At 38.0% G+C, this 128,342-nt stretch overlaps 1 protein-coding gene across 3 annotated transcripts; it reads right to left on the bottom strand.

The window, feature by feature from the left end:
• Window positions 1-9,019: 9,019 nt before the first annotated feature.
• CEP162 (centrosomal protein 162) lies at window positions 9,020-108,031 on the bottom strand. 3 transcript variants are annotated; one of them, XM_044246249.1, is made up of 28 exons: window positions 107,953-108,031; window positions 106,804-106,919; window positions 94,928-95,042; window positions 91,496-91,642; window positions 90,957-91,137; window positions 88,766-88,830; window positions 77,192-77,307; window positions 75,644-75,674; window positions 69,379-69,492; window positions 64,285-64,476; window positions 63,628-63,709; window positions 58,392-58,674; window positions 57,324-57,582; window positions 52,438-52,571; window positions 51,961-52,188; window positions 51,299-51,439; window positions 49,148-49,260; window positions 47,133-47,238; window positions 40,332-40,458; window positions 38,991-39,154; window positions 38,128-38,232; window positions 34,265-34,477; window positions 30,542-30,992; window positions 30,340-30,457; window positions 26,837-26,978; window positions 24,438-24,536; window positions 18,632-18,766; window positions 9,020-10,587 (listed from the first exon to the last, which is right to left on the bottom strand). In XM_044246249.1, the coding sequence occupies exons 2-28, from the start codon at window positions 106,858-106,860 to the stop codon at window positions 10,387-10,389; spliced, it is 4,119 nt and encodes a 1,372-aa protein (XP_044102184.1). In that variant the 5' UTR covers window positions 106,861-106,919; window positions 107,953-108,031; the 3' UTR covers window positions 9,020-10,386. The 3 variants fall into 3 exon arrangements, with proteins under 3 accessions (XP_044102184.1, XP_044102167.1, XP_044102176.1); XM_044246232.1 differs by having other exon boundaries at window positions 30,340-30,992; XM_044246241.1 differs by having other exon boundaries at window positions 30,340-30,992; window positions 52,438-52,550.
• Between the last annotated feature and the right edge of the window lie 20,311 nt (window positions 108,032-128,342).

Below are 128,342 nucleotides of genomic sequence, written 5' to 3'. Positions count from 1 at the left end.
CCTATGATTGATTGTCCCACACACCCTGGTTTTATAAAAATTCTCCTAGAGAACGTTTATGTTTGTGTTCCTTATCCTTAAGCTCTAAGTGATTTGATCAATCTAGAATTATGTTATTTTTGAATTTTTGCTTGGGGATTTTTGCCTCTTAAATGGAGTATGAATTTGGATCCCACCTTCACATGAAGCACGAGCTTGGAGTTCAGATGTTTTCAGAGAGCCTTTGTTGTCTTAGAGACCCTGGTAGAATCGGTTTCTTCATCCCTTTCCTCTGTCAGTGTATGGAGTTTCTTGTCTTTCAGTGAGGGTTTCGTAAAGCAGGAAGGGGTCTCTACATCTTGTATGAAACCCTTTTTTCTGAATGGATATTTTAACCCACTTCATGATGCACATTAAAACCCTGTCCCCCAGAGTGCTGTGGCATTAGCTCACAAACTTACCATTCTGGCTTGAAATTTCCTATTTATTTGTGCCACCTGAAAATTTCTCCTATCTTTGGTAAAATCTCTTTTCATGTCTTTAGCCCATTGTCTTAAATAGGGGTGTTTGTTTCTATATTGACTTTTGAGCGTTCTTATGAATATAAATCCTTTATCAGATATATGAACTGCAAATAGTTTCTCTCAGCCTATAGCGTGTCTTTTTCATTTGCTTGATAGTGTCTTAGAAGAGCAGAAGTTCCTTATTATGATATAGTCCAATTTATCAATTCTTTTTTTTTTTTTTAAAGATTATTTATTTATTTATTTGGCAGACAGAGATCACAAGTAGGCAGAGAGGCAGGCAGAGAGAGAGAGGAGGAAGCAGGCTCCCTGCCGAGCAGAGAGCCCGATGCGGGACTCGATCCCAGGACCCTGAGATCATGACCTGAGCCGAAGGCAGCAGCTTAACCCACTGAGCCACCCAGGCGCCCTATCAATTCTTTTTAATACAGGTCATAGTTTTGGCGTTGTGTCAAAGAAATCGTCGTCAAGTTTAAGATCATAAATATTTAATCTTATTTCCTATAAGTTTTATAGTTTGAAGTTTTATATTAAGGTCTATGATCCATTTTGAGTTCATCTTTGTGTATGTTGTGAGGTATGGATCTAAGTTCAACTGTTTTTTTTGTATTTTGTTTTAAGATATGTAATTATTTCAGCACTATTTGTTTCTTACTGAGTTGCCTTTGCACCTTTATTAAAAATCAGTTGTCCATGTACGTGTGTTGGCTTATTTCTGGATAGTCTTTTCTGTTGCATTGTTCTATTTGCCTATTTTATGCTAAATCATACTTCTTGATTACTGTAGCTTTATAATTAGTGTTGAAATCAGACAGTGTAAGTCCTCCAACTTTGTTCTTCTTTCTTGAAGTTGTTGTAACTATTTGGGTCCTTTGAATTTCTATATGAATTTTGGAATCAGTTTTTGGAATTTCCTTTCTTATATCCAGTTCTGCCAAAATTCATCCATTACTTAAGATACACCCTCAAAACCACATTTCCCAAAAAAACTTTCCAGATCCCAGGTGAAAGGAATTTCTTTTTCTTCCATGTTCCACTCACACTCCATAACTCTTTTTTTTTTTTAAAGATTTTATTTATTTATTTGACAGAGAAAGATCACAAGTAGGCAGAGAGGCAGGCAGAGAGAGAGAGGGAAGCAGGCTCCCCGCCAAGCAGAGAGCCCGATGTGGGACTCCATCCCAGGATCCTGAGATCATGACCTGAGCCGAAGGCAGCAACTTAACCACTGACACTCCATAACTCTTATCATTTTTATTCATATTTGGCTCTGTGTACTTTTCTGAAATTTCCTGCCATCTAGTAAACCCCACCAGGTCAGGAATCTTGATTTGTTCCCTCTCCCTGGTGAAAAAAGTTAATTTTAGACTTTGCAGGAGTGAACCCCACATTAAGAGAGATCTGCAGAAGACATCTACTCATCTCCTGCATATTGTTAAGGAGTTCGACAGATTTAGAATTTTTTTTTTTAATCATATCTCTAAGTTCTCTCAGGCTTCATTATTCCTATTGCCAGTACTGCACTTTCAAAGAACAATGGGATATTGTCTGAGTGTTGAAACATATTCTAGTTGAATTGTGATAATTATGCATCTGTGTCTTAACCTATAGTACACATGCTCCCTCATCATTGAACTTCTGGGTGAATGTCATATCTTTAGGGATATCAATGGTATCTTTGGCTCCTAGGTCAGCAATGCCTTGACTCAGACCTACACTATTTCCACTAGTCCCTTCTGGCTCTCCTCTAGCCTTCCACTGCAGGGAACTTACCCTCTGAAAGCCCATTATTCTCAGGAAGAATTTTTCTAGGAGTATAATCATCTCCTTCTTATGGGGGAAATTAAGCCCAGTGATCTGGCAGTATGGGGATATATTTAGTCTGATTTTGTAGAGTCTAAAGTGTTCCATACTTATTAGGAACAAATACAATGAGGAAACTGTTCTTGTACCTAAGAAATTAGCAGCATAATTATATGAGTAGGGAAATCAGCTTTCTCATCACACTCAGGCATTACATTTCCCCACCTTGGAAAATGGTTTCTCCTGTGAGCAATATGAGGTTCAAATTCACACTTATGAATGGATTTTTGGTTTTTCTCCCTTTGTCTTTCCATATTCATGACACCTGGTGAGATTATGTAAATCCTGTTTATTTGTGGCACAGCGCTAATGTTGCTTAAAGCATCCTGTGTTTAAAAGGCTAGTAGACCATTTGTTAGAAGATAGAAATCCCCTTCGTTTTTTTCCCTAAAATAGAATCTTTGCTTGTAGTTAAAGAAAATTCACATTAAAATCTGAAATACAGTGATATAAAGTTAAAAAAACAACAATGAACTATTAGATTCCATAAACACTAGAGCAATTATTTACTTCTCAGCCTATTTCTGTGGCAGCTTTGCCATGATTCCTTCTTTATCAAAGTTCTTGAGTCATTGGTATCACTGTCATCATGGAACTGATTCCCCCAGGAGATCCTAGGAAAATAAAGAGTTGGACAGGGAGGTATGTATGTGAGTGTGAAAGATCCCCCGGTGCTCCAAGCACCCCGGAATGGACCCCTTCTCAGGAGGAGACCCCCGGACCCAAAAACCAAGCCGAGTCCACTGATCAGATGCAAACAGCACGAGGTTTATTGAGTTGACACAGGTACCTGCGGGCGATCAAGTCTTAGGAAGACTCGCGCGCCAGCCCTTTGTTCAGGGCCTTTTTATGGGGTTTGGGGAAGTGAAAGCATACGTACAGAAGCAGAAACATAGTTACAAGGTTCTTATTGGCTGGTTTGAATGTAAGGCATACTCGGTGTTTGTAGATTGGCTTTGAAGGACCCCGGCGCGTGAAGAGAAAGGTGGGGAGGGGGAGTGAGGAGGGGGAGTGGACCTTATTACTTAGCAGAGAAACATCCTGCCTACGGGACTAGGTCCACATACTTAGGCGACCCCCCTTGCCTACATGACTATGCACATAAGGTATCCTGTTTAAACAGGAGACCAGTATCACCCCCTAAAAGCCAAGCAGTTACAGAAAGGCAAGAGAGCGGTTAAACAATTAACTGGGGGAAGGGTCTAACAGGGGAAGGGCGAAGCCAAACGATTACAGAAAAGCCAAGAAGCAGTTAGTTAATCAATGGCTTGGGGGGGGGTGTCTATATGCGGAGTCTTTCAAGTGTATGTGTGTGTATACAGTGAGAAATATAACCAGGCATCAGATGCCAAATATATGTTCAGTTTAGAGAAGAATGTGGTCTTGAAAACCTGGTGTAGTGAGCAAAGGATGTGGTGGGGGACAGGATGGTCAAATAAAAAGGAGGACATAAGCCAAGGTGTTAGCATATGTGGCATGGTCAGATTAGGAGATGGGTTTGAATGAGAGGAGTGTGGTAGGCAGAATCAGGCTCTCTGCTAACCATCTCCCTGCAAGGTAGCCACCTAGGGGGCGTACATGTCCTGTACATCCAAAAGGGACTTTGCAGATATTGTTAAGTATCCTGAAATGGAGATGGGAAGAGCATCCTGGATTGTCCAGGACCAATCTAATCTTAAGGGTCCTTAAAAGCAGTGAATGTCTCCCAGCTGATTTTTGAGTCAGTGGTAGGGAAGAACGCTCAGAGAGATGCAAGGTTCTGTGAAGATGAAGGGAGGGGGGCAAAGCTAAGGAATAGAAGTTGAAAAGGAGAATGAAAGGCTGGAAAAAGCAAGGAAACTTTTCTTCCTCCGATAGTCTCCAGAAGGAATGCAGCCCTGCTGATACCTTGATTTTAGCTCAATGAGAACTGTGTTGGACCTCTGATCTACAGAACAGTAAGATGATAAATCTGTGTTGTTTTAAGCCATTAGTTTGTGGTAATTGTCGTAATTGCAGGCACAGGAGGCTGGCATATGTAGTATTTGTGTGAGAGAGTAGTCTGGGATGGAGTGTGGAGAGGAAGGCTGGGTCAGAGTGAGGAGTGCCTTGGAGGCTTAGGGTAAGGATTCTAACATTTACATCTGAAAAACAACTAGCTGAAGCGGGAAGCAGGTATGCATGCATGAAGGAGAGTTTCAGGAGGAACTATCTGGCATTGCTGTTCTGCAGGCTATTTGGAGTGAGGAGAGCACAGGGGCAGAGGCGTCAATTAAACCTCTACAAGAAAAGGAAGGAGTGAAATTGTGACCGGGTCAGTGGTGGGAGATACTGTAAGGGCCTATTTAGCCAGAGCGGCCCCATCCCAGTTGAACTGCCATTTTGTTGTAAAACTTAAATTGCCCCCCGCTCCGCCCCGCCCCAGGGGAACTTATTTAAAAACCAGTCCCAGGTAAATACAAGGGTGGGTCAGGCCAGGTGGAGACATCAGATCAGTGAGAAGGGTGCATACTGTCTCCCCAGTTACCAAGGAGTATAGGCCCCGCCCTTTGGGCACCTTTTAGGTGCCAATTCTGACCAAGGTGATAGGCTGGTTCAAATGTCTACTAAGGTAAATTGTAATTAAATTGGTCACCTAGCATGACTGTGCAGCTTTCTCTGTGTGTTACAACTTCATTGGCCACCTGTGTGTGGCCAGGCCCAACCGCATGGCCTTTGCTCTATAAAAGATAAACTCAAAATGGATAAAAGACCTCAACGTGAGACAGGAATCCATCAGAATCCTAGAGGAGAACATAGGCAGTAATCTCTTTGATATCAGCCACAGCAACTTTTTTCAAGATATGTCTCCAAAGGCAAAGGAAACAAAAGTGAAAATAAACTTTTGGGACTTCATCAAAATCAAAAGCTTCTGCATAGCAAAGGAAATAGTCAAGAAAACAAAAAGGCAACCCATGGAATGGGAGAAGATATTTGCAAATGACAGTATAGACAAAAGGTTGATATCCAGGATCTATAAAGAACTCCTCAAACTCAACACACACAAAACAGATAATCATATCAAAAAATGGGCAGAAGATATGAACAGACACTTCTCCAATCAAGACATACAAATGGCTATCAGACACATGAAAAAATGTTCATCATCACTAGCCATCAGGGAGATTCAAATTAAAACCACATTGAGATATCACCTTACACCAGTTAGAATGGCCAAAATTAGCAAGACAGGAAACAACATGTGTTGGAGGGGATATGGAGAAAGGGGAACCCTCTTACACTGTTGGTGGGAATGCAAGTTGGTGCAGCCACTTTGGAGAACAGTATGGAGATTCCTCAAGAAATTAAAAATAGAGCTTCCCTATGACCCTACAATTGCACTACTGGGTATTTACCCCAAAGATACAGATATAGTGAAAAGAAGGGCCATCTGTACCCCAATGTTTATAGCAGCAATGGCCACGGTCGCCAAACTGTGGAAAGAACCAAGATGCCCTTCAGCGGATGAATGGATAAGGAAGATGTGGTCCATATACACTATGGAGTATTATGCATCCATCAGAAAGGATGAATACCCAACTTTTGTAGCAACATGGTTGGGACTGGAAGAGATTATGCTGAGTGAAATAAGTCAAGCAGAGTGAGTCAATTATCATATGGTTTCACTTATTTGTGGAGCAAAACAAATAGCAAGGGGAGTTAGAGAGGAGAAGGGAGTTGGGGGAAATTGGAAGGGGAGGTGAACCATGAGAGACTGTGGACTCTGAAAAACAATCTGAGGGGTTTGAAGCGGCGGGGGGGGGGGTGGGAGGTTGGGGGAACCAGGTGGTGGGTATTAGAGAGGGCACGGATTGCATGGAGCACTGGGTGTGGTGCAAAAATAATGAATACTGTTATGCTGAAATAAAAAAATAAAGTTATTCTTTAAACTAAAAAAAAAAAAAAAGTTAGTCTGGGAAGCAGGGAGGGTCGTCCTCTCTGTAAGGGATGGCCCCAACTGGTCTGTTTGACAGTCGTTTTGATTCTTGATGCTTGGTGCAAAATAAAGCTTTGCTTGACCTTTGCTTTGTATCAGTCTTGCTCCTTTAATCACGACCCATTATTGAGGGACTGAACATTGGGGACCCAACAATATGGGAATGAAAGGAGACATTAGAATAGAAGACAATAGAAACATTGTTTTGAAGAAACTGGCTACAGGATGGATGACCACATGTTGAGAACTCTTCAGTGCAGACTAAACGTTCGTGTCTCCTTAGAATGTGTATGTTGAAACCCAGCCCCTCGGTGTGCTGGTACTAGGAGAGCGGGCCTTTGGGAGGTAATTGGGATTAGGTGAGGTGGTAAGGGTGGCTGGCACCATCATGAATGAGATTAGGGCGCTTATAAGAAGTCCCACGAGAGCTTGCTTCTCTGTTTTCTACCTTGTGGGGATCCAAGCAGACAGACCGCTTCAGGTCAAGAAGCAAACCGTCTCGTGCCCACCTTGATCTTGGACTTCCAGCCTCCAGAACGGTGAGAAATGAGCCTTCGTTGTTTAAACCGCCATCTTTGGTAATTTAACGCACCCCAAAACTGACATTTGAGAATGCTTAAAGTTTAGAACTGTCTGGACAAAACGCTGAAACACAGGGGATTGGACAGCTGGTTTCAAACATGCTAAATACTTTGAGGACAATGGGTAATTCCAGCAGGAAATGGGAATAGGGGGGTCAGCACTCAGGAGAGAGAAAAGGTGGAGAGAAGCAGGCCCAGTTGTTGCCCTTTTATATCGGGAGTGGTGGAGTGTAGATCTAGGCTCAGAGCCTTAGAGGGAAGAGAGGGTTGGATTTGTAGATGAAAATCAAGGGACAAAAGAAGGCAATTAATGTACTGATACGATGTATGAGGGACTGTGCTGCTGTGAAGGCTCTGATCCCAAACTGGGAATGAGCACCTGGTGGCTCTTATGAGGGCTCCTTGCAGGTAACCATAATAATGAGCTGAACAGGTAAGATCTGGCCATGCAAATGTGTGGTTATTTACATTTACTGCCAGCAGCTGGGGTGAGTTAAAACCACCTCCACTCCCACCACCAAACATGTCTCTCTACTATTTTCTGTCCTCTGCATCAGGATTTTCTAATTGTCGTATCAGTACCCTGAGGTGGGGACTGGCAGGCCACCATTAAGGGTTCAAGTGCAGGGAAGGCTCAATGGGAGTAGCTCCACTGGGTCAGACTCCTGCTATGTTCTTGCCTCTCTGCTTTTGTGCTCCAGGGATGCTTACCTGGTACAACTGCCCTTTTTTTTTTTTTTTTTTTGTCTGCTTCTCTTGTTCCTGAATTTACTAATGATTCATTTTGTTCTGATGAAACTTAATGCTTCCCTTCCTCCTAGAGAGTAGTTTCCCCTCTGACACCACTCTTCAAACATTTAACAATCCTTCAAAGTGAGTGTGGGTGAGAAATACGTTTCCTTCTATTTGTATTATTTATGTAGTTGTGATTGAAGCTTTCAGCAAACCTGGAGACAAATGGACCTACTACGGTTTAGACTACAGGGGCATAAATAGACTAATTAGGGCTGGACAAGTGTGGAGAAAGAATCCATGTGCTTTTCATTTTAGACTTTTCTACAGAAACTGGAAAGGAAGGCTCTAATTCATGGGTCTGAATACCAAAATAAAATTACAGTCACTTGGGAAGTTTGGAAAATTTTCAAACTTCACTCTTCTCACCATTAATTGCTAAGGAGCTATTCAAAGCAGGATAGCGTGAATAGCTAGGTAACTGTAAAGTATCTTATTCTGAGATTATGTCTGTTACATCATGTTCCTGTGGATCTGACCTAATTAGTCCTTAGTAGTATGGATGGGGAAAAGAGGTGTTTTCACCATCTTGGCATTTAGTCACAAATCTAGGATATTTGTAATACAGAATGGGACCCTAATACTGAAGCCTGTAATTAGCAAGTTTGGTGGGTTGATGTGGTTATGGTTCAGAGTAACAGATCGAATCAGAAATCTCTCTGCTTGTCAACAGCAAGCACTTTACCCTGATAAGGTTCTTGCCCTTGGATGCAGGTGCCTTAATGACATTGTGAGGGGAATGGAATTGGTAGGAAGGGACTGACAATTTTTGGAACTTCAAGAAAGCCTTCCTATTCAAGGAATGCCTGGGTGGCTCAGTCAGTTAAGCATCTGGGATGGAGCTCTGTGTCAGGTTCTGTGCTCAGTGGGGTGTCTGCTTCTCCCTCCTCCTCTGACCATTCCCCCAGCTCTCAAGTCTTTAAAAAAAAGCCTTCCTATTCAAGATAGCCTAAGTGCTGTCCATCTCTGTTCTCATCCTAGACCCTCAGGACAATGACTAAGGAATGGAGTATGTTTCCTGAGGTTTATAGTTGTAACTAATAATTCTTATACTTAGGGATCTTTACTCTGTAAACAGCACTGAACACCTGATATGTGGCACTGCTTATTCCAAAAGAGAATACAGAATCCTCATCAAAATAGGATGTATTTTTTTGATATTAATAGAATATTTGATGTTTGTATCAACCAACAAATATTTGGTGTTTCAGAATCAACCACGTTTGTGCTTGTAATGAATGGCTAATGGACAGTCAAAAGGGAGGGATGGGTGTAGCAATAAATTAATAGGTTTGCAGATAAAAAATACACAAAAGTACACTCAATTTAATAACCAAAATAGTTTATGTTATAACTTAAAATTCTCTCACATAAAAAATAGCTCCTTTTAATTAATGCTTTTTCCACCCTCTTAAAAAAGGACATAAAAAATGTTGAACATTAAGACATTAATTGAATTCCTTATACTTAATTTCCACATTTCATTTTTGCTATCCATAATTTCACCAAGATCTGTTTCACCTGTCTTTTACAGTCTTTCACCCTTTATTATTATTTCAGAATTGCACTTATTGGCATATGGTCCTGAGCACTTGGAATGTGGCTAGTGCAAATCGAGTTGTGCTATAAATGTAAAACACCAGATTTTGGAGACTAAGTATGGAAAAAAATGCAGAACTCAAGTTTCATATTGCCATTTGAGATATATTAGATGATATAAATTAACCAAATTAATTTCATTTGCCTCTTATCTTTTTAAATGTGGCTATAGGAAAATGAAAATTACATGTGCCTCATATTATACTCCTACAGGACAGCACAGGGCTAGAACACTTAAAAACAAGGTGGCTACCCCTTGAACTTACCAATATTTTATATACAATCTGCTTTTGGAAATGGGGATTGTAAAAAAATAACAATCTGGCTACTTTAATGCATGCTTTTCATTTTTCTAATGAACATATATTACTTTTTAAATAAAGATGTTATATTCCATTTATAATCTAAGACTTATAAAAAAGGACTAGTATTTAAGACACAGAAGCATAGAAGATTAAAACAATGAAGAAATCAAATTTCCCTATTACATGTGAAGTATATTTTGCACTTGTATCAGGTGCAAACCTGAGGCACTCAGAGGTAAGAAGTGGCAGTCCAGGAGAACATGGAGCCTTCACTGTTTGCTGTACAAAGTTCTAATTCTTGTCAGTTACTGCAGAAGCTCTGCTACTCAGGGGACTGCCGCTGTGACTGTCCAAACCTCCGTGCTCACATTCTTCTCTAAGTTTCCAGGAGAAAGAGGAGCTGTTTTTCCGGCATCAACGATTCAGAATACACACTTAGTCAAAAATGGCAGAATATGAACAATTTTTTTCTTTCCACATCTAGACCATAAGTTAAGACCTTTTACAACTAATATCACTCGTTCTAATCATCTGACACAAAGGGACTTGCCCATAAATTACTTAACATGTGCCTGGTTAATGATTTTCAGTAAAATACAGCATTAATATTTTTCCTTACTGATTTAGGGCAATTTAATGTGAAATGTTGCTTTTGCATTGTTTCCTTCCCGGACACACACTGGAACACTTGTTTTCAAAAGCCGCCTTCTGAGAGCGGCACAGTCCCATTCACCCTCCATCTTCAGGCCTTTCCAGGTAGTCCTGGGAAATGCCAGCTTCTAGTAATACTACGGTGCACTCACTTCATCCGCAAACGCCACAGGCACAACCACCCCCTGCCGGTGCAGCTCTCGAAGAACATCTAGTATAGAGTCTAATTCTGTGCGGAACTTGTCCAGTTCCCGATTCTTCAACTGGGCAAGTCTTTTCCATTTCTCAATTTCTTTGTTTTGCTCAGTTTCTACTACTTGGTGTGTTTGCTGTATTATCTGAGGGGAAAAAATAATTCACATTACAGTCACAGTTCACAGTGGGGATGAAGACTGAACCATCTCAAAGAGCTGGAGTGGCACAATGCTGACTATGGTGGAGGGGAGGGAGCTGGAGTGGGGAGCCTTACCTAATGGGCTCCACTGTGTCAATCAACAAGCTGGTGGGTGAAGAGGGTAAGAAGGGGGAATTGTAATTCTGATAGGGAGTTAGGAAGCTTTAGTCTTGTTTTTTTCCCCTCTCACTCAAAACTTTAGAAGTAGCATTTTTAAAGCATCAGAAATTTCTAATACCTTGGTATGGATCCAAACCACCCCCCGCCCCACAATATTGTTCCTCTTAAGACCAGCACTTGAGGGGCAATCAAAATTGTTCTAATATACACCACACATTATAGCAGGAGAAATGATAAATATACACACATTGTACATCTGTTAACTCATCTAATCCTGCTAACACATGAGGAGGTGAATTCTATATATTTATACCCATTCAGCAGGAGGGAAATGGGGGCAGAGATTAAGTAAAAAATAATTTGCCCCAGATTCACAAACAGCTGGTTTGAGGCAGAGTCAGCACCCTGGCCTGAGTCCCTGCTCTTAACTACCACCCTAGACCGTCTTGCTCATGTGGATGAATTTTTTCAACTGTGAAATGAGGGTGCCCTGTCCAGTAACTTCTAACACAGTTCTTATCATTTCAAAAGGTCTTACCCTAAGGGAAACATTAGTCACAACTATTACAAACCACAAAAAGTTGGACATATAAAAACAACTAGATAGAGCAACAAAGCAGTGTTTCTGACTATTAAATATGTTGGACCTCTGCAACAGAATTTTTATAAATCTCTCGTTATAGGATAATTTCGTAATTCTAAAATCAAAGCATTGGAGAAATACTGTGTAAATACTTAAGGGAAACACAAAACTGTGAATGATGGATGTTAACTATCGTGGTAACCTTTGCACAGCGTCTGCATGTATCACAATGTATGTGTGTGCACTTTCAACTTACACAATGTTATTTGTCAGTTATAGCAATATAACTGGAAAAAAGTGGTTAAATGCCAAATGTCAATAGATGTCTAGAATTTGCAAAGTATGTTTAAACTTAGAATTGGAAATTCATACAGCATTGACATTTTATGTCCTTGTTTGTCAATTTTATCTTTTCAAAGTATCAACTCCTAGAGTTTTTTTAAATCTTTTCTGTTGTCTTCCTATACTTCATTTATTTTTGTTCTAATCCTTCTTTCCTTCTTCTAACTTTGGGCTTATTTTGTTCTTTTTCTAGTTCCTGTGCTGGTAAGTAGGGTTGTTTGAGAGCTTTTTCTTGATGTAGGCATTTAACACTATAATCTTCCTTCTTAGAACTGCTTTTGCTGCTACCCATAAGTCTCCGTATGCTGTGTTTCCAATCATCTCAAGATATTTTTTTGATTTCACTTTTAGTATCTTATTTGATCTGCTGGTTAAGGTATGTTGTTGAACTTCTATGTATTTGTTAATTTTCCAGTTTTTAGTATTGATTTCTAGTTTCCTATCATTGTGGTCAGAAAACATACTTGCCATGATTTCAATCTTAAATTTGCTAAGACTTATTTTATCGCCTACTATTTTAGGTATCCTAGAAAATTTTGTGTGCCTGCAAAGAATGTGTATTTTGCTGTTGTTGGAGGGACTGTACTGTGTATGTCCATTTTGTCTATAGCACTGTTTAAAACGCACAGTTTCCTTATTGATTGTTTGGATGACCTATCCACTGATAAGCGTGATGTATTAAAGTCTCCTATCGGGACCCCTGGGTGGCTCAGTGGGTTAAGCCTCTGCCTTTGGCTCAGGTCATGATCTCAAGGTCCTGGGATTGAGTCCCTCATTGGGCTCTCTACTCAGCAGGGAGCCTGTTTCCTCTCTCTCTGCCTGCCTCTCTGCCTACTTGTGATCTCTCTCTCTCTGTCAAATAAATAAAGAAAATCTTTAAAAAAAAAGTCTCCTGTTATTGTATTGCTGTTTCTTTCTTTTAGTTATTGTTAGTGGTTGTCATATCTATTTAGATGCTCTGATGTTGGATGCATAAATATTTACAACTGATAATATCTTGATGGATTGACCCTTTTATCATGATATAATTATATAATCATATTGATTATATAATCATATCATCATATGATCATATATGATCATATCATACCTCTGTCTCTTTTGGGGATTTTTTAGCTTATAATCTATTTTATGTGATATAACTATAGCTACTCCTGATTTCTGTCGGTTACCATTTGACTGAAATACTTTTCCTATCCCTTCACTCATCAGTCTATGCTGGTTTTAAAGCCAAACTCTTTTTTTAGGTGGCCTATTATTTGGACTATATTACATCCATTTGGCAATTCTGTAGTTTGAATGGAGAATTTAATCCATTTACATTTAAAGGAACTACTGATAGGTAAGGAATTACTATTGACATTTTGTTCCCTTCTGACTGTTTTCTAGATCTCATGTTCCTTGCTTCTTACATCTTGCAGTCATCTTTTGTGATGTGATGACTTTTTGTAGTGTATATTTGGCTCCTTTGTCATAATCTTTTCTGTAATTTGTACAGGTTTTTATTTTGTAGTTAAAATAATGCTTACAGAAAATGTGATTTATTTTTAACAATCTATTTTAAGTAACTTTGATAGTATACATAAACTTTACATTTTCATTCCGACTTCCCCCCAACTTCACGTTACTGATGTTAAAATTAATGTTTTTTATGTTTTGTATCCAATAAGTTAGTGTAGTTGCAGTTATTTTTTAGTATGTCTTGTTTTTTCACGTACAGTAAAAACTGTTTTAACTTAGAGTTGTAAATGAATTAGGAAGCACCATTACAATTTTGGTCAACCTATTTACCACTGAGTTTTTAACACCCTTTACATGTTTTTATGATGTTAATTGGTTTCATTAACTAGCTTTTTATGTTTATTGTATTGTGTACAACATAATGATTGACATTTGCATATGCTGTGAAAAGGTCCTACATTAGTTACTCAAAAGTAAGAACTTTTGAGATCTACTCTTTAATAGCTTTCAGATATACAATTTATTGTATTAACTATAGTTACCACACTGTACATTACACCCCTTTAACTTGTTTATTTTACAACAGTTTTTACCTTTTCTCCCTACACACATCTTGCCTACATCCCATGCTCTGCTTCCAAAAACAACCTATCTATTCTATTTATCTATGCATATAGCATTTAAGAATTTCTAAGATTGACTTTAAAAAATTTCAGTTTATTGTGTATAGGAATGCAACAGATTTCTGTACATTGGTTTTGTATTTGTAACTTTACTGAATTCGTTTCAGTTCTAACAGTGTTTTTGTGAAGTCTTTAGGGTTTCTTATATATCTTATCATGTCATTTGCAAAGAGTGATAGTTTTACTTCTTTTGCAATTAAGAGACATTTCTTGACTAAGGCATCCTTGTCTTTTTTTTTTTTTTAAAGATTTTATTTATTTATTTGGCAGAGAGAATAAGATCCTAAGTAGGCAGAGAGGCAGGCGAGAGAGAATGCGGAGGGAGGCTCCCTGGTGAGCAGAGAGCCTGATGCTGGGCTCCCAGGGCCCTGAGATCCTGACCTGAGCCCAAGGTAAGAGGCTTAATCCACTGAACCACCCAGGCGCTCCTTGTTTGTGATCTTAAAGGAAAAGCCTTCAGCTTTTCACCAATGAGTGTGGATTTTATTATGTCAAGGTACATTCCCTCTATATTTTGTTTGTTGAATTTCTATCAGGAAAAGATGCTGAATTTTGTTAAATGCTTTTTTTGCATTTATGGAGATCATCTTGTGATTTTTACTCTTCATTTTATTAATGAGGTATATCACACTTATTTGTGGATGGGAAACCATCCCTGTACTTCTGGAATAAATACAACTTGATGGTGTATGATCCCCTTATAACATTGCTGAATTTGACTTAATAATTTGTTCATGATTTTTACATCTATGTACACGAGGGACACTGACTTGCGTTTTCTTGCACGGTTTTGGTACCAGGGTAATGCTGGCCCTACAAAAATAAGTTTGAAGAATTCCCTCCTCTTTTATTGTTTGCAAATGTTTGAAAAGCACTGGTACTTATTCTTCATTACATATTTTTAGAACTCAGCAGCAAAGTCCGCTGGTTGGGATGTTTTCGATTACTAATTCAATCTCCTTACTAGTAATCAGTCTTTTTCGATCTTTTATTTCTTCATGATGCCTTTTGGTAAATTTTATGTTCCTAGAAATTTATCCATTTCTCCCAGGTTGTCCAGTTTGTTGTACAATTATTCATACCAGTCTCATCCTTTGTATTTCTGTGGTATCAGTTGTAATGTCTCTTCTTTCATTTTGATTACATTTATTTTAGTTTTCTCTCTTTTCTTACTTAGTCTAGCTAAAAGCTTGCTAATTTTATCTTTACAAAGAACGAGCTCTTAGTCTCTTTGATCTTTTTAGTCTTTATTCCTGCTCTGATCTTTGTTATTTCCTTAATTTTGCCATCTTTGGGCTTCATTTATTCTCTAGTTCCTTGAGGTGTAAAGCGGTCTATTTGAAATCTTGTTTCTTGACACAGGCACTTAATGCTATGAACTTGCCTCTTAAAACTATTTTTGGTGCATCCCCTAAGTTTTGGTATATACTGTGTTTCCATTTTTAACTGTCTCAAAATATTTTTTCTTTTTGTTTTTTTTAAAGATTTTTTTTTTTTATTCATTTATTTGACAGATCACAAGTAGGCAGAGAGGCAGGCAGAGAGAGAATGAGAGAGAGAGAGAGAGGAAGCAGGCTCCCTGCCAAGCAGAGAGAGCCAGACGTGGGCCTTGATCCCAGGACCCTGAGATCATGACCTGAGCTGAAAGCAGAGGCTTAACCCACTGAGAGCCACCCAGGCACTCTCAAAATATTTTTATATTTCTGTCGATTTGTTCTTCAACCTATTGGTTGCTTAATTTGGTTTCATTACTCACATTTGAGAATTTTCCATTTTTTTCCCTTTGTAATTGATGTCTAGTTTCATATCCCCATGTTTGGGGAAATTGGCCTAATACTTCAGTCTTCAATTTATTAAGACTTGTTTCATGGCCAATATATGATCCATCCTGGAAAATGTTCCATGTGTGTTTAAAAATGTGTATTACTACTTTTGGGTGGAATGTTCTGTATATGTTAATTCCATCTTACCTAATGTGTTGTTTCAGCCAATGTTTCCTTAAAAGGTTTTTTGTGTGGATGGATGTCTGAGGAGACATATCAAAAAAAAAAAAAAAAAAAAATTGCCAAGACTGATTCCAAGAGTTTATTATTTGTTTTTTGTAGTTTTATGGTTTCAGGTCTTACATTTAGGTCTTAATCCATTTAGAGGGTTTTTTTTTTTTTTTTTTTTTTTTGTATATGGTGTAAGATAGTGGTCCAATTTCATTCTTTTGCATGCAGCCATTCAGTTTTTCTAGCACCATTTATTGAAGAGACAGTCTTATCTTCATTGTGTAGTCTTGACTCCTTTATCATAGATTAATCAACCATGTTAAGCGTGGGTTTATTTCTGGGCTTTCTATTCTGTTCACTGATCTATATGTTTTTCTGCTAGTCCTATACTGTTTTCATTACTGTAGCTTTGTAGTACAGCTGGAAAACTGGGAGTGTGATACCTCCAGCTTTGGCTACTCGGGGTCCTTTGTGATTCCATATAAACTTGAGGAATATTTATTCTAGATCTATGAAAAATGCTACTGTTGGTATCTTGATAGAGATTGCACTGAACCTGCAGACTGCTTTTGGGTACTATGAACATCTGAACAATATTCTTCCAGTTCATGAGTATGGTGTATCTTTCCATTTTTTGTGCCACCTTCAATTTCCTTCATCTAGGTCTTAGAATTATCAGAGTACAGGTCTGTTAATTCTTAGGTTAAATTTACTCTTACATATTCTATTCTTTTTGATGCAGTTATAAAGTCATTGTCTTAATTTATTTTTGCTAATTTTTAGTATACAGAAATGCAACAGATGTCTGTATGCTGCTTTACTGAACTAATTTATTCTGATTTTTTGTGGAGTCTGTAGGGTTTTGATTATACAGTATCATGCTATCTGTAAATAGCAACAGCTGTACTTATCAATTTGTATGCTATTTCTTTCTTTTTTTTTTTTTTAAAGATTTTATTTATTTTTTTTCACAGACAGAGATCACAAGTAGGCAGAGAGGCAGGCAGAGATAGAGGGGGAAGCAGGCTCCCTGTCAGGCAGAGAGCTCGATGTGGGGCTTGATCCCAGGACCCTGAGATCATGACCTGAGCCAAAGGCAGAGGCTTTAACCCACTGAGCTACCCAGGAACCCCTGCTTTTTATTTGTCTGATTATTTTGCCTATGAATTCCAGTACTATCTTGAGTAAAAGCAGTGAGAGTGGACATCCTTGTACCAGATCACGAAAAAGCTTTCATTTTTGAGTGTATTTGTTGAAGTCCTCTCTTATTTTCTTGAATGAGTCTGTCTTTACAAGCTTATCAGTTAATGCTTATAATTCAAAGAACCACCTCTTAGAGACCAAAAAATAGAAAAGATGAATGAAACTATTTCATTTATTTTTTTTTCTTGACCTTTATTACTTCCTTCTTTCTCCTATCTTGGAGCTTTGTTCTTTTTTAGTTTCTTTAGGTGTGATAGATTAAGGTTTTTTTTTTTTTTTTAAGATTTTGTTTATTTGAGAGCAATCGAGCACAAGTAGGTGGGGGGAGTGACAGAGGGAGAGGGAGAAGCAGATGCCCCACTGAGCACGGAGCCCAACATGGGGCTCAGTCCCAGGACCCTGAGATCATGACCTGACATCAAGGCAGTCACTTAACCGACCAAGCCACCTAGGTGCCCTGATATATTTCTTGTTTCTGTTTTGAAAGATTTCATTTACTTGTCAGAGAGAGAGAAAGCACAGAGACAAGCAGGGGAAGCGGTAGGCAGGGGGAGAAGCAGGCTCTCTGCCGAACAGGGAGCCTGATGTGGGGCTCCATCCCAGGACTCTGGGATCATGACTTGAGCCGAAAGCAGACACAATTGTCTGAGCCACCCAGGCACCCTATTTCTTGTTTCTTGAGGTACTGTAGAGCTATGAAAAATTTCCCTCACAGAACTGCTTTTGTTGTGTCCAAAAGATTTTGGAATGTTGTGTTACGTGTCTCAAGGCATTTTAAAATTTCCTCTATGATTTTTCCCTTGACCTATTATTTAGTAGCATCTTGGTTAGCCTCCATGTGTTTGTGGGTTTTTTTTGTTTTGTTTTGTTTTGTTTTTTTGGTAATTGATTTGTAGTTTCATACCATTTTGGTTGGAAAAGATGCTTGCTTTGATTTCAATCTTACTAATATTCTGAAACTTATTTTGTGGTCTCATGTGATCTATACTAAAGCTCATTCATTTTTAATTTCTATTATCTGTAGTTGAGTAATTACGATATTACTAGTGCCGGGCATCTATTTTAAATGATTTATCTTTTAATATAATTCTACTTCTTATAAACATTTATAAAATGAATATGGACTATGGATTTCAAAGACTCATTCTTTTTAGGCAGCCATCAGTAATTAAGAACATGAGGGGCACATGGGTGGCTCGGTTGGTTAAGCATCCGACTCTTGGTTTGGGCTCAGGTTATGATCTCTGGGTCATGAAAGCAAACCATGCATTAGGCTCCATGTTCGGCTTGGGACCTGCTTGAGATTCTTTCCCCTCCTCCCTCTTCCTCCCCTTGCTTGTGTTCTCTCTAAAATAAATAAAATCTTAGAGAAACTTGTATCTTTTTTTTTTTTAAATTTGAGAGAAGATAAACCAGTCTTTTAGGCATTTGAAATTTAAAGTTTTATATGCTCTTTAAGAGCTGTATTTTTATTCTTAATATCAATACACAATGAAACACTTCAGGAAGTAAGTGTTTCTAGAGATGGCAAAACTATAGCAAACGGGAGGTACTTAAAAGTGAAGAGCTATACAAATGTGTAAATATAATTTACTACTTTACCTGTTGAAGTTCCTGCTCTCTTTGTTGATGTCTCATTTCCATCTGTTTAATTTTCTTTTCTAAGCCCATGAAATGTTTCATCTCTGGGGTAAGGTTTTCTCTGGCTTCTCTCAGTTCTTCTAGGAGTTTTGTAATCTAAAATTGAGGAATGAAATAAATGAAAAATTGATAAGAAAAAAAGCTTTTACCAGTTAGTTTTAAGAATATTTACTACATTTTCTTTGTATAAAATTTATCTAGAGAAGACGCTTCTTTTTAGTAAGAAAAATACCTTGAGTTGTTAGGCTGAGCCAGAATTAAAACTATTATTCTAACTCTGAAGTGATCTCATAATCCAAAAGGTTCCAGATGACTGGACCACCTCCTCCCATGTATGCCAGGCTGATTACAGCATTCATAATAGAGGTGGGCACTACCTTTGGTATATTCAGCTTTGCTAACAAAGTATCAATGTATTTAATAGGTTGATTACTTTTAGGATTAAGTAATACATTTCAAGCATCCTACACAGTATAGTACCCAACACAGAGAAAGAGTTCAACCTCTTTCTGAGATAACCTACTGAATTCTTTCTGTCCTGGCTGTTATCTTAGGTCCTGAGAATACAGACATGAAAGATACAGTCCATCCTCATAGAGGTTACAGTCTAGTGTGGTACCTCCCTTTTCATACCATGGTTCACAGAGAAAAAGGTCATATTTTCATGGTGCCAGTGAGTAAACAGAGGGGTCTGAGAGAGCTTTATTTTGGGCTTGGTGAAACAAATGTATTTTCTTTATACCACATAATTATGATAATTTACTGCTAGTATCAAAAAACAAAATAAGGGCGCCTGGGTGGCCCAGTTGGTGTAAGTGACTGCTCAGGTCATGATCCTGGAGTTTTGGGATCGAGTCCCACATCGGGCTCCCAGCTCTGCAGAGAGTCTGCTTCTCCCTCTGACCTCCCCTCTCATGCTCTCTCTCTGTTTCTCTCAAATAAATAAAATCTTAAAGGCAAAATAATAAGCAAGTGAAAAAGGCTAAAATTAAAAATTCAATCATGTTTCCTATGGAAACACTCAGTACCTAATAACACTGATAATGCTATAAAAAAAAAATCCAAAACACACCCCCCTTACCCCATACAATTATGTGAAAATACAAGTCAATGAAATCAGAAGCAAATCTAAATATTTAAAAATGTGGGACGGGACATCCCTGCTATCACTGGTGACCAAAAAAATATGCACATTTTAATTGGGATGATTGGCACTGTCATATCTGATAAATATCACTTCAGCTTCTGTAAACTTTTTAATGACTGAGAAATGATTCTGAGTTTGTAATGAGACGACTTTTTCATGATCTGCAGGGGACCCATTTCTGGTATTATGCTAAGTGAACTAAGTCTGAGAAAGACAAATACCATATGATCTCACTTAAAACAAACAAACAAACAAACAAAAAACCCCCAAACTCCTAGAAAGAGAGATCAGATTTGTAGTTATCAGATGTGGACAGGAAAGGGTGGGGAAAAAGGGGAATTGGATGAAGCGATCAAAAAGGAACAAACTTCCAGTTATAAGTAACTATACTAGTAATGCAATTGTACATCATGAAGACCACTGTTAACACTGTTGCATGGTATATATACATACATACATACATGAGTAAATCCTAAGAGTTCTCAGTGTTAACTGTGGTAAGAAAAATCTTTTTTTCTTAATGGATGAAAACTAAGCTTACTGTAGTAATCATTTCATTATATATATGTTAAATCTTTACGCTGTATACCTTAAACTTATACAATAGTGTATGTCAACTATATCAATAAAATTGGAAAAAAATGAGAAGATCTATACTGACATGGGAATATATTTAGTAGAGGTTTTTATTTTTTATTTTTTATTATTTTATTTTATTTTATTTTTTTTGGGGGGGAATATATTTATATACACTGTTAGGTAAAAAAATTATCCTTTAAAATCCTATATATGCAAACACACATAAACATGTATTTTACACGTGTGTATGCATAAGCACACACCCTCACAGTATTTGTAACTATATATGAATAAAGAAAATCTAAAAGAATAAATAGCAAAATATGCTCTGGGTAATGGGATTGTGGATGATTTTATACTTTCTAATTTCTCTAATAATATTAATCTTAGTATAAAAATGTTAAATAGTCTTAAATATTTAATAAATATATCAAAAATTATTTATAAACAAATCCATACTCACCAGGGATAGAAGTATGTAACATCAATAAAAAGAAAGCATATATTCCTAAATGAATACAATTCTTACTGTCTTACTAGTTTATTGTTTTACTGAAGTGAAAGAGGGATTTGCCCAGATCCTATTACTCAAGGTGGATTAACATGTTTTCCTACTAAAGGAGACAGACTTCACGGACCACTAGCAGGAGGAGGCTCGGTTAAGGGAATTCAAATGATCCATACACAGCCCAAAGACTTCTTCCCAGAGAAGACATATGTACTGTCCTTTTATAGAATGGTGAGTAGATAATCTTACACAAACTACAAATTTCAATTCAGAATGAACCATAAAATTACTGCTATTTTTACTCCTTTAAATGACCATGACCTGCTGGAGTCTGTGTGCTTCCAACCATCCCATGTGTCTTCCTACCCTGCAACTTTACTGGCTGATGCATTTCCCTGGCCACATTGCTGGGATGAACGCTAGTGCTTGTGAACACTTAATCCAGTGAGTCTAGATTCCAATATGGTCTAGAACTGAAGGAGATACTGACCTTGGATTTAAGCTCATTACTGCTGTCCACTGTCTGTTCTCTGGCAATGCCTGGTTTGGAGGTAGCCATGTGACTCAGTCCTGATGCAAAGAAAGTAAGCTGGGGGACCTTAGTTTATATGTTGGTTTATTTCTTTGTCCCACTCACTAGAATACAAGCCCTTTGAGGGTGATACCTTCAGGTGTTCTACTCATTTCTGTATCCCAAAAGCCTATCGATAGTGCCTGATACCTAAACACTTTTTCTAAAAGCTAAGAAGTAGACTTTATTCCATTTAATAGTTAAAGCAACCTGAGACTAAGTTTAAAAACACTAGTAAATGGCTGAGGGTAAAGGGTAAATATAATTCTTCCTTCTGTATAAGAAACTGGCCTTGGCTTCAATTCTCTTTCTAGCTTTGTTCTCTTGATAAAGGTACACTGCTTGTGGTAAGGCCCCAACTGGTAGAACATCATCTGGGCTTGGAGGACTTGGCATGAACTGAAATACCTGGTGGGAAGTGGTAGGTCTGGGCTCTCCTGGAGGTGGTGACTCTTGCACTGGCCATGTCCCCGTGGGATCCACTGTGCATGACGTATTATGAGACGCTCGTTCTTGCGGAATGTGGGGGAGTTCAAGCCTGGGTGATTCCTCTAACTGCCAGATATGAGTCTTACTCCCTTGTACCCTTGTGGTCTCCAGAACAGCTCTGTGGACTGCTGTAGGAACTACTCACACCAAAGAGCAAAAGGCCTGCTGCTGCCTTGCTGTTTCCTGGTTTATATCCAGAGTGCCAAGTATGACTCTAAATGTTTACATGACCTGTCACCCTAAGGCTCACTAACATGTTGAAGAATTTAAGCCCAGACCTTATCATAACCCCCCAAATTATTCCTACTATTCATTTGTAAATAAAAGCTGCTAGCTGTAGACTATTTGACACAAATTACAGTAAAAATTCTGATAATTTTTAGGAGTCACTATTAATAGTCCTTGAGTTCATATTAGGGGTCACTCTTGAATGGTTTCTAAAATTTGAATAGACATACAGGTAAAACAAAATCCTACCGATGAAAAACTATGACCAATAAAATGCATATACTAACTGCTGAACATGGAAACAAGCAATAATAGCAGCAGGCCTCTCAGTGGTCTACATTTAAGGGAGTCTGAGTAAAGATTCAAGTTCCTTTCTCTTCAACTTCAGGGTGCAAGGAAATAAACAGATTGTTGGGAATCAACAGTGAGTGGAAAAATAAGACCAGAAATCTATGATGAGTGCTAAAATATGAAAGATTACCTTTTTCATTATAATATTTTTAAAAAAGGATTTGAGGAAGTCATGCCTGAGTTAGAATTTTTAAGAGATGTAGTTTAAAAACACTTGCGGTAGCATAGGCATGGAACAAAATGCAGACATTAGAAAAATCTTTTCATGTTTTGATGGTTCACCTCCCAAGGTGTTGAACTATGTTGGAAAGTTTTATTTTATTTTATTTTTTTTTTAACTATGTTGGAAAATTTTAGATCACTGTTTTCTCTAGAGATAGAATAACAACAAAGCAGTCAAAAATAAAAACAGAATTTACTCCTGTTAAAAACTGTGTGTTGTGCTTTTTCCTGTGGTCTGAAAGAGACTGGGATTTACCCATCTTCCTTAAACAACTGAAAAACTAGATGACCTGTGAAGCGACTGTTTTCAAACCCCAGCTAACAGCACTGCGGGACTGTGAGGAACAGGCAACACACCAGATGAACTCTAGGACTGCCTAGCTGGCTGCCCAGAGGCACCTTTGAAGCCAGTAGAAATAGCCTGAATAATTCTGGGAGCTCCTGCAGGGCTGGGAAAATGAACTATTCCCACCAGCCGGAGAGAAAAGTCCCTTGGAAGGCTCTCAGGAGGTTATCAGTAGTGGGAATAAATAAGCTGTTAAAACAGCTATTATAAATGTACTGCCCATTAAAAAGGTAGGCTGTCTTTATTTTATTTAAGAGATGGAGTGTTTTCAGTTTTTCAGTAAATAGGCTTCAAAATCATGTGTTGCCATCTTTCCTATTTTCAAAACAGTTTAGCTATTCTTAAACTAGGAACACTGTAACTTGACTAAAACTGACCTTTATCTTACAAACACTAGAACATACTTCCTTTTATTACTTTTCCCCAAAAGTTTACTTTAGGTGTGTGAAGTTCTGCTAAATTACTGCTTACTCAACAATGTTTATGTACATCTTAAACAATGAAAAGAATGCATATATGCTGAACTACAGCCTTTCAACTAATTTATACCTAAGTGTGGAATGTTTTTACATTAATCTTTTCATAATGCCATTAGTTGTATGTAAGCTCTGCTTCTATGATTTAATAAATTCTTGAATAAAAAGTGGTGTACAGGGGCGCCTGGGTGGCTCAGTGGGTTAAAGCCTTCAGCTCAGGTCATGATCCCAGGGCTCTGGGATCGAGCCCCGCATCAGGCTCTCTGCTCAGCAGGGAGCCTGCTTCCTCCTCTCTCTCTCTCTGCCTGCCTCTCTGCCTACTTGTGATCTCTGTCAAATAAGTAAATAAAATTAAAAAAAAAAAAAAGTGGTGTACATGCTTCAAAGAATGCAGTGTATCTTTTTTTTTTTAAAAATAATTTCTAGAACCAAAAGGATCTTAGACTAATAAAAGGGTGAGTTTCCACAAAGATCTATTCCCTACAATATTGTCACTGGGGATCCAGCATGACTATAATGATTGCTTTATAGTATTTATACTTAATGCAGAAATGGCCTTAACCATCTAGTTTTATCTCCTTTAAAAAAAAAAATCCAAATACCCCTCCACTCTATTTCCTCACTGCTCAGAAAAATGTCAACATCAACTATATAAGAAACTTAATATTTGAGAGTTCCATCTGAGGAAAGCAGACTTACCGTAAACAAGTTATTGATATATTTTGACACATGATATATATTTTCAGGATATTTCTATTTGCACATTTGTTAAAAAAATTTATATAAAAGTAGTATGATTGAAATGGCTAAGAAAAGCTTATGTTAGCCCAATACTTTTGTTATTTCTTACCTCTTTCTGTAGGATTTCTTCTCGAACTTGAGAAACTGCAAGAGACTCTTGTTTACCCTGCAGCTCATTAACTTGACTTTGGAAATGTTTTAGAAGTACCTAGGGAATTATGTTAGAAGTGGTAAGTTAAGAGAGTGCTTCCCCAAACATCATTTGAAAAATATAAGAAAACCAACTAATGTCTTTTGTTTGTACTAAAAAAAATTCCCAGTATTTTAAAATTACCAAATTCTAACATGGAAATAAACTGCCACAGGAATTAAGTTCATAGATTAATTAAGCTTACTGAATACACTCATTATTTTGTTTTAATGTTTAATATAAAGCATCACACATAATATAAATTAATGGCTATATAACTGAGTGGCTTCTTTATCTCTAGTACTTTTCTCCTGGAGGCCTGAAAAACACCTTTTAAAATAAACCTCTATTATGAAGTCAAAGGGTTCTGAAGAAAGTAGCCAATATCCTCTTTATTATTTTGTGATTAAGTAGGAGAATAGTTTTTAATTAAAGAGCTAATGACAAAGACAGCACAAGCCTAGTATTAGCATAAAATAAATGTCACGTATTTTTGGCAAACAAGTACATGAATAGTTTCATCAAGAAACTGAAAACTTGGGGAAAATGTGCATCTCTTAACCTCTAATGCTTTACTTTTACTGTTTTCCTCCTCAGACTATGCTGACTTCCAATTAACTCCTAATTTATAGTATTAGATTTAGAAACCCGGGAAAGTAACAGTAATGGCACTATGTATGGTGCAATGACACTACCTCATCCGCCTCTCCCAACTACACACTGATTTGCTATCATGTTTATACTGCCCACAGACAGCCTGCTCCTGTGGAGGGAGAAAGCCAGAGAAGTTATCTGCGACTGCTATATGCTGATTACCTTTGAAAAGCACTCTAAATCATTCTCCTTGAAATATTAAAATAGGCAAAATTCTTTGTTTCTGAGCTATATGAACTTAAATTATAGACCTCATTACACTTCACCCAAATCCCCCAAATACTTCAACATGCTTCTCCTTGTAAGGGTATCTTCTCACAAAACCATACTAGCATTTTTAATAGCTGAAATAATGCCCAATAGTTTCATAATATCCAATATCTGGCCCTACAACCAAATAAAATTGCTCAACTGGGAAGTTTAAGTGGGCTCTATGCTGGGCAGGGCCCAAAATCATGACCCTGAGATCAAGACCTGAGCTGAGATCAAGAGCTGGATGCTTAAATGACTGAGCTACCCAGGCCCCCCTGAGTGATTTGTTTTTAATCAAGATGCTATTAAATAATTATTGATGGGAGAGGTGGTGGTAAGATAACATTTCCTGGTTTCCCCCCACATCAGCTTGTCTTTTAAAAATTAAAACCAAAAGAAGAGAGCACAATGGATATTTAAATATCTTTCAATTTGATTTATCAACTGCTAACATTTTTGCCATATTTGCTTTCTTTTTTGGGGGGGCATAACTATTCTTTTCTTTCTTTCTTTTTTCTTTCTTTTTTTTTTTTTTTCTTAAAGACTTTTATTTATTTGACAGAGATCACAGCAGGCTGAGAGACAGGCAGGGCGGGGGTCAGGGGGAAGGAGGCTCCCCGCTGAGCAGAGGGCCCAATGTAGGCTTGATCCCAGGACCCTGGGATCATGACCTGAGTTGAAGGTAGAGGCTTTAACCCACTGAGCCACCCAGGCACCCCGGGATATAACTATTCTATCTTAATGTTGTGTTTTCAATTTTCTACACCATAGAAAATGGGCCACATAGTAGATATTCATGGATATTCCACATAGATGTACATACTAACCAAGAAGGAAGATACACTTTTTTGAAGAAGCATGGATGAACTTTCAGCATACTCTGTCATAATTCTAAGACTATGCTTCATAATGACTAGGGTTGTGTATATCTCTCTGTTGATTATTTTATCCCAGTGCCTGATTGCCTATAGACCTCGAATCATTATTTACTTAATGAATGAAAGACCATTGGGAAAGAAGAATGACTAGGAGAATTACTTGTCAACCAGGACTTGGGCAGAGGGAGATGGTTCAACATTCAGGTTCAAGTACTCCATGTCTCAATCACATAATGTGATTCTATCATTCCCTCTACCATCCCTTACAACTGCCTTAGGAGAAGAACTATTTGAGAAATGTTGGGACAAAACTGAGAAACCCCTGTTTTAAGAGAGAATAATCTTAAAGTAGAATAGTTAAATGCACAGTAATGGCATCGTCTCCTACAAAAAAAAAAAAAAAATCACGTCAGTAATTTCTCATTTCTATCAAAAAGCAAAGTTAACGTATTTCTGAATTAAATAATGTTCTGTTAATAACAGTCCTGAAAAAAATAATTTTAAAGCCAAAGAAAGTGTGTTAAAGTCATCTACCTCTTGAGTTGCTATTTTACGATTTAGTTCAGCTACTTTGGAAGAAGAATTTTCTACTGCATTTTGGCAAAGGAGTTTCTCTACTTCCCTCTGATGAGATGCTTTGAGAGATGCAATGTGTGCTGCAGTATCTTCCTTGACTCTGCAGAGCAAATCAAAGAAAATCACGCATAAAAACAGCTCTTCAGCTCAGAGTTAGCACAAAAATAACATATGAAGCCTGGAAATTAAAGAAACAAAGGGAGAGAGAGCACCAATACTGCACTCTGACAGGTGCTTTATACAGGATCGCCTGTGAGATCTTACAACCATGCCATGAGCTATTATTTACTGAATTTTATAAGGGCAAACTTGAGTTTAGGAAAGAGTGATGTCTCTAGAGTTCATTAGTAAATTGCAGACCTGGGTTTTAAGCCCAGCAGAGTTGGAGCTCAAAGTCTGGGCCTTTCACTCAACCCCCAGCCTGGGGCTATACTTTCTGGTAGAATCAAAGGTTCTAAATGTTCTGTCTGGATTAAAGCAAGGGCCTCATCCTCATATTTTATGTTTTAAGAGAAACTCAGATTTTTGCCCAGATTCTTATTTTGATAATCATAGTTCCTTTTAGGATCTCCAAAGCTTTGTCTCTAGGCAACATGTTTTTGGTCCATGCATGTGACTCCAGGGCTAGCTGCCATGTCATAAAAATGAAATAACATTTATGGTAATTCTTTAGGACCCACTGTAACCTGCACCTAGTTTTTTTTTGCTTGTTTAGTGTGAGAGACTGATTTGTCCCTCTGACAAAATTCACGCATTCAGAGCAGTTTAATAAGTGGCGAAGTTCTGATAAACACTTGATACATTTCTTACAGACGAACATTCTCTCTCTTACTGGAAAAGTTATTAAAAAGTGACAGGAATTAAAAAAAAAAAAAAGGCAAAAAAAAAAAAAAGTGACAGGATTTTACTCAAAGCAGATACTGGATAAATCTCAGTCGATACATATTAACGTGGCAATTCCCAAACTATAAACAAATTTATCAGTTGCTTATTTGACTTATATGAATATTTCCTCATGGAAAGGGTGTGATTAGGGTCTTCGGAAAAGCATGAAAACCTAAAGCACTTATGATATAACCAAACTAAAGTAAAAAACAACTGAACAACAGCAACAAAGCTAAAACACCCTAAATCTGGGATTGGGAAAGGTTATTCCTCACTTCTCAAGCGCAGGGCTATCTGATAAGCAGGTTAACAATACCAAATTACGTATAGAAAAATGCACAGGAAAAATTTCAATTTTAAATTATTTCCTGAAAAGAATATGATTCTTTTCAAATAGCTTCATTTCTAGTATCACATTCAGGACTTGAGAAACAAGGTTTTAGTTTGGAAGCATTTATGGTTGACAGGATGATTCAACCAGACACAGCTGCGAATCAATCAATATGCATTCATCTAGGTGCTCGCTCCTTCTGCTCCTATGCCAGGTTGCAAAAGAAGGATAATCTTATATCAGTTCTCAAGGAGTTATAAGGCGGTGTACCACTAGTGCTTTTTTGGTACTTAATATAGGTACTTGGTACATAAATTATAGAGGAGCTAGGAGCAGGGAATTTCCTGGGAGGCTCTAGGAAATAGTTTGCGAAGGAGGCAGTACTTGAAGCATGGATGAGCAAAAGGCAGCAAAGACATTCAGCAAGTCAGGCCCACAGAGAAGGTTCTGGCACCTGGGAAGCCATGTAGAATAATTTAGTCTTGATACTTCAGGAAGTGGGAGTTATTAGAGGGCAGTGTAGTGTAACTCAGATACAGGAATATTTAAGGAATATTAATGATTTTTAAGTGAACTGATTGGGGGAGACAGAAACAAGAATCAGGGAGATTAGGGTGGGGAAGCTGTCTAGTAAACCAGGTAAGGCTGCTGTCTACAGGAAGGTAGAAAGCAAAAGGACACGTATTTATAAGGAAGCACCCCATAAACTGTGAGCCCAAGAAATAAAGGAGGTAAAGCTGGACTTCGCGATTGAAAAACCATGGTCATAGACAGAAATGGTAAAGTTTTGAGGAGGAGCTAGTTTATTAGTAAAAATGGAATAAAATTTGAGATACTACTGATTCTGAGAGGAACAATTTGGAAAATAGTAGATCTAACATCTGTGCTCAGGGAAGAAAACAAGCCTTGAAAAGTAAATTGGAATCATGGTTTGTAGAAGCCACAAGAATGGATGAACTTAGCAAAGGAGAAAGAACTGAGAATAAACAGAAAGCTGAAAAATGAACCCTGGTAGAAGTCTGATTTTTGAGGAAGGAGAATGAAAAGGAGCCAGAGTTAGTTAAAAGACACGGAAGAGGAGTGTCAGTCATGGAGGTTATGGGAGGAAACCCCGTATTTTCAGGAAAGCCAACAATGTCCAAAAAAATGAGAATAGAGACAACATCACTGGACCAGGAAAGGTCATTATTGAGAGATGAGATTTACAAGAGTGGTGAGGAAGAGAGCCCCGGTCGAGAGGAGGTGAGGTGCAAATAAGAGGCTACTCGTGGGAAACTGGTACTGACAGAAAGAGAACTAGGACTTGGTTTGATGACAGTGAAGAAGATCTGAACATGTTAGAGGGCTTGGAGGAAAGAAAGTAGACAGTACTGAGTGATTCTGAGAAGGAAAGGGATGAGCACAAAAGTTCAAGGCATGAATGGATGTGAGCACTAGATTATTTTGAAGAGTTACTTTGGAAAAGAGGAACTTTTCCTTTTAGAATGTCAACTTGTTTTTTTAAAGACTTAATTTTAGAAAGAGAGAGGGAGAGAGTGACTGCATGAATGAGGGCAGGGGAAGGGGCAGAGGGAGAGAAACTCAAGCAGATTTCCCACTGAGCGAGGAACCTGACACAGGGCTCAGACCAGATTATGCCCCAAGCCGAAACTAAGAGCTGGACGCCCAGCTACCCATCTAGGGGATTGGAATACATGCTTCTGTTTGGTCAGTGGAATGCTAATGCTGAGCTGAGCTACCCAGGTGCCCCGAGAATCTTAAGCAGACTCCATATTCAGTGCAGGCACAGGGCTCGATCTCATGACCCTGACATCATGACCTGAGCTGCAATCCAGAGTCAGACGCTTAACCAACTGAGCTACCCAGGCGACCCTGTTCAACTAGTTTTAGTAACAGATGTTTTCTGCAGTCTGCCTAAGAGTCATCAATGATGACATTCATTAGCAAGAAGGCCCCCCATGGGTCAGCTTATTAACACAACCTAGATAAATGTGATGACAGGATTTGTCAGCCCGAGGACATGATTGGGGTTGACATGGAGATTCAGGTTTATCAGAATATGGCTTCCAACTGGTAGAGGATCCTACTCTGAGAGAGATCTATGCTTGGCAATGTAATACTATTTCTTAAGATTTGGTAATGAATTCAGTTCAGGGTTAAAACTAATTACCAGAGGAAATACATCTTACAATTTTGATGTTTTTATCTTTGTATGTCCCCATACAATTCCAGATTCACATTTTACCTTTTCATGGAATTTTCAAATTGGTTCACTGCGGCTTCAGATTTCATCTTCAGCTCATTCCTCTCCACAGTTAATCTCTCCAGTTCATTTTTCAATCTGCAGTTTTCTTGTAAAACCTCTGAAACACGGGAGTCAGTGAAAGTATGTGGTTGGTAAAGTCTGCCATCCAGGGTTCTAGGGAATGAGTTTGCACTTCCTTTACCTGAACGCAAGCCATCTTTCTTCGCCCTTTTTGCAGTCACTTCCTCTCTACCCTTAGAGCTCTGATTAGACAGCATCATCCTTCTCTCCTTCTGAAGCCTCTCCACGGTTTTCGAAAGGTCTTGTATTTCTCGCCCCTTCGCAGCCAGCTCCTCATTAAGCCTCACCAGTTTAGCTTTAGCATGAGCCTGTTCTATCTGGAATTCGATAGACTGGAAATCTTTATCCTCTTTATCATTTTTCTTGAGTTCCAATTTGGCATTTTGATGTTTAAGAGTGTCTATTTCAGCTTCAAGTTTTCTTACAGTGATTTGATGGGTGTCCTTGATGTCCCCGAGCTCCTTCTCTAGTGCTTCGGCTCTGCGGGAGCTGTCAGACTGCTTCTGCGATGCCTCCTTTAATCTGCAGGCAAGTAGCTGCTCTTGCTCCTCCAGTCTCTGTTCATACTGAATCTGAAGACAAGAATCCGTGTCAGGTCAAAACCACTGCTAAGTAGGACATTGGTTACTGAAGCCCTGCGGTCTGCTGGGTCCTCCCTATTCCTTCATTCAGACACTCACTGCACATTCTGATGCCTCCAACTCTGAGTTCTCTGAGGCCGTCACAGGTACTGAAGTTCTAATCTTGAAAGGGCATGATGTTTTATCTTCTCAGTATGTTGCATCATCTCACAATTAATATGTTTTTTTATAAACAAAAATTACACGTTTCTGTACACTCCAAAATTTATTTTAAGTATCACAACTGAACCTATTACTGTGTACCCATCTCTGCAAACCGACAAACTACACTTTCAGGAGAAATAGGGAAAGCAATTGGGGGCACGGAAATCTTTAAGAAATAATACATTTTCAACCCCTTAGTATCAATTTAGGAATCTCGTAAGGAGTAAATCAGCTTGGATTTGTTATACTGGAGCTTTAGTATTGCAAAAAACAAAACAACCTAAATAGGTTCCTCTGTGGAGGGAGGCACTACAGTGTTTGTTCATTCATTCAATGAATATTTATTGAGCTACTCCTGTGTACCAGGCTCTGTGCCAGATTCTGAAGATAAAGAAGTGTAGCCTTCCAACAGTTCACAGCCTGGTCAGGAGAGTGACATGGCAAGTTTCACTGTCCTATGACAACTGTGGTAACGGGCCTATGAATATGTGCAACGGGGACGAGGCGCCCCAATGTGCGTGGAAGCCTGAGAAAAGGTGGGAAGACCACAGCAGAGGGAGCACATTTAGGTTTGAGCTTGAGAGATGAGTGTAAATTTGGGGATAAGTGGAAGGAGGGACATTTTGGAAATAGGAAGAATACAGGTCAAGGCAATCTAATGCTTGGCGTGTACTGGGAACTGGAAATGAAAGGAAAAAGTGACAGAGTGAGAAGGGACAGGAAGGAACTGAAAAAGAGAAAAGTCAGGGAGGGTAGATTTACATGTTAAAAATAGGCTAGAGGTTTGGAATTTATGCCTCTATTTGGACAGTGGAATGCTAATATTAGTTGTAATTATTATAATAATTTATTGAATACTTGCTACACTCCATGCAAAGCAGTAAGGCTTTACATATACTTTGCTGCTTGATTCTCCAACAGTCTACGAATTAGAGATCAATTAAGTAAAATATTTCAGCATTTGCTTTGTGTCAGGCACCCTGCTGAATGATGAAACACAATGGTGAGTAAAGGTAGAATAGGCCCAGCCATCAGGTTTGAAGCTAGATGGGGAGAGCGATCACTCACGATCCAATCAAAATGGCCAGAAATGTGGTAGATGCAATGGAGACGTGCCTGGGACTAGAGTGCCTGTGAGATAATTTGTTTGTCAGAGAGTCCATGAAGGTTTCATGGGGTAGCAATGCCTGGATTGAGAGCTGAAGGAGAGGAACACCTTAGCTGTGAATGAGGTGGGCAGAGCACACCAGTCAAAGGCAAGAGTCTGCCAACATGTTTGGCTACAGGAAACATGGCAAGTAGGAGAAACAGGTTAGTATAACGGGACAGAGAAAGCACTGTGGGAGAACACACTGGACGGTGAGAGGGGTCTGGCCATACATGGAATTATAGACCATTTTTGAGGACTTTATTATTGAGGAAGTTATTGAGAGATATAAAGAAAGGTGTGTATGTGTATGTGTGTAAGACAGAGGGATATGGAAATATAATATTGGCTTCCCTGTCAACAGCTGATTAGAGGATGGGGTAAAGTGGGTATGTGTAGACTAGTCAGATTACAATAGTTATTAAACTTTTTATTAATAATGGCCGTGGAGTGACATGGTGATAAAAAGGTACAGAGGAACTGAAAGAAATTTGGGAGTCTAAGTGGCATAACTGGCACTAAGTCAGTTATTATCTCTTTTACATATGAAGAGAGGGAGACTAAGCTGAAGTAACTAGTGCAAAGTCATGAAGCCCTAAGGGTTAAACTGGGCCTGGAGGAAAGGCTGGTCTGACTGTGTTTTCCATTGTACTGCATCTCTTAAAGTACTGTGGGGTCAGAGGAACCTGATGGAAGGAGGTCTGGAGTGAACGTTTAGTGAAATAGAAGAAATTGATAGCTACAGCAATAGGCTTGCCAAGTAGCACTGGGGGAATTCCAACACCAGACACCCACACACCTGTGACAGCCCTACTCTCACAACTGTGCCATCTCCTCAGACTTGTGCGAGAAGAGGAGTGGAGAAAGAGATGGGTGAACTGGAGCAGAAAGCAAGGAAGGTAAGTCTGGTTGGAAACTGAGTGCTTAAAACGGAAGTCCACCTTGGAAGTCAGGAGAGTGAGAGAAGAAACAGAACCAGGTAGTGGGCGGAGAGATTTGAAAAAGAGGGCGGAATAAACCAACTTTCTTGATAGGACCTTAAATTTACTAGCAGGCCGATGTACTGGACGAGGCTTTCAACCTTCTACTTGTTTCTGGAATCTAATAGTCTATCGTCTGTTGCTTCTCTCAGGATAAAATCTGTGGAGAATGAGATCTGCTTCCTAGAAGCAGCATGGCCTAGGATTTGAGGCCTTGCTCTATCGCTCACCAGCAGCAGCATCTCGGGCAAGACATTTAATTGTGAACATCTCTGCTCCCCTGTCTGTAAAGCAAGGTAGCAATATCTGTTTCTCCCCAGTGATGAAAGGATGATGCAAGATGAACTAAAATGTCTGTGAAATATCTAGCATGAATTACTGCAGCAACTGTGTGCTCAACAAATTTTTAAAGTAAATGAAATATCACATCTTCTTTCATACTTGGTCATCCTAGCACTTGTAGTTTCGACTTCATTCCTCATGAAGGATCAGAAAACTCAGAGAAAGTAAGACGTTTTCAACAGGCATTGCCCAGCCCCCCGTTCAACCCACTAAGACGTATTCTTCTGTCTTACTGTCTTCTCCCTTGTCTAGGGAAATTTCAAGAAAGTATTTTCAACCATGGCAATTAAAAAACAAGTTTTTATTGACTATACATCAGAGGTGTTTTACTCTGCCTTTGCATGACTTAATTTCCACTAATTCTGGTATCACGGAGAGGGCGCCCTGTGCTTGCTTTTCCATGCTTGAAACAAAAAGAAAAGGTGCTGAAGGAGAACAAAAGACAAGATGGGTCTAGATTTCTTTTGCACCTGCTGACATTCATGGTAAAGGTTTTACAGGGAAGGATGTTTAGTGATTTGTCAAAATGAGACCTGAGAAGTGCCCAGCCCCCATGGTACTGAGACCCCGAGGGTCTAGCTGGCTCTTACCTTCATTTTCTGGAACTGTTGTTCCATGGTCCGAAGGCTTTTCTTTGCTTCTTCATCTCTGCCTTCCAAATCAGCCTCTAGTTTTTTTATCCTTTTTTCCATAAAGTCCACTGTATTTCTGTCCACTGTATCACCAGCTGCTGATGCAGCCAATATTAAAGCAGGTAAAGAATTGGGATATCTTCTCTTTATAATTCCTTCCATTTCCTTAACCTTTTAAAATAGTTTTGCATATATGTAAGGTCACAAATATATTAAAATCAAGCAGTTCAATGTATAAATTTAGATTATGCTCTATCATTCACATCTAACTTTCAAAGACAGGTTTATATCACATCTTAAGACTGAATCAAATGCATAAAAAATAGATTAATTTCAAATTTTATATCCCTAGATGATCTGACTTTAAAATCCTACAGTATAATGTATAGTTTAGTACTGGTTAATTTACAGAAATCCTCTTACATTGATTTGAAATAGATCTTGGGACTTTCTATTGTGCTAGTAATAGCCAATCTTTCTGAGGACAAATGGTCTTTCCTTTTTTCCCCACAGACTCCTTTGGATGATCATGTTTATACTATCTATTGATTGAAAAATGACTTAAATGACATCAATGTATAGAACTTCTGCAATAAACACAAGTTTCCTAAGCACCGGCCCCTACTTGCAACAATTTCTACGTGACCTCATCCCTCCTACAGATATCCCCCTCAAAATGCAGTTTGATCTATCTTAAAGTTACTTCTTTCAGTTAGAAAGCAAAGAGGATTAATAATATTTAATGAGGTCTTCACAAAAGACAACTTTTCATTTGGTCTATTAAACAATAATATATTTTATGGTCTTTCTGTAAGAAAGAACAGTGCTAAGGCTCACAGATATTATGTATGTGCATGTGTGTATACTTGTTTTTGTTAAAGGTATTACAGTTAAGATATCTTAGAAAAACATATTAAAGCACAAAATTCTTTGCTGAGCAGTTTTCTACCCTCTGAGAATACAATAAAATAGCACATGAGAGGTGGTCTAGTGCAGTGGTCAGAGCATGTCTAGAGTTAAAATTGTGCCACCCAGCTTTATGACCTCTGTCAACTCTTCCATCTAAATTTCTTTTGCCTGAGTGGTAAAGTGGGAATGACAACAATACCAATTTCATGGCACTGATATATTTAAGTGAGGATCAGTTGACATCTACCTTGGTAAAGTGCTTAGCAGAATACCCAGCATACAGTAAGGGCTTGATGATATTGGTTTTTACTATCATCTGGTCTCAGAACCCACCCTTCCTAAGGCACGGTAGGTTGCTGGTACTCAAAATTATTTATAAATTGAATACTGTTCCTGTTTAAGTATTCAAGGATCTCATCATTTGCAAAGTTAAAAGCAAATATTTCCATTCATGAAGACTGCTTGCATATTGTATGCAATATGCATACAATTTGTACATATATGTACCATAAATTGAAATATATCCAGATAACAAATATTGATAATTTCATCTGCAACATTTTCAAAACTTTGTTTTCTCTGGTATTAAAAATCTAGTTATTTGGAGTAGATCTAAGCATATAAAAGTAGATACATACATATAACACACCATGTATATTGAAAAAAGAAGATCTTGATTTTTAAAAATGGTGTATATTATTTATAATTAATATTTTCACTTAAAATTTTAAGAAATGTTTTAATTTAATTTGACTTCTTAAATGTTTATTTTTTTGGGAAAATTAGATTTTATTTATATTTTCTTTAATTTTCTTTTTTTTTTTTTTGATATGGTATGTCTTTTTTTTTTTTTTAATTTCTTTTCAGCGTAACAGTATTCATTGTTTTTTGCACCACACCCAGTGCTCCATGCAATCCATGCCCTCCCTAATACCCACCACCTGGTTCCCCCAACCTCCCACCCCCTACCCCTTCAAGACCCTCATGTTGTTTCTCAGAGTCCATAGTTTAATTTTGTTTTTTAATATTATTCTTTGGTAACTAATACCAGTGTGGCTCTCATACAAAGTAAACGCTTTTTTAAAAATTCTCACTAAATTAAACTATGGAATATCCCACTAAATAAAAGCATGAGTAAAAAACCACACATAATCTGAAATTTTCATTATTGCACGCATCTAACTAATCAGCCCCATTTTTACTTATGTACTATTTATAAAAGGAGATTATTATTATTAATTATGCTATAATTGATCTATTTCAGAATATGGCTCCAAAATGATTCTGAATATACTGTGATATACCTTGACTTTAAATATATGTTAAGGTTTAAAATCATTAGGATAGAAATGTTCATGGGAACAGAATAAGATCTGAAATGTATATGCAGCAAACTACACAAAATACTATAAATGAGCAATATTTTAGAAAGATATAGTTTAAAACGGTAAACCAATGAACTTTTAATGAAACCGTTAATAAAAGAGAGAGGTAACTTGTATAAAGTGCTATATTCCTAGTCAATATGGATCATTTCAATTCTTAATTTTGCTCTTAAGCATGCTTCAGTTTTTCACTCTCATACATTTAGTTCTACATTATTTCTCTTAAATTCATCAGGTAGAGAAGAAGTTTCTTTGGTCTTCTCTCTCACAATTCTGGATGGCTTCATCTACATTAGCTAATTTAAATTTTGAGCACTGAAAAATAGCCAAGCAATCCTAGATTACAGTTATTTCAGAATATTTGTGGCTCTATTCCTTTCCTGCCTACTGAGCCCAACTACCAAATCATACCTTTTTTTTTTTTTTAAGATTTTATTTATTTATTTGACAGACAGAGATCACAAGTAGGCAGAGAGGCAGGCAGAGAGAGGAGGAAGCAGGCTCCCTGCTGAGTAGAGAGCCCGATGTGGGGCTCGATCCCAGGACCCCGGTATCATGACCTGAGCCAAAGGCAGAGGCTTTAACCTACTGAGCCACCCAGGTGCCCCAAAACCATACCTTTTAATATAAGAACAGGTCCTGTAAAAGTAACAAAGTTAATTTTTTGCTTAGTTTTCCTTCTCTCATAAAACTGGGAAAATACTCAGCCCAGTGATGACCTCACAGTTTTGTGTTTGTGATGAAATAATAGCCGTACATTTAAGGATCATGACTTGACTACAGATTCAGGCTCCCTTATGAACAGGGTTGGAAATTCTTATTTTGTTTTGATAGTGCGTTATGAAGTGTAATGCAAAACATTACGGAGTTTTAAAAACAGAAGGAGAAAGTTAATATTCCACCCCACAAAACAACTACTTCAATGAAAAAACAACTTTATCCTAATAAGTATCACTATATGATTTTTGAAAAGGTCTCTGAGCTACAGACACCATGAAATGAGTATTTCGAAGCCTGACAGTGAGCAAGAACTCAAAATTAAGGCCAGCTTTTCGGAAGGCTAAATGTTCTGTTTCCAGGGTGTTTTGCAACATTTCCCAAGCTTTTCTTACATGTTTCCAACTCAAGGATCTCCTTTCCTATAATCCTTTCTCACCAAACTTTCATCAGAAGAAGGAATCCTAACTCCATACCCAGAGTTTTAAAATGCTGCTTGTTTCCAGATGTCTAATAGAGCTAGAATGTACAATAACATTTCATCCACAGGTTACCTGCAATGAGGCACAACAGCCTACACATTCTTTAGGCAGAAAGCCACAGACTACATAAAATGATTTTGTTTACTACTTTTATTTCTGTCACTTTAAATATTGCATATCAAGAATTTAAAGGACAGTTCTATATTAAAATGAATGAATAAAAACAATTTTCAGGTCAATTATATTTTGTAGGAACTACTGAAACAAGAGAAAACAAAAATGCACTGTATATAAAATGCCTTAATGAAAATTTACCCTGAACACATACTTGTCGCTCTAGATCCTGAATTTTTTTGGCATCAGCTGCTTTCTCTTTTAAACGTATCTTCTGTGAAATAGATGGATTTCCAGACTCAGCTTTCAGTTTCTCAACCTATCAATAAGTAAAGAAAATGTTTAGGAGCAGATTTAAAACATACCAGAGAAACCCCAGGAGAGACACATAATGTATTCATTCACTTATTTATTAATTCCCAGATAGGGCGCTGTGCTGGAGATTTGGAGGGCAAACAAGATAAGCCTGTTTTTACAGTGCTTGTACTCTGGTGGAGGAGACATATGATAAGCTAATAAAGTGTATCAATGAGTAAATAAAATAACCCCAGAGAGTGACAAGTGCTAGGAAGAAAATAAAACAGAGTGACAGAATGGGAAGAAAGGTCTGAAGAGGCAGGACTGGTAGCTCCATTAGATGAGCAGATCAGAAAAGGTCTTTCTGGGGAGCAGAAACTGGAGCTGGGACTTGAATGAGAAGTGAGACACGGAAGAAACTAGGCCAAAGTAATCTAGACCAAGGCAACCCACGGAACAAGCATGGCATGTTCAAGAATCAGAGGGAGGTTTGGTGTGGCTGCAGGAGAATGACTCGTGGAGTATGATACATACAGATAAGGCTCAAGAGGCAGGCAGGGTTCAGACGATACGCAGACATGACAGGCTATGGTAAGGAGCTTAGATTTATTCTCAGTCTAATCTATAACAGCCTACACATCTAAGAGCAAACCAAAACCCAAACCAGCTATTTGCATCAGCAGTGTTTATGGTACTGACTCAGTTATACTTACAAGGCTAAGAAGAACTAATGCTGAATAGGGTTCATCACAGAAATACTTTCTAAAATGATCTTACTACCTCAAGTTTGAGCTTCTCAATTTCTTCATTTGCTTCTTTAAGCCGAACTGCATCTTTATCCAGAAGTTCCTGATTTTCAGCATACCACTGTAATCTTTTTTGTAGACGACTGATTTCTTGCTTATGTGTTTCTTCTAAGATTTTTATTTCATACAATTTTTCACCTATAAGATAAAGGAACTCCTGGACTTGATTGTAATTTTCCAAAATGTGGAAATAAAGTAAATTACATGAAAACCAATGCCTATCTAATGAAAGCATTATGAAAAAAGAAAAAAATATCTTTGCAATGTAATATCCAGTTTAATCTATTAGTAAAGAGAGATCAAGATTGTTCTTATAGTCCAAATCCTCGAATTCATAGCAAAATTGGCTGTGTATAAATTATCATTTTCCCATTTTCATTATAAAAGCAAAGTTGTATCTGTGAGACAATAAATATTAGATCCAAGAGATAATAAACATGAAGAAGTCCTATAATTATATTAAAAAACTGCAATGAGAAACATTAAAGAGTGCTTAGCATTGATTTCATTTAATACAACAAACATGTGATGGGCACTATTATAATTCTATTTTACAGATTAGTAAAGCAAATGCAGGCAAGAGGATTTTACTGTACATATCTTATGCCGAAGACCATAATATCATAAGAGAAAGACCCTCACAAGGGCTCCTCTGATCCACTTTCTAGCCCTGGGTTCTGTCTTCCTAAACTCCACTCCATAGATGCACACAAGAACATGCTTAAGAAACACATTCCAGCAACCTCCCTCCATCCCTTCACTTCTGCCTCTTTCAATCTGTCAGACCCAGCTCAAATGCTACTCTTCCCTAAAACCCCTACGTAGTACCATAGTACCACATTTCATGTTTATTTATAATTTTTTAAATATTAAACTTTTCTGCATTCTTATCTTTCTTTTGTCTTCCTGGTGGGGAATGTCACATTTATCTTGTGTTTTCTATAAACACAGTGCAGTGTTATTTGTTCATCTGGCAAATACTTGAGAGCCAAGGTTTCAGACTCAGGGATAAAAAGGCAGACTGTGCCCTCAGGAAGGTCACAGTCTAGCTAGGGTGACAAACATGAACATGAATAAACATAAGATGCCACAAATTCAAAATAATCCTTGATTCTTTTTCCTGATCCTGCAATTATTCCTGCTAAAGCCAATCAAATCTGCATGCCTATTAATAACTAGTTTTTTAAAAAATTTTCTAAAATTATAATATACTTTAAGGAATATGATTCTGATTCCATAAGTAATAACAGCAACTATTACTTAAATTCAAGAACACTTACGAGTATAAAGGTAAACTTTCAGCTCAGCATTTTACCTGTTGCATAAGCAATCTGATCTTTGGCTTGGTCTCTCTCTTTCTTCATTCTTTCCAAGTCTACTTCAAGAGCTTGTTTGTCTTGCTTCAGTCTTTTGATGTCTTCCAATAAACTGTTCTTTTCTTTCTTGATGGTCACAGAAATAAAAAAGCAAAATATTTCTGGCCCCCCAAAATTGTGGTATAGGCTCTCTTTTACCCTGTCCATCCTTAATTCTACATATGTATTTTTATAAATACGTGTATTCTTTTTATAAATACGTAATTATTTTTCCTAAATTTAGTTCTGGGGTCATCACTTTCTTCCACCCCACCAAATTACAGTAACTCCCCATAGCCTACTAGATCAATTCCAATCATCTAACTCAATACAGCCTAAAGACCTTTCAATGAACTGTTCTCACTTCTGGATTACTGCAATAACGTCCTAACCGGTGTGCCTCTTCCACTTTCAGCAGCTAGTCTATTCTCACATTAGCCAAAGAAATTTTAATTAAAAAAATACTCAAGTCTAACTGACATACAATAAATATCCTGTTAGTTTCAGGTGCACATCATAGTGACTTGATACTTATATATATTATGAAATGATCCCCATGGTAAATCTAGTTCTGATCTGTCATCACACAAAGTTATTACGTTATTGACTAGATTCCCTATGCTGTCCATCACGACCTTATGTCTTATTTTATAACTGGTAATTTCTCCAACCCCCATCTCCCCTGGCATCCCCCGCTTCTGGTAACCAACAGTGTTTCTGCACCTACCAGTCTGTTTTGTTTGCTCGTTTATTTCACATATAAGTGAAATCATATGATATTTGTTCTCCTCTGACTTATCACTTAGCATGATATCTTCTAGATCCATCAATGTTGTCACAAATAGCAAGATCTCATCCTTTTTTATGGCTGAGTAATATTTGGTGTTCATCTATCAGTGGATGTTTACGTTGCTTCCATACCTTGACCAGTATAGATAATGCTGCAAGGAACACGGGCTACACGAATCTCTTCGGATTGGTGTTCCGTTTTCTTTAGATTAATACCCAGAAGTGGAATTGCTGGATCACAGTAGTTCTATTTTTGATATTTTTGAAGATCCTTCATTCTGTTTTCCACATTGGCTGCATCAATTTATATTCCCACCAACAGTGTATGAGGGTTCCCTTTTCTCCACAACCTCACCAACACGTGTTACTTTTTGTCTTTTTGACCATAGCGTATGTGACAGATATGAGGTGATCTCATTGTGGCTTTGACTTGCATTTCCCTGATGATTAGAGATGTTGAGCATACTTTCATGTGTCTGTTGGCCATGTGTCTGTCTTCTTTGGGAAAATGTCTACTCATGTCCTCTGGCTATTTTTTAATCATGTTATTTGTGTTTTTGACATTAAGATATGTAAATTCTTTACATATTTTAGATATTAATTCCTTAACAGATAAATCATTTACAAATATCTTCTCCAACTCTATAGACTGCCTTTTACCTTGTTAATAGCTTCCTTCACTTGTGCAAAAGCTTTTCAGTTTAATATTATCCCATTTGTTCATTTAAGATTTTGTTGCCTTTGCCTGAGGAGACTGGTCTGGGGATGGGGGGCGGAATGCTAAGACCGATGTGCAAGAGCTTACTGCCTGTGGTTTCCTCTGGGAGTTTTATGGTTTCAGGTCTCATATTCAAATCTTTAATCCATTTTGGATTTTTTTTTTTTTTTTTTTGCTCATGTATGTGAGCAGGGGAAGGGCAGAGGGAGACAGAGAACCCCAAGCAGGCTCCATGCCCAGTGTAAAGCCTGACTCGGGGCTCGATCTCACGACTCTGAGATCATGAGTTAGATGCTTAATTGACTGAGCCACCCAGGTGCCCCTGGAATTTATTTTCATATATGGTATAAGATAGTAGCCCAGCTTCCCTCTTTGTTATGTATCTGTTCAATTTTCCTAACATTACGTATTGAGCAGACTTTTCCCCATTGTATATTCTTGCCTTTGTCACAGATCAGTTGACCACGTGTGTCAATTGTGGGTTTTTTTCCCACAAGCTCTTTATTCCAAAGAGGAATTGTTTTAAAGAGGTGGTGAGTTTTGTTCCTCTGTCTGAAATTCTCTGGTGGCTCCCATCACTCTCAGGGTAAATCCAAAGTCCTCACCATGAGCTTCAGTGCCCTGTAACCCAGCCCTGCTCCTGCCTCTGACCATATCTACCCTAAATCCTCCTCTTCCAACTTCATTCCAGCATGAGAGACTTCTAGCTGCTCTTTGAACAGAACCAGCACATTCCCACCGCAAGGTGTTGGCATACTGTGCCTCGGCCTTCAGTGCTCTGCCCCCAGATAGCCACATGGCTCACTTTTTTACTTCATCAAGATTTCTGCTCAAATGAAACCCCAGGAAGATCTTTCCTGATCCTCTCTATAAAATAACCATCCTCATCCTGACTTTCAGGTATGATGCTTTACTTTCTTGTCACAACACTCATCACCACCTGACATATGTTTACTGGAAAGCAGAGGTTTTATTAATCTTTGTATGAAAATTGCATAGAAATGCTTAGCACATTAAAAGCTGAATGAATGCTCAATACGCCCTACTTCATTGCCCCCAATTCCTCCACTCAACAAAATCATGCTTATCCTTTAAAGCCTAGTTCAAAGGAGGCTATTCCTATCAGCCCCTCCTCTGTGTTCCCCCAAATTTTCACTGCACCTCTAGCACAGGGGTCATTACTTTCTGCGTCACAGGACATTGATTTGTGTACATGCTTCTTCTCTTTAACAGGCTGAGAACTCTATGGGGACCAAGACTGATTTATTACTAATACCTGTATACTTCATGGCACTAAGCACACAGTTGGTACTCAATAAATGTTCACTGAACCAAACTCTTAATTGCTGAAGAAACTCTTGAACTCACAGCAGGACACGTAGCATAGTTAAGTTTCAAAACAAAATTCTTACAAATTCTGTTACTACTCTACCTTCTAATCCCAAATCCAGTCTTATGGAGAAAATAAATTCACTCATTAAAGCACTTGTATAACCGTGGTTTGAGCTGAATCACAGACTGGACAGCATGATTTAACTGTTTAGTCTTCAGTGACTTTCTGTAGATGTCTTTTTAGGAGAGCAGTGAGTTTCACGTTTTTGAATGCTCAATCTCTTTCTACAACTACCTTTTGTTTATTTAATTCAATCAATTTAGAAGTGCTCTCTAGTAGAGTCTACTTCACAGAATTACAGAGTTTTAGAATTCAAAAGAACTTTTAAACATCTTGAGTTCAGTCATGCAATTGACACTTAAATAAATGTTCACTCTATGCTTGCATCTTTCCAGGGAAGTATGAATTCCTACCTGAAGAAGGCCAATAACATTCCGGGTCAATCCTGTGGGCACAGGACTCCGGGCTGGCAAGTACTTGTACTCCCTTGTAAGTTACCATGCAGACTTTCGGAGAGGGCCTCTGCTCGCCTCGCTGGCCTTGTCCTTACCCACTTCTGCCTCAGAGATCTCTATTTCTAGAAAGTAACAGGGCCCTTCCTGGTGTAGGGGCTTATGCTTTTCTCCCGGCTGAAAGGCTTAATCTTTGCATAGTTGGCTGCTGCTTCCCTTCAGCTCTCGACTTCTGATATAACTTTCTCAGAGGGTCTCCTAGACCACACTGTAGACTACTTACTGTATTGCCCTCTGCCCCAGGCACCCTTATTTGCTATTTTTATATTCTTCGAAGCACATCTTTCTACTTGTAACTATTTCCTTTATTTACTTATTCTCTTCCCTACTAGAATACATGTTCCTAACCAGCAGGGTCTGTGTGTGTCTTGTATACTTACTGTATTTCAATACCAGGATGAGTGCCAGGAATGTGGCAAGTACTTCAAAAAGGCTGATGGAATGAAAGTTGTGGTTAACATCATTCCTCTTCCCACCTTGGGATACTAAAAAGAGTGAGCTCACGACCCGTGTTTTTGCTATGCTTCTATCTATGCTTTATAGAGAACCAACTTGTATTTTAATACTATACTAATAAGCATTAATTTTTAAGGTAAAAATTAGATTGTACACACATATATTCAGTATGGATATTATTATACTATAGACTTCTCTCAGGATAAATTTTTGCTCTAAAATCAAACCCAGAACATCGAAGTAAATGAAAATAAAAAGTATATTTACATTATATCTTACAGTATTTGCAGAAATAAATACCTGAAGAATTTTTACTATTATCTTGACCTTTTTTTTAAATTTCTTTTTAGGTTTTTCCTGCCTTTGGTAGTGTCACCATAGGGGCCTGAGATGTAGATTTTTATCCTGAGCCTGGTCACTGGGTTTCTTGAATTTGAGAAGTCATCTCTTTTACCATTTCTGGGAAATTCTCAGCCCCTACTTTTTAAAAATATTTAAATATATCTTCGCATTTCATATATCTGATATTTTCCATTTTTAGTCTATTTATAGTATAGTCTATCCAGTAATCCTAGTGAGGTTCTGATGCTGCTGTTTATTAAATCATCCAGTAGCTGCTCATGGTGGATGATTTCTCTGGGTTTTATAATTTTGTGTTGTGAGCATATATTGTCAGTGGGTTTTTATCTGTAGGAATACTGTGTGAGCTGGGCTAAGGGTGTATACTTACTTCTAAGAGCTGTTTTGCATTTATTTCTTCTAGATACACTAGAGGTTATCATCGACTCAAGACCACAGGGCATTATCTTTTTCAGTTTGGGGATGACCAACCCTTGCAGGTAGTGTCAATTCAAATACTAAAACACACATGAAAGCAGAAGGGATGACATTTGTATTGAACAATCAGGGAAGTGCTGAGCAGAGCAGACTTTCTCTTCCTCCTACCTAGTGATCAAATTAAAACAAAAAATCTTCTTGACAAATCAGCCCCATGTGAAGGGGGGGTAGATGTTTTCCTAGTCTGCTGCCATACTGAAGGATACGGCCTGTTGAACTCCCACGTGTCCTGTCTCCATTTTGCTGTTAAAGCTCCAGCCTGCCTGTGGCTACTGAACTGCTGGCCTGGGAGCAGATGTTTACTCTTAGGTTTTTATCCCTCCCATATTTCTGGCCTCTGGAGAGTTCCCTTACTTTCTTGAAAGATTTTATATTATGCATTTACAAGATGTTTATTCTATTTTATTCAGCATTTTCTGATGTTTTTAGTGGAAGTTTTAGTTTCCTATCTGTCAGAAAAATATTTCAAAACAGCACTTTTAAAAGGTCGCTAATAACAATTTGAATAAAGCTAATGTTTGGGTTGAAACCTTCTTCTTCTTCTTCTTTTTTTTTTTTTTTTTTTAAAGATTTTGTTTATTTATTTGACAGTGAGAGACACAGTGAGAGAGGGAACACAAGCAGGGGGAGTGGGAGAGAGAGAAGCAGGCTTCCTGCTGAGCAGGGAGCCAGATGAGGGGCCTGATCCCAGGAACCTGGGATCATGACCTGAGCCAAAGGCAGGTGCCCAAAAACTGAGCCACTGTGGTTTTCCAAGCCTTCATAAAACACAGTGATATTAATTTCTCTTTTCACTTGCTATTTTTGAGGTCTACTGGCAAGGGAGTTAGGGGGAGTCCAACCATACATTCGTTCTTCTAACCTATATGCCTAACTACCTACCTAATCATGCTATACATGCATACATGCACCTGAAGAAAGTTGCCAGAAGCTGCATTTTATATACCACAAAAGCCTACTAAACATGTTATTAAACTGGGGTATGGGGTAGACTTCCATGTAACAAAACTTTATATAATATAATTTCTTGTTAAAAAGTGGTATGTAATTGGTATTTTTCTAATTCATACAGTCATTCAAATTGGTTTTAGAAGGGCTTTTTAGTCTCGTGCCAAGGTTCTTCATGGGAAGAAGTGGGGAGAATTAACTACGCTCCCACAGGGGACAAGTCTGGAAATGCAGCAGTGCTTTTGATTCTTATAATCACTGGTGAGTGCTATGAACATGTGTTTCCTGGGGACAGCGATGACAAAAACTTTGCAATACACAGAACTGTTCTGCTTCAAATAGAATTAATCTGTCCAAAGTTCCAAAACTTCTCCCACTGGTAAGTACCACTTCAGAAAATTCTAAGCCATATCCTTTATAATACGATTCAATAAAAATAAAGAAAAAAGTTATGGAGCAGCTACTGTATCTCATATCAGTGTTAGGTACACGGGATGAAATATTTGTAGACACAGTCTGCCTTGTAGAAGTGCAGAGTAAAAAGCCAACTAACGTTTTAAGGTGAACAATCACCTTCAAAGTATTTTCCTATTTTAGCTTATATTTCCAATAAGGAATTTCTTTATATAAGGTATATATGCCCTAAGTAAGGTTATGCCTCCAATATGGCTCCATGTGATGATCACTAGATGAGAGGCTGGGTTATAAAGAGGATGCCACTTAAATGTGTATATTAAGTGGTAATTTTATTTATTTATTAAAAAAATTTTTTTTAAGATTTTACTTATTTAAGAGGGGGAGAGAGAGAGTGCGCATGTGTGCATGAGTTGGGGAGGGGCATAAAGAGAGGGAGATGCAGACTTCCCATGGAGCAGGGAGCCCAATATAGGGCTCGATCCCAGGACCCCGGGATGAAGACACAAGACAAAGGCAGACACCTAATGGACTGAGCCACTCAGGCACCCCTAAATGCTAATTTTAGATATACCTTCATTTTTTAATGCTATGAAATTTGTAACAGATTTTAACTATTCATAAATTACAAAAAAGGATTTTATTTCACATGTAGAAATTTTAATAAATTATTTACTATCGTTATGCAACTTACCTGTGTCGCCCGTAGTTCTGCTAACAGATCTGTAAAATTCTGGGTTTTGGTGGGTTCTGAATCTTCAACTACTTGAGACAGGAACCGACTTCTGTGCATCTGTTCTCTGATTTATTTTGAAATTAGAAAGACTTTTTTTTAAACAAAGTACTCCTTTCAATGCAAAATATATAATTCTTAAAATTAAAAAAATCTAATGGACATTGCAACTATTTGAGCCACTGAAGAGAAAAAGGTTATTTACTTTAAAGATTAAAATACTAAAAGAAGTACACTCTAAGGGAGATGTTTTTTCAATTTAAAGGAATTGAAACCTAACATCTTCCTTTATTTATAATATAAAGATCCTTTTTAATTCTTGGAGGAAAAAATTCCCAATGTCCCAGAAAGATGTGCTGCATTCTTCCTGTGGTATTACCTCATCCCTGCGTCATCATTCTAGATTCCTTTAGAAGAAACACAAATCACAAATAACAAACAAAACCAAACACAGTCTATTATTTGAAGTCAGAAACAATTTTTCTGGTTTTCCAGAAATATTATACAAGGAGTTTAGGAATGCATTTAAAATCATTTAATCCTAACGTAAAGAAACCATCTATTTCATCATGAAAGTGCCTTTAAAGGTGCAGTTTGGGATCCAGGAATAGATCTTTTCTTTTAAACCAACTTAATATGTGATATTTCAGAATACTTTGTGGCTTGAAAAGAAATCAGATATAAATGCTTTCATGCATCAGTACTGTGCAGATTATCACAACTGACTTGGGGTCATACAGTCAAGGCCAAAGAAGATTCTTCTAAAAGCAGTTCTATCTAAGTGATTAGGTGTCTATGTGAAGGGACACAAAACTGGTGAGCCATTTCCTAAAAGAAGATAGTACCCCAACTTGCCCATGTTTATGAGTTTAGCTTTTTCACTTAAAAAAATATGTTAAAGCTGGATGTAGTCATATCTAAACGATCATACAGCCCAAACTCTGATTCCTGAGTAGGTCGTGGTGCTCCCTGAGCCTGCCATGCTGAGTGCCCATTGATAACAACTCACAAGTTCTTCTCCGGAGAAATGCTCTCAGCCAAATAACAGCCTCTGCCCCCTGGCCTAGAGGACACCCCTCATCCACTTCTTTCCCACGGCATACCTCAGCCAGTGACTGACTAGTTTGAGAGTATAAAAAGTTGCTCCCCTTGCCCCAAACAGGACCAACTCTGTGATGCAATCTGTTTTCCTCAGCTTTCTGGTTAAGAACAGAATAAATACAGCCAGTCTCTGGCTAAGACCATGTTCCTAATTAGCTTCCTTCCCCTTATCCATACTTGCTTCTCTTGTTCCCCTTCTCCTGAGAGTTATCCTCAGAATAACAAAAAATATTATTTAGAATAAGAAAAACAATAAGAAATCACCTCCATAAGGATCCCTACCTCAGGCTCTACTTCTACGGAACCTGACCTACAACATTAAGTGAGAGTTGTAGGATACATATATTTTTAGTATTATTAACCACATAGTTTCTTAGGAAATGGTTAAGCATCTCAGCCTTAATGACTGGTCAAGAGGAATACCATGTATTCAATTTCCTAAAACTGATGTCAAACTCAAATATGAGTATGCTGAAAATACTAAAATATGTTCTACTAGTCATCTAGTATTAAAAGAAAAATACACTGAATATTAAACCTATAAAGTTACAAACTATAAAGAAGTGTAAAACTTTTTTCAGTTCTAAGTAAAATGTATTTTTTTAAAAAATATTTTATTCATTATTTGACAGAGAGAGATCACAAGTAGGCAGAGAGGCAGGCAGAGAGAGAGGGGAAGCAGACTCCCTGCCGAGCAGAGAGCCCAATGTGGGGCTCGATCTCAGCACCCTGAGATCATGACCTGAGCTGAAGGCAGAGGCTTTAACCCACTGAGCCACCCAGGCGCCCCAGTAAAATGTATTTTTAATGTAACAATAAAATGATTAGAAATAGTCTAAATATATTTTGATTTCATAAATTCAGAAAGGACTTACTTTAAGGACGCTAACTCACTGAATAAATTCTGGTTTTCCTTGAACATTCGCTCCTCATTTTTCTTGTTTTGTTCTTGGAGCTCTTTCACTTGATTATATAATCTTTCATTTTCCTTTTTGTAAACAGAAAATTGCATTTTAGTTAAAAGTCATTAGTACTTATATAGCATAAGTATATATGCTCACAACAGATACATCCTTTACACATTTTTAAAGTCTTTTAAATTTATTCAGTTCTGGGCGCCTGGGTGGCTCAGTCAGTTAAGCCGCTGCCTTCGGCTCAGGTCATGATCTCAGGGTCCTGGGATCGAGTCCCGCATCCTGCGGAACAATGGCTTGTTCCGTTCTTGTTTCTGGAACGTTCTATGAGCCGGGAGTTAGAGAACAGGTGTTTCCGAAAGTGTAAGGACAAGGCAGAACAGAGACTAGAGCCAGTTCTACACCAGCCTTGGACTAAAGAGTGACTCAAACCAATCTGTGATTAGGTGCTGTGGCTTATTAACTTTTTTTATAAAATTAAGAATCTGATGAAAACCAAGGACCTTTGAGAATTTAATACAAACTATGGACTGTCTCACCACATCTGGCCTACTGCTTGGTAAGATCGTCCGTGCTTAAATACCTGCAACGTAAGTTACGCAGATATGCAAGTTTTGTGTTATATTTGTGGGAAAAGATAGCTGTCACCCTATGGGTCTGTGAAATACTCCTTAAAAATGTGTGCTCTCGGGGTGCCTGGGTGGCACAGCTGGTTAAGCAACCAACTCTTGGTTTTGGCTCAGGTCGTGATCTTGGGGATCATGGGATCAAGCCCCAGGCTAGGCTACACACTCAGGGAGGAATCTGCTTGGGATTCTCTCCCTCTCTCCTTCTGCTGCCCTCCCCACCCCCACCCCATGCTCTTGCTCTAACAAATAAATAAGTCTTTAAAAAACAAAAAAATAGGGCGCCTGGGTGGCTTAGTGGGTTAAGCCGCTGCCTTCGGCTCAGGTCATGATCTCAGGGTCCTGGGATCGAGTCGCGCATCGGGTTCTCTGCTCAGCAGGGAGCCTGCTTCCCTCTCTCTCTCTCTCTCTGCCTGCCTCTCCATCTACTTGTGATTTCTCTCTGTCAAATAAATAAATAAAATCTTTAAAAAAAAATAAAAATAAAAAAAATAAAAATAAAAAAAATAAAAATAAAAATGAATATTCTCTACAGCAAGATCACAATGGCAGGCAAAGGATCTGGAAGGTTCTCACTAACTCTGGGGCAGTGTGCCCAACAAAATCAGTATTTCATCTATAGGAAAGTTGCAAATCACTGATAAGACAATGCTTTCTCTGGCTATCCTCAGATGACAATGCTTATTATTGACAGGCTTGATGCTTAAACGTCAAAAGACAAAAAGGTAATGAGTGAGAAAGAGAAGGTGAGGGAAGTCAGAGAAAAAAGGGGAGGAAACTAAGATGAAATTTTGTGCTGGGGATTACTAAACCCATCCTAGCTGACTGGCTGGTCAGCATCACCAAGAATCCGTCACACATGGCAAATATCTGCCTTCTGTAGGACACACAGATTCTTTTTTCACTTCATTCAAATTTTTTCACTGTCAGCACACTGGCAATTAATTTCAGATTTGTATTTCTGAATAAAATACCCAAACTAGTCAATATAATCTACTGAAAAATATTACAGAAAACTAAAGAAAAATGGGGCAGTGTCTAAGGAATATAGCTATTAAAAATGTAATAATGGACATTTACTAATTGGTTACTGTGTGCCAGGTAACTAAGAGGTTGGTTTGCACTTTCTTATATTTTATTTTTTTGCACTATCTTAATTTCATAATCATATGAGGCAGCTACTGTTATTACCATCCCTACTCACAGATGAGGAAACTGGCTTAGAGAGGTGAAGTGATTTGGCCAAGGCTGCACAGCAGTGGAGGGAGGACTAACACTGGATTCTTTGAATCCAGAACCCATTCTCTTAACTTAATTACATACCCACAAATAATGTTCAGACTAGTCAAATTATTACTTACTCATATTTGCCAATATTCCTGTTACCGCTACATAAGCACAGAAATATCTTAATATGCCTTAATTTTTTTTTAATAATCAAAGGATCTCAAGAACAAATTCACAAAGTAATGAAAAATCACCACACCTGTTGATATCCTTGAAGAAGTGTCTCTTGTTCCTGTATTTCTTTTTGAATTTCCTTCAATTTTTCTTCAGTGACAGGATCAGTTGTTTCTCCAAAATGTAACCATCTTTGCTTTTTGTTTGTTTCTTCAAAGCTACTTAACTTTGAGAAAATACAGACATTTTAATTAGGAAAGGAGATGATAAAGTGAGAAAGGAGGAAGAAAAATGGAAAACTCAACATGCACAGACCTAAAACTGTCCTATAACTACAATGTTATTAACACCAACTAGCTAAATCATTAGTTTTGTGCTGATGGTTCTGGTGATGAGAGTAACTGAGAAATGCTCCACGGTGCCATTCTCTGAATCTAGGCCTTCTATAGCAGTTCTTTCTGAAACTGTCTTCTTTGAAGGTCATAGTGAACTAAGGAATTTGTTTTCAAAAAAGACTGCTAACAGAAGAAAATTATCAAAATGAGTCAATTTAAATTTTGATTTTTTTCCCAGTGGCTTTGATTTAGGCTCTGTTGTGAGGAGGCAGTCTTGGGATCCATGTTCATATTTTATATAGCAAATACATCAAGTCAAATAGCTCCAGGGACAAAGGATGACAATGCATTTGCAGTGAGTACAAGTTCTTTTTAATCAATAAAAGGAGAAATATGACAATGTATCTAGTACCTTGGCTTGAAGAATGTAATTGTCTTGGTTCAGTTTGAAGAGTTCCTTTTCCTGTTGTCTCTTTAGTTCTTCCATCTTATTTTCCAGCTCTCTCTCTTTTTCTGAGAATGTCACTTTAATTTGCTCAATTAGGGCTTGTGCACCCCTCCATTTTTCCTCTGCTTCCTGAACTCTTTTAAACATAATAAACTCGGTCTCCTTGTTCTCACCACGGTATCCTGAAGAATCCTTTAAAGGAGAAGCATTACTTCATTATAGTATATTTACATACTAGATTTGAACACAGGTGGTTAGGGAAAAAAAAACCCACAATGAATAAAAATGACATGGTTAACGATGTTCTACTATATAAGGAAATCAATAAATGTTTCAGTAAGATTAGAACATCATGCTTGATGCAAAAATTTCACTATTATTTAGTTTTAATATAATAAAACAAAAAAATTAACGAATGTGATTTTGAAATTCAATACCTACATTCTGAAACTGAAGACAGTAGTCCGTTTCTGTAGAATCTTCGGCCTTCTTAGGAGTAGCCAGGCAACTTTCAGTTTTGGAAGCTGCTTTACCCAAAGCTGCAGGCTTGATGACTTTTGTTCCAGAAAAGATTTCTAATTATTTTAAACAATGGACAGAAGCACCACAAATGCAAACAAAGTTGAATGTGTATTCAGCAATTATGTAACAGTAAGTACTAATACAATGAGAACACTAGGATAGAAGAGGATCTGGAAATTGGCTGAGGTCTAACACTGTTAACACAGCTGCTCACTGTGCTCAGAACTGCTGCCATAATCAACATTTCACTCAATTTGACAGAGAAAGCTAACTGACCCAAGATTCATGTCAAATGATAAATGGAGCAACAAAACAAAAAACAAAAAAACAAAAAAAGTAAGGAGAATGTGGACAGGGATAATTTCAGGTTCAGTAATTTTAAATAAACTCTTCTTTAAAACAGTCACAGATGGGACGCCTGCGTGGCTCAGTCGGTTAAGCGCTGCCTTCAGCTCAGGTCAGGATGCCAGAGTTGTGGAATCGAGTCCCACATCGGGTTTGGGTTCCTTGCTCAGCGGGGAGCCTACTTCTCCCTTTCCCTTTGCCCCTTTGCTCATGTGCACGCGCTCTCTCTCTCTGTCAAATAAATAAAACCTTAAAAAAAAGTCATAGCAATAATATCTAAGTGATGAATCAAAGAGAAGCTGTTTAACTGTATGAGGCACTTTAGTTCAGATTAAGTGTGGTTTCAGAGTACACTTTTCACAAATAATGTGTTTCAAGATATGGTATCAATGAAATAATATAAATTGCATGGAAACTTTCTAACAGCTAGTCTAAATTTGACTTAAAAAATAAAATTATAGGGTTCCTGGGTGGCTCAGTGGGTTAAGCATCTGCCTTTGGCTCAGGTCATGATCTCAGGGTCCTGGGATCGAGGCCCACATCGGGCTCCAGCCCCACGTTGGACTCCAGCTCCACATCAGGTTCCCTGCTCAGTGGGGAGTCTGCTGCTCCCTCTGCCCCTCTCCCCAACTTGTGCTCTTGTGTTCACTCTCTCTCAAACAAATAAAATCTTAAAAAAACAAGAAACTTATTAGTCCAAAAATAAGAACATAATAGCCGAAGAAAATTAATTTAGAATAAAAAGGAAAATAACCACACAGCAGATACTGCTAGTTGCCAATCTCATCCTCTTCTCTATTAATAGAAACCTCCCTATTCATCTGCTCTGGGCGGCAATGTACCAGTTGAAAATACTCATCTCCCTGGACTCTAGGCAACTGAAGGTGGCCAAAAGATCAAAATTCAGGCTAATAAGATGAAAGCAAAAGTTTTGTAGGCTTCCAGAAAAGTCACAGCTTTCCTGAAGAAGTTGAGAATTAACTGGCATGGACCTTTTATCTTTCCTTCTGACCGGGCCTGGAGGCTGAAATAGCCACCTTGTTATAATGAAGATAAAAGTGACAGATAAAGGATTTTGTAGCAGGACAGAAGGGATCTGGTTCCTTGCACAGGGGCACCAGCTCTCAACCGCCTATTTCTGTCTTCTTTCATTTTTTTCATTCATTCATTCATTCATTCATTCATTTCCCTTCTTGTTGCATGAAAAAGAGAAACTCTTGAGTAAGCCCCAGCAGCTGGCTTCTTTTTCATCTTAGTGAGTGTTGATTCCAAGTGCATCCTCTAAACTTTCTGTACACTAATCTCTATCTCACAAAGTCTGCTTGTCCAAGAACACAACCTGTGAAAAGTAACAGCCATCCCTAAGGAATTAAAATTCTGAATAAAACTAAAACTGTGCTGGGGGAATTTTACAATAAAAAGGGAGAAAAAAATCATATTTAATATTCTAATGAAAAAAGGAACTCAGTATAAAAATGGATAGTCAAGGTTTATACTGTACTTTAACATAAATTTTACATTTTATTTTCATTTTGGTAGTCACAAATACTGTAAAATTTTGAAACAGGAAAAAATACTCATAATAATATTGTTGCTTTCCTCTCTCAACCTCCAAATCACGCCCCTTGTTTCTTTTCCACCCTCTGTGACATTATTTCTGTCTTCATTCTTGGTAATTTCAATACACTCACAGGGATCCCTTCAACCCTTGGCTCTTAGGTTTTTATACTTAACCTCTCTACTTCAGCTACTTACTTCTATTGGTACAGGCCTTTTCTTTACTAGTAACACAGTCACTTCTCATCTCAGTCTTAGGCATTTACTCTCTATCAATTCTATCTCCCACTTCATGCCCTTTGGTATTTGGAGTCCATCAATCCTTTAACCCAATGGCACCTCATAGATGGTTGATCCTACCCATTTCATACCGTATTACACCCCTTGATGTCCTTCCTTCCTTATTCAACTTGAAGTCCACATACACCATTAGCTCCCTTCTTGCTCCTTTCTTAGTTCATTGCACTCATTTGGCAAAAACAACTCTTCTGGCAAATCCAATTATACAAGTATCCAACCCCTGCAATCATGTAGCAAAATGCGGACATTCACAAATACATACACACACACACACACACACACACACACACACAATTACATTGCCTGGTATCAATTTAAATCCATAATAACTAACTTCAAGAAGACTCTGCTGTGGGCAGTCTAGTCCTCCAGGATGGCGATTTCATACCTTCTCTTCTCTTCTCTAACACTCCTACTCCATCCTCAATGCCAGCTAATGATGAGAAATGTTTTATTTCTCAGAGAAGATGGAAGCAGTCAGAAGACATCATCCATATTCTTTCACCATTTCTACCCACCCATCAGTATCTGCACCGATGTCTTCCTCTCTCCCATCTGCTTGCCCAGATGAATTGTCCATGCCTCTGTCCAGAGCCAACCCTTCCAATGAACGCTAGATTCCACTGTAATTCCTCTACTCAAGGAAATTGCTCTAGCAATTCTTTCCCTCTCACCATCATGAATCTACTGAAATCTTTCCAAAATGCGTTAACATACTATTAGGCATACTATTATTTCTACCATTAAAAAAAAAAGTAAACAAAAAGCTTTTCTTGACTCTACTTCTTATGCTGGCTACTATCCCCATTTTTTTTTTTTTTTTGCCTTTTACACTCTTTCCTCCTGGCCTATATTCAATTTTAACTCTCCCATCCCCTCCTATTCTAATTCAGCCCACCTTTTACAGCCATATAACCATGGGAACTATCCAGTTTACTGATGACCTCCTCCATGCTAAACTCAAAGGTCAGTTCCCAGTTTCTACTTTCCTTTCACTCTCAGCAGCAACTGATAGATAAATTTTCCCTTCTTCACTTGGCTTTCAGGATCCCACATATTCAGGTTTCTTCCAATCTCACTCTCTTCTCTTTGCAGGTTACTCCTCTTCCCCCTGACTTCCTAGTTAGCATGCCCAGGGGTCAGGCCTCAGTTTGCTTTCCTTCTAAAGCAATACTTACTCTCTTGAGAACTTCTGTCAGTCCCATGACTTAAAACCCATATATATAGTGTTTTTTTTTTTTTTAAAGATTTTATTTATTTCCAGAGAGTGGGAGGGAGAGAGTGACCACACAAGTAGGGGGCGTGGCATGCAGAGGGAGAAGCAGGCTCCCCGCTGAGCAAGGAGCCTGATGTGGAACTCGATCCCAGGACTCTGGGATCATGATCTGAGCCAAAGGCAGATACTAAACCAACTGAGACACCCAGGTGTCCCCCATCTGTAATAGTTTTAACAATAACTCCTAAATCAGATCTGCAGTCCACACCTCCCTCTTGAACTCCAGACTTTACTATCTAATTGGTTCCTTGTCATCTCCACTTGCATGTAGAACAGTCATTTCAAAAATAAGAGGAAATAAGGCAATACAAAATGCTTTGTAGGAGAAGGAATTAGAGGTTCACAGTTTAAGAACAAGTGGAAAGGATGCCTGCATTAATCCTACTGAATCATATTCCTGTCTCTACAGAATAGAGATTATTCCTGTCTCTACCTCCTGCTGCTATTCTCCTCTACTCTGACATAAATCAGCCTTGGCTTTCCTTTCCATCTAAGATGCACAGGTGGCTTCAGCAAACACACATACAAAGGCAGGACAGAGTCTTTAATGCCTAAAGAGTTTAAAATAGAGTCAAAGTGGTCCTGGATTTAATACTCTTAGGGAAAAGCAAGGAAAGACACTTGAAGCTAGAAATGCATTTTTCAATGAGGACAGATCTCTTCACAACAACTATCACCATATAATAATGATGAACTGGTCACCTATTAAATTTAATCACAAAGGGAAGGACAAAATGCTTCTGGCGCCACTGCTCTCCCTTCCTTACTGGAATTTAAAGGCAGCAGAAATGTCAGTCTGATCTGAACATTTCTATTGCTTTTAATAGCTGCATGGGCTTCTAAGTTGAAAAGTACCCTTTCCTACTGTCAATAAAAAATGACTGCATTAGGAAATAACGAACAGAGGCACTGCGATATATTAAAAATATGCATTATGTGCTACATAAAACATTCTGCCTGTCTCAGTCTATACTGAACTAATATCCAAATAATCTCTATAATCAACCTTCACTTGTATTCATTTGTATTCGTTTTTGAATTTGTAGTTCTCTGGAAAACACCGGATACTCCAACATCAACCAGATGAGGAAGAGTTTGATTCTCTATTCACTTCCCATACTTTATGAGTGTCATTCAGGAAAGCCCAGAGCCAATGACCAAAATCCTGTAAACAAAATCTTTCAGAATGGGATATCCTATCTAAAGATGAATTCTTTCCTTTGAACAGAAAAGTTCATAGAAGGAGAGAAATAGGGAAAGTACAGAAGTAAAGTTAAATAACACATCATATGCATAGAACTCTACTATGAAAAGAGCATATAATTACCTTTTTTCCTAGCTTGATTTGAAGTGGGAATAGATCTCAAGTTTTTGCTTTTCATAATGTCCTTTGAAGTTTTCTTTTCAAGAGTCGAAAAAGTCTTGAATGGTGAACTGGGTTGGCCATAGCCTGAGCTCCTAACTGATGAATATAATCCACTCTGGGGTTTCCTCTTCAGTAATGGAGGTGCACTTTTGGCCTTCTTGTATGGCACCTGTTTACCAGTTATAGTCCCTTCTTCTCCAGAAGTGAGTTGTCTAAAATTCTGCATACAAAAAGTAGCAACTTCTTAGGACTTAAATAAACTTCAACTATAGCTGTAAATGAAGATTTAACAGATGACAGAAGTGATTACTAAATAATAGTTTAGTTACATAGTGATTACTAAATAATAGTTTGTAGAAGGCAAACCACTACACATTAAAATTCTCAAAGCCTAACTCATCAGAATTTTAGTATTTTGAAGCACATCTTCAAAGTCAGGAGTAAAACAAAACAAAATAGAACAAAATAAGCTTGCTAGAATGCAAGAAGTTTAATTACTAGAATACAGCAGAGAACAGGAAAGCATATATTTTGAAATGACATAAAATTTTATCTTTTTTTCTCCAGAATTCTCAAGATAAAAATTTAAATCAGAATAGATCAAGAACAGAAGAAAAAGAAATAGTGAAGTATAACTTTCTCAACAGCTGCTAATAGCATTTATATAAAATGTCAACTTACCTACTTTTGCAGATCATACAGTACTGGAAAGATTAATTAAAAAGCACTAGAATGATGAATAAATTTTATTTTCTTGTGCCACTCAAATTCTGGACTATGCTTATTAAAAACAAATGAAGAATGTAAAGAATGGCTTCCAAAAGAAAGCTAATGCTATAGTGGTATTTTAAAGTTTGGGGACTATGGGATGTTGTAATAAATACTGCTCACAAATATCCAGGATCTACACGGAGGTTAGTATGTAATCAGTCCCGTTAACTTAACAAGTACCAAGTACCTACTTATCAACAGTATTTATATAACTTCATTTATCAATATTTCGAATCAACTTGGATTATGAACACTTACTTTATTTATTTTATCTTCCTGAAGCAATAGCGAAGGACCAACAGATAGTTTTTTCCTCAAAATATCAAGATACATTTTATCTATATGTTCTTCTGTAGTATTTACTCCTGGATGGCCATTTTCTATACTTTTATTTGTTGTCTTTTGTAAAACCACATTCTCTTCATTTCTGTCAAAAAATTGGTTTGCATTTCGTGGCTCTTGAGAGATAACATTTGGGCTCATCTTAAGGGGTAAAGGGCTAACAAATCCAGTTTCTTTTCTATCAGCCAGTTTCTTATAGCTATAAAACAAAACAGAATGAACACTAGGTGACTCCTCAAATATCAGTTATATATACATATACCATACATATCACAGGTATTTACACACACAATATGTAAGAAATATATTTTAATATGTATATTATTTATATATAATATTAAATACATTCAATATTTAATATAACTATTCAAATTAGGTCATTCATGTTAAATACATTATTTGTAATTCTGGTTAATAGAGTATACTCATATAGTGTCCTGTATCTCTTTAAATTTCAGGTAATATAATTTAATGCAGTATAAAGTAAGAGATACAATGGATGACTCTGAGACATACTTCAAAGGAATAACAAACCAAGACAGATTGCTTTTGTGTATGAAAAAGTAAAAAATGAGGTTTGTTTTTTTTTAAGATGTTGTTTATTTATTTGACAGACAGAAATCACAAGTAGGCAGAGGCAGGCAGAGGGAGAGGGGTAAGCAGGCTTCCTGCTGAGCACCAAGCCTGATGTGGGGCTCGATCCCAGGACCCTGAGATCATGACCTGAGCTGAAGGCAGAGGCTTAACGTACTGAGCCACCTAGATGCCCCCAAAAATGAATTTCTAATGCACTTCGTGTATTTAATCTTTTATCCACAATATCAAGTCAGCAGGAAAAACATTTTACATACTTTGAGAAGAAACTAAAGAAATAATAATATATGGCAATGAGAAATATATTATAAAGCATAAATTTCATCACAGTATAGGAAAAATTTTAAAGTAAAACAGGAAAATCACTAGTATCTTGAAATAAAACCATTTCTGTGGTTTAAACACTTAAATACAATGCAATATTTCAGACTATTCAATTTTTAAAATAGAGAAAATATCCCTTAAGGAAATATTCTAAATATGGTTAAATATCAGTAAAGCATAGGGGCTCCAAAAAAATGGCTATTATTTCCTTTCTTTCTTTCTTCTTTCCTTCCTTTTTAAAGATTCTATTTATTTATCTGACAGACAGCTGGAGAGCACAAGTAAGCAGAGCAGCAGGCAAGAGAGAAGCAGGCTTCCTGACAAGCAGGGAGCCTGAAGCGGGACTCAATCCCAGGACCCTGGGATCATGACCTGAGCCGAAGGCAGATGCTTAACCAAATGAGCCACCCAGGTGCTCTGGATATTGTGATTTTCAAACTGAGTAATCATGGTCCATTATATCATTTAATTTTATAATTTAAAAAATTTCATTTATAAAATCAATTTTAAGAGGCCACTATTTTCTTGTAAGATAGAATGGCTTCTTGGTAATTGTTAGACCTTTCTAAAGTACTTAGAATCATCAGAAAATATAATAATTCTTTCCTTCTTCAGGTAGCAGAATCTGGCTAGAAGCTCATCAAAACTGTTTCCTGTTCTTCCTGCATACTAACTAAACTGCATTTCCTGGCCTCCCTGAATCTAGCTGGGCCCAGTTACTAGTTCTTGCCTTTAGAATGCTGAATGCTGTGTGACAAGAACCTAAGATCTGTGTCACTGGCTTAGTAGCTGGGTTTTGGATGGCAAGGAAAATGATACTGGAAGCTGGAGAAGTGGCAACCTATGTTTTACAGTGACAAAACATTCACCGAATGGTCACCTACAACGGTTTATAAGGCAGATCACATGGCTACTGAGTCTGAGGTATTAAGAAAAATGTCAGGAGAGTTTCTGAGTGCTAGCTACTATTGGCTACTTTTGACAAGATAGTAAAAGAAAGATATAAACTCAAGATAAAAAAGGGTCAGTTTGTAAGGAAAAAAAATCAAAGAGAACAGAAAGAGTCTAGAAACTCAGTGCCTCTGCGGTTCACTCTCTGTGAACCTAACAGTAGGATTCAGCACTGAAAAATGCTATGAAAAACCAGGATTTCCAGAGACTTCTCAGTTGAAAAGAGTGACTCAGTCCTTTGACAAAGATCATATTAAAGGAATCCTCTTCACACTTAAGATTATTGTTCCCCAAAATATATAGATAGCTGCAAATGAATTGAGAGGGGGAGGGAAAAAGGAGGAAAAAAAAGTAAAGACTTTAAGCAGATCTAAAACCTCTGTCTACCAAACTGACTTTAAATGTAGTTACTGGCACATGGGACTGACTGGAAACTAACAGATCAGAAGCCTACTAAACTTTCTTAAAGAACTGTAATGACAAAGAAACTACAACTGTGTTTAAAAAACAAACAATAAAAGCCAGAGACTTGTTTGGGAGCCTTAAAATCATCTGCAGGTAGAAGTGGACTAAGAAAAGAGTACATCCTCTATCATGCGCATAGGGTCCCCACAAAACCCATTTCAGTTGTAGCCAAGAGTATAAATATTGTTTTAAGGCCTTTCCAGTGGGTTTCAAGGCTGCATTACTGATTGCTGTATTTTCCTCACATTTTTCCCTTCTGAACAGGAGTATCTGTTGCAGCTTCACTATTATATATTGGGTGGGAGTGAGGAAGTAGAGAACTTACATTTTTATTTCAGTGACTAGTAGACAGCAAGAAGCCACATTCAAACCTGGCAGAGACTGTACTTCACCTGAAAATCCTGGCCTTTGAGATGGACACAGTTCTGAATGGGCTTTTGGGATGTTTGCTTTGGGGAGGGGATAGTGGGTATTTGTGTGAAGAAGAGTAAAATGGATATTTAGCTATTAGAAGGGAGATTCTGGTAGATTCTAGATGCCTATCAGACTCTTATTTTTCTTTCTAAGCATACAACCAAATCCCATTTCCCAGCCTCTTGGACCCTGTAAGCTAGATGTGTTGGTTCTTGACAACAGAATGTGAATTGAAGTGATATAATTCTTCTGTGTTGAGGGAATTAAAAGGAATTATGCTATCAACTGTTTTCCTTTCTTTATCAACTGGTTGGATAAGACCAGGACAACCTTAAAATCATGTGTTGATAAGAAAGCAGCCCAGGTCCCAAATGACTATGTGCAAAAGAATCCTATCCCAACCCCATGGACACACACGGGATTATGATGTGAACAAAAAGTACATTTTTGATGATATTTAGCTACTAAAATTTTAATAATCCTAGTAGTTAGGATATACTCTACAGTTTACTGAAGAGTTTTCAGGTATGTACACTTGAAGTTTATACTATTGACATTTCTGTAATGATTGTTATGCCTTTAATGTAAGTATACTTGCTTGTTTTTAGACTTGAAACCTAAATGAAAAAATCTCTATTTAGAATTCACATTAGTAAAATGATTCCACCTATGCCAACAAAGACACAAGATATGTAAGCAAATCTCTTCATTAACACAAACACAGCCCCCAAACAGCAGTAAGTGAGGATAATCGGCCCTTTAAAACATACTAACTGGGCTCCCGGGTGGCTCAGTGGGTTAAAGCCTCTGCCTTTGGCTCAGGTCATGATCCCAGGATCCTGGGATCGAGTCCTGAATCGGGCTCTCTGCTCAGCAGGGAGCCTGCTTCTCCCTCTCTCTCTGCCTGCCTCTCTGCCTACTTGTGATCTCTGTCTGTCAAATAAATAAACAGTAACTTAGAAAAAGAAAGAAACAAACAAATAAAAATCCATACTAACTAGTGCTGCAGATCAGTAGAAAAATACTAGACTCATCATTTCAGCACATTGCCTTAGCCTAAGCTTCACTGCCTCGTTGTCTCTGTACAAACGTAGAAACAGGATGAGAAAGCACAAGTGGATTTACAAGGTGAGGATGTAGTAGAAGGAGGGACTCACACTGTGTCTGCTGAAAACACAAATGAACGAACGAACACATGAAGGAGTAACAGGCTTCTCACAGAAATATTTCATGGCAATCAAAGATCTGACAGTGTAAGTGGTTAAGCACACGGATTTCTTGTGTTTCCTGGTTAGAATCATAGGATCCTGAGCAATTTCTCTCACTTCTTTTTTTTTGGTGGTATAGGGGGAGGAGCAGAGGGAATCTCAAGCAGACTTTATGCCCAGCCTGGAGCCCAACGCCAGGCTTCATCTCACCACCCTGAGATCATGACCTGAGCCAAAATCAAGAGTTGGATGCTTAACTGACTGAGCCACCCAGGCGCCCCATTTGACTTCATTAAGCCTCAGTTTTCTTATCTATGAAATGGAGATCGTAATAAAATATAGCTCACAGAGTTGCTGTGAGAGTAAATGAAACCTGCACAGAACTCTAACCCCCAGAAAGTGTGTGGGAGAAACGTTAGTTACTATCACATCTATTTAAAATACATTTTTAAAATTTTAGCACTGGAAGAATTTTGTAAACTAAGAACTACTAAGAAGAAGAGAGCACTAACGCACTGCCTCCACTGCCATCTTCTGGTTCCTGGGATAGCTCCACCACTAAACTGGTTCACCCGTTTCATCACTTGAATGGTGTAGATAAAGAGGCCTGACCACTTTGTTATAAGGATCACGTGAAATGATGGCTGTAACACAAATGCAAAGTTACTGTGATGTGCTACTCTGTGTGCTGCAGAATGACAGTGAGGTCCCACAAGTTTCCATTAAAATGTACTGAAGCCTGCTGCCCTGGTGGCCAAAACACTTACCCTGTAATATGACGGTTGGTCAGTGACTAAGTATAAAACTCAGTGGTTTATAAAGAAGCAAATCTAGGAAGCATACAGAATAAAATTCATGGTCTCTCTCACTGGTCAAATCAATTGCCCTGAGCTATTTAAAGCTGAAAGGATTTTAATTTTCAGACTACTTAAAAAAATGGCATTTTTTTTTTTTTTTTTTTTTTTTTTAGTCACATCTATTTAAAGTACATTTTTAAAATTTTAGCACTGGAAGAATTTTGTAAACTAAGAACTACTAAGAAGAAGAGAGCACTAACGCACAGGTAGACTCATATAAGCTACTTATTAATCATTCACTAGGAAAGAATATGTAGAAGAATTGACTCTAAAGTCTCCAGTTAACAAAACAATAAACAAACAATGGAATGGCACAATCCATTCCAGAAAACCTCATACCTGACAGGTTGTAAATCAAAACCACTGCCACCAAAAGAATCTATTCGGATAGGTTTCATCAGCTCCTCTACCGTGGGCAGATCTAAAAGGAAAAAAAGTTAAAAGAGCAACCCAAAAAATCATGTGAATTTTCTAATTTAATGTCTAATGCCACTAAGATTACATTTTTTTTCTGACAGAGTTAACAAAATGGCATATACAATAAACCCAGTTTCCCACTATAAAGTTACCTGTACCAAGAAAACCTCCTTTGATTTATATTTTGAAATATATCTATATCTATTAATGTATCTAACTATATCAGTATCAAAAATATGTGTATAGGTGTGTCCATACATGCACACATATTTGTTAAATATATTTTAGCTGATTCCAAAATACTGTTCTCTACTTAAAAAATAACTTTAGTATATACATGAGGAAAAGCATAAAATAAATGTGAAAACACTTAGGTGATTTCCGAATTTGGCCAAAGCACACTGAAGGAGGAATTGAAATTTTATCCCATATTCACAACTATAGTGAAACCACTGATTCCCAAACATTTTAACAAACCCTTTAAGTTAAATTCAGAGACTGAGAAACAGTCCCTAAGGCAAACAGCACTGAAATTATACCGCACTAGAGACTGTTCGGAGAGGGTCTCAAATTTTTTACCAGATTCTGTAGTAGAGATGTTTTTAGAGGACTCTTCATTTTCTTGAGGATAATCTTTCACTGAGCTCTTGATATTTTCCATGGCATTACTCTCAGTTCTTTGCTCGTCTGCATCTCCCAAAGAAAGGGCTACATGACAATAAGCCTGATGGAGAGCTTCAATGTCACTATTGCTTTGTCCGTAAGAAACACCTGTTGGAATAAATGTCATCTCCGGTATAATCATACAAATACATGAAAGATATAAAACACCAATATCATCCTTTAATGTGTCTGGATTGGACAATGAGGCTGATGGGACAACAGCAACATTACACAGTTAGGTATGAACCTTGCTGATATGCAGCTATAGCTTAACAGCACAAAATCAGGGCAGGCTCAATAAGTCTTTAGCAAGTTGAGATGTGTCCTGACACAGGAAGAGTAAATAAACTCTGACTCCCCTAGCTATTGCCTTCTCTTCCTACCACCCATAACCAAGCCCGTTACACTGGATCGAACTATACCCAAATTTCCTAAGCTGACAAAATCTTTCAAGGATTCTGTCTCCCTTACCACTACTCTCTCTCTCTCGCCTTCTGTCTCTGCTTCCCAGTGCCACCAAGTATCCTGTAGTCTACATTCCTTCTTCTGAAATTCACTCCTCTAATTTTGTGACCCAGTATGTGTTCCAATACCCTGTAATGCTATTAAATCAAAAGCAATTTTCTAATAGTCAAATCTAGCCATCTTTAATTCTCTCCAACCCTGTGGCTCATCTCCATCTTCACTCTTCTTTTTTAAAATATTTATTTATTTATTTTTGAGCTCACTGATTTCATCAAGACCCTTAGCTCAACTATTACCCATATGATTGTGATACCCAAATCTATGTCTTTGTCCTTACCTCTTCTCTGAATATTAGACTTTCTAACAGACGTCTATACTATTCTGTAAGTAAATCAAATCGAACATGTCCCCAACTGAATTAATTATACTCCCCAATAAAACTTGTTCTACTATAAGTATTTTAGCTAATGGCATCACTGTTCACCTAGTCATCTAAAATAGAACACCTGATGTCATGGTTCACTCTTCCTTCCCTAATAACCTTCTCCTCCTCCCACCAACTAATAAATAAATTGTGGAAAAAATAATTTGAAGACTCTAATGACAATAATGATTAAAAAATTTATAGGTATTTTTCTTATTTGTCTTGAACCTTTCATTACTAACACTGGAATTTTCAAAATTAGAGAAAAAGATAAGAGTCACAGAAGAGTAGCAAAAAAGAGAAATGAGTTGAGTAGTCTCCTTTTCTGTTAACACCCAGGATTAATTAGTTAATGCTTAAGAATAAAATAGTAGTTAAAGCCTCATCAATAAATGGCTGACTTCTCTGCCTTTTACATGACAAAGAGAGGATTCTATGTAGTTATTTAATATATTAGTACAAGTCCAAAGCTCCCTAATTTTTCTACTTTAGGGCATCCAGAAGTGTCAAATCCTACACTGCACAGGCAGGGATCTGGCTGTGAAGCAATACTGTCCTCCTGTGAATGATCCACTCATACAGCCATAGCACAAAATGGTACCTGCCCAGGGAAGAAATGAAAATAAGCAAAAGGCTGGATCTGGCCCTCGTTTGTTCAGTCACCATCCCTTCTAATACCATAAAGCACCAAGAATTTCTAAAGGGATACCTTTTTAAAAAGACGATCTTTGATAATATATCACCTAAACTGAGGTTTCTTAGTACTTAAAGAAACATTATATATTTAAAAAAAAACACCACAAAACAACCATCTGATTTTTCGGTTCTTAAATGAAGTTCACATGCTGATATGAAGACTATCAAGTGTATGTTTCAAATAGCAGGTAAACTCAATACCCCAGAGCTAATGAGTATTTATAGTGTATGCCTTCAAGTTTTTTATTATATTTTCTACAATTAACAGAGGATTGCTATAAGTAATAGTGAAATACTGCTTATTGAGTATTAGCAATATACTAGGCATTACACATTATCGGAGTTGACCGACACAAGGCCTCATTTAAAAGATGAGGAAACAGGCTTAGAGGCATTAATTGTCCATTGTCAAATAGCTGATAACTAGCAAAGCTGGGACTATGAGTCCAAAGCTATATATGACAATCAGATCACACTTACTATCTTCCAGTAATAACAATTGAATTATTTCAGAGTCAAGAGCATTTAAGAAATAAGGCCAGAAGGAACCCTCCTACACTGCTGGTGGGAATGCAAGCTGGTGTAGCCACTCTGGGAAACAGTATGGAGCTTTCTCAGAAAGTTGAAAATAGAGCTATGCTATGACCCAGCAATCACACTACTGGATATTTAACTAAAGATACAAATGTAGTGATCCAAAGGGGCACGTGCACCCGACTCTTTATAGCAGCAATGTCCACAACAGCCAAACTACAGAAAGAATCTAGATGTCTATCAACAGAAGAATGGATAAAGAAGATGTGGTATGTATGTATGTATGTATATGTATATGTACATATATGTATACACACACACACAGTAATACTATGCAGCCATAAAAAACTGAAATCCTGCCATTTGCAATGACGTGGATGGAACTAGAGGATATTATGCTACACGAAATAAATCAATCAGAGAAAGACAATTATCATATAATCTCTCTGATATGAGGAATTTGAGAGACAAGGCAAGGGGCTGTGGGGGGTAGGGAGGGAGAAAATGAAACAAGAAGGACCAGGGAGGGAGACAAACCATAAGAGACTCTTAATCTCAGGAAACTGAGGGTTGCTGGGAGTTGAGGGGGGAGAGGGAGACGGTGGCTGGGTGATGGACACTGGGGAGAGTATATGCTATGGCGAGTGCTGTGAATTGTGTAAGACTGATGATTCACAGACCTGTACCCCTGGGGCAAATAATACATTATATGTTAATTTTAAAAAAGGTGGGGGAGAAGGAGAAAAAAATAAGGCCAGAAAAACTACAGCTTTATATAACTGCTTGAATCATCTCTATAAGAGTTTTTTCATTCAGCAATATATTTTTTTCTTATAACCTATGGCAATGGTTTTCATACTGTATTTTAATTTTACAAAATCATAGTTTTTCAGAGAAAATAATGGGATCTACAGATGTTTGAGTGAAATTTCATTTTAAGTCATGCTTTAAGGGGTGCCTGGTGGCTCAGTGAGTTAAAGCCTCTGCCTTCGGCTCTGGTCATGATGCCAGGGTCCTGGGATCGAGCCCCACATCGGGCTTTCTGCTCAGCAGGGAGCCTGCTTCCCTTCCCCTCTCTCTCTCTCTCTCTCTGTCTACTTGTGATCTCTATCTGTCAAATAAATAAATAAAATCTTTTTAAAACAAACAGATAAATAAATCGTGCGTTAAAACATAAAAATAGAAATTAATCTGCAACTCAAGTGTGTCATTTAGGTTACTATAATATTTTGAAAACCGTCAGAGTGGTAACTTCTGCCTCCTGCTTTGTTTTCACACACATCTTTGAACGCAGCTTCTCTGACCATCCTGTATGTATATGAATTTCCTATAAATGTATCACTGATTAGAAAAGCTGGAACTCTGTATTGGTCTTTTACAAGAATTCGTGTTGGCTGACTGAAAACCGTGCACGTAGGGTGACTATCATAGCACACACGTGACGTGTACTTGAACAGCAGTAAGACTGAAGAACGTGCTCAGCACATGCTTTCATCCTGCAAACATTCAACGGGGTAATAACAAGTAAATGAATAACATGACTTGATGGGAAAATTCTGCTGTAATTTTTTTACTTTTATAGTTACATTTTTAAACCCAAGTGGATGAAACAAGACAGTGGTGACTTGTGGAACAGCAGCGACTAGAAACAAGATCTTGAGTGGACTTTGTGGTTTTGGTCATGCTTTGTTTTTTGCTCTGGTTGCTGGTTACATGGGTGTGTTCAGGATATGAAAATGCATCAGGTTGCACTACTGTGATACATGAACTTTCTGTGGGTATATTATACTTCAATAAAAAAGTAAGGAGAAATAAAAAATAAAATAAAAATAAAATGCAAGCAGATGTTTAGAGTTGGTTAGTGATTTATCATTTCTGCTGCTCTTTTGTTCCAAGTGACTGGATTGGTTTAATTGACCACACTGGCCAATTGAGACCTGCAAAGCAAGCTGGTTAAAAAGTTCTCAACTATTTATGTAGTAAAGCAAGATCATTTTAATATTATACAGCAAAAATAAAATACACAAACATATCAGAAGTCTGATGGTGATACAAGAATATAACAAATGTCTAAAACTTCTGATTTTAAAAGTTTCAAAAGACCATTATGGTTCTCACCAACTTTGTAAGTAAATATAATAAATGTAAATGTTTATATTATACTGATAAAATACCATATTTATCTACACAGAGAGTACTACATGAGATTTCATCTGGGGGTAAGGATTCCACTGCTTTAACAGATTGAAAAAGCGTTATCTTAAAGATCTTTATAACCTTTTGTAAAGTCTAGACAGTCCAAGGCATTTTTGAATTTTGGAATGTGATTCTGCTTTCTCCTACATAGAGGAAACAATGGAAAAGCAAAGTCAGTCTGAAATCTCATTTCTCCTACATGTTCCAAATTTAACCGAATACTCTGGAGGGGCAGAGAAAATTAATTAAAATTCACCTATAGTACTACACTATGTAGCATTTTTCATTCATTAACAAGTCTTTATTAAAAATACACTTTACTTGACCTACTAGCATTTAGTGTCACCAAGGCAAGTTCAGATTATTTAAATTGTTAATAACAGGAAAAAATGTGGGATTAAAATTTTATTGTTGGGCTGCCTGGATGGCTCAATTAAACATCTGACTCTTGATTTCAGCTTAAGTCATGATCTCAGGGTCTTGAGATGGAGCCCCACACTGAGCTCTGCACTGCGCACAGAGGCTGCTTAAGATTCTCTCTCTCTGTCTCCCTCAGCAGCCCCCCACCAAATTTTTTTTTTAATGTTGATACAGTAGTTATATATTATTATATATTATAGGTATTTCTCTAGAAATAAAGTCAACTAGTCTTAAATCATTACATATTTAGAGAAGAGCCAGTTTTCTACCTTTACCTGTTCCTGTCATTTCATTATCAGCCATTTCTGGCAGGGCCTCCGGCTTAGCTGCTCGATCTTGTTCATCAAGGTTGACGTCTGCAACAGAGTCTAATGAATCAAGCAGCACCACTAGAACAATATTTAAAAAAAAAACAGAGGAAAAGGAGAAATTTATATGGTTCCTTCAATTTAATACTTTAATCAAATACAAGCTATATAAAAACAACAGTAAATATTTCCAGGTTAAGGAGCATATAATCATATATATGTAATAATCATGATTACATTAACATGCATAACTATGCTGACATACAGGTCAAATGAATGTACATTTACATGTGGAATACAAAGGGCCTGTGAAAAATAACAAAAAAGAAATATTCTCCCCCCCTCAACTTTACTGAGGTATAGTTGACAATTAAAAACTGCATATATTTAAGGTCTACAATTCGATGTTTTCTTATGTGTACACACTGTGAAATACTGACTACAATCAAGCTAATTAACATATCCATTAGCCTACCTTTTAATTAGGTGTCTTTTGTTATGTGTGTGGTGAGAATACACATTTCCCCTCTTAACCAAATGTCAAGTATATAATATTGTTAACTATAACCATATTGTTGTCCATTAGCTCTGAGAACTTAATTATCTTGTATAACTGAAACTTTGTACTCCTTAACTAACATCTCCCCAAATCCCCCTCCCCTAGTCCCTGGTAACCATCATTCTACTCTCTCGTTTCTACAAGGTTAACATTTTTAGATAACACATATGAGTGAGCTCATGCATGGGTGAACAAGATTAATACTATCTTGGTCACAACTCCTGCCATAAGTGTTCGATGACCTGAAACCTTCCTGAGCATGGCAGCCAACCAACATTCTTTCCTTTTCCTTAACCACATCCTTAAATACACTCTTGGGGCATAGTATCCTTGATCTGCCCATAGAGATAGGTCTATGACCCACATGTATTCTTAAACATTCTCCCCTTATGTGGTCCCTCAGCAGTACTTCCAGCCTCTAGGGCTATACAGAAGTCTGAAGAGAAGTGGGGTTACAGAGATCTGTACATCTTATGGTGCACAAAACGTGCTTCTACCTGTAAGTTCCCTTAATAATCCATTCATTGTCAAGCTGGACTTGTTAGCCTTTTCCTTCAGCCTTAGGACTCCTTTGGCTTTTGAAGTTTGATTTGCATATACCTTCCTTTCACAGATCAAAGCTGGATCTGTCTTTCTGCAGCTGGCTTACTTCACTTAGCATGATGTCCTCCATAGTGTAATGTTATATGTACTACATTTTCTTTATCATTCATCTGTCAATGGCATTTACGTTGTATACATATCTTGGCTATTGTAAATAATACTTCAGTGAACACAGGAGTACAGATATCTCTTTGAAATATATATCCAGAAGTGGGATTACTAAATCATAAGATAGTTCCATTTTAAATTATTTTTAGAAACCTCCATATGGTTTTCCATAGTGGCTGCACCCATTTTACATTCCATCAACAGTGTACAAAAGTTTCCTTCTCTCCATGTCCTCACAAACATGTTTTTTTAAACTTTTTGATAAAAAGCCAATCTGACAGGTAGGAGGGGGATATCTCATTTGATATGCATTTCCTGATTAGTGAAGTAAAGCATCTTTACATGTGTTTGTTGGCCATTAGTATGTCTTCTTTTGAAAAATGTCTATTTAGGTCTTATGCTCAGTTTTAATTGGGTTACCTTATCTTTGCTATTGAGTTGCACGAGTTCTTTATATATTTTGGATATCAACTCCTTATCAGAAATACAGTTTACAAATATTTTATCCAAACTATAGGTTGCCCTTTCACCCTTTTCATTGTTTCCTTTACTAGACAGCATTTTAGTTTGATGCAATTCCATGTGTCTATTTTTGCTTTTGTTGCCTGTGTTTTGGGGTCATATTTAAAAAATTATTCCCTACTGCAATGCAAGAGGTTTTCCCCCTATGTTTTCTTCTAGTTATTTTACAGCTTCAGGTTTTATATTTAAATCTTTGGTCCATCCTGGGTTTCTATGCGGGGTGAGATAAGGGTCTAACGTTATTCTTCTTCATGTGTCTCATTTTTTAATACCATATACAGGCATAACCTAGAGACAGATACTGCACATTTAATTCCAGATCACTGAAATAAAGCAAATATTGCAATAAAGCCTGTCAGTTTTTTTTTTTTTTTTGGTTTCTCAGTGCATGTAAAAGCTATGTTTACATTAAAGTGTTGTCTATTAGGTGTGCAATAGCATTACATCTATAATAGTATCCACACCTCAGTTTAAAAATACTTTATTGCTAAAAAGTACCAACTATCACCTGAGTTTTCAGCAGGTTGTAATATTTTTGCTGTTGGAGTCTTTCCTCAGTGTTGATGGCTGCTGACGGATCAAAGTGGTAGCTGCTGAATGTGGGAGTGGCTGTAACACTTTCGAGTAGGACAATGAAGCTTCTTATATCAATTGGCTCTTCCTTTCACAAATGACTTCTCTGTAGTATTCAATGCTGCTTGATAGCATTTTACCCACAGAATTTCTTTCAAAATTGGGAGTTGCTCCTCTCAAACCTTGCTGCTTGCTTTATCAACGAAGCTTATAGAATATTCTAGATCCTCGGTTGTCATTTCAACAGTCTTCATGGAATCTTCACCAGGAGGAGATTCCATTTCAAGAAACCATTTTCCTTGCTCATCCATAAGAGGCTCATCCTTTCAAGTTTGACCATAACGTTGCAGCAATTCAGTCCCATCTTCACACTCCATTTCTAATTTTAGTTCTCTCTCGCTATTTCTATCACATCTGCAGTTACTTCCCCCACTAAAATCTTGAACCCCTCCAAGTCATTCATGTGGGCTGGAATCAACTTCTTCCAAACTCCTGTTCATGTTGATATTTTAAAGTCTTCCTGTAAATCATGAATGTTCTTAATGACATCCAGAATGGTGAATCCTTTCCAGAAGGTTTCAATTTACTTAAACCAGTTCCATCAGAGGAATCATTATCTAGCACAATGAAATAAATTTCTTAAATAATAAGACTTGAAACTCAAAATTACTCTGATCCATGGGCTGCAGAATGGAGGTTGTATTATGAAACACAAGCATGAAAACAACATCACTCTCATCATACTTCTCTATGAGAACTCTTGGATGATCAAGTGTATCATGGCCTATCTCGATTTTCAACATGCCTTCCTCACTAAGCTTCATCATTTCTAACTTTTGATTTAAACCGAGAGACATGTGACTCTTCCTTTTACTCAAACACTTAGAATCACTATTGGGTTCTTAACTGGCCTAATTTCAATACTGTTGTGTCTTGGGTAATAGGGAGGCCTGAGGAGAGGGAGAGAGGGGGTAACAGCTGGTCAACGGAGCAGGCAAAACACAACACTTACAAGAGTAACATCAGAGATCACTAATCACAGATCACTATAACAAATAATGAAAAAGACTGAAAAATCCCAGGAGTTAACCAAAATGTAACAAAGAGACATGCAGTGAGCAAATGCTGTTGGAAAAATGGCACATAGGCTGGCTTGATGCAGGGCTGCCACCAACTTTCAGTTTGTAAAAAACAGTCTCTGTGAAGCACAATAAAGCAATATGCAATAAAACAAGGTATGCCTATATTAAGGAGACCATCCTTTCTTCATTGTATATTCTTGGCCCCCTTGTTGAAGATCAGATGACCAACAGATGTGTATATTTATTTCTAGGCTCTCTATTCAATAGTCTCAATGGTTTCATATGTCTGTTTTTATGTCAATACCATACTGTTCTGAATACTACAACTTTGTAATATATTTTCAAATCAGGGAAGGTGATACCTCCAAGCATTGCTCTTTCTCATGCTTGCTTTGGCTATTTGGAGTCTTTTGTGGTTCCCTATAAATTTTAAAATGGAATGCCACTAGGATTTTGATAGGGGTTACCTTAGTAGACTTGTAGATCACTTTAGGTAATATGGACATTTTAACAGTATTAATTCTTCCAATTCACAAGCACAGGATGTCTTTCCATTTATCTGTGTCTTCTTCATCAATGTTACTAATTTCCACAGTAAACCCTTCACTCCATAAATTACACTTTCTACTGTCAATTAACAATCTTTTTTTTTGTTAGCTTTATTGAGGTATAATTGACAAATAAAATTTTAATATATTTAATGTGGACATGACAATTTATGTATACACTGTGGATTCCTATAACTGAGTTAATTAATGCATGTATAACCTCACTTTCTTTTTCTAGAAATACTTAAGTTCTACTCTCTTAGCAAGTGTTAATTATATAATATTTACAACTGTACTCACCAGGTTATATAGATTCTCAGACTTTATCTTATAACTGTAAGTCTGGACTTACTAACCTCCCCGATTTTCCCCACCCCTCAGTCCTGGCAACCATCATTCTACTGTTTCTGAGTTCAACTTTCGTTTTTAGATTCCACCTATAAGTGATACCATGCAATATTCAGCTTTCTCTGTCTTGCTATTTCACTTAGCTGAATTCATGTATGTTGTTGCAAATAGCAAGATTTCCTTTAAGGCTGAATCATATTCCGTTAGTATATACAAGTCATATTTCCATTCATCCACTGACAGACATTTAGGTTGTTTCCATATGTTAGCTATTACAAATAATGCTGTAATGGGAATAGAGACATCTCTCTGAAATAATGACTTCATTTTCCTTGGAGATATATATATATTCAGAAGTGGCATGGTTGGATTATGTAATAGTTCTACTCTTAATTTCTCAAGGAGTCTTCATACTGTTTCCCATTGTGGCTATACCAGTTTGTATTTTCACCAACAGCAAACAAGAGTTCCCTTTACTCCACATTCTCACCAGCATCTTATCATTTTGATAACAGCCACCTTGGCAGGTGTGAGGTGATATCTCACTGTGGTTTTTAATGGCATTTCCCTGATGATTACTGAAGTTAAGTGTTTTTATTATGTGCCTATTGGTCATTTTTGGCTATTAAGTTATATGAGTTCCTTGTATGTTTTGGATATCAATCCTGTATTGGGTATGTAGTTTACAAATATGTTCTCTCAGTCCCCAGAATGCTTTTCATTTTGCTCACAGTGTCCCATGCTGTGCAGAAGCTTTTTAGTTTGACACAATCCCACTTGTTTATTTTGGCTTTTGTTGTCTTTGCTTTTGATGTGAAATCTAAAAAACTGCCACCAAGACCAGTGTAAGAGAGCTAACTCCAGAGGTCTTCTTCTACGAGTTGTATGATTTTAGGTCTTATGCACAAGTGTTTAATCCATTTTGCGTTCAATTTTGTGTGTGGGGTTTAGATAGGGGTCTAGTTCCATCTTTTGCATGTGGCTATCCAGTTTTCCAAACATGAGTTATTGAAGAAACTATTCCCTTCCTGTGTGTTCTCTGTGCCATTATCAATAACTAATTGGGCATATATGCATAGGTTTATTTCTGGACTCTCCACTGATCCATGAGTCTTTTTTAAAAGCCAATACCATGGTATTTTGATTATTGTAGCTTTGTAATACATTTGAAATCAGGAAGTGGGATGCCTCCAGCTTTGTTCTTTCTTTCCAAGATTGTTTTGGAAAAAAAACAATCCTATTTAGGGTCTTTTATGGTTCCCTGTGAACTTTAGGATTGTTTTCTCTACTTCTGTGAAAAATACCTTTTGAATCTGATATGGATTGCAATAAATCTGTAGATCACTTTAGGTAGCACAGACATTTTAACATTAATTCTTTCAACCAATCAGCAAGACTATTTTCCACTTATTTGTGTGTTCAATTTCTTTTATCAATATTTCATAGTTTCAAGTGTATATCTCTTTTAGTTCCTTAATCTATTCCTAAATAATTTTATTCTTCTTCATGTTATTATAAATGGGATCACTTGCTTTCTTGTGGTTTTCTTTTCTTGAGGTGTCTTTGTCCGGTTTTGGTATCAGGGTTAATGCTGGTCTCATAGAATGAGTTTGAAGAATTCCCTCTTCTGTTTTTTGGAAGATTTTAAGAAGGACTGGTATGAATTCATCTTTGAACGTTTGATAGAATTTGCCATAATGTTATCTAATCCTAGTGTTTTAAAAAGCAAATATGCTTACATATCATAGGAACTGAATTCAAGACAGGCATAAGGTATACAATGCTGAGAAAAATTGGTGGATTTTAATTCATTAGAGATATTTAAAAACAAAGGAAGACAGTAACTTTTCCAGAATTATTTAGATATAATTTGGCCTTCTAATACTTACCATTAGCCAGCATGCCAGTTTTCTCTTCTTCCTAAATGAAAATAATAATATGATCTGAAACCAAAATTATGTAAAATGCCCACAACAAAAATAAAGTACAATCCAAAAACCAGTGTTTTACACCATTATGAAAAAGTCAAGAAATGTGCTTTCTAGGTTTCTTTCATCATTCTCATTCACTAATAATTCTGTAAGACTGAGAACATAGAGAACTTCTAGAAGTTTCTTCAGAAATGTAGCAATTACCAATCCATTTAGGCCTTTAAAAGCTTTCTTTAAAGTATCTAGATGCCATTTGCTCATCCACCTTGCTCGGAAATTCTATTTTTTCAACTCCAGGATAACATGGATACTTTACATAAGATTCTTGCTATTGTAACATCAATCATTTTTCTTTTATTTTTCAAAATTAATGATCAAATAGAACTTGTACTCTGTTTCACAGCCATTTTAAGAAATAAAATTTTCAAAGAGGCAGACCACCAAACTGCAAGATAGTTGAAATGTGTCAAAATTATAAGTTCCCTAAAAAAATCTGTAAGTTCCTTTAGAGTAAGTTTTACAATTAGTGTCACTAATGTTCTTCACTTGGATAGGCAATGTGTACATTTATACTGATATATTTTTATGCAGGTTATATTTTCTTGATATATCAAACCACTGTGACCTATTTTTCATAAAACATTTAAACTGCCATATTCCAAGTATAGGTCCCATTAAGTTTCTAAGACTAACCAGCAGATACATTAATCTTCATGTATTTCTAAAGGTTTTCTTATTTTCCCCTCCAAACTGAGTGATGTAGAGACACCCAGTGACAAAACATCAGGTATATTTAAAAATAAGTATTTATTAATACCTGGGTAATATTTCTTACTTCTATTTAGACACCTATGGTTTCATACATGTTTAAACATCTAGTCCTAATGTGCAGTTCCAAAAGAGACCTTACTTGTACAGATCAAGACCAACAGAGCAAACAGTAATTATCCTACTAGTTAGTTACTATTAGGTAGCTTCAAGGGTAAGTTCTCTATGGCAGGCAATATGTAGTAACATGCTTAGTCAGTCTTTGTAAGAACTAAGAAAAAAGAATTGGAGTTCAGCAACTGAATATGAATGGAATAATTTAATTCATAATCTTAGTCACATAAGTTTCAGACAGTAATGTCACTGTTAGCATATGAGGAGGGGTATTTATTATACTTCACAAAGACAAGATCTACCAAGGAAAGTGTAGCTTAATATACCTGTTTAAAAATTAGATTTGAGATTTCTTTTTTTTTTTCAATTAAACTTTTAATTTGTAAAACTCAAAGAAGTTACCTGCCAAGAAAATCCTTTAGAAAATCAATTGCCACATTTCACTAAGATTTACATTAAATTGGCATCCTGAATTAAGAAAATGTTTGAGTGTTAAGAGACCTAAATCTTTACAACAATGAGCAAGACAATGATGAACTCCATATTTTGGGCTCTTCATATAGTACAGTCAGTTAAGGTGATGACAGAAGTTTCAAAATTGTCAAATATATAATTGACGTATACCTGTTTGGGTATATGTAGTTTTTCAGATTTGGGATTTTCCTTGGTATTAGTCTCTTCTTGAGTTGCCAAAGGTGCATCAATATCCTCCTCACCTTCAAAATCATCACTGTAATTTTCTGAAGAAAATAATTTTTAAAAATACAAGGATCACACTATCAAAAAAGTCATACTTCAGGAAAAGATTGTTGATTTCCAAAAGGAGTCTGTATAAGAATAATTTATTGAAATATTAACATAAAGCTAAATTTAGAGGACTTTTTTTTAATTTTGTGAAGATTTTCTTTTTTGTGTGAAGATTTAATGAGAATTCAATTCATAAGTCTTAGGTTTACTTCACTGTCTTATACTTTCAAATAGTTATGAGTTATAATTTTTAATCTTTTAATCATTAACTAACTTAATATTTTTAGAGCTGTCCCCCAATTTTTTTTATCTTTAAAACAAAGCTTAATGCTTATTTTTGAAAGACAAAGTCTCAAATAACTTATTTATAAAAGGCAGTGCTTCTGTGAAATCTTGACATTCTTAAACAAAAGTTTGGATTTGCCTATTTTTTTAAAGTTGATTTTTTGGGTCTTTGTAGGTATCTCTAATGTAAGCCTGAAAGCTCTATCTCTAATCCTTCCCTCAGATAAATACTGGCTCTATATGATCTCTACTATTTTCCAATCCTGCTTATTTCTCAGATTAAATCCCAAATTATATCTGAATGACTTTACACCAGAAGGGAAAAGTGTGTTCATGTTAATATGATGCCATAACACTACTTATAGGGAAGGTGGCGTAGGGGCCATCTGGCTAAGATCTCTAAGCCAATTTTTAATGTGTTGTTTATAGCCCTTAAATCAAAGGACTGATGGAGCTCTGTGACCTTTTCAGAGTGGAAACCATCATTTCATAAATAAACATAATTTTTATTGTATTTTAACACTTAGACAACATTCATATCATATGATCTCTCTGATATGAGAAATATGAGAGGAAGGGCAGGGGGGTTGGGAGTAAAGGAAGGAAAAAATGAAACAAGATGGGATCAGGAGGGAGACAAACTGTAAGAGACTCTTAATCTCAGGAAACAAACTGAGGGTTGCTGAGGGGCAGCAGGATAGGGAGAGGGTGGTTGGGTTATGGACACTGGGGAGGGTATGTGCTACGGTGAGTGCTGTGAAATGTGTAAGCCTGATGATTCACAGACCTGTACACCTGGGACAAATAATACATAGTATGTTAATAAAAATAATTAAATAATAATAATTTAAAAATAGACCATATTCAGAAACAGGATGGCCTGATAAAACAAAGACTGTACAAGGTCCTACAGAGTCTGCCCTGGAATGGCTGTCTTTTCTTAGAATGGAGGAGATTACCTGAGTGCAATTAATAATAAAAAGTCTAGGAATGAATTTGAGAGGGCTTATAAGTTTAACAGATATTCCTAGTGACATCTACCTACAGAAACATCTCCATTTGAGTTCATGAGAAAGACAAGATGGGCATTGTACCTTAGGTAAATAAACTAGCTTAGTTGGTTAACTACCTCAATATCTATATTTTGAGATTGAGAAGCTCACCTTTGTTTCTCTTCCATATGAGAAAGAACAGTTTGGGATTTTCTAAGTATTAGCAGATATAATTAAGTTCACAAAACAGTTATCAAGAAACTATGTTGTATTAGACATACTTCTAGGTGCTAGAATCAATATAACGTGATTAAAATTCTAATGTTCTAGGTGGGAATCACTACATTTTTTAAGTAACCTCAAAGATCAGGCTTATTTAAGCATAAATGATGAAGAAGGAGAGAGGAAATAAGGGAGGCTATAACAATGAACTTAGACAACTACATGGGATTTGAGAACTACTTGAAATCAATGGAATGGGAAGTAGTATTTATGTGACAGACAACAAAGAGGCAGTGTAAGAAACAGTTTAAATAGACAGTATAGTGCTTAAGAACATGACTAGGAGCCAGAAGGCTTGGATTTAATTCCTGGTTCTACTACTTTTAGCATAGAAACATTGGCAAATCACATACCCCCTTTGCCTCATTTTCCCCAGCTGTAAATTGGGGATGATAATAGTACTTCTTTCTTTTTTTTTTAATTTTTAAAAATTTTATTATTTTATTTTATTTTATTTTTTTATATAACATTTTTTTCCAATTTATTTATTTTCAGAAAAACATTATTCATTATTTTTTCACCACACCCAGTGCTCCATGCAAGCCGTGCCCTCTATAATAGTACTTCTTTCAAAGGACTATCTAGATTAAGAGTTGAAGTGTTTAGTACAGGACGGGGCAGGGGAGAGATGGCTGAGGAGTGGGGGACCCTATTTCAACCAGTCCCCTAAACTGAGTTGAGTATCTACCAGACCATTCTGTACCCAGAAATCAGCCTGATATAAGAAGATATATCTGGATCTCTACAAAGTGAAGATCTCTGGTGGTTGGTCTTTAGGTAGGAAGCAGGGAGTCATGATTCTGCGGGCAGATGTTGGAAGATCACAGGGAGCCTCTGTGATCTTGCACCAGGAAGGCAAGAGACTCCCATGCTGGGAACCAGGCACAGACTCGCAGACTGGTGGGAACAGGGAGAGGATTTTAGGACAGCCCCCCAGACTGAAACCTGGAGCTATGGGGGCAAACATGCAAACCGGGGGCAGCCTTTGGTTTTAGATGCACAAGGGGCAGAGATGTGCCCGGCCCTAGGAGTCGCAGCTGGGAGTGCTGTTGTGGGGTACACAACCCAGGACGCTGGGGTGTTTAGCAGCACAGACTAAAAGAAAGACAGTGTGGCCTGGAGAGCTCAGTGAAGAGCAGACTGCAATCTCTCTGTTCTGAGACAAAGGTTTAGATACGGTCACTTCTATTGACTCTCGGAAGAGATGTTGAAAGCCACCAGAGAACAAAAGCCCCCCCAAATCGGTTTTCACTGAGCCCAACCCCCCCCACCACCTGACAGGATGCAGGGCAACTCTGCCCAAACAGGGTTGCCTGAGTAACAGGGCGGCAGGCCCCTCCCCCAGAAGACAGGCTGGAAGACCAAGAGGCTGACAGCCCTAACGTCCCATAAAACAGGTGCATCTTGCTTGGGTTGTGGTCAATAATTTGGACTCTGTACATTCCCTCAGCCACCCCTCAACAGAATGACTAAGAGGAGGAACCCCCAACAAAGGGAGGAAAGAATCAGAGACTGTGGCCTCTGTGACAGAACTAATGGATATGAATATAACCAAGACGTCAGAAATAGACTTCAGAGTAATAACTATGAAGGAGATATGTAGGCTTGAGAAAAATATTAATGACAATATAGAATCTCTAAGGGCAAAAATGATATCTAATCAGGCCGTACTTAAAAATGCTATGAATGAAATATAGTCTAGACTGGATACTCTTGACTGCCAGGGTAAATGAGGCAGAACAAATTAGTGAGCCAGAGGATAAGATGACAGAAAAGAAGGAAACTAAGGCAGCATGGGAAAAACAAATTAAAACACAAGGGATCAAACTGAGAGAGATTAGTGACTCAATGAAACATTCCAATATCAGAAATATTGGGATCCCTGAGGGTATATAGAGAGATAGAAGTCTAGAAGATACATTTGAGCACATTGTAGCTGAGAACTTCCCTAATCTAGGAAGGAAATAAGAATTTGTGTCCAAGAGGCAAAGAGGACCCCTCCCAAGATCAGACTGGAGAACACACTGATGCCACGAGATATAATAGTACAATTCGCAAATCTTAGATCCAAGGAAACAATCTGGAAAGCACAGTGAGGAGCAAGAGACTTCTGACATACAGAGGGAAGAATATCAGAGTAACTCAGACCTGTCTACAGAGACCTGGCAAGCCAGAAGGGGCTGGCAAGACATATTCAGGGTACTAAATGAGAATAACATGCAGCCAAAGATACTTCATACAGCAAAGCTGTCATTCAGAATGGATGGAGAGACAAGCTGCTGCCAAGACTGGCAGAAACTGAAAGAATATGTGCCCATCAAGCTGGCCCCGAAAGAAATATTAAGGGGGGGGTTCTATAAAAGGAGAAAGACCCCAAGAGTGATATAGAACAGAAATGTACAGAGATGATCTATAGAAACAAAGACTTTACTGGCAACATAATGAAAATAAAATCTATCTTTTAATAATCACTCTCAATGTGAATGGCTTAAACACTCCCATGAAAAAACACAGGGTTGCAGACTGGATAAAAAGACAGGACCCATTCATATGTTGTCTACAAGAGACTCATTTTGAACCTAAAGATACATCCAGATTGAAAGTGAAGGGATGCAGAACCATTTTTCATGCCAACAGACCTTAAAAGAAAGTTGGGTTAGCAATTCTCATATCAGACAAATTAGATTTTAAGCTAAAGACCATACTTAGAGAAACAGAAGGACACTTTATCATTCTTAAAGGGTCTATCCAACAAGAGGACCTAACAATTGTAAATATCTATGCCCCCAACATGGGAGCAGCTAACTACGTAAGCCAACTCTTAACCAAAACAGAGACAAATTGATAATAATACATTAATAGTAGGAGACCCCAACACTCCACTCTCAGCAACAGACAGGTCATCTAAGCAGAAAATCAACAAAGAAACAAGAGCTCTGAATGACACACTGGACCAGATAGACCTCATAGATATACACAGAACATAACACCCTAAAACAAGAGAATACTCATACTTCTCAAACGCACATAGAACTTTCTCCAGAAGAGACGACATACTGGGTTACAAATTCAGGTCTCAACCAATCCCAAAAGATTGAGATTATTCCCTGCATATTGTCAGACCACAATGCTTTGAAACTGGAACTCAATCGCAAGAAAAAATTTGGAAGAAATTCAAACACTTGGAAACTAAAAGCCATCCTGTTTAAGAATGTTTGGGTCAACCAGGAAATCAAAGAACTTAAACAATTCATGGAAACCAATTAGAACAAAAACACATCGGTCCAAAACCTATGGGATACTGCAAAGGTGGTCCTAAGGGGGAAAGACGTAGCCATCGATGCCTCACTCAAAGAAAAACCCAGAAAAATCCTGAATACACAAACTATCTTTACACCTTAAAGAATGGGAGAAAGAACAACATAAAAGCCTAAGCCAGGCAAGAGAAGAGAAATAATTAAGATTAGAGCAGAGATCAATGAATTAGAAACCAGAAATACAGTAGAGAAAATCAATGAAACTATAAGATTGATGAACCACTGGCCAGACTTATCCAAAAGAAAAGAGATAGCACCTAAATTAATTAATAAAATTATGAATGAGAGGGGAGAGATCTATTTCTAACACCAAGGAAATAGAAACAATTACTGGAAATTATTATCAACAACTATATGCCAATAAATTAAGCAACATGGAAGAAATGGTTGCCTTCCTGGAAACCTACAAACCACCAAGACTGAAACAGGAAGAAACTGACCTGAACAGACCAATAACCAGTAAGGAAATTGAAGCAGTGATCAAAAACCTGCCCAAAAAACAAGAGTCCAGGACCTGATGGATTCCCTGGGGAATTCTACCAACCACTCAAAGAAGAATTAATACCCATTTTCCTAAAGCTGTTTCATAAAATAGAAACAGAAGGAAAATTTCCAAACTCATTCTATGAGGCCAGCATTACCTTGATTCCCCAAACCAGGCAAAGACTCCATCAAAAAGGAGAATTATAGACCTGTAATATGTAATTATAAACCTGTAGTACATAATATTACAGACCTGGTGAATATGAATGCCAAAATTCTCAACAAGATCCTAGCTATTGGATCCAATAGTACATTAAAGGGATTATCCATCATGACTAGGTAGGATTTATCCCTGAGATGCAAAGGTGGTTCAACATTAGCAAATCAATCAATGTGACAGAACACATTAATAAGAGAAGAGACAAGAACCACATGGTCCTTTCGATTGATGCAGAAAAAGCATTTGACAAAATACAGCATCCTTTCCGATTAAAACTCTTCAGAGTATAGGGATAGAGGGAATGTTCCTCAATTTCATAAAAACCATCTATGAAAAGCCCATAGCAAATATTCTCAATGGGGAAAAGCTGAGAGTCTTTCCTTCAAGATCAGGAATATGACAAGGATGCCCACTCTCACTCCTGTTGTTCAACATAGTACTAGAAGTCCTAGCAAAAGCAATCAGACAACAAAGAGAAATAAAAGGTATTCAAATATGCAAAGAAGTAGTTAAACTCTCTCTTTTCACAGATGACATAATATTTTATGTGGAAAACCCAAAAGACTCGCCCCCATTACTAGAACTCATACAGCCATTCAGTAATGTGGTAGGATACAAAATCAATGTACAGAAATCAGTTGCTTTCCTATATATTAACAATGTAACTGTAGAAAGATAAATTAGGGAATCGATTCCATTTATAATAGCACCATAAGATACCCTGGAATAAACCAAACCAAAGAGGTAAAGGATCTATAGTCTAGAAACTACAGAACACTTATGAAAGAAATTGAAGAAGGCACAAAAAGATTGAAAAATATTCCATGCTCATGGACTGGAATAAACGTTGTTAAAATGTCTATGCTGTCCAGAGCAATCTATACTTTCAACGCCATCTTGATCAAAATACTAATGGCATTTTTCAAAGTGCTGGAAAAAACAATCCTGAAATTTGTATGGGACCAGAAAAGACCCCGAATTGCCAAGGAAATCTTGAAAGAGAAAACAAAGCTGGGGGCATCATGTTGCCTGATTTCCAACTATATTACAAAGCTGTGATCACCAAGACAGCATGGTATGGCACAAAAACAGACACACAGACCAGTGGAACAGAGTAGAAAGTCCCCCGCAACTCTATGGTCAAATAATCTTCGACAAAGCAGGAAAAAATATCCAATGGAAAAAAGACTCTTCAACAAATGGTGCTGGGAAAATTGGACAGCTATATACAGAAGAACGAAACTCAACCATTCTCTTACACCATACACAAAGATAAACTCTAAATGGGTGAAAGACCTCAAGGTGAGACAGGAATCCATCAAAATCCTAGAGGAGAACATAGGCAATAACCTCTCTGACATCGGCCACAGCAACTTCTTCCAAAACACGTCCCCAAAGGCAAGGGAAACAAAAGGGAAAATGAACTTTTGGGATTTCATTAAGATAAAAGCTTCTGCACAGCAAAGGAAACAGTCAACAAAACAAAGAGGCAACCCATGAAAAGGGAGAAGATATTCGCAAATGACACTACAGTTAAAGGGCTGATATCCAAGATCTATAAAGAATTTCTCAAACTCAACAGCCAAAGAACAGATAATCAAGTTAAAAAAAAAAAAATGGGCAGAAGACATGAACAGACACTTCTCCAAAGAAGACATATGAAAGGCTAACAGAAACATGAAAAAATGCTCAACATCATTAGCCATCAGGGAAATTCAAATCAAAACCACACTGAGATACCACCTTATATTACTTAGAATGGCTAAAACTTCCAAGGCAAGAAACAACAAATGTTGGAGAGGTTGTGGAGAAAGGGGAACCCTCTAATACTGTTGGTGGGAATGCAAACTGGTACAGCCACTTTGGAAAAGTGTGGCGGTTCCTCAAAAAGTTAAAAATAGAGCTACCCTAGGGACGCCTGGGTGGCTCAGTTGGTTAAGCGGCTGCCTTCAGCTCAGGTCATGATCCCACGGTCCTGGGATCGAGTCCCACATCGGGCTCCTTGCTCAGCAGGGAGCCTGCTTCTCCCTCTGCCTCTGCCTGCCTCTCTGTCTGCCTGTGCTCGCTTGTGCTCTCTCCCTCTGTCTCTGGCAAATAAATAAATAAAATCTTAAAAAAAAAAAAAATAGAGCTACCCTAGGGCCCAGCAATTGCACTACTAGGTATTTACCCCAAAGATACAGGTGTAGTGAAAAGAAGGGCCATCTGTACTCCAATGTTCACAGCAGCAATGCCCACAATAGCCAAACTGTGGAAGGAGCTGAGATACCCTTCAACAGATGAATAGATAAAGATGATGCGGCACATATATTCCATGGAATATTACTCAGCCATCAGAAAGGATGAATACCCAACATTTGCATCAACATGGATAGAACTAAAGGAGATTATGCTAAATGAAATAAGTCAAGCAGAGAAAGCCAATTATCATATGGTATCACTTATATATGGAACATAAGGAATGTCACAGAGAACATTAGGAAAAGGAAAAAAAAAAAGGAAAAGGAAGGGGGAAATGAAGGGGGGGAATCAGAAGGGGAGATTAACCATGAGAGACTGTGGACTCTGGGAAACAAACGGAGGGTTTTAGAGGGGAGGGGAGTGGGGGGGATGGGTTAGTCCTGTAATGTGTATTAAGGAGGGCACATATTGCATGGAGCACTGGGTGTTATATGACAAAAACGAATTATAGAACTACATCAAAAACTAATGATGTACTATATGGTGACTAACATAACATAATAAAAAAAAGGAGTTTAGAACAGGGGCTTGTATATAATATGTCCTATTTACAAGTGTTAGCAATCATATTTAGTAGTAATAATTGCTTTGGTTAGTATTATTAGTATTCACTTAGTATTACTATAAGTTATAATGAGTTAAAAGTCATAAATTAGTAAGGCAAAATATTATTTATGAATGGGAAAATCCTAATGTGCATTTTTCAATATTACATTTTGTTAACTGCATTTTGTGACTGAATAGTCTAGAGGCAAAAACTGAAACATACAAATGACCAATCCTCCAGGAATTTATCATAAATAAACAGGATTTGAAGTAATTAGGAAAAGTCATTGGTAAATACAAACAGAAAGAACACAGATGACAAATGAATGGAAATAAAATAGCATATCAGAGATTTCAGAAACATCAAGGCAAATTAAGTTTATATAAAAATCAAAGAATAAAACCACATTGAGAAGGTGGTTCTCATGTAACAAATCTCAAAGGTAATAATATGCAGGCTCTTCCACATTTTTTGGAAGACAATGAGAGTATTAATTTGTAGTGTTTCAACCATTTTGGGAGGAAGATGTTATACATTCAAGGTACTATTTCTATTATTATATTCCCTAACTTCATAACTTGAAAATGTTATTTGCATAAATAGAAGTTTTAAAAATTCAGGTAAAGTAAATAAAGGCAATATAAAAGATCTGAATGATTGATTTTGGAGATAGTTTTCATTCTTTGTTGGAAAATTTAGCTGCAATTTTAATTTAAGTATGATGCAACCTATAGGACTTTATCCTCTACGATGCTGAGTTTCAAGAACTTTGTAAATAATGAATAAACTGGACAAAATTTATGAAACAACCATTTACAGACATTGGACAACTGGCTGCACAAAACAGTAATTCCTAAGAAAAGATAAACAAGCAGTGGGTGAATTACCAGAAGGTATACAAATTCAGGAATGTTAAGCAGGGAAGGGGAGATCAGGATACTCTCACCATGTTAAGAGTTAGAGATAAGAGTTCAGAAACGCTGAGGCAATTAGAAGGTGCAGGTCAGTAACAGAGGAAACACTTATGTAGAAAGAGAGTTCTAAAGATCTGCATGGGGTCTCCCTGAGTCTTTGCTGAATACTAAGCCATATTTGTATAGTATGAGCAAATGGAAAGCTACAGGCTAAAAAATTCACAGGCTTCACACAAGGAAGGGAGACTCTGAAGTTCTAACAAGTTTGAGTGGAAAAAATCTTCATTATTTAGTAGGCTCATTCAGTAGAAACCTCAGAAAGGCTATGCCTTAGTACTAGTGTCAAAAATGAAATGAATTTCATTGAGACTTCCCCTAACAAAGCATAAGAAAAAGCCTTGGAAGATCAAGCTAGCAAGGGCAATTATTGTCCAGAATAATGCTTAACACTCTTTATAAGAAAAAAATAAAATCTAGACACTCAACAATACAAAAATCTACAATATCCAACACCCAATAAAAAATCATTAGACTTAAAAGAGAAGCAACATTCCACAAAAGGAGACCCACCCAGAAATGCACAAACATTGGGATCAGCAGAATAAACTAATTTTAAGAACTCTGGGGGACAAAAAAGAACATGAGAAAAGATATCAAAGAAATTAAAAAAAAAAAAAGAAAGAAAAGGAACTTCTAGATTGAAAGAAAAAGACTCGATGAGTTAACAGAAGATAAATGGAAAGAAGAAGAAAATCAGTAAACTTAAGACACAGCAGTAAAAACTGAAGTGCACAGAGAAGAAAAAAGCTTTAAAAAAATCAGTCTTAGTAACCTACAAGACAAAAAGCCATCTAACACAATTGTAATTAGGGTCAGAGGGAAAGGGATGACAGAAATAATACTTGAAGAATTAGTGGACAAACATTTTTTTCAATTTGATGGAAACTATATCCACAGATCAATGATGCTGAACCACCTCCAACTAGGATAAATACAAGAAAAGACACATCAAGATGCACCATCATCAAATTGCCACAAAACCAGGCTAAAAAACCATAGACACTGATTTCTGTGTAAGAGGTCAGCATCCCTAACTCCTGTCATGCAAGGGTCAACTATTTGGAAAGTTGCTAAGACAGTAGATCTTAAAAGTTTTTATCTCAAGGAAAAAATGGTGTTTTTTTGGCACTGGTTATAGATGTTAACTAGACTTGTTGTGGTGATTTCACATGTATCAAAGCACTATGTTGTATACCTGAAAATAATACAGTGTTATATATCAGCTATACTTCAACTTAAATAATTTTTAAAATTCAGTTTAAATAAGAAGTTTAAAAAAAAACCTCAAATCGATGCAAAAGAATACAAAAAACGGGATTATAAATATGTGGATAAATATTTTCACATGAATATAAATTTTTTATTTCCTTAAAAAATTTTTAAATAGACTATTAAAAGCAATATTAATTAAAAGAGAATAGTAATAATAATACATCACTGGATTTTAAGATACATAGAAAAAATGTAAGACAAAATAGCAAAAAAGGTTGGGGAAGTTTACTGTTTTTAAGACTCATATAAAGTGGTGTAATGTTATTTGAAAGTAGAATGTATTCAGTAAGATAAAGATGCATGTTATGAATCATAGAAAAACTAAGGAAAAAACATACAACAAAGAGGTTTAACCAAACAAAGGGATAAAATGAAAGGTTATGAATTAAAAAACCATACCAATGAATATATTTTTATAAAGGGTAGAAACATTTCAATTAAAAGTCAGAGATTGTTAGATTAGACCAAAAAGCAAAATCCAGCTATATGCTAACTATGAGAAAACTATTTTAAATAGAAAAACAAAGACACATTAAAAGTCAAAGGTAGAAAAAGAACTACCACTGAGCTATGCTTTAGAGATATTGGTCCTGGCTCCATAGATTTCTCTAGTCCTTTTCCTGTCTTCCTAATTGGTCTACCACCCACTCCCAACAAATGAGGTAGCAGCACACTTTCAATCATTTCTTAGCAGCTCAGACTGTAACACAGGCAGTTCACTCTACCTGACCAAAGCTCTTTCAAAGATATGATTTTCTTTTTATTTTTCTCCTATCAATGTCTTTAATAATAGTTATATTCTTTCCAAATATGTACATTTTTAAACCAATGAAATTACCTGCCAGTTCATGTTTCGATTCATTCTCATGTTTATCTTCACTTAGATCTACATTATCTTGGTTACTGAAAAAAAATTTAATTTAGTATTTAATGTTAATACATTTCCATGTAATCTTTCATGTAATTAAAAAAAATCTCTAGCATTATATTTTTCTTCTCTAACAAAAACTAAAAATTTGGGAGTTCTAAAAAAAAAAAAATGTTTTGAAAATAAAGGATCCTCAAAGCCTAAGGCTAATTGTAGCTATCAAATTCATACAAAGAGGGAAAAAATGCCATATTTCTTAACTTTGGTATACAAAAATATATACAATTTTATACATAAGTGTGTGCATTTACATGTCTCAGGGCCCAGATATCCTTTCTACACTAAAAATTAGAAACTGACTACATGAGACCAGTGAAGTCTTCATGGAGCTAGAAAAAACAGCAGGTTCAGCATTTACCTGTTAATAAGCAATTTAATCATGATACAGAGGCTTAATAGGAAACTTAAACCAACAAAAACTCAGAAAAGTAACAAAGGAGACTGAGGAAATTTCAATGATATTGGGTTAATTCATACACTGCTTTCTTTCAAACCAAGGAATCCACCCTACTTTTTTCAGTCCATCAACCCTGTCTTTAGTGAGATTATCAGCAAATCCAAGAAGCTATAGAACTATAATAATAATAGCAGCAAACAATATTGTATACACAATGTTATTTAGCACTCTGACTAGCCTGTCCGAAAGCAGAAATATCAGTAGCTTAAGTATCAGTTAAGAAATATCTTAACTTCAAAAAAAGTTAAGAAATATTACAAAGGGGCCAAAACTTGTAGCCAACAAACTTGTGTATACTTCATCTGTGTTGTTACCATTGGGAGAGGCAATCACCATGGGTCCTGAGTGACCCTACATGTTCTTGTAGGGTACGCCAAGAACGCAAGGCACAAACCCCTCTTTCCTAGGTTATTTCCCAGGATTGTGTTTGCAGAGAGCAACTTTGAGAGATGAGGCAGTATCTCCTTCCAGAAAAGAACCAGGCTTATTTCCTCTTACTATAAAAGCAATGGATTCGGGCGCATGGGTGGCTCAGTGAGTTAAGCCTCTGCCTTCTGGTCAGGTCATGATCCTGGGGTCCTGGGATTGAGCCTCGCTTTGGGATCTCTGCCCAGCATGGTGCCTGCTCCCCCCCACTCAATCCCCCCGCCTGCCTCTCTGCCTACTTGTGATCTATCAAATGAATAAAATAAACCTTAAAAAAAAAAAGCAATGGATTCCCCAAGCTCAGAGCTCCTCTCCTGTAAAGCAACCCACTGCCCATGCAGACAGCCATCATGGACCCTCCACAAGCTTTGTGGAGCATGGGGGAACTGATGCAAATGAAGATAAGACTCAGATATGGCTTTTATTGTGAAAAATTAAGTCCTTTGTTTCTGACCCAGGAATCTTGTGTCTATCGTCAACATCCATAAAATGGCAGGGTAAATCTTTAGCTTACAAACAGGGTAAAAATCTGAAACCCTACACAATTCATCCGTGGTCTATAAGAAACTCAGCATCCTAAGGAGACCAGGTACTCTAATAACCAGAGGTTATGATTCTCCTCTCCCTTAATTTAGTTATAGTTTGGTGTTCTTAAAATCTTACTGTAATTTGGTTCCATTTATAATTTTAAAAGGCCAAAGGTCTACTGAACTTACAGAAGACCAGCTCAGGCAACTAGTAGAGTTTTCACGATAAATGAGGTTTCCTGATAAACATCAGTGTCAACTATATACAAAGGAAGGACAGAGACAAAACCTGCCTTTACTTCCTGGTTCATTCTTTCTTTTCTGTTCTTTTTTCCTCTGATTTTGTAACAGCTACCTGAACTCCCTTATTTACTTCAGTTGTGGGAAATCACTTAAGAAGTTACTTTCCTAGTAAAGTCTTTTTGCAGTGTGCCATTTGTCTCAGCAGCATCACAGGTATGACATTTCAGATATCTGGATGCAGAGTGGGCTCTTAAACACAAATCAACATATTCCATTCACATATAAGGGAAACCATGATCAAAATAATGAACCGAGAAAAGAGATAAAAATAAAATTTAACATTTGTTATAATATTTACCCACTGAAGCCAATGCATATACTAGTCTTTCAAAAATACAGAAAAATATAGAAGTCATTTAATGATTAGTTGATCTTATATATACATTACCGTAAAGCTGTAAATTGTGTAGAATCATTAGAATCCAGTTCCTTATTTAATCTTGAATAGTCAATGGAAGACGTTAAGCCTTCCTCAAGCCTGGCAAAAAATTGCTCTTTTTCTTCTTGTTCTTCTAATGTGTCCAATCCCAATGCAAGAACACTATGATTGAGTTCAGAAACTACGATCTCTAAATGAAAAGGACAAATATATTTTATTAATATGCAGAATTTTTATAATATTAATTTTAATGATGCATTTATTGATATTATTAGTAAAATTTAAAAAATTTAAAACATACTTTAATCTCTCACCCACCACATATAGACTTGTACTCATAATAAGTATGTAAGGTTATAAGGCTTCCCTCAAGATCTAATTATAAACCTTCCAGGAAAGTTATTAAGAACATCTACCTGCTTCAGTAAAGGAGGTTCCAAGATACAGGTTAGTTTTTGTAAAAATTTTAATTATAGTATAGTAGTTATAGTATTTAATTTAATTAAGAGTAGTAATTAATTGGTCAACTCACATCCCTCACATCTTACCATTTGTTTCTAAGCTGTCAATACTTAAGATGGAGGTTCCACTGCTCTGCAGAAACTGAATCCTTTCAGCAGACTCCTCTTCTACTTCCGTAATAGGCTGAGAAGGCTTCTTTGCTTTCAGATAGCTTACATTTGTTCCAAGCAGTCCTAGGGATAGGATTTAAGATATAGCTGGATATTTATCTTCAGAAAACTGTTCTGACCACTATGTATTAACCAGTAATGCTGTTTTACTAGCTTTTTCCCCTAATATGCTAATTTTGTGGACAGTAGCTATAAAATAAATCTGGCCTATTAAGAATCCATCAGACCTAAAATTCACAAAAGAAAAATAACACTACTATTTATCTGTGCTGTATCTTAGTCAACAATCTCAGAAGTTTACATGAGACAAAATTTTAATAATTACTTTGAAGCACAATTATTTAACACAGTACACCATGCCACTTTAAAGAGTATCTTCTGCCTTACGTGAAGGAAGAATAGAAAATAACCAGGTGAACTAGAAAAGGAAGACAACCCCAGGTAGGATGGAGACAAGGTACAATGGGTCAGTGATGGGAGGGGAGGCCACACTGGAGGATGCAAAAAGGCCAGTGAGGTTGAATCTAGAGAATGAGGGTGAGTCCAGGTGGAAATGAGCCCAGAGAAGGAGTTGATGGTCAGAGCAGGCCAGTACTCATAGCCACAGAAAGTGTTTTTCTCTTTATGCCAAAAACACCGGAAAACACTGAAACAGCTATGCAATATTCAAAATTTGTCATAATAGCATACATTTGTTATAAAAAAGTGAAAAACAGAAAAGTTAAATTTTCACTGTGTGATATATACTAAGGTTAGAAGAGTATCGCTTTCACTTAGAAGGAAGTCTTGTTAAGAAGTCACAAATTCTGAACTGGAGGGGATTACCCTAAGTGAAATAAGTCAAGCATTGAAAGATAATCATCATATGGTTTCACTCATATGTAGGACATAAGACATAGCTCAGAGGATCACAGGGGAAGGGAGGGAAAACTGAACGGGAAGTCATCAGAAAAGGAGCCAAACCATGAGAGATTCTTTTCTCTGGGAAACCCACTGAGGGTTGCAGAAAGGGAGGTGGGTGGGCGGATGGCGTAACTGGGTGATGGGCATTAAGGAGGGCACGTGATGTGATGAACACTGGGTGTTATACACAACTAATGAATCACTGAACACTACACCGAAAACTAATGATGTAATATTGGCTAAATGAATTTAAATTAAAAAGAAAGAAAAAATAAGTCCCAAGTTCTGACTTCAGTTTCCTAATTAGTGTCCTCTCAGAAAGGATTCAGAATCTGTTTTTATGGCTTTGTGTGAATAATGGTTTTATAGATAAAATAATAACTTCCCCAGCTGCATAAAATCAAGAGATGTTATCTATAGACACCTCAAATGCAGAAGTGCACACCACGGTTGGGGTGCTGTTATGGTACCTATGGGGGTCTCACTCTGGCTCTGAAGCTGGACTCAGGGATGTGACCCACACTAACTGAGCTTACAAGAGACCAATGACCAAAACCAAACCAAAACCTTACAGCAAATCAAAGAGTAAACTGTAAGGCTAAAGTAGCTCAATGTTGATGTTTAATGGTATCTAAGATTGGTAATGCACTCCTCTCCGCAAGATGGTGTTTAATTCCCCCTCAGAAGTTTCTACACTCTTCGTGGCAGGAATCCTATCTTGTCTGTATACTAGTGCCTAGTACGCACAACCTAACATGAACTCAGAAATGTCAGTCATTGAACCAGGGACCAGGTTATGTCCTTGGGTGGAGAAACCCTCTCCTCAGTATTTAAATGGTTACTGTCAAAGTTTGCTTCTTAAATACCCTTCTTGGAATCTTTTACTAGTCAAATCCACTCTGACTGATAAATTCTTTCTTAAAAATTGATACCTTTAGTCAGGTTACATTCAAGTGTTGGTCCTAGTCTTTCCCTTTGGGATGAGTACGCACATTCTATCTCTGATTCATGACTTTCAAGAAAGAGATTTTAATGCTAATGAAGTCTCAAATCTTTGTAAACAATTCCAATAGTACTTCATCATATAATATTCTTTTCAAGCACCAACAGGGAAAAGATTCTAAAAACAAATTCTTTGAATGCATTTCCACAACTTCGCCATAAACTTTAGCACTGTTATATGGTTGGGGGATTTATGAAAAAAGATACTGAATTTTTCAAGAAGGCAATTCTTATGGTTTTAAGAACAGAGAAACAACTCCCAAGTTTACTCTAACATTCATTTATTAAATACATTTAATATTTATTTACTGTTAGGGTCAGGGGACACAAACAAAAAGAAGTATTTCCTGCCCTCACAAAGCTCCCAACCTCATAAACAGCCCTGCAGGTAATGACTATCAGCACAGTGTGTACGTGCTATTAAGGTGTTTTGAAATTAAAACAAAGGAGAAAATAGTTATGCTGAAAAGGGAGCTGGAAAAGTTAGGGAAGAAGGATGAGAAAAGATAGTCCAGTGGTGAGAAAGCATACACTAATGCAGAGGCAGAGTCAATGATGTTTCCAGGAGGTAGGGAATAACTGAGTATGGCTGGGGCACAGGACTAGACAGGAGGGTCCTAATCAGAAGATGATGCAGAGCCTCAGCTGTCACATTAAGGAACCTGGGCTTAATTTCACGGAGAAAAACAAAAGCTTTGGGGCAAATCTCCCCACCCCCACCAGGATATAGAAATCCTCTAAGTTTACAAAATGCTGCTTAATGGTCCATAAATAGTAAAGCAGTACAAACACAGGTTAACAGAAGTAGTCTGGGGTTCCTTATGGCAGTATCATATCCAGCAGGTATACCAAAGCAAACACTCCAGAGACTCGTCTTCCATTTGTAAAGATGTGACTAAGAACAGTTTTGGGAAAGGTATACACATATGTCAGGCAGGATCATTAATGAGTTCTTTACCATTAAGGCAATAAATTCCTCTTATTACTACTATTATAAACAGATTGTGATAGCAAAAATCTAAAGATCTGTTAAAATCTTTCTAATGACCTTAATACACTGTCAGACTTTTTATTAAGTCATCTTAAATCAATTTACCATTATACATGACAATATAGAAATACATGTGTATTACTTATCATCTTGAGTAGATATAAAATTATCCAATGTAATATAACCTGATAATGCAGAAACATCACAGATTCTCAATTATGTAACATTTTATGAGACTGTCGCGCTGCCTACTGCGCCAAGGAGGCACCTTGTAACTGCGCTAAGGAGGTACCTTGTAACATTTTATATGAAAATTCAAACTTCAAAAAGTCACGCTACTAGTATTATTTTCTTTATATACATACAGTCCAAAGGCAAAATCCCAGAATTAAAAGTCTTGACTGACCCCTTGTGGTCAAATAATTTGGAATAAAAAAATTGGCAATATTTACCACCATCTTCAAAATCATCTTCAGTTATCCACCATGGCACTGCATCCTTCTTTTTCACTTCTCTTTTAGGTTGTCTAGGTGTTTTGTTTGAATTCTCAAAAGAATCATCTGAAAGCTAAATCAGATATGAGCTACTGAATTAAAATTCGGGAATCCCAGATTCATCACCAGAAATGTTTCTTTTAGTTCTTTCAAAGTTCAGCTATCATGAACATTAATAATATGTTAGAGATAATGTATAAATTGGTATTTTTAAACATATGTGGCTAAAATAACTTAAAAATTAAGCATACATCTTTGAACATCAATTTCATAACCAGAGTTAAAAAAGTAAACTAACCAGGGAGAAAACATCAACAATAACAATAAAGAAATAAATCTTATCAAGAAACTTGATCAAGAAGGGGAAAAAAAGAAGTATGCAATCCTCTCCTAGACATTCTCTAGGGTCTAAGAAGAAATAATGATTGAGCAAAGTAAGCTAGCATCACTCTCAAAAGAGCACAAAATTCTAAAATCAGATGAACCGAGTTTCAAGTGTTTACCAAAAAAATTAGCATTTTGTCACAATGGATAATAGACTTTTAAACTTTTATTTGTCCTTTTCTACTCTTCAGCTCCAAATTTCAGTACAATCCTAAATCCACTACTCTAACCCTAACTGACCCACCGCCACTGCCACCACTCCCAGTCAGTAACCTGGCCTCTCTCTTCAGTGAGAAAATAAAGACCTTCAGTCAAAAACCACCCTCTTTTCCCCCACTCCACCATTACGTTCAGCTGTAAAGACACTGCCTTCCTCTCTCAGAAAAGAAATTCTTTCCTCCACGCAAAGGAGAACTTGTAGAGGGGTCAATCACTTCCCACCTTTCTAGGTTCTTAGAAGCTAGGTCATTCCCTGTCATCTCCGTATCTGCCCTCCCTCCTCTCTCTCTCCCATCCCTGCTTCCCCCAGGCTAAAACCTGTCATCTCTGTACCATCAGGCCCTAGCACAACTATGGAATGGAAGAATGAACGTTCAGGTCTACTCTACTTTTTTTTTAAAAAGCAAAGCAAAACAAAACATACAAGATCATTATTCCTACCTCCCCTTGATTCTACCTATTACTTTTCTTTTACATACCAATTTCTTGAGTATACTGCTCAACCCTTTAAAATGTGGTTCCCATCCCAAACAGCTCTCCTTTAGGTTCCAAAAGCCTCCTAAACACCAAAAATAAAGAACCACTGCCAGTCGTCTTCTCTGATCACATTATGGAATTTGATACTGGTGACCAACTCTTCCTGAAACTCTCTTTGATTTCACAGCATCATTTCCTCCAAGTTATACTTCAGTTCTGTGGCCTTTCCTACCCATCTGTTTTAATAAGTCTTGGTTCTTTTGCCCATTTCTTTACCCTAGACTTACCCAGGACTCTGTGCTTGTCTATTTTATCCTCTCTACACACTTTTCCTGAAGAAACCAACATTTATTCCACAGCTGCTATAAAGCAGGATGAATCCCTCTATGCAATTCAATCAAGATTTATTGATGGGGAAACAAGCTCAGAGAGATTAAGAAACTTGCCCCACCACTCGGCTACTGTTAGTGTTACAGGACCTGGGATTCAAACCCAGATCTGAGAACACCTGTCTACTTTCCACTATACTATATAGTTCCCCAACTGAGACAATGTTGCCAAGATGCCCTTCTAAACTTCCAAGATGACTACCCACAAATTTCCACCTACCAACCATACAACTCTATCTCAATGACTTAAGACAATGTCAATTTTAAAATGTTCAAAAAGAATTCATTGTCCTACCTGACAATCAGGCAGGAAGAGGGGTAAAGGGAAGAAAAAGTATTCTTTATCTGAATTTTAGCTCCATCGCTTTCCACTCAAGTCTCTAAACTTGGTCATCATCTTGAAATGTTCCATTTCTCTCTCCTCCCTATATCTCACTATTCACCAAATTCTAACAATCTGCCTCAGACTCAGTCTATTCCTCTGAAGCCCCATAGCCAGATAAGAATATGGAGGGATCTAGGTTTTGGGGCCAGACAGGTCTGAGTTCAAATTTTAACTTCAAAATATACTAGTTGTTGCTTAGGGAAAGTTATCCTCTCTTTTCAGTTTACTCATCTGTTAAAAAAATATGCTATTTCTTAGCATGTTTAACACATGCTATGTTACTTTGCTCAATCATTATTTCTTCTTATACCCTAGAGTATGTCTAAGAGAGGACTGCATACTTCTTTCATCCCCCTTCTTGATCAAGTCATAGTTCCACTGACCTTGCAAGCTTGTGACAAAGGTCAGAAAATGAAATGCAGCGTGTTCATCCTACTATCTAATACATAGTAGGTGTTTTCACTTTTGATAATCTTCACACTGCTTTCCAGATTCCTATCATTAAAAACAAAACACAAAAGCTGGTCCCCAGAGAATCACGTGCTGGTGAGCATATGGAGAAACTGGAATCCTAATATACTAATACACAGCTGGTGGGAATGGAAAATGGCACAGCTACTTTAGAAACCAGTGGCCATTCCTCTAAAGGTTAAACATAGAGTTACCATATGACCCACCATTTCCACTACTAGGTATACCCACAATAGAAATGAAAACAAACATCCACACAAGAACTTGTACATGACATTTCATAGCAGCATTATTTATAAATGTCAAAAAGTGAAAAGAACTCATAAGTTCATCAACTGTTGTGTGGATAAACAAACAAAATGTGGTAAACCCATACAATGGAACGCTACTCAGATATAAAAAGCAATTAAGTACTGATACATGCTACCACACGGATGAACCTTGTTTCAATCTATCCTGAATGGAAGAAACCAGTCACAAAAGACCACATATTGTATGATTCCATGTTTATGAAATGTCTATAATAAGCATATATTCAGAGACAGAAAGTAGATTAGTGGTGCTGAAGGCTGGAGAAGAGGGTAATTGCTAACGGGTACAGGGTTTCGAGGACAATAAAAATGTTCTCAAAGTGATTGTGATCTCAAAGTTGCATTGCTGTGAACAAACTAAAAACCATGAATTTTACACTTCACTTTTTTTTTTTTTTTTTTAAAGTAGGCTCCACGTTGGGCCTTCCGCCTCACCCCCAACACGGGATTCGGATTCTGAGATCAAGACCTGAACTGAGATCAAACATCAGATGCTTAACCAACTAAGCCACCCAGGCACCCCTGAATTGTACACTTCAAACCAGTGAATTGTGTGGTGTATGATAACTCAATAAAGCGTTAGGGGAAAAAAAGCTTATCCCACCAATCTCCTTGTAAACAAAGATATGTAAGACATATCACTGAACAAATTATTTGAAAAATAACTTAGCAAAATGACTAAAGAAGTTAGCATGACTCTAAAATCATGGTTTTCATTATTTAAAAAAAAAAAACAAGATGCTGCCTTATCTGAATCTCTAGCATGAGATAAATTCTTTTATGAGTTTAGGCTAAATATGAAAGAGTGGGAGGGAGGGATTGTGTTGAAGGCGAGGTAAATGAGAGGCGGAAGAAAAAAAATTGGCCTGTACTTGTTTTTTATCTTTTATAATGAAAATACTTCCTATAAAGTTTATTTTCAAAATGTACCCATATTTGAAATTAAAAAATCAGTTTTCAAATGGGAAGTGAAATTCTTAACCTCAGTGTCTATTACATTCAGACAATCCTTAGATGCTTTTTAAAATCCTTACAACAATCCTACAAAGTAAGCATTATTTTTCCCTGTTAATGAAACTGAGGTTTTCTACTACATCATACATCTAACTCCCTTTATGAACAAGAATGTTAGTATAATTGTTTAAAATGTCTCTCCTGAATACTATATAAATAGGCTCTGTGAGGCCTATTTACATAAATACATAGGATATAGTGCAACCCTCTAATTTATTCATTCAGCAAGTATTTATTAAGCATCTATTAGGTACTGCAGGTATCATAATCAACATAGAGCTGTCACATCACGAATCATACATTCTTACAATGGGAGGCAGAAAACAGACCTATACAGGGAAAATAATGAATGGTGCCGAGTGCTACACAGAGAATTAAATACATGGTACACAAAGAAGTCATTTGCTGGTTACATTTTTATTGAATAAACAGAAAATAAAACCACCTTTCTGTGGTAGCCATATTTAAGATGAGATCTTTAACGATCAGGTGATGACCAGAGAACAGAATTCCTGACAGAAGGAACAGCTCGTGCACAGTTCCTTATGTGAAATGAGCTTGGCATGTCTGAGGGAGAAAAGAGGCCACTGTAGCATAAGCAGATAAGGGGGAAGTGAGGCATCAAGTGAGTGAGGAAGACATGAGCAAAATCATCCAGGGCTGTGTAAACCATAGGAAGAAGTCTGGATTTTATTCCACTGGTAACAGGAAGCCAACAGAGTGTTTTATAACAAGCAGCAATTTGATTCATGGTACAGATCACAATGGCTGCAGTGTGGTGAAGGAATGGGGGGACAGTATGTGGGAACTGTTATGTAGCCCAGGAGAGAAGACGGTGTCCTGGGCTAGGATGGCAGCAGTGAACAGGGAGATGTATTCTGGAACAGGATAGATCTATTCTGGAGAAGAGTTGACAGAGCTTGGTGATGGACTTGTGAAAATGAATACAAGAAACCTCACTATTTAAAATACAACTGGGAGGTCAGCAGGGGAGCTCTCATACCCTATCAGTTTGTCATCAACTGCAGACTCTAACAAAGAAGAGTGTCTTGCATTTTCCAACAGGAAGAAGCCTACTTTACTACCCCAGCAGGAGAAAGGAAGGTTTTTCTTCATGCCCGGCAATAGCTCTACCAATGAGAAACCATCACCACCCTGAACTCTTGCTTTCCTCCAAAAGAATTTCATTCAAAGAAGACCCTCCTAACCTCCTCCTTTTCTCTATAAAATAATGTTCCTCTCCTTTGATCACAGATCTTGCCTAGGGTTTTGCCATAGTTGCGTGTCCCAAACTGCAATTCTTTTGCCATTCCCAAATAAACGCCAAAACAACTGGCTGTTTTTTTGAGGTCGACATTACTTGGGTGATCAGAAGGGGATCTAGGGAAGACTCCAAAAACTCTGAGGCCAGTGGTTGAACAGGTGCCTGTACCCACCGAGCCCAGCGAGTTCACTGCTTTCTGAGGCTGGAGTTTGAAGGTAAATCTTTCCTGGATCCAAACTCTGCTCTCTTTGTGTTTTGAGTTCTCTGGCTTTACTCAGGATCTTTTTAAAAGCTTTATATATATTCTTTCTATTTTTGTGAAGGCTTTGGTCCTTCTGGTGAGTGCTCATGTGTTTTTCTGAACTTCTGGTATTGACTAACAGGAACCTAATCTCAAACTCTCTCAGGTCGGCCCTCCCCCTGGGACCCTGGAGGGCCTCTCCCTACCCTTTCATTCCTCAGTCTAATCTTCTCTCTGAACGTCCCTTCTTCTCCTAACCTCTCTGTTCTCCCTCGCTCTCAACCTATCAGAACCTGCCCCTTTAAAGTTAAGCCCTCTAAGGATCCATACTCCTGGACCAAAGCTGAACTACAGGCTACAGTCAAAAACTATCCCAAAGTTATTGAGGATCCTCATAGATAAATCCTCATAGATTTGCTGAGGAATTTAGCACAGTTATTCAAACTTATCGACTAAGGTTTCTCAGATTTTATATTAGTTCAGATGCTTATTGGGGAGGGCCAGGCCTAACGCTGGATGAAACTGGTTTGACAGAAAAGTCCTGAAAGAGATTCAGAAAACCAGATCTCTGACTTTCGACTGGAGGCTTAACACTCGCTAGAAGTCTTCACAGAACAATGACAAAATCTGTTCCTAAGCCTGATCATTCAGGCTTGCACACAGGAAAACCTGATGAACCTGTTTATGATTATTACAACTGACTTCAGATTATTTTTAAGAAAAACTCCAGTCTTCCTTTAGATGTCAAATCCACACAATAGCCTTTACTCCCATGTTCATTAACTGGCTAAACCACATCTTCCCCTTCAAGTTAAAAGGATGGGGATGAATGGGAAACTATGTCTGCCCCAGATTTAGTTAATATAGCGAACCTCAGCTGGCTCACACCCTAGATGACTCTAATAAAAGTAACACCACTAAAATCCTTAATTTTCATCTACAACAAATGGAGGCCCCTAAACAAAGCCCAAACCCTCCTGGATGTCTGCCATTGTTGCAAAAAACCAGGACACTGGAAAAAAGACTTATAAACTTAAGTGCTCTAACCCATCTTTCCTATGTTTTCCTAATCCCCAATGACTGGGCTCTGAGAACTACAGGGGCTTGTCCCAAGTCTTTCTCTCAGTCGGGTTACAGAAGCAACCCTCCATATTGGGAATGAATTTCTGTCTGTCCTCACCACCACTGGAGTGACACCCTCACTGCGCAATGCCGCCACTATAAAGCAGCTCCTGCCTTAGAGAAGCAAAACCGTTCAAACAGTGAGGTTCCAGTCTCTACATCTACCCCCTTTTGTTTAGGCCCTTTAAGAGATACTCAACCTTCTTCCTTAATTCTTTCACCCAGTTCACTTACTGGGCTGAGATTTCTTAGAAAAATATCACTCTGAATTTCTTTTTTCAAAAAGAGGGCAGTAATTCTAGAATTTGACAGAAGCAACCAAAATAGCAACCAAGTGATCCTTCAACATCTCTTACTTGCTCTGTCTCTGACAGTACTGGAGCTAATTCTAAGGACACTAACCATCTGTCCTTATTGGATCAGTTACCATCCTCCTTATGGATAAAATCCTCAACTGATTTTTGGCAGAATACACAAAGCACCTCCTACTAAGATTCAAATAGATCCCTCAAAATATCTCCCTAGAATTAATTAATACCATATAAAGAAAGAAGCCCTTCAAGGCATCAAGTCCATAATAGAAGAGGGTAAGGCTCAGGGACTCATTATCACCTGCACGAGTCCTTGTAACTCCCCTATTTCACCTGTAAGAAAACCCAGTAGCTGAGAATAGAAGTTTGTCCAGGAGTTATCAGCAATAAGTAACATTATCTTCTGGCACACTCTTGTTCCTAACCTCAATACGCTACCAGCTTCTATTCCTACTGAAAGCAAAGTTTTCACTATTACTGATCTTTGTGGTGCATTCCTTAGTTTTCCAGTTGATAAGGCTAGCCAGTATCTTTTTTGCTTAACTTGGGAAAGAAAACAAAACATTTGAAAGTAATGCCCCAGGGTTTTACTAAGAGTCTTACTTCTTCCAAACCCTAAAAGCTGACTTAGATGATATAAAGTTTTCTGGAGGACCTACCATGCTTGTTAAATATGTAGATGACTTGCTTCTCTCCTCCCTTTCCCAAGCCTCTTCCCAGGAGGAAAGCATATAGCTGTTAAAACTTTTTGCCTTAAAGAGACAAAAAGTTTCCAGAGAAAAATTGCACTTTGCTCAAACTCAGGTTCAATATTTAAGGCATCTGATCTTGGAATGCGGGTTTGTTTGTTCACACATTTATTTATTTTTTAAGTAGGCCCCACACCTAGCATTGACCCCAATGCAGGGCTTGTACCACAACCCCGAGATCAGGACCTGAGCCAAGATCAAGAGTTGCTCAACTAACTGAGCCACTCAGGCACCCCAGAACAGGTGTTCATTTAGATACAGTTGGGCTTTGCGGTATGTTGGACGTCCCCAAACCTAAAACGAAGTGCCAATTACAAGGTTTTCTCAGGGTAGGGGACTGCAGTCAAAAACTAGACTCCAAACGTCTTTTGTATTGCCCAACAAACCTGACCCTATTTACTTGGGAAGATCAGGATGACATAGCCTTTGGGGCCTTAAAGAAAATAGCTCCTCTTTCTCCTTTCTGTATATGAAAAGGAAGGCAATGCCCTTGGAGAACTCACCCAAAAATGAGGAAACTGTTATGGACCCACAGAATAGTACAGCCAACGGCTGGGCCCTACGGCACAAGGACAGCCCCTGGCTCAGAGCCATTCTTGCCACTGCCCTTTCGGATAAGACCACTAAAGAAATAGTAACAGGATTCCCTTGAACCAGCCTGCCCATGACGATTTGCAGATAACTCTAACCAATGTAGATTTGCCAGTTTACTAGTGGGTCTTTTTAAAGGACAAATATACTGTTTTGGGTATGCAATTGCAAACTCCTTTTGAAATCATCCAGGCAGCACCTTTCCCTTTGGCTACTTTGACCCAACAAGCTGAATTATATGCTCGTGCTCCGTCGTGTACCTTTGCCAAGGGTAAAACTGCAAACATCTATACGGACAGTCAGTATGACCTTTGGACAGCTCATGACTTTGGAATGTTATGGAAACAGCAAGGTTTCCTTACTTCTAATGGGAAGAAAATTACAAATGACTTATGTACACAATTTACTAGATGTCAAACTTTTGCCAAATGTCCTGGCTATTATTAAGACCCCTGTGCATTCCAGACTTGACTCCCTGGAAGCCAAAGGAAACTACCATGTTGATGTTTCCATTAAAAACGCTGCTTTTAAAGGAACCAATAACCAAACCTCTGTCATGGTCCAAAGGGATATTGCCTCAAATGATAATCTAGAAAAACTGACAAAAAATGTCCAATAATTGGCCCCAGAGAGGGAAAAACAATATTGGAAATCAAATAATTGTTGGTTTGATAAGAAGAGAGAACTCTACCTTGAGACAAATAATAATCCAGTCCTGTCAGAGTCTCAAAAATCTCATTATTAACGACCACACATACATTAATTATTGCTCTACCGATAGGATGACAGCCTTAATCAATGCTGATAGAGAAATATTAATAAGGCCACAAAGTGCCTACTTTGCTTGCCCCACCTGTCTAAAATACAATTCGGGAAACCCATCCACACCACCTCCTGGCATTTTAAATTGCTAATGGACCATTCAAAGTTTGGCAAATGGATTTATTCAGCTCTCTGCCTTGAGGATATGTTTTCGTCTTGGTTTGTTTTCTCACTGATCTGAAACTTCCCCTGCAGATAGGATACAACCTTACCCTTGGCTAAAATCCCATTAGGAAAGATTATTCCTGCCTGAGGAAGCCCTCTAGAGCTTCACAGTGATCAGGGAACAGTCAAGTTCACAAATAAGGTCTATGCTGTTTGGCCAGTTCTACAGCACTATCGCTGTGCTTACCACCTTCAAGCCTCACCGCTAGTCACACCAAAAGCACTATTAAGACTCAACTGGCAAAATTTTGGCCCAAATTGGGTCCTGCTAGTAATGAGCTGCCCAAGCGAGCACACGATTGGGTCCTTCTAAGTCTGAGATCCACCTCCCACTGTAACTCATTAACTCTTACATGCTTTGAGACACTCACAGGGCGCCAGATGCACCTGGCTCCTGCCTCATATGATCCACAGCTGATAAAAGGAGATCTACTCTGGTATTATAAAGACCTCATTGCTTCTGTTGAGAACAACCATGCTTGAGTAGATCTTCACAGCACTCTCCCAGGAGACAAAGGGCATAAGCATCCCATCTTGCAACCCAGAGATTTTATCTACTACAAAACACACTTCAAAAAGTTCTCTCTTGGGGCGCCTGGGTGGCTCAGTGGGTTAAAGCCTCTGCCTTCGGCTCCGGTCGTGATCCCAGGGTCCTGGGATCGAGCCCCGCATCGGGCTCTCTGCTCAGCGGGGAGCCTCCTTCCCCCCTCTCTCTCTGCCTGCCTCTCTGCCTACTTGTGATCGATCTCTCTCGCTCTCTCTCTGTGTCAAATTAATTAATAATTTTTTTTTTTTTAAAGTTCTCTCTTCAGTCTTGTGGGAGGGGCCCTACCAGGTACTGTTTACCAACCCTCGTGCCACCACATTTCAAGAAACACACTCCTGGACTCACACGTCACATCTAAAGAAAGCACGAACCCAGACTGGACCTGCACACCAACTGGTGACGTAGTGGTTTCCAGGAATGAAAGCAGACACCTGATAAAGACCACTTTCCCAAAATGATTAGACCAGGCTTATTGTTTGTTGCTCTTCCATGACAGATAAAGCTCTTACTGCATTTACCAGCTGCTGCAAAAGGGGGAATCTCTCTGACTGTGGGATCTGCCACCAGAAACCTCAGTCTGTCCAGAGCAATAGTGATCCTTTAGTTCACCCTACCAGTAATTTTGCTGGACACCCAATTGACACTGCATGCCTAAACTGTTGCCCGGGTCTGTTTTATAAAGTTAGAATATTAAATCCACACATACTTGGTCCCTGCCTCAATTCAACCCAACCCTAGGTGGGAGAAACAAGATCTCTTGAATACGTGCATAAAACACACTGTTGAAGAGCTGATGTAAGTTGGACCATTTGTAAGCAGGCTGCCGTACCCATATGTTTAGAAGACTTTCAGTATGTTGAAACATGGTATTTGAGTCTTGGCTGAATAATGGTAATGCCTCTATACCAACAAATGGGTTCATAAATATTAACACTTATAAGGGAGCCCTGTGTGTAGCTCCCGGCTACTCCGCTGTACGTGGAGGTTTTGGTAATGTTCCCTATGCTTGGGCATTTAATTCATCGCCTTGATGGCTGAAGGATAAAAGGACAATGTGCTCTTGCTGTATTGACTCTTCTACTTTTGCTTCATAACAAACTACCAGCTTCCTACTGGTCTACCTCACTAAACCTTCATAAGCATCTTAAACGAGAACCTCCAGAAGGCATACACAACTCCAGCTTTGCCTCCACAGAGAGAGCCTTTCTCTCTTCATAGTAAGTACTAACAGACACAGCTAGAAGAGATGGTTCAATTCTACAGCCAAAGCAATAGCAACCCAACAATGATTATTCAACTTGCTGACTGAAGTATTTTTGGACAATCACATAGCTCTGCCTCCTGAGCAAGGAGGCCTCTGTGTGATAGCAGACACCACTTACTGCACATAGATAAACTCTTCTGGAAAATAGAAACTCAACTGCACAAAATTAAGGGACAAGCACATTGACAAAAACAAATTTCACATGCCTTTCATTGGTCTTTGGTTCAGTTGGCTTTCTTCAGGCCAGAATCATGGTTTAGAACCATCATACAATTTGGAACTGTCATGCCGCTTTTACTTTCCTTGTATAAAAATTTTCAAGTTTTGCATCTGTTGCTTGTCACACGGATGCTAGCTCAACACTTCAAGATGATCTCCAATGCGTATGACCTCAACAAGATATAGACTTTGGAAGGGAAATGCCTAAGAATTTCCTTTCTTAAGCTTGTTACTCAAACATGGTTCAAAATGGGTTCTAACTGCTATGCACTTTCTGACATGGGATCGACATTCAGGAAAGCTGTTTCCTGGCACTGAGACACAGATGACCCAACTCTTGGTCAGCAATGCTGGGGAGGAAAGATTTGGATCAAAATAGAAATGTGAAAACAAAATGAAAGGAACTACATTTAAAATACAAATAGGTGGCCAGAAGGGGGAGCTTATCTATCAACTCATACCTTATCTATCAACTCATCCTCAATTGCAGAACCCATTAACAGGTGGGACCTGCAATTTCCAGCAGGAGAAGAATGAATTTCTCCAAGCTAAGCAACTAGCTTAGCCAATAAGAAAATACCAACTCCACCAATGAGAAACTGTGACCACCCTGAACTCTCTTTCCAACACACCTTCCTTCAAAGAAGCCCCTCCCAACTTGTCTCCTCATTTTCTCTGTAATGTAATGGTTCTTTTCCTTTGGTCTCAGGACTTGCCTATGGTTTTACTACAGCCTGCATGTTCTGAATTGCAATTCTTCTGTCATTCCCAAATAAACACCTTTTGCTAGTAAAATAGCTGACTACATATAAGAAGTGAAAGAGATCATTGAAAAAGGAGTTTCTGGTGACACAAATTTACAACGTAGCTTTTAAAAGGATAAACTTACCTCTTTCATGAATTGTTCAAACTCTTCATCCAGCTCTTCTTTGGAATAACGAGCCATAATCAAGAGTCTTCACTTACGAAAGTAAACATTCCAAAGTATTTATAACACTGGAAACACTAAATAATGAGAAATAAATATGCTTTGAGGAAATTCACATCACCTCGTAACAGCAACCAGACTTAAACCTCAGACATTTCTTTTACGATTTAGTTTATGTGCACAATTATTGACCAATAACCTTGACAAAAGATTCTAAATTCATGAATAAAACTGCTTTGGAAAAGCAGCTTTCACAGTTTTCACTGTACTTAGGGTCCAGAATTACATTTTCATTGTTAACATCCACTTCTTGAAGGGTGGCCTCCACGGTATTTCCTAAGCCTATGGGGTGTATGTTATTTAATATCCCTGAAACAATCAGGTCCTCTCAAGGAATCTTTCAAAAATTATATAATAGCAAGTCCAAAAGGCCATTTTTTTCCCCCAAAGCACAGGACAGAGTTCGTGCTGCCCTATCATTCGGTCAGTTATCAGTCCCTGTTACTTTGCAAAACAGACTGTTTCTGGATAGAGACAAAATGCAATTCATTAAGATTCAAAATCTAACCAAAATAAAATTAATGGAGTATACACATTAAAATGAATTATGTTCCTTTAGGCGAGGGAAAGTCAACAAAACTATGCATAAGTGACTTGTAACACAAAGCTCTGCCCATCCCTCTAAGGAACCGAAACAACTTTCGGTCTGCCCCAGCTTCTGGGCCACACCACCTTGAGGCGGCTCAAACCGCAGCTTCCATTTCCAGAGGCGATGCGAGGGGCTGTGTGTGCGGAGACCCCTCATGGACGGTCTTTTCCCCAACCTGCAGAATAACACCTCCCGGCCTCTTTAGCATTTCTGATCAGTTCAGGGTGTGTGCAGTTAAGGTCTTAGCCCCAAGATCTTGATCGGAGACGGAGCCCATCTATGGGCTCGACTTGGCGGGGTCTGGGCTCCAGGAAGCGCGAGTTTCAGAGTGGCGGAAAGACAAAGACGCACTGGAACGGTGTGTGGGCGGAGGTCGGGAGTGACCCGGAACACTAAAGCCCTGGGGAGCGGGTCTGAGGACAGTCTCCGTCATGGTCCACCGAATGGGAAGCTTCACCTACCTCAGTCTCTGAATTCCGCGCTATCCCGAAGGTCTGCGGGAGCCAACAGTTACCAGGGTAACATACCTCAGCAGCCGCGGTCCCGGATCACATGACCGGGACTGGTCACGTGGCTTGTGCCCCCACCCCACCTCCGGGACCAAGTTTGGTGTCTTTTTTCCTCTACGAGAAGGTGGCGATTACCGCGGCTCCGAATAATTTGGAGGGTAAGAGCCGTCGCTGCTGCACCAACAGAGACTCCGCAGCTTTCTCCGCGCCCCGTGGAAAAGTAGATTGAGTGAGCCGGTCTCGAGGGCGGGAACACAGGCATGCTGGGTGTTGTAGGCCCAGCCCGTGGCTTCCCGGGAAATGTAGTTTAGCTCCCCTAGTCCTTGTATTTCCGCACGTCTCGTCTTTTCTCTCCCTAACTTTCTCTTGTGGTTTTGGCTCCGCTTTCTAAGCGGAATTTTTGGAAAAATTATTTTATTGGCTTCTTCCACGTGCAAACCCCTGAGAAGGCGTTGTGAGAGAAACTCAGCTCGGTGAGACAGAATTCTGTTATGAAGATAGAGGCTCAGTTCCACCATCTAGTGGGCAAAAAATTGAAAATACACATACACACCCTCAACCCGATACTCCTCTCTGAGCATCTTTGGTTTCCCTCTACCCCTCACTTACTCCCGGTCTATGATCGTATCTTACAATTATTTTCTTGGATTTTTTATTTTTGCGCTTTCTTCCTCTAACACACACACACACACACACACACGTTTCAGTTTCAGAGGACAGTATTTACGCTAGTAAAAGTAAAATGAACAACAGTTGAAAGGATTGCCACTGGCAGACACAGGTTAAGGACTTCATTATCACCAGCCTAAATTTTTCATTCAGCAAGTGTTACTGTGATACAAATGTATCCATGCCCGGAGCTGTGCCCTCAGATAAAGATCTGAATAATGGAGGTTTTTTTTTTTTTTTTTAAGCTACTGTTTATTGAACACATAGGTTGATAGGTGCTTCAATGAATGATTTCCTCTTAATCCTTACACTCTGCAAGTCAATTCAATTTAGCTTATGGTTTTGGTTTCTAATATGTGCTAGATGAACAAAATGATCATAATGCCTGACCTAATAGAGTCTTTGGTCTAATGGAGCCAATAGACAAATGATCAGACAATTGCAATTGCAATTCTGTATGACAACAGCTATGATAGAAATTGGGTGTGCTTAGAAAATGTTAGAGGTGATCTCACCACCCCACCCCCACCCAGGAGGTTAGTGAAGGCTTCCTAGAGGAAACAAAGTCTAAATCGAAACCTAAACCATCTAAACGGTAAGTAGAAGGTAGCAAGGGTTGATGAAGAGAAGAGAAGCAGTAGTCAGTCTGAAGGAATCCATATAAAAAGATGGACATAGTCTCTATGAAGTTGTTGTCCTCATTTTATGGATGATAAAACTGAAGCAGAGAGGCTAAGTGACTTGCTTGAAGTCATAGTGGCTGAACCAGAATTCAAGACTTGTTTTCACCTCCTTTCTTACCTAGCTTCTATTATTTCATTCTTCCAAAAGCCTTCTGCAAATACTTTTAACAGCCAGCTTTGCTCCAGTGCCCTTGGAGCATGCCTACTCAATAAAACACCTCCTCTGGAGCCATTGAAGCTTGAGAAAATCACCCAACAGGTTGGACCATAACCAGTTTTCTGAGCCATCTCAACTTGTTGGAATATAAACATGAAGTTATTTTATTTTTAGTGATCACTTTTTTAAACAGTGCTCTGATAAATACCTCTATCCCCTTTCTTATCACCTTAGACAAATTTTAGATTCTGTAATGTTTTCACAATTTCTAATATATGTGCTGCCAAAGCGAGCACTTTTGCAATTTCTATGTATTAAAACTAGTCAGCATGGTTTAAAACTGAGACCTTTTAACTAATTCATAGTTGTTTCTGTATTTAAAGAGGATTGGAATGGACAGGGGGCACGATCCACTTTTTACACAAATTTTGAAAGAAGGATCCTCAGTTTTTCAAGGACTGCTGGTTAAGGAGTTTGAACTGACACTGCTGTCAGGGAAACCGAAATCCCATAATGGTCTTCCAGTTAAAGTGGGGGAATATGGAGGCCAGATAAAAATTAGTTCTAGCTCAAGTATGTTTCACAAGGGTACAGTGGGTCTATGGCCTTCCCTGTGATTGTATCCCCACTTCCCAAATGAATGATTGAGATATATAACATATCCAAGTGTACTTTATAACTGGAAGAACTCACTAACTCTTGTGTTGGTTCCCTGATCTGTGGAACCATTGTGGTAGGAAGAACCAAGTGGAAGCCTCTGAAAATACCCCACCCCCATCCAAGTGAGCAAATCAAAAATAATAGCACTTCCTGGGAGGAATGGCAGGGATTAGTATCACCACTTAAAGACTTAAAGGATGCAGGGGAAGTAAACCCTGCATATCCCTCTTCAAACTTTTTGGCTTTTACAGAAAACCAGATGGCTCTTCCATGACAGTGGACTACAGGTAACTTAAGCAAGTACTGGCATCGATTTCAGCTGTCATGTCAGTTATATTTGCTTAACTGAAAGAGATCAACCCAGTTCACAGCACTCAGTATGCCATTACTTACCTGGAAAATATGGTCTTTTAAATTCTCTTCAGAAAAAAAGCGTGAAAGCAATTGGCATGCACCTGGGTAGGACAGTAGTTCACATGTACTGTTTCCCCCACTGGCTGAACTAACTATCCTGTACTCTATCAGAATGTAATCTGGAGGATTTGTCTTGACATTTCACAGAATATCATGATGGTTTGTTATACTGATGGCATCATACCAATTGTAGTTGGAGAGCAGGAAGTGAAAATTATTCTTGCCTAGGCACATCCAAACCAGAAAGTAGAAGATAAAGCTCACAAAATTTTATGATACTGTCATATTGGTCCCAAAGAGTGGGTTTGGGACACGTGAGATCAAAAAGCTAAAGGTAAAGAATAAATTAATATATATCAGAATCTACCACTAAGAAAGAGGTATAGTGGGGTGCCTGGGTGGCTCAGTTGGCTAAGCATCTGTCTTTGGCTTAGGTCACAATCCCAGGGTCCTGGGATCGAGCTCTTCATCAGGCTCCTTGTCTGACTCCTCTCTCTCCCTCTGCCTGTCACTCCTCCTGCTTGAGATCTCTCTCTCTCTCTCTCTCTCCCCCTCCCTCTCTTTGTGTCCATCAAATAAATAAATAAAATCCTTAAAAAAAGAGGTATAATGCTCAGTTGGCTTATTTTTATTTTAGAGACAGCATATACTGTACTGGAGAATACTGCACCAACTCATTTATTGGACTTGAAAATTACCCAGAGCAATAGAAAGGTTTGTTGCATGTGCAAGCAGTTGTACTAGCTTGCTGGAAGCTTGGATTATGTGACCCAGCATATTTGATGATGGCTAGAAATATCTGTGCCAACAGATGAAAGAGAAAAAATACCCTGGCCTTATTCATATGTGGATTAGAGTGGCATATTGATGGCAGCCATAAATAAACTGTTGTCACCTACTGCCACACTCAGAGGTATCCCTAAAAGAGTGTGGTGAAGGGAAATCCTTCCAGTGGGAAGATAATCCTTCAATTACTTTATCTGTAACTGGAAGTGACCTAAGGTGGAGATATACATAGAATACTGGATAGTGACAAATGCCTTGGGTTTTTGGTCAGGGACTTGATAAAGCAAGATAAACAAACAAAAAAACAGAGATGGGGCACATGGGTGGCTCAGTGGGTTAAGTGTCTGCCTTGGGCTCAGGTCATGATCTCAGGGTCCTGGGCTTGATCTCCACATTGGGATTCCCCCCTCAGGGGGGAGCCTGCTTCTCCCTCTCCCTCCACAACTCTCCCCTGCTCATGCTCTCTCTGTCTCTCTCTCTCAAATAAATAAATAAAATCTTTTAAAAAATGACAAGGAAATCTGGATAGAGAGACAAATAGATCTATGGAAGGAGTGGGCATGGGCACATGGCATGTAGACCATTGTTTCTCATGTTAATGTCCACCAAAGAGCATTCTCTGAATAGAAAGCAACAGCCAAATGGGGTAGTTTGCCCTGTGGATATGAGCTACACTCTCTCTTAATCTTTAGTCACCCCCCTGTTTGAACAGCTGGTCCATGAACAGACATTACCCCTGGCTGGAAAGAAGGCTACTTATGGGCATGATAGAGTGAGCTCCCTCTTCTAATGCTACTACCACTTTCTAAGTGCCCAACCTGTCAGTAGTAGAGACTGATACTGAGTCTTTGATATGATTTCATCTATCAAGGGCACAAGTCATTTAATTTGTTGGATCCCTTCTACCTGGGAAATGGCACGACTTCATCCTTGCTGGAATTTAAACCTAGTAAGGTAATGAATTTGCATTCTCTGCCAATAAAGCCTCCACCAGTGCCACTAACTCAGGGCTTACAGAATTCCTTCCTCATTGGCATGGCATTCCCCATAAGGTTAATTCTGTTCAAGGGATTAATTTTTGACAAAAGTGGTGAAACAATGGGTGTATGACCACATAGCTCATCACCCAGAGGCAGATGACTTAATGCAATGGTGGAAGAGCCTGTTGAAGGCTCAGTTGAGGTTATAGACTAGAGAAGGATAAGATAAATGTGCTATATCAATGGCTGATCTGTGGTGCTATGTTCTTTCAGGAACCAAGGGATGGAAGTATAATTGATCCCTTTCACCATTACTCCTAGTGAACCATTTTCAAAGCTTATTCCTTCTAACCCTGAAAACTTGGGCTCTTCTGGATAAGAGGTCCTGGTTTCCAAAAAGGAGAACACTTTCACCAGAAGACAAAGTAATAGAGTTCCACAGAACTCGACTATTACCTGTTCATTTGTTGGTCCCCATACCGGAGACTGGGATCCTCATTCCTGTATCATGAAGCAAAATAAGAAGGTCTTATTTTGATAGTGGGTCACTCTATCAGGCAAGCAACTTGAGATCAGCTGAGATGCTGGCCAAAGATGAGAGAAATTTAACCCAATTAGTGGAGGAGAGAGAGATGATGATTGTCAACAAGACTTTGGAAACACCTGTGGCAGTAGGAAAGGGCACTAGTTCCACAGACCCTCTTGCAGAAATTGTAGCTGACGAGCACCCTAAAAGAGATTTGGTGATAAACTGGAGTTAATGGAGAAAAAGGGTGGATCTGAGTAGCGCAAAAATTCTCCTGCATCAGCTACCACTTTGTCCATCACTTAAAATCCTGTCAGCCCTACCTTTTACTGAAATCACTGTTTCTACAACCAGTTCCTAGAGATTTTGACCAGTTTCCTGCAGGTGCACATGGAGATTGCCTCATCTCTGGCCAAGGTGTGAGTCTCTTGCTTCCTTCCCTGGAACTTCTCTGACACAGAAGTGTGGAATATCTATCGAAATGCCATACGTATGCCACCTAATAGAGGTAATGTGGTAGTCAGTGTCCGTGGGGCCACCTCCACCTATGGGGAACAGAAGCCCATAGAAAAATCTTTTCCATTTTATTTCATAGATTTTATTAAAGTTTCTTAGAAGGTCTGGAATTCAGCACAGGTTGGCCATAGCCATAGTTCCCTCCCCTGCTTTTTTTTTTTTAGAGAGAGAAAGGTAGGGACTGAATGTTAAGTAGGCTCCATGCCCAGCGTGGAGCCCAGCAGGGCCTGATCTCACAATGCTGAGATCCTGGACCCAAGTCGAAATCAAGACCCAGACACTTGACTGAACCACCCAGGCTCCCCTAGTCATAGTCATTTTGATAACATATCCCTATTTTATCTTGTCTTTCTTCCTGTTTTTACTCCCATGTTCATTAGTCTTGCTTCTGGGGTGTATCCCCAGATAAATTACCTGTGGGAAAGCCTTTTCAGGAGGAACTCGGGCCAAGACATTAATCTTACTAGCTAATTTAGGATAAATACATCCAAATAATTCAGGTCTTAATATGCAATTATGCTTTTCCTTCTTCATATGTACAGAGATTTAGTGATGTACAGGGATTTACAGAGTGATGATTTTATAAATTACCATAATCTTTTCAACTTACACAAACTTTATTCACTTATATTTGAGAGCCGGTAGTCACAGTAGTAAAGTCGCTGAATCATTGAAATGTTCATTCTCCTATATAAAGTGCACATGTATTAGAGATTTACAGACTGTAAGAGGGCTTTCTTTTATGCTTTAAAGTAACAGGAAATTTTTCAACACTTTTTCTACATTGTTGAATGTACATTCTCAAAGTAAATAAATAAAAAATGGACACAGATCTTCAATAACAAGGTAAATGGATTTTGTGACATTATTTCAGTTGGTATTTGTAATGTCAGTTTACACTTTCGCCATCAGAGGTCATGAAAGGACAATGTTGGACAGAAAATCAGAACTTTGTTGAAAATAAACTAGAGTTTGAAATTTGAATTGTAACCTCCTCAGGAGGTTTTTTTAAAAAGAAAAATTATGACTAAACATCATTTTGTATTTCCTTATGATCTCATAGTATTGTTTTATTAAGTTTTTTTGTTTTAATGCCAGAATAGTTTGTAAGGGAAGAAAAACAATTTTAAGAATAAAATGATCCGATGGGTTACAAGAACATTAGGCTATTCTTTGACTTTGGTGCTTTCAATTTTTAAAGATGTTTAAGAATAAAATTTTAAATGCGAGGTATTGATGACTATTTGTCTTGGCAATATACAATATTTAATTTCAAATGCGTTTGTGGGACCTATAATTGACAAAAGTGTTCCACTTATGAAAAAGAGAAAATATATAAAATAAAAATTTAGAATGGTATGAGAATACATTTCTTGGTGAACACAGCATATTCTTCATAAAACTTAGTAAAGCACCAGAAACCTTGGATCTGAGAAGCTGGCAATGAAGAATGTCTCAGATATCTTACCGACAGTAAATTCTTAAATATCTACTATTGATCTGTTTTTTTGTTTATCATTGGTAGCATGTGTTGATTTTAAACTTTTCTTGGTCTAGGTAAATTTTTAGAAATGCAAAAAACCAAAAAGTGAAAATAACCTTTTCTGGGGTTATAAAAACACACAAGTCATCAGTTGCCACTGCCCTTTTTTGGTAAAAATAATAACAAAACCTCCTTCTCAAGTGATGGTTAATATGTTTGCATTAGCCAAGTGTTAAATGTTTTAAAAAATTCTGTGGCACATGAAAGAGATGAGTCACAAAAAGACAAATATTGTGGGATTTCCCCTATATGAAGTACCCGGGGTTGTCATTTTCATGAAGAAAGACAGTAAAATGGTGGGGCTGTGGGTTATTTAATGGGAGGAATAAATGAGTTACAGAATATAAAAATTCTGAGTGGGGGTTTGTATATCACAATACTTAATCCATGTGAGCTATTGTGTTATTTGTGAAGCATGCCCTAGAGTACATATGGTAAACAATGATTTGATACCTATTACCATCACCATTATTATTTGTTCCATTTTTCCAATTGTCTAAAAAGACATTTTTTGTTTGTCTCCTGGAGTGCCAGGCACATCACAGCTATCAAATAACTTTTCAAAATAGTAAAAACACAATCTGTAACTAAGACAGGAATCCATTCTTATCATGGACTCTTTGTGTCAATAGCTAAGCCTTAGTCTTCACTCATGTCCATATGATTGTCCCTCCCCTCACTTCTGTCCTTTTTTTTGAATCAGTTGTATCTTCCTGGGTTTACTCTCTAATCTTCCAGTGGCTGTCACATTCTGGAACCCTTCATGCTGCTAACACGTGCAGCCTATTCTTATGTGAAACCCTTCATTGCAAACCATAACCATGGTGTGTGTGGTTGGGAAAGGCTGATTAGAATCTAGAGCTTCAGCAATGTTTACAGCTTTTATTATTCTAATCCATGTTCTTTTTTGATAATAATAAATTCTAAGGACATTCTTTGGGTTTTTCAAAAATTACTTTTAGACTTTTTGTTGTTCACACTTGCTAGACTCAGTAAATTTAGGGTCCCTCAGTTTTCACAGGAAAATAGATTCTGCTACTTGTGTAAATACAGGTGTGTTCTGTTAGTTGAGAAATGTCTTAACCTATATTTGTTTGTTTCTGGTTATGTAATCAATCTTAGAAGGAAAAAATATAAATTAATAGTTGATATGAAATGGGAGAAAATTTTGATTTTTTTTCTTAATGTTCTTTTGTGAAGAACTCTTTTATTCTGAAAGTCAAAACTCACATACCATTTTTTGTCACCATATAAATCTTATGGATGGAAAACAAGGTTTCTTTGAAAGAAAAAGAAAATATGAAAAGACTGTTTCTACAATTCCACCAAATCTTTCACCAGTGCTTCTAACAAGTTCCAAAATGAATTTCTTCTCCATCCCCTGCCTTGTTTGGCCTCTGCAGCAGGTTTTAATGAGCAATGAACTGGTCCTATGGTGAAAGCCAAATGAAGAAAAATTCTGAATAATCCACCACCTGCATTTATTCCACATTCAATCACCAAGGATAATGAAAGTCGAGTTAGTTCTGTATCACTACTGCCTTATTAACTGATATACTTGACTTTGGAAAAATCGCATAAGGAGCAAAAGAACATCCAATTCAGATTTATTTCATGCTCACAGTCAAGCCTCCAGTGACATTCTGACACTTCAAGATAGAATCAAGTCCTTTTTTGCTTATATCTCCAATAGGAAAGGTTTTTTTAATGTTTTTAAAAATTCGATTGATCGATTGAATGTCTACTCTTTCTCTTTCTCCCACCAGATCATAAACTCTTTGAGGTTGGGTGTTGCATTATTAATTTTTGTATTATACCAATGTTTTGCACAAGTGTCATTCCATAGTTGTTGAAACTATTGGCTTTATTTCTTGGCTATTTTATTATCTGATGATTTAAGTCATAACTTAAAAGTTTTCTGTTTTAATACATCCTGAATGGTTGTCACATGCATGGAGCTAATGGTCTCCCCACCCCACCCCACCCCACACCCATACCGCCTTCCAGTCCATCCCTGTGTTTATTAGGTAGAGAGATTGTCCTTTGGCCTGTGCATAGGCAGACACAGCATTTTTAGGCAGAAGTAATTACAGTCCCAGTATAAACATGGTGATCTATAATTGCTTTCTATAATCTCCACGACTGCAACAATAGCCAAGTGTCTAGGGCTATGCAATGAGATGTGGGAACTGTAGAATGTCCTCTATCAGCTCAGCACTTGCTCAGTGCTTCCCTCCTGCGGTCTAGTAAATGGACGAGTAGGTTGCTTCTTTTACTCTGGGCGAATATTGCCTCAACCGGAGATTTCTTTCATTTTGTGTCTTAATTTTGCGGGGCTCAGAACAAATTTTAAAAATCTAAACTAATTGCTTATGGCTCAAGAATAGAGTTCCTCACAGTTAGAATGAGGATGACCACTGGTGGTTGCCAGCTGGATAAATTACCCACCCTAATATCTTTGGGAAGCCTGAAGAAGCTTTGCTATTTGTACCAAATTTTTCTCCTAAGTTAATGCAGCTTGAAGTTAACTCTCTTCTGCAGTTTCATTTCCTTTCTCTTACAACGATAAACACATTTAGGCTGTTCACCTACTCCGAGAGCTATTTGGAATACATAGGTAAAGATGGAGGATTTATTCTCCTTCCTCCATTTCCCCCCCTAGGAAGAGAGGTGGTAATGCTTTGTTTTCCTTAAAAAAGAGAATAAAATTCATGAGATTATGACCTCCATATGTCAAGGTTGTTTCTGAGTTCTTGATACTCTTTGAAAGGAGATAAATTTGATTTAATTGTAATTGAGTTTTTAAAATTTAAAAATGTGTAACATAGAAGCTGCAAGAAATAAAGTAGTCACATATTGACATTAACATTAAAAAAACCCTAGGTTTTTAAAACACGTTTTTTTTTTTTTGTATGTACATCTAAGAAGAGGCCATTCAAGGGAAGGCCTCCTATGAGCGTCTCAGCTATGGTTCTAATTGTGGCGGTGGACCCTTTCTAGAGTTGGAAATGTCACCTTCACGAATATACTTGGTTTGAAGTAAAACATCTTGTGGGTTTGTTTTGACACTAGGAACATGGCAGACAAATGACCAGAGATGTCTCCCATCACAGAGATTAAGTTGGAAGGCCTGAGGAGTCCCAGCCCTCTCTGTAGCAGAGCCACAGCACTGGGAATCTCGCTGGTGGAAGGCTGGCTGGCATGGCTAGCAGGAAATGGAATGAAAACCAATTAGGGACAGGCTACCGGGAAGGTAACATTTGAACTTTAGAAGAGAACTGTATACTTTTGGTTCAGATCAACAGTCTTGTAAGATCTGGAGAACACAACCAGAATATACTGCTAATCTGAGTTTTACATTTTCAGCTCTGGCAACTCTTTGAGAACAAAAAACTATTTTGTGGTGAAAAAATAATGAATAATGTTTTTCTGAAAATAAATAAATTGAAAAAAAATCTTGAAAAAAAAAAGCTATTTTCTTTTGTATTTCTTGAAAAGTTCTTTGGCCTTTAAAGACTGGAATCTTAGTACAGGATAGATTTTCAAATACCAAATTTAGAACTTTTAATTTGAATTTTGTCAAATGCATATACATAGAATCTCATAGAAAAAAATCACATACACCATGCATGAAAATTATTAGGGCTAAGCTGCATATTTGATTATTTTTATTTATATTTTATTATGTTTTTCTAATTATCTGCATGGGAGGTTTAGTCTTTTTTGAAGTTCAGAAAAAGGGAAAGTACAAAGTAGTATATGAAACTTGCAAGTATGCACTACCTTTATTTGCTTTTTACAATTTTTGATTGGACTTTTTTGGAGAAGAAATAAATTATCAGAGATAAAACTAAAGTTCTTTTCTTTTTAAGATTTTATTTACTTTTGGGACAGAGAGCATGGGAGAGAGCGCAAGTGGGGAGGAGGGCAGAGGGAGAAACAGACTCCCTGCTGAGCAGGGAGCCCCGACTTGGGACTTGATTCCAGAACCTTGAGCTGAAAGCAGACGCTTAACTGACTGAGCCACACAGGCACCCAGAGATAAAATTAAAATTGGTTAATATCTATTTAAAATGCATTTATAATTGGAAAAGAGAATAAAGACTTTAATTTTCAGAGAAGCAATTGTTAACATGGTTGCATTTCACATGTTTGTCCTTATTCCATGGGCAGTTCCTAAGGTAAGAGCTTTCTATTTTAAAAAATCCACAGAATCCTGAACAATCAAGCATTTAAGGTCATGCATAGCTTGAATGAAGAATAAGGAAGCTGTGTATTTGTAATAAAGGTTGCATGTTATAGAAGGGGTCCAAAGTCATAATGCTTTAATAATAAAACAAATAAATATTAAAATAGGAATGGGTTATGGACATTGGGGAGGGTATGTGCTATGGTGAGTGCTGTGAGGTATATAAGCCTGACGATTCACAGACCTGTACCCCTGGGGCAAATAATACATTATATGTTAATAAAAATAATTAATAAAAAGATAAGAATGGTAGCCATGCAGGTTGAGACTTGTAACAAAAGTTCTTCCTCCCATTGTTGTTTATTTGTATAAATAAATAAACAGTCCCAGTATAAACATGGTGATCTATAATTGCTTTCTATAATCTCCACGACTGCAACTTGTATAGGTTATATACATGTTGTATATATGACCTACCAATTTGTATAGGTCATGGTGAATCTAGATATTTCTTCATAAGCCTAGAAACTCATGAATTATTTGATATCTTGGCATACTGGACCAAATGCAGTGGCCCAAGGTAAAGACAAGAAGGCAGTTTAGAGACAGAAGTAAGGAAAAGACAAAAATACACTTTAATAGCTTAATGAAAATGCTGCTCCTGTCTTCACTGGTGGAACATACGACAGAATGCAAGCAAGACTAAATGGAGTAGAGAGTGTCTCAAAAAAGCTGAGTTAAAAAATTCTATCAAAATAAAGGACCACCGGACCACCGGACTGCCAAAACTTCCCAGGCACACTGATGAAAGTTGTAAGCTATACAATTAAAACATAAGTTTACATATGTGTAAAAACAGTCTACCAGTGGATTTTACAAGAGAATGACTACATTTCTCTTGAATGTTTGTATATTTATTCCTCACACAATTTTTCCATTTTAACTGTTCGATCATTTCTCTTTCCAGTTAGTTATTTCAATTTGATTTCCTTTGAGCAAGTTTGGTGGGTGTTGGTAGAATAAGGCCATGGTTTTTGACCATGATCTCTTAAATGCCTAGGGAATAGTAGTTCTCTGCACCTCCAAAGAGCATCCAGGTGATAACCGGCAGTGGTGCTTGTTGAAGAATCTTGTTGCTTTTATGCCAGCATCTGAGTGGATACCAAGTAAAAAATCTCATCCTTGAAACAAATGAATATTATTCACAAATACTTTGTTACTTTTCAGTTATGATTAACAGTACAAAGTATGTTATCTTCTATTATGTTACTGATCAAAATTGGAATGCTTAGCAGGAGATTTATTGTCTTTAAAAATTTAGTAACTATGTTATATGCAGAAAATTATCAAATTTTATTTTGTTATGATGATGTATTGTGTGATATTAAAGAGTCTGAAGAATTTTTATCCCATTTGCAATCTGAAATCTTGGGAGAGAGAATGGGCTTTTTACTATATTCAGAGCACAGGGAAGACAACATAAATTTTAGGGTGAATGAGTATTAGCCAATAGGATTTGAATACTTTCGAAATTGTTTTAACTCTTCTCTATGAAATAATGGAAAACTTTTCCCACAGTGGCTATCTTACCCAGCTTACAACAGCAAGAGCAATAAAACAACTGCACATAAGCTCTGGTACAGTTGCAGTCTTAGCAGTAGACTGAAGTCTGCACCATAATAAATGTTAGAACTGAGAGTGGAGTTGAGAGGTGTTGACTGAGACTGATGGCCAATGTTCATGCCAGGAGTGCCTCCCAGCTTGCTCTTGTCCGGTAAAGTTCTAGAAACTGTCAGTTCCTGTCACTGGGCAAGAGGAAGATGGTTCCTCTGCTACTGACTGTGGAGGCCAGGGTCTTTTAGGGATCACCCATGAACCAACCCCAAACATTCTTCCTAGGGTAGCCACAAAAATTATTCAACAGACTTTGCTGGGGATGATTTTCCCCTGTGCACGATGCCTGGGTCTGAAAGCACAGGGACAGGAGACATAGCCCCAGGCCAAGAGGAACTCCTTATTGGCATTGGAAATTGATTTGTGAAGTACATAATAATTATAGCACCTTGTGTGAAGTGCTACAATGTGAAGTGTGGTGGACCATAGGCAAAAGAAGCACCAGCTCTCCTTGGAGGCCCCAGTTAACACTTCACCAAGGAGGTGGTATTAAACCAGGGTTTAATATCACCAAGGAGGTGATGTTAACAAGAGGTAGATGGGTGCTCCCTTATTAGGGAAGAGGGAACCATTATTTCAAACATTGAGAATAGCATTTTTAAAAAGGCAAGACGTTCTTTTGGAGAATGTTGCATAGCTCAGGTAGCTAAAGCAGAGATTCTGCCTCTATTGATTTTTGTTGTCCAGCATCTAATTTCACTTTTCTGTTTAGAGAGAGAAAGAGTGAGTCCACGTATGTGAGTGGCAGGGGTGGAGGTGGTAGGGGCAGAGGGAGAGGGAGAGAGAGAATCTTAAGCTCCATCCCAGCACAGAGCCTGATGTGGGGCTCCATTTCACAACCTTGAGATCATGACCTGAGCCAAAATCAAGAGTCAGACACTTAACCAACTGAGCCACCCAGGCACCCCACAGCTCATTTCTCTTTTTATGGCCAAACTCTCCCTGTGCAGCTGAAAAGCCTGACTTTTGTTCCTGCAATCCTCACCAACCCCCCCCTCCTTCTTGGCAAGAAATGGCTATCTAACAGGCTCTGCCCCTCAGAGGGAGCAAGGAAGGGAGGCAGAAAAACACACCGAGTGGAGAATCTTTCTGGTGTGAGTAGCATCACTGGGGTTGAAACATCCAGGGGCGGTGGCTGTGGGGCCAGTGTTCAGAGGCAGTGTCCAGAGACAGTGGCAGTGGTGGGAGAAAGCCCAGGACCATTGTTCTGTAGTGGCCGTAGTTAACAGTCTCAACCGTCTTGCTTCTGTAGTCTGCTTTTGGCTGTGGTTTTTCTACTTAGTCTCCTTTTCTTCCTGCCTTTTCTGAATCTGGTTCTTCAATTTTCCCAAAATTCCTATGAGCTACTCAAGATATCCTGTCATCAATTCCCTTTTTAAAAAATCAGCCATAATTCTTGCAGCTAATGACCCTATTTAGGTCAAGAGTGTTCATGTTTGAGTTGAGAAAGTTAGAACAGAGTGTGAAGGGTCTCATGTTATTGCTAAATATATATATTTTTTCATATTGAAGGCCAAAATAAGGGAATGATCTGATCATATTTGTATTTTAAAAAATAATTCTGTTGTTGATGTTGAGATTGGTAAAGAAAAGAACGAAGACAGGAGTCCAGGTAGAAGACTCTTGTGATGGTGAGACAAGAGATCATGAAGCCTTTAAGAGAAAAAGGCAGTGGTTAAGAGAGAGAGAAGAGGATTTGAGAGATTTTCCAGAAGCTAAATGTATTTGTTTGGGTGACTGATGTTGTGGGGTACAGGGAGAAGTTGGTGATGGCTTTAAGTCTTCTAGCTTGGGTGAATGGATGGCTAGAGGGTGATGGGGCCATTGATTAGGTAAGCCAAAGAGGTTTTGGATACACTGAATTATTGAATGTAAGGTACAATTAGCCCATAGCCAGGTGTATATACAGAACTGAACTGCAGTATAAAAGTGGGATGGAAAAGTATGAATGGCCTTTTAGGTGGGGAGAATAGATGAAGCACCTTTGAGAGCTACAGATAGGTGAATAGCTTGCTAAAGCAAATATCCTAGGAATATCAACAGTGACCACTCTTAAAGCTACTCTACAGCTCCTTTCATCCAATGACCAGCTATTTGTTGCATAACTTGTCCTCAATTTTAGTTAACAAAAAGAGGTACTTTTTTTGTTTTGTAATTGATTTTGTTTTGTAATTTACATTTTAAAAGAAGCAGAATATTTTTTCAAGGCCATATGGCATAGAACCCTGATTTATAAAACATCTGAAACGAGAGAGACTCTGGTTGAAACAGGCACAGAGGCCAGGAGTCCCAAGACAGCCTTAAGGCACTTCTTCAGCATCTAAGGCTCCAGATAGAACACACATCTGTCTGTGTGCATACATGGACCCCTAACAGAACACGCACACCCTCCCCCCAAAGGGTCCATCAGTCCTTACCTGGGCTTACTGATGGGTTTGCCTTGCTTCTCTTCTGCTTCTGTGGCTCCTGTTTGTCTCTGGTAGCTGCTGACGCCATGTGGAAGAGCTACACATTGCCACTGCCACCACGAAGACCCAATGTCCGCACAAAGGTAGCATCTCAGGGTATGCACAAAGTTCCCTAACCTGGGTGTCAGGACAGTGCTCGATGCCCAGCACAGGTGAGCATAAGGGCCTTTTCTCCCACACTCTGACGTGCCTTTCTCTGCAGCCCAAAGCACATTTGAACATTTCCATCTGCCCCTAGTCATGGCCTTTGGAATAAATCCTATCCACTAGAACAGATGGGAGCAGATACCCTACCATCCCTTCTATCTATACCTTCTTTCACTGAGTCTCACCCTGAAAAAACAACAACAACAACAACAACAACAACAAAAAAGACAAAAACTAATGATGCATTTTATGGTGACTAACATAACACAATTAAAAAAAAAACAAAGAAAAAGAAATGAAGTCAAACAGATATGTTTGTTAAGTTGTGCTTATGTGTGTATGTGCATGTATGAATGTGTGTGTGGAGGAGACCTACACCATTGACATCCTGCTACACCTGGAAAACAGCTTAAAAATCATTGGACGGTTTTGGAAAGAACAATGGCTTTGTCACCATACTTAGCTCTCTGGATGTCCCCCCCTCGGGATTGTTAAATTACAATAGTGTTGGCAAGTACTTGGGATTGGTAGGTGCTTAGCAAAGAACTGAGAAGATGGGTCTTCTCTATTTACCTAGATAATTAAATTAGGTGTACCCAGTATATACCCTTTGAAGTGGGCTTCCACTTTCTTCTCTTTGTCTTTTTTTTTTTTAAGAGTTTATTTATTTATTTGACAAATAGAGAGAGAGAAAGAGAGCACAAGCAGGGGAAGCCCGATAGGGAACTTGATCTCAGGACTCCAGGATCGTGACCTAAGCCGAAGACAGTGGCCTAACCAGCTGAGCCACCCAGGCGCCCTCTTTGTGTCTTTTTCATTCAAAACTGACCTTTCCTGTATGTGTGCACATATGTGTTACAGAAGAGGTATGTCCTTACACACAGATGAGATGTTGAATATGTGAAATCATTTACTGTAAGTGGGGAACTGCATCTTCTCTTTATTATGGAGAACACTGTGTGTACAAGATCCCACTGCAAGAGGACTTGAACTGCATAGATAATTTCAAGATACTCCCAGCTAACAATCTGTGAACAAGGGTGAACCTATAGACACATTGTACAAAAGCATTTGTGCCTTCTGCCTCTGAAGAAATTTTTGGAACAGCATGGTTGTTGGGGCAACAAACCACAACAAGAATTTTTCAGCAAAACAAGATTTTGGAATGAAAATAAGCATCAAGGCTATCAGCCAGGTGAAATAATGCAGATGTTGACCATTTTGATTTTTGTAAAATAGCATTTTGTCAGTTGCTGGTGGCCTTTTCATACCATATGCGCTTCTCTTTGTCCCGCTTTATATCAGACACAGAAAGTTCCTTGAAGAGAGTTCCTGCCCGTTGCTAATCCATTCATCCTTTCTTCCTTTTCCACAAAGCCTTGCATGGAATAACAGTTTAGTAACAGAAGGCTTCAGTTTTTTAGGTAATGGCTTAAATTTTCTATTTCATTGTTTGCCAAAGCTTATACTGGAACAACGTCTTAGAGAAGGATAGCACAACGTTATCATCTATGCTAACAAAACGTTGTGCGTATTTTGTTTATTTCTCATTTAAAATCTATCACTGGATAGAAGACCATTTCTATCCAGGTTTTTCATACATTCATTTTTTTCCCTTCATTTATTCAACAAATATTTTGTGAGCACCAGTGCCTGATAGCTCTGGGGAAGAGCTGTGACTAAGGAAGTTTGGTCCTTGCCCCTACCAGGGCTTTACAATGGTCAGAATCTTAAAAGTTTTTGCAAAAACCACACAGGGAACCCAGAATCTCTGCCAACCATTTCTGGATTCTGTATGAAAAAGTCAAAAGATGTTGGAATGATACCCTTCCTGTTCCCACATGCTGATGGTCTTACACTTAAATCAGTTTTATTATTCTGACTTATTAAATGGGACTTGGCTCATATATATGAAACAATTTGTCTGGTAAACCTGATGATTGAGCTCAGCTATTTATGTTATATATATTCATATGTTATATTTAAGATGAATTACTCATTAAAATTTCCATGTTGCACATAAATGCTTTCCAATAATAATGTCATTTTTGAGTGTTATCTTAGAAGGTCTACCCTTTTTTATTGCTCAGCTATATAAGGAGGGGTTATCACTGCAAACATGACAAAGAAAGCAGTTTCAACAAAGTTCTTAATTCACCACTGTTTGTTTGCTTTTAATTCAGTATGAAACTGTTAACCTTTACAAAAAGACAACTAGGAAAACGGCTAAATATTTATTTTCATAATCTCCAGTTTCACATATTTGTAAGTTCAGAACTGAAATCCTATATCTCCTCTGACGCCCTAGCAGAGTTAATGGTACAAACTCCTTTTTTGAACTCTTTCCCTGACTTGGTCTCTTAATTTTTTATGGCTCTAAAAAATAAAACATGAAAAGGCAAAGCCAGATATATTTTATCTTTCATGTATGACAGATGTTCCCTCACCCATGTTTCATGGGCATAATCTGGCTTTTGAAAACACAGAGATGGATGTTGCTGCCAGCAAAGCCTCATGAAAAGAGGACTAGCTATCCTGATGAGCAAATCCTTTGTAATGAGTCTTAGGGCCCTATACTCTTCAGTTTTCTGGAGATCCTACATTGAGTGGTAAAAAATTAGCATGAGACTGATATATAAAAAATGGCTCTATGTCTACCTGTGGTGGTAGTGGCCATTTTGGATAGAACGCCTTCTCTATCAGAGCCTTAAATTTACTCGGCCAGTTGCGTTTTGGTTTTCTTTTGTTTTTAAATATTAGATGCGCAAAGATGAAGGCAAGGAAGTTTGATATTTAAGATGGTCATGGAAACAGAGGTGTTCATATGGATATTTTAATGGACAAATAAAAAAAAAAAATAAGGCTCTAGCTTCCAAACTGGTACGAGATGCAAGTCTGCTTTAATCAACAGAGGATAGAGATGCTCTCTCTCGGTTCAGGCTGATCCTATCTCTTTACAATGCTGGCAGACAGAGCAGCTTTGCCTTTCAGATTTTCACCCAGTTATTTTTAGTCCTTCTGAAGCCTGGGAAATAAGAAATATAACCTCCTTGAAAAATCCAAACGAGCCAACCATAGCAGGGCCTCTGAATCTGATTAGATAAAACAACAAAGAGGTTCTGTTGGGGCAGAGGCAGGAAGAGCCAAGGTGGGTGGCAATCTCTGCTCAACTCAGGGGAAATGTAGCCTCAAAGAATTCAAAAGTGGGTGAAAAAAATAACATAAGCACTAGACAACTTTCCCACATCTCAGGTCACTCTCTAAATACAGCTAGAAAAATTTTCCCTGCACCAAACTTTTTTTTTAATTTTTGAAGTATAATAAACAGTATGTGAATGTATGTTTATCCTAAGCACCACACTGAGAGAGAAGTTCACTCTCTGCTAGTGTTTGTGCTCGATGTGAACCAGTTTTCATTCCTCTTATTAGCTTGGAAGGTAAATCAGGCACAATTTAAGTTATGAAAGTAGTTATTTGTTTCTAATTTTCTAATTTGATATCCAAATTGATTTAATGCAGTCCTTTTTCTCCATTATTAAAATGGAAGTGGATCACAGGAGTATAGTGCCGGATAGAAATTCTCCCTAGAGGTGGAGTTGAGAAATAATGTCGAGTCTATTCCAGTTCCACCCCTGGATTCCTGGGTCTGCCCAATTTTAGCCTGGTGAACAGGAGGCAGAGTCTAACCAGCGAGGTGGGGGTGGTCGATGTGCTGACAGTTGTCATCAGTAGCTTTGACAGGGCTACTGAATAAGCAACGTTGTGTGTGCCCATCCCCAGCATCACCACTTTGTAAAAGAAAACAAATAAAAGGGGGCTGGGTACTGAAATACAAGAGAGTGGACATCTGGCATCTTTCAGGCTTGGGAAGTCACTGAAGTGCTCTGTTCTCAGATCTCACTGTTCAAGATGGAGGGATGGTCTTCCATATACATTCATTTGATAACTTGAAAATCATTCCCGAGTCTTGCCCATTTCCCTCTACATTGCTGATGTCCATGTTAAAACTGGAGAAGCTAAAAGAAAAAAGGCCAAGTTAATAATAAAGCGTTTAATTTGCTTCTTAGCTATGAGTAAAGTCAACCTTGCTATACTTCCTCCGTGTTTCATTCTGAAATTTTCAACGTCTCTCTTCAGCAATACCCCGATTCTTCTTTAACATGGTTGTGAGCAGCTGAGAGGAACCGTGGCAGATGTGGGAGAGGGTTTTAGTGAACGAAGTGGAGCACAGCTGGGCCAGGGAATCCTACAGCCGGTGCAGAGAGCTGGGAGGCATTCAGGTTTAGAAGAGGATGAGGAAACAGGGATGGTAGGCTCAGCTGAGAACCCAGCAGGAACCATGACTCTGCCAGTTCCCACCTCTTAAGCCAGAGCTCTGTGAAGCTGTTCCCTATGGATGCACAGGTCTTTGGTATCTGGTCCTTGATTCCATGATGGTTGTGGATACTACGGGACATCCAGAAGTAAATGAACCATTATCTCACCCCTTTTCCTTCAAATCTGAGAGCACCACTAATAGTCCCTAGGCATAGAGGTGAAGATGTTCTTGGCTTCCTGGCCCTGTGGCATTGAGCACCTGGCCTAAGATACACTCTTTGGTCTCAGCTAGCTCTCTCTCTTTCTTGTGTCCCCACTGTGCAGTACCGTGGGGATGGAAACTGAAACTTGCTCCTCAGTCACACCATGGCTTTTTTAGTGTAGAGATCCTTGGGGTCAGACTTGGAAATCTGATGACCCCTCTCTAGACAGTCTCCTATCCTTTCTGCTTTTTCCATTGCACACACTCCTATACTAAGGTATTGGGAGACTTCTGGAATTAAAATATTATACACTTTTTTATATTATATACTCATTTTTACCCTAAGAAAACACCTTGACCTAGTGTGTCTATCTGTCCTATGAAATATATGATATCAGTTCCTGGTTTGTA

This window comes from Neovison vison, chromosome 1, assembly GCF_020171115.1.
Source record: "Neovison vison isolate M4711 chromosome 1, ASM_NN_V1, whole genome shotgun sequence".
NCBI classification, from domain to species: Eukaryota; Metazoa; Chordata; class Mammalia; order Carnivora; family Mustelidae; genus Neogale; species Neogale vison.
Note: the sequence above shows the minus strand (reverse complement) of the source record. Positions and strands in the feature narration are given on the sequence as shown.

Coding starts and splice junctions, on each gene's coding strand:
- CEP162 (XM_044246232.1), bottom strand. CDS start 106,860: ATGGCTCGTTATTCCAAAGAAGAGCTGGATGAAGAGTTTGAACAATTC. Junction 91,643..94,927: donor AGATGATTTTGAAGATGGTG/GTAAATATTGCC, acceptor TCCTATCCCTAG/GACTGCTTGGAACAAATGTA. Junction 40,459..47,132: donor CAGAACTACGGGCGACACAG/GTAAGTTGCATA, acceptor GTGACCATCAAG/AAAGAAAAGAACAGTTTATT.